We start from the raw sequence: 144,179 nt of genomic DNA, 5'->3' as shown, positions 1-144,179 counted from the left end.
TATTTTCCATCGATATTGGTTAATGTGATGTAATATTGGGGAGATAATGGTTAGACACTTTGGGGCCATTTAACATGGATTTTGTAGAATTATATATGAGTTTCACTAAAGGGACTCATGTACACACCCATCAAGGGTTTTGGGAAAGCTCCCTTAAAATAGTCAACTCTCATCGCATGAAGAAGTTATTAAAGAAAGGCCACTCTAGCATTATTACCCAATTTATTGCCATATAGGTCATGGATAATATGTCGTAATAAATCCACCCATATTTGTAATTGATCCTTATCAAATGCCATATTGTCTCTTAGACACCAAGTATTTTACCCCCTTCTTAAGGAGAGCATGACCATGAAATTCCTATAATCAACAACCAAATGTATGTCTTTATTGACACCCTTTTGCATTAAAAAGTGAAATATAAAGGATCATTCAAGAACTGTTAAAGGTAGGTGTCATTTTTCTAAGTGCAAACCCTTACTCATCACTAGTAGTTATGGGGTTAAATAAGGAGGTACTTGGCAGATGTGTTCCCATTTTAGGGCTCTAAATAAGTTAACAATCAAGGACAAATTTCCCTTCCCAGTTATTGATTATTTAGTAGATGAACTTCATAGAGAATTTTTTTTACTAAGGTTGATCTATGTGATGCAGGTAAGTTGCCTCTGTGGACAGAGGCAACCCCTCTAGCCCTAGAGTGGATCTAGTCACAACAAGAACAATATCAAAGAAAATTCCCTTAGATAGTTAAGGTCATGAAGGCCTACCTTCAAACCCTCGTTTGATGAAGTTCTTGTTGTGTTGCTCCAACTCTCTTCTAATCACTTTTGTACCTGAAACAACATGTAGAGAACAACAACAAACATAATAGAATACGACAAAAACGATCTACTTAAACGGTCAAGGAAATTCAAGCTATCAATATGCAATTTGACATAATATATAGGAAATAAATCATTGATTTGTATTAATATGAACTGAAGTAAAACTTAAACCATGCCTTGACGTTGTAGGTCTCCTTGAAGGGTCCTGTCAGCATGTCTCCGCAAGCATTCACTCATGAATTGTCTCCCAAGAGGATGAATAACTCTCTCTCCTACCCAAAAGGCAAAATTATGATGCTAGAACACTCATACAATCAAGCAAAATCCTTACAAAACTATCCCAGGCTAAGTTACATTAGAAGCTACTTCCAAACTCTACTCTCTCTAACTTCCACTCAGTAGATCTTAGCCATGAAGGAGGTATTTATAGGAGGAGTAGCCTCCATAAGAGATGGGAGAAAGAGTGTATCCCTTTGAGAGGTTGCACAAAATGTGGAACAACCATCCCAAAGGAGAGAGCTGAGCTCATCTGATCCAACAACCAACCCTAGGATTGCCTATCGATAATTTGTTAAAACAAACTCGCCAAACGTAGCTCGTCGCAAATGAAACACAGGGACAGAGAGACGATGTCGCTAGGCTTAGTTCAATCTTGGCCATATTCGCAGGTGGAATAATTGATGACCCACGACGACCCAAAAACAAAGGTTAAAAGGGTCTGCTCCAGGAGTAATGAATTGAGGTATTCTTCCTGATATGACAAGGAAGACACCAACACATATTTTGCAACTGAGACAAAGCAGATGTCAATAACACAGACCGATAGTGTTCGGGATCAGGGAATGCTGGGTCGGTGACAAAATACTGTGTAACAGATGCCCCCTAAAGCATGAAGGCCGAGAGAGTGGGAGGGGTGAAATGCTTTAGGAATCCATAACTGAAACAAAACACCATCGCGGAGAACCTGCAAACGCAAGTACAAATGATATCTCTGATACATAAGTACATAGTGAAAGGAAACACATGTGCTTAAGGCATGGGCATAACCATCCAGAAGATAAACATAAATGATCTGTGGTATGGATGCAACCATCCAATCAAAAGGACCATATAAAATACTCAGGTATGGTCGCAACCATCTAATCAAAAGAGTCGTGTATACAATCACAAACCAATCCGCGCAACCTGGACTTGTGTAATCTGAGCCCAGGGTCTTGAATCTGAACCTAATCAAGGTACAAATTCTAATATGCGAATAGATGCACTGAAGTCGAGCATACTAGAAAAGCACTTGATTACCAGTCAATGATGTAAACCGTTAATAAGCGCGAGAGAAACCACTAGTAATGTCAATGGTTCTCAAGGTTCTGCTAGTATAATCCATGAAGTGTGAAGAATGATCTAAAGTCGAACACCTGTGAAATCACCTGATCAAAGGTCAATAATGAAAGCCCGTCATCGAATGCGAAGAACTTGCCATTAAGGCATGCAAGATCCAAGGTACCAGAAAGGAGTCTCTAGATCAACTTCCCAGATAATGAGTTGAAGTCGACAGGAAGTGATCAGTCGAAGGAGGGCCATAATGTTTCCCATATCATCGATGCAAGACAAAGGAACAAGATGAATGTAGATGAGACAGAGAATTTGAGGAAGGTGTGTAAGGATACAAACTGCAAAAGGATTAAGCTCTTAAACATATCGGTGACACGACTCCGGAGTTTGGCAGCATTTTGGTACCAAGGGATCAAAGGTCATGATGATGCAGCAAGGATCAAATGGAATGAGGCAAAATGGATAACCCAAAACCCAGAAGGCCAACGATAAAGTGAGGATATCCCAACCCGACACGAAGCAGAAAGAGTGTCAATGTTCAAGAGCGACAAGCTGCCGTAACAATTAATACAACCGACGGAATACTTCCAAATTTCCCCCCACCATTTCTGGCAAGTACCCCAATTATTTTTTATCGCAAGCTTGAAGGGGATAGCATATGCTTGCACTGTAAGTTCATCCTTCGGACAAATCCAACCTAGTAAGTTTAACGAGCCCTAGGAAGGAGAAACTTGTGTTCGTCATGGTGACGAATCCGATGTCGTTTAATAGTTTAACGAGTCTGAAAAAGGTGTAACTTGGTATCTTTTTCATGTTTAGAGAGTTTGAAAAAGACACGTAAAAGAAAACTCCACATGGGCCCTTTTCGTATGTTGTGTCTCTCGAGCCCGAAAAGGTAGAAAACAATACTTGAGAGAACCGCTTGACCATTTTAGCCAAGGAGTACCTTTTTCGTAAATAGTGCCTCCCAACCCAAAAAAGGGGTAAACTTATACTGGGCACACGATGTTTCACATTCCTTAATACATTCGAAACAACAAGGGCTTAGCCATATTTTCAATTTTAAGGGTTGGAAAAGAGCTAAAAGCGGACCCCCCCATTTTTATTCTCTTTAACGAGTCAGAAAGGGAAAAATACTCGGCAATATTTTCATATTTTACGAGTCAGAAAAGAGCTTAAAGGTGACTCGTCCTGGAGGAACGGGTGGTATAAAGGGTAGCGACTGGTTCCCGCAATGGTGGAACTGCTCAAAACATGTAATGGTCAGGATGCTGTCTAATAAAACCACTCATTGCTGCGGTCCCTCAGGAAAGGAAAAACAAGAAAGTGAAAGCATATGATTGGTCAAAAAGATGGTAGCGATGGAATGAAACAACAAAGGCTCATATAGCAGAAATTAGCTGATGAAAATGGCGATCACGAGGGTTAAAATGGGCGTGGGTTCATTTTTACACAAGCTTGAACCATGGATAACTCTGCTTGGATTTAGTTTCATGTTTACACAAACTTGAAACGAAAAACTATGCTTGCTATAAGTTTGCATGCCCTCGACATAATGACTCAAACAAGGTACATGCCCCCCAAGTTTCATGTCATTAAACTAGGTGAATGACATGAAGGTTCACTTGCGAGATCTTGGAAAGAATCGACTGGGATTTTATGAGATCTTAATCGAAAAGGGAGTTGCTTCATGTTTTAATGAGGTTGACACAGTAAAAGAACTATCCTCAAGACCCTTGTTTCATTTTTTAATGAGCTTGACACAAGACAAGGAACTATGCTCCGACTCCTTGGTTCATTTTTAACGAGCTTGGCACAAGACAAGGAACTATGCTCCAGACCCTTGTTTCATTTTTTAATTCATGAGTTAATGCTTGCAGAGACATGCTGACATGACCCTTCAAGGAGACCTACAACGTCAAGGCATGGTTGTAAGTTTTACTTCAGTTCATATTAATACAAATCAACGGTTTATTTCCTATATCTTATGTCAAATTGCATATTGATAGCTTGAAGTTCCTTGAACCTTTAAGTAGATCGTTTTTGTCGTATTTGATTATGTTTGTTGCTATTCTCTGCATGTTGTTTCAGGTACAAAAGTGATTAGAAGAGAGCTGGAGCAACACAACGAGAATTTCATCAAACGAGGGTTTGAAGGTAGGCCTTCATGACATTAACTATCTAATGGAATTTTCTTTGATATTGTTCTTGCTGTGACTAGACCCACTCTAGGGCTAGAGGGGTTGCCTCTGTCCGCAGAGGGAACTTACCTGCATCACAAGTTGGCGACCATACTGGGGATGAATAACTCTCTCTCCTGCCCAAAAGGAAAAATTATGATGATAGAACACTCATACAATCAAGCCAAATCCACACAAAACTATCCCAGGCTAAGTTACATTAGAAGCTACTTCCAAACTCTACTCTCTCTAACTTCCACTCAGTAGATCTTAACCATGAAGGAGGTATTTATAGGAGGAGGAACCTCCATAAGAGATGGGATAAAGAGCTTATCCCTTTGGGAGTTTGTACAAAAGGTGGAACAACCATCCCAAATGAGAGAGCCGAGCTCATCTGATACAACAACCAACCCTAGTACTGCTCATTGACAATTTGTTAAAACAAACTCGCCAAAAATAGCTCGTCGTGAGTGAAACACAGGGACAGAGCGGCGACGTCGCTAGGCTTAGTTCAATCTTGGCCATCTTTGCAGGTGGAATAACTGATGACCCACGATGACCCAAAAACAAAGGTTAAAAAGGGTCTGCTCTAGGAGTAATGAACTGAGGTATTCTTCCTGATATGAAAAGGAAGACACCAACACATATTTTGCAACATGACACAAAGCAGATGTCAATAACATGGATCGGCAGTGTCCGGGATCAAGGAATGTGGGGTCGGTGACAAAATACTGTGTAACAATATACATTTAGGATACCATCAAATTGAGATGAAAGAGACAATCATCCATAAGAAAAAACAAATGAAGTTCTTTATGAGTTTCTAGTGATGTGTTTCAATCTTTGTAATGCTCCATCCAACTTCTAGAGCTTACAAATAAGATTTTCAAGGCCTTCTTATGCAAGTTTGTGCAAGTATTAAGGTTTTGGGTCATCTTAATAAAATAAAATTTAAATATTTAACAATATAATTTTATAAGCACTATAAATACATTAAAGGTGGTTGATATAATTTTTTTAACCATTTAGTTTTATAACTACTACAATTACATTAAATATGGTTTGCATAAACCAATCACCTCCATACAATATGTCGTCTATAGTTTCTTATAAAAAATATAGTTCAACAAAGTACTATATAAAATGTATTCAAGTAAACCCTTCTACTCAATGTCTATAGTGCTAATTGGTGTTGGAAAACCAAGTGCTTTCCACCTCTGAATAACATTAGTAACAACCAAATGGTATTGCCAATGTATTCAAGTAAACCCTTCTACTCAATGTCTATAGTGCTAATTGGTGTTGGAAAACCAAGTGCTTTCCACCTCTGAATAACATTAGTAACAACCAAATGGTATTGCCTTCCATGAGAAGGCTTGACTAAAGACTAAAAGTGTTGTAGCTTCATAGGACTTGAGTTGCAATATGTCGGAATTGGAAAATATGCTATTAAACATTATGGCCAAGGAGTTTTTGCCACTGTCCCTTATTAATAATTTGCAGGCCATTTTTTAATGCTTTTATCATAAACAACAATAATAAGAACATTGATAATTGCAATAATGATAACAATAGATGGGTATAATACTTCTAAAGAAAAATTTTTATCTAAGCAACAAACTATTGTTAATCAATATTGTTTCTATACTACAAAGGACTGTGTGATTAGTTATAATTGTGTCTTATAAATATATAGTAGTTACTAGTTATTAAAAAAAACGATAAAGGAAAAAAACGCATAAGATTAGGTTTTTGAGTTTAATTTTATCTCTTTATTTCTAATGACAATGAAGAATATTTGATGCATATTAAACCCTAGTCATCACCTAATATTTATTATTGAAAAAAAACACATATTTTGGGACCCAATTTTGAAATAGGATGCATATCGATGTAATTATTGCTTCATTTAGTAGATGTGGAATTATAATTTGATTTGACATATTTGAAATTTCTTTCATATAATAATAATAGTGATCTAATTTAAGGATGATAAATGTGGAGGATCATCACTGATCCCCAAGGATAAAGAATTGTATTATGAATGAGGTTTAAGGAAAACCATAGACAATTTGGTTGAGGCATATGCTATCCTTTAAGATTAAAATTTATAAGTGAAACAAGAGTGAGGACATTTATTGATGTTGATAATTCAAGCATAATCATCGATCTTATAAACAAGAAGAAAGCCTCACATGTTAGCAAGCTAGCTTGCCTCATCACAAGAATAAAAAAGGGGATTCTTTACTTTGAGGATATCACCTTTTTCCATGTTTTTAGGGCTACAAATAATCAAGTGGACACCCTTGTAAATGAGGCCTCAAAATTAAGTGAAGGAAGTCAGAAAAATTTGGGGGTCTTTTTCTCTAAGTTATTCCCAAGTTCTTATCCATAATCATTTATGCATTGTGACAAGTACTACACTTACCAATTGACGTGGATCAATGTATAGGGAGGCATGATGTTAAGTGCATCATCCTTATGACATCCTCACACTTGTTAGCCTTTATTCTTAGTGAACAATTTGAAGCTCGCGAATAATTTATGTAGGAGACCGGTGGGATAATGGTTCAAAGTGCAAGTGCTTCGTTGGCAGGGGGACTTGGCAATGGTTAACATTGGTTCAAGTGGAATTTTAGATAAGCACTCACTTACAAATTTTGTTAGCATTCCTTGGTGCTTTCTCAATCAATTTCGATCAACTGCTCATAGTTTCTATCTCAACTTGATGCCTTGTGCTAGAGTTTGTTTGGAATTCAATCCCTATCCTTGTTTAGGGTGAAAATGTTTTCTTTAAGCCATTATTGTGTGGATTTGAAAATAGGGGCCTTGGGGTTTTTCTTTTCTTTTTATAGGTATTCTTGGATGGAGGATTCAAATCCCACATATTGCGTTTTGTTTGATTCCAATAAAATAAATTTTGACCAATTGTTGTCATCACTCTATTCTCATGTGTGTATTGTATCATATCACCATTATCATGTATTTTCCTTTTTGGGTTGGCATTTCAATTTGGTTTGCTACATGTGCCAATTTGAAATCTCAATTCACTCCTTAGTATCGTTCCCTTGGGTGCTTTGTATTTACCCTATATTTCAAAATTTACGTAAGTTTGTTGTCATGGACTGTAGGGGAATACAAGAAATGCACAAGGTATTGTGTAGGCATGAGTGTTTTATCAACAATGATAGGGGCATCTATGTTTTTTGTGACCACTAAAGTCCGTGAGAATAAAAAACAATGCATATTTAGGAATGTGGTGATCATGGACACTTTTGTACAATAGAAGAGGCAAATTTAAGTTTTGGAAGATGAATGCTCAATGTTCAGAAATATGATCTACAACTTAAGTAAAATATCTCACTCAGGTTCTTGAAATTACAAATTTTCAACAAACTCTACCCTAATGATCCCAAGGAAGCATAAACAATTCATCAAACGGTCGAATACAAGGATTTGGGCAATTAAGAATCTCTACCCACCAATATCAATCAAGATGAAGCTCTCGATAAGCATGTTTTTTCATTGGTGTTTCATGTTATGTAAAACATTATTAATTCTACGTGTCTTTTGTGGAGTTTTCACTAGCCAAAACATTTTAAAATCCTTTGTGAAGGGTGATTTGAATTTTTTAGTGTGTGACACATATTGCTTGATAATGTTGGTTTTGTTAAGAGACAACATTCTTTATATATCACTAGGATGTTTATATTTACTATTAATTATTTTTAATACAAATATTCCCAATTTTTATTAAAAATAATAGTAATAGAAGCAGTGATTTAATTTTAGGATCACAACCTAACTAAATATCAAATTGATGTTGAAGTTTCATGATAGCTTCGTCCCTAACTAGAAATTTAAAAAAATATAATGAATAGTCAAATTTAATATGATTAAGTACACTTGGTCAAAAATAATTATTTACTCATAATTAAAACAAAACAAGATTTAAATGTTATGAAAAGCAAGTTCCTTAGTTATCAATTGTAAATTAGGTATTGACATCAAGGTAATAGTTGAATCTATTCACACTATTCCATATATATTAGTTATTAATATTGTGCAACTAGAAAGAAGTAATATATATATATATATATAGATATATATATATATATATATATATATATATATATATATATATATATATATAGATATTTTTCAAAACATCTAGGTAAGATTAATTTTAAGGTTAAAAACAATTGGATAAACTTTTTCCATTAGTTAGATGTTTTTTTTGTTTTTTTATTTTAATTAGTTTTATTGCCTTTGAATTTTGATTTTTTCAATTTTTTGGTTTTTTCCTTTTTTCATATTGCATATTTAATAACAACTTTTAATATTAGCATATATTACTATAATATTTAGTTAATATAATATTAAAATAATATTATATATTAGTGCTTCCCCCAAGGAGGGTGACCAGGAGTGGGTGTCCCCCCCACCTTGATATGATGCCAACTCATATTAAAGGGGGTTGCGACTCCCACTATCCTTAGTGCATTGCATGTGCTCTTTCCACTTCATTATTCATGGCACGAAGCTAACACAAGGCTAAATGTTATTTAAATATTGCAAGCAACATAGGGAGGTATAGGAAGACTTAGTAGGCATTAGTATTAGAATATATTACAATAATATTTAGTTACTATAATATTAAAATAATATTATATATTAGTGCCAAGGAGGGTGCTGAGGAGCAGGTTTTCCCCCTACCTTGATATGATGTCTGTTGGACACCTAATCCTAAATGGGTTAGTGTGGAAGCCGAATAGACCAAAGCAGTCCAAGAGACCTTGGGATCTGAAACCCAAGAGTCACAGATTGTACTATAAATGTATATCTCATGTTAATAAAAAATGTATTGCATGTTTTATCTTTCATATTGTCTTTGTTGTCCATGTATGTTTAACATGGTATCAGAGCGGGCGATCTCCTGCCCTGCTACAGTGTGAGCCACCTGTTTCTGTGGCCTTTGTAAACCAATGCTCTCCTATTGATTATACTTTTCTGAGCATTTCTTAGAATAGAGGATGTTACCTCCATCAGCGTTGCCATTCCTCTGTTGTGAGCAGTCCTGGCCCTCTGCCATATTCTTTTGCAGCGCTGCCTTATAATGCATCTGTCCATGAATGTTTGTTTGTTTTCCATATACCTGTGCCCTGCTCTTCTGTTGCACTGTCATCCTGACATTGAAACGCTTGAACGCTGTCCTGACAGAGACTGAACGCTGTCCTGACAGAGACTGAACACTGTCCTATTCCTAAACGTTCACCTGAGCGCTGTCATGACCTGAGCGCTGTCCTGTCCTACTTCCGCTGTCCGTTAAAATATGTTTTGAATGTTACTTCCTCTCTTCCCAACTGCGTTTTTTGGTATAGGAAACTCGACAGTTGTTGTGGATACATTTTTGGTATAGTAAACCCTCTAGAAAACGCTGTGATATATTTCGCCTCTTGATGCATTTCACCCGAGTGAGGATGATGAACATCCCTGTTTTCTTTTATCAAAACATTCAGAGGATGGTGCCCATGTTACAGAGGAAGAGCCCGGCACAACAGTACAGGAGCCTTTACCATTATGGTTTGATTCAGCTAGTGGTATTACATCAGTTGGCTCAACAGGGCATCTCATGGGAGGAGTTCATCTCTCGTGAGTTTTTCACAGCACCACCTTCACCACATCATGCGGTTGTTCATGAGGAGGGAGGACCATCACATCAGCATAACATCCCTGTCACTAGACATGTCACCTCCTCACCTCTGGTTACTTATCAGAAAGGCCCAAGGGCCTTATTTGCAGCAGCTAAGCGAGTGTTATCTCCACATCAGGTGGAAGGGGCCTCGCTCTCTTCAGCAGCACAAGCAGCACAGAGGGGCAAGCAGCCCAAGATTGATGAGGGACCATCAGGAGTTCCAGATATTGAGCTTGTTGATCTTGAGGCCATTTCTCTGAGCCAAGAGGCAAAGGAGGTCATTCAGCATCTCAGAGCTGAAAATGATGCCTTGCAGAGGAGATTAGAGGGTGCACAATGGACCATCACATACCTGGAGCAGCGCAACAAACAGTTAGAGGAGGAGAAAGCACTTGATGAGCTGTGGAGGATTCGTAGTGACCGAATCTTGAACCGAAGAAGACCCGGTGACCCATTGCCCGCTGACCGAGAGTCCATGCTCATCCAGGAAAATACACACTTGGAGAGGCTGTTGGCTAAGGCCAACCAAGAGAAGAAATTGTTGAGGAACATGAAGAACCACTACTGGGCAAGGATGCATGTGTGCAAGGCAAAAATGAAGATGTTTCAAAGGCGGTTGACCGAGGCACTAAAACGGAGAAAGAGGCCAAATCCCCTCTGTATCTTGGCTGAGGCTTCACTTAAGGATCAAGGCACTAAATAGCCTAGCCACAACACAAATCCCAAGAAATTTTGAGAATTTTGGGTGAATTTTGGCATTTTTTGGCAATTTGCAGGTTTTTCCCATTAACGGGTCTCACCCCCCACGCGACCCTTCATCAGGGCAAATCCTTTTGACCAAAACTCAGCATTTCCAGATTTTTCATGCAAAGTTACATATGCTCATGGATGGACTTGAGATTTGGTGAAGTTTTGGGCCTCCAGAAAGTAAAAAAACTAGCAAAAATTGACTTTCTGCCACATTTTTGAATTGCAGAAAGCAGTCTTGGGAGATTTGAGTTTTGACAGGGAAAATGAACTCCAAATTCAGAAATTCCAGTTGGGTTGGAAAGTAGACTCATAGACCTTTCCAACAAGCCCACTTTTGCTCAATTTTTCCACCTGCAAGTGCCCCAAACATGGCTCCAAAGGCGCGCGACCCGTCAGGCAGGGGCGCGCGACCTGTCAGGCAGTTTTGTCCAGAAATGCACTGTACAGCCCAGAAAACGCAGATTTGACTCAGTTTGACTTTTTGGGATGAAATGTGATTCTCTTTGATGTAATTATTGTACTTTTTAGACACTTTTACTCTTATGTAACACTTCTAGAACATTCATTCATGAAAAGGGTAAATATTAAGTGAATGAATTGGTTTCCAAGTTTATAGAGGCAAGTTGTTTTGACTGCCTAATTTGTAGTGCTTAGTTTAGAAGTGGTTGAAACAGCTCCTAGGATAGTGAGCTCGACCCATGGAGGCAGGGAAAGAGGTTAGATCATCTATATTATGTACTTTTTTTCTCATTTTCATGGTTGGTCTCTTGAGGGAGAAGCTATCATTGTATTATTCACTGTATCTCTGCAATTTTTGGCTAAGGAAGACCAGGGTTTTGCAGTCCTCTTTGGGATTCTTGTGGACTCATGTCTTGATGGTGTGTTTCTCAATGTTCTTGTAAGCTTGTTATGTGATTCATTTCCTTTCTTTTACTTCTGCACATTAAACAAATGAAGTGTTAAAGTAAGAATTCATGCTTGCCATGCTCTGCTTTTAAGTTTGTTTAATTTCAATGTTTTCTTCTGTCTAAAGAGAATTCAAAGTTATTGTTTGCTCTCTTTAGCTCTTCATATTTCATTCCTGACCATCCACCTCAGTTAAAGGCATCAACACTGTCTCCTACCTCGCCCCAAGGAACCCCCTGCAGAAACTGTGTCCAATCCCCGCACCCAAAATTGTCCTCTCCTCAATATGCCACCAAAAACCCAAAAAACCCCAAATAAAACTCTTTGATCAGTTTACTAGCCTAATATCAGTGTTACCTTATTGGTCATCTCATCTATTGAAGATTTTACGAGATAGACTGGAGAGAGCCTTCTCCTGCCCCGTAGGGCTAGCTACGAGGCTAAATGGTTTGATGTTGCCTTGAGGTTTACCTTTCTCAGCCTGAGGTGAAATTTCAAGCGCTAACAGTACTCACAATTTCATTCATAAGAGAGTAGTAGAAGAACACCATTGTTTTGTAAACCCAATGCACAACTTTCAAATCATGATCATCATTGGAGTTATGATCAATTAAGGGGGTAATGTGAAAATGTAAAACTCCAAATGGGACAATATTAGCTCAAAACCCATTTATTTTCCATCGATATTGGTTAATGTGATGTAATATTGGGGAGATAATGGTTAGACACTTTGGGGCCATTTAACATGGATTTTGTAGAATTATATATGAGTTTCACTAAAGGGACTCATGTACACACCCATCAAGGGTTTTGGGAAAGCTCCCTTAAAATAGTCAACTCTCATCGCATGAAGAAGTTATTAAAGAAAGGCCACTCTAGCATTATTACCCAATTTATTGCCATATAGGTCATGGATAATATGTCGTAATAAATCCACCCATATTTGTAATTGATCCTTATCAAATGCCATATTGTCTCTTAGACACCAAGTATTTTACCCCCTTCTTAAGGAGAGCATGACCATGAAATTCCTATAATCAACAACCAAATGTATGTCTTTATTGACACCCTTTTGCATTAAAAAGTGAAATATAAAGGATCATTCAAGAACTGTTAAAGGTAGGTGTCATTTTTCTAAGTGCAAACCCTTACTCATCACTAGTAGTTATGGGGTTAAATAAGGAGGTACTTGGCAGATGTGTTCCCATTTTAGGGCTCTAAATAAGTTAACAATCAAGGACAAATTTCCCTTCCCAGTTATTGATTATTTAGTAGATGAACTTCATAGAGAATTTTTTTTACTAAGGTTGATCTATGTGATGCAGGTAAGTTGCCTCTGTGGACAGAGGCAACCCCTCTAGCCCTAGAGTGGATCTAGTCACAACAAGAACAATATCAAAGAAAATTCCCTTAGATAGTTAAGGTCATGAAGGCCTACCTTCAAACCCTCGTTTGATGAAGTTCTTGTTGTGTTGCTCCAACTCTCTTCTAATCACTTTTGTACCTGAAACAACATGTAGAGAACAACAACAAACATAATAGAATACGACAAAAACGATCTACTTAAACGGTCAAGGAAATTCAAGCTATCAATATGCAATTTGACATAATATATAGGAAATAAATCATTGATTTGTATTAATATGAACTGAAGTAAAACTTAAACCATGCCTTGACGTTGTAGGTCTCCTTGAAGGGTCCTGTCAGCATGTCTCCGCAAGCATTCACTCATGAATTGTCTCCCAAGAGGATGAATAACTCTCTCTCCTACCCAAAAGGCAAAATTATGATGCTAGAACACTCATACAATCAAGCAAAATCCTTACAAAACTATCCCAGGCTAAGTTACATTAGAAGCTACTTCCAAACTCTACTCTCTCTAACTTCCACTCAGTAGATCTTAGCCATGAAGGAGGTATTTATAGGAGGAGTAGCCTCCATAAGAGATGGGAGAAAGAGTGTATCCCTTTGAGAGGTTGCACAAAATGTGGAACAACCATCCCAAAGGAGAGAGCTGAGCTCATCTGATCCAACAACCAACCCTAGGATTGCCTATCGATAATTTGTTAAAACAAACTCGCCAAACGTAGCTCGTCGCAAATGAAACACAGGGACAGAGAGACGATGTCGCTAGGCTTAGTTCAATCTTGGCCATATTCGCAGGTGGAATAATTGATGACCCACGACGACCCAAAAACAAAGGTTAAAAGGGTCTGCTCCAGGAGTAATGAATTGAGGTATTCTTCCTGATATGACAAGGAAGACACCAACACATATTTTGCAACTGAGACAAAGCAGATGTCAATAACACAGACCGATAGTGTTCGGGATCAGGGAATGCTGGGTCGGTGACAAAATACTGTGTAACAGATGCCCCCTAAAGCATGAAGGCCGAGAGAGTGGGAGGGGTGAAATGCTTTAGGAATCCATAACTGAAACAAAACACCATCGCGGAGAACCTGCAAACGCAAGTACAAATGATATCTCTGATACATAAGTACATAGTGAAAGGAAACACATGTGCTTAAGGCATGGGCATAACCATCCAGAAGATAAACATAAATGATCTGTGGTATGGATGCAACCATCCAATCAAAAGGACCATATAAAATACTCAGGTATGGTCGCAACCATCTAATCAAAAGAGTCGTGTATACAATCACAAACCAATCCGCGCAACCTGGACTTGTGTAATCTGAGCCCAGGGTCTTGAATCTGAACCTAATCAAGGTACAAATTCTAATATGCGAATAGATGCACTGAAGTCGAGCATACTAGAAAAGCACTTGATTACCAGTCAATGATGTAAACCGTTAATAAGCGCGAGAGAAACCACTAGTAATGTCAATGGTTCTCAAGGTTCTGCTAGTATAATCCATGAAGTGTGAAGAATGATCTAAAGTCGAACACCTGTGAAATCACCTGATCAAAGGCCAATAATGAAAGCCCGTCATCGAATGCGAAGAACTTGCCATTAAGGCATGCAAGCTCCAAGGTACCAGAAAGGAGTCTCTAGATCAACTTCCCAGATAATGAGTTGAAGTCGACAGGAAGTGATCAGTCGAAGGAGGGCCATAATGTTTCCCACATCATCGATGCAAGACAAAGGAACAAGATGAATGTGGATGAGACAGAGAATTTGAGGAAGGTGTGTAAGGATACAAACTGCAAAAGGATTAAGCTCTTGAACATATCGATGACACGACTCCGGAGTTTGGCAGCATTTTGGTACCAAGGGATCAAAGGTCATGATGATGCAGCAAGGATCAAATGGAATGAGGCAAAATGGATAACCCAAAACCCAGAAGGCCAACGATAAAGTGAGGATATCCCAACCCGACACGAAGCAGAAAGAGTGTCAATGTTCAAGAGTGACAAGCTGCCGTAATAATTAATACAACCGACGGAATACTTCCAAATTTCCCCCCACCATTTCTGGCAAGTACCCCAATTATTTTTGATCGCAAGCTTGAAGGGGATAGCATATGCTTGCACTGTAAGTTCATCCTTCGGACAAATCCAACCTAGTAAGTTTATCGAGCCCTAGGAAGGAGAAACTTGTGTTCGTCATGGTGACGAATCCGATGTCGTTTAATAGTTTAACGAGTTTGACAAAGGTGTAACTTGGTATCTTTTTCATGTTTAGAGAGTTTGAAAAAGACACGTAAAAGGAAACTCCACATGGGCCCTTTTCGTATGTTGTGTCTCTCGAGCCCGAAAAGGTTGAAAACAATACTTGAGAGAACCGCTTGACCATTTTAGCCAAGGAGTACCTTTTTCGTAAATAGTGCCTCCCAACCCAAAAAAGGGGTAAACTTATACTGGGCACACGATGTTTCACATTCCTTAATACATTCGAAACAACAAGGGCTTAGCCATATTTTCAATTTTAAGGGTTGGAAAAGAGCTAAAAGCGGACCCCCCCATTTTTATTCTCTTTAACGAGTCAGAAAGGGAAAAATACTCGGCAATATTTTCATATTTTACGAGTCAGAAAAGAGCTTAAAGGTGACTCGTCCTGGAGGAACGGGTGGTATAAAGGGTAGCGACTGGTTCCCGCAATGGTGGAACTGCTCAAAACATGTAATGGTCAGGATGCTGTCTAATAAAACCACTCATTGCTGCGGTCCCTCAGGAAAGGAAAAACAAGAAAGTGAAAGCATATGATTGGTCAAAAAGATGGTAGCGATGGAATGAAACAACAAAGGCTCATATAGCAGAAATTAGCTGATGAAAATGGCGATCACGAGGGTTAAAATGGGCGTGGGTTCATTTTTACACAAGCTTGAACCATGGATAACTCTGCTTGGATTTAGTTTCATGTTTACACAAACTTGAAACGAAAAACTATGCTTGCTATAAGTTTGCATGCCCTCGACATAATGACTCAAACAAGGTACATGCCCCCCAAGTTTCATGTCATTAAACTAGGTGAATGACATGAAGGTTCACTTGCGAGATCTTGGAAAGAATCGACTGGGATTTTATGAGATCTTAATCGAAAAGGGAGTTGCTTCATGTTTTAATGAGGTTGACACAGTAAAAGAACTATCCTCAAGACCCTTGTTTCATTTTTTAATGAGCTTGACACAAGACAAGGAACTATGCTCCGACTCCTTGGTTCATTTTTAACGAGCTTGGCACAAGACAAGGAACTATGCTCCAGACCCTTGTTTCATTTTTTAATTCATGAGTTAATGCTTGCAGAGACATGCTGACATGACCCTTCAAGGAGACCTACAACGTCAAGGCATGGTTGTAAGTTTTACTTCAGTTCATATTAATACAAATCAACGGTTTATTTCCTATATCTTATGTCAAATTGCATATTGATAGCTTGAAGTTCCTTGAACCTTTAAGTAGATCGTTTTTGTCGTATTTGATTATGTTTGTTGCTATTCTCTGCATGTTGTTTCAGGTACAAAAGTGATTAGAAGAGAGCTGGAGCAACACAACGAGAATTTCATCAAACGAGGGTTTGAAGGTAGGCCTTCATGACATTAACTATCTAATGGAATTTTCTTTGATATTGTTCTTGCTGTGACTAGACCCACTCTAGGGCTAGAGGGGTTGCCTCTGTCCGCAGAGGGAACTTACCTGCATCACAAGTTGGCGACCATACTGGGGATGAATAACTCTCTCTCCTGCCCAAAAGGAAAAATTATGATGATAGAACACTCATACAATCAAGCCAAATCCACACAAAACTATCCCAGGCTAAGTTACATTAGAAGCTACTTCCAAACTCTACTCTCTCTAACTTCCACTCAGTAGATCTTAACCATGAAGGAGGTATTTATAGGAGGAGGAACCTCCATAAGAGATGGGATAAAGAGCTTATCCCTTTGGGAGTTTGTACAAAAGGTGGAACAACCATCCCAAATGAGAGAGCCGAGCTCATCTGATACAACAACCAACCCTAGGACTGCTCATTGACAATTTGTTAAAACAAACTCGCCAAAAGTAGCTCGTCGTGAGTGAAACACAGGGACAGAGCGACGACGTCGCTAGGCTTAGTTCAATCTTGGCCATCTTTGCAGGTGGAATAACTGATGACCCACGATGACCCAAAAACAAAGGTTAAAAAGGGTCTGCTCTAGGAGTAATGAACTGAGGTATTCTTCCTGATATGAAAAGGAAGACACCAACACATATTTTGCAACATGACACAAAGCAGATGTCAATAACATGGATCGGCAGTGTCCGGGATCAAGGAATGTGGGGTCGGTGACAAAATACTGTGTAACAATATACATTTAGGATACCATCAAATTGAGATGAAAGAGACAATCATCCATAAGAAAAAACAAATGAAGTTCTTTATGAGTTTCTAGTGATGTGTTTCAATCTTTGTAATGCTCCATCCAACTTCTAGAGCTTACAAATAAGATTTTCAAGGCCTTCTTATGCAAGTTTGTGCAAGTATTAAGGTTTTGGGTCATCTTAATAAAATAAAATTTAAATATTTAACAATATAATTTTATAAGCACTATAAATACATTAAAGGTGGTTGATATAATTTTTTTAACCATTTAGTTTTATAACTACTACAATTACATTAAATATGGTTTGCATAAACCAATCACCTCCATACAATATGTCGTCTATAGTTTCTTATAAAAAATATAGTTCAACAAAGTACTATATAAAATGTATTCAAGTAAACCCTTCTACTCAATGTCTATAGTGCTAATTGGTGTTGGAAAACCAAGTGCTTTCCACCTCTGAATAACATTAGTAACAACCAAATGGTATTGCCAATGTATTCAAGTAAACCCTTCTACTCAATGTCTATAGTGCTAATTGGTGTTGGAAAACCAAGTGCTTTCCACCTCTGAATAACATTAGTAACAACCAAATGGTATTGCCTTCCATGAGAAGGCTTGACTAAAGACTAAAAGTGTTGTAGCTTCATAGGACTTGAGTTGCAATATGTCGGAATTGGAAAATATGCTATTAAACATTATGGCCAAGGAGTTTTTGCCACTGTCCCTTATTAATAATTTGCAGGCCATTTTTTAATGCTTTTATCATAAACAACAATAATAAGAACATTGATAATTGCAATAATGATAACAATAGATGGGTATAATACTTCTAAAGAAAAAAATTTATCTAAGCAACAAACTATTGTTAATCAATATTGTTTCTATACTACAAAGGACTGTGTGATTAGTTATAATTGTGTCTTATAAATATATAGTAGTTACTAGTTATTAAAAAAAACGATAAAGGAAAAAAACGCATAAGATTAGGTTTTTGAGTTTAATTTTATCTCTTTATTTCTAATGACAATGAAGAATATTTGATGCATATTAAACCCTAGTCATCACCTAATATTTATTATTGAAAAAAAACACATATTTTGGGACCCAATTTTGAAATAGGATGCATATCGATGTAATTATTGCTTCATTTAGTAGATGTGGAATTATAATTTGATTTGACATATTTGAAATTTCTTTCATATAATAATAATAGTGATCTAATTTAAGGATGATAAATGTGGAGGATCATCACTGATCCCCAAGGATAAAGAATTGTATTATGAATGAGGTTTAAGGAAAACCATAGACAATTTGGTTGAGGCATATGCTATCCTTTAAGATTAAAATTTATAAGTGAAACAAGAGTGAGGACATTTATTGATGTTGATAATTCAAGCATAATCATCGATCTTATAAACAAGAAGAAAGCCTCACATGTTAGCAAGCTAGCTTGCCTCATCACAAGAATAAAAAAGGGGATTCTTTACTTTGAGGATATCACCTTTTTCCATGTTTTTAGGGCTACAAATAATCAAGTGGACACCCTTGTAAATGAGGCCTCAAAATTAAGTGAAGGAAGTCAGAAAAATTTGGGGGTCTTTTTCTCTAAGTTATTCCCAAGTTCTTATCCATAATCATTTATGCATTGTGACAAGTACTACACTTACCAATTGACGTGGATCAATGTATAGGGAGGCATGATGTTAAGTGCATCATCCTTATGACATCCTCACACTTGTTAGCCTTTATTCTTAGTGAACAATTTGAAGCTCGCGAATAATTTATGTAGGAGACCGGTGGGATAATGGTTCAAAGTGCAAGTGCTTCGTTGGCAGGGGGACTTGGCAATGGTTAACATTGGTTCAAGTGGAATTTTAGATAAGCACTCACTTACAAATTTTGTTAGCATTCCTTGGTGCTTTCTCAATCAATTTCGATCAACTGCTCATAGTTTCTATCTCAACTTGATGCCTTGTGCTAGAGTTTGTTTGGAATTCAATCCCTATCCTTGTTTAGGGTGAAAATGTTTTCTTTAAGCCATTATTGTGTGGATTTGAAAATAGGGGCCTTGGGGTTTTTCTTTTCTTTTTATAGGTATTCTTGGATGGAGGATTCAAATCCCACATATTGCGTTTTGTTTGATTCCAATAAAATAAATTTTGACCAATTGTTGTCATCACTCTATTCTCATGTGTGTATTGTATCATATCACCATTATCATGTATTTTCCTTTTTGGGTTGGCATTTCAATTTGGTTTGCTACATGTGCCAATTTGAAATCTCAATTCACTCCTTAGTATCGTTCCCTTGGGTGCTTTGTATTTACCCTATATTTCAAAATTTACGTAAGTTTGTTGTCATGGACTGTAGGGGAATACAAGAAATGCACAAGGTATTGTGTAGGCATGAGTGTTTTATCAACAATGATAGGGGCATCTATGTTTTTTGTGACCACTAAAGTCCGTGAGAATAAAAAACAATGCATATTTAGGAATGTGGTGATCATGGACACTTTTGTACAATAGAAGAGGCAAATTTAAGTTTTGGAAGATGAATGCTCAATGTTCAGAAATATGATCTACAACTTAAGTAAAATATCTCACTCAGGTTCTTGAAATTACAAATTTTCAACAAACTCTACCCTAATGATCCCAAGGAAGCATAAACAATTCATCAAACGGTCGAATACAAGGATTTGGGCAATTAAGAATCTCTACCCACCAATATCAATCAAGATGAAGCTCTCGATAAGCATGTTTTTTCATTGGTGTTTCATGTTATGTAAAACATTATTAATTCTACGTGTCTTTTGTGGAGTTTTCACTAGCCAAAACATTTTAAAATCCTTTGTGAAGGGTGATTTGAATTTTTTAGTGTGTGACACATATTGCTTGATAATGTTGGTTTTGTTAAGAGACAACATTCTTTATATATCACTAGGATGTTTATATTTACTATTAATTATTTTTAATACAAATATTCCCAATTTTTATTAAAAATAATAGTAATAGAAGCAGTGATTTAATTTTAGGATCACAACCTAACTAAATATCAAATTGATGTTGAAGTTTCATGATAGCTTCGTCCCTAACTAGAAATTTAAAAAAATATAATGAATAGTCAAATTTAATATGATTAAGTACACTTGGTCAAAAATAATTATTTACTCATAATTAAAACAAAACAAGATTTAAATGTTATGAAAAGCAAGTTCCTTAGTTATCAATTGTAAATTAGGTATTGACATCAAGGTAATAGTTGAATCTATTCACACTATTCCATATATATTAGTTATTAATATTGTGCAACTAGAAAGAAGTAATATATATATATATATAGATATATATATATATATATATATATATATATATATATATATATATATAGATGATATTTTCAAAACATCTAGGTAAGATTAATTTTAAGGTTAAAAACAATTGGATAAACTTTTTCCATTAGTTAGATGTTTTTTTTGTTTTTTTATTTTAATTAGTTTTATTGCCTTTGAATTTTGATTTTTTCAATTTTTTGGTTTTTTCCTTTTTTCATATTGCATATTTAATAACAACTTTTAATATTAGCATATATTACTATAATATTTAGTTAATATAATATTAAAATAATATTATATATTAGTGCTTCCCCCAAGGAGGGTGACCAGGAGTGGGTGTCCCCCCCACCTTGATATGATGCCAACTCATATTAAAGGGGGTTGCGACTCCCACTATCCTTAGTGCATTGCATGTGCTCTTTCCACTTCATTATTCATGGCACGAAGCTAACACAAGGCTAAATGTTATTTAAATATTGCAAGCAACATAGGGAGGTATAGGAAGACTTAGTAGGCATTAGTATTAGAATATATTACAATAATATTTAGTTACTATAATATTAAAATAATATTATATATTAGTGCCAAGGAGGGTGCTGAGGAGCAGGTTTTCCCCCTACCTTGATATGATGTCTGTTGGACACCTAATCCTAAATGGGTTAGTGTGGAAGCCGAATAGACCAAAGCAGTCCAAGAGACCTTGGGATCTGAAACCCAAGAGTCACAGATTGTACTATAAATGTATATCTCATGTTAATAAAAAATGTATTGCATGTTTTATCTTTCATATTGTCTTTGTTGTCCATGTATGTTTAACATGGTATCAGAGCGGGCGATCTCCTGCCCTGCTACAGTGTGAGCCACCTGTTTCTGTGGCCTTTGTAAACCAATGCTCTCCTATTGATTATACTTTTCTGAGCATTTCTTAGAATAGAGGATGTTACCTCCATCAGCGTTGCCATTCCTCTGTTGTGAGCAGTCCTGGCCCTCTGCCATATTCTTTTGCAGCGCTGCCTTATAATGCATCTGTCCATGAATGTTTGTTTGTTTTCCATATACCTGTGCCCTGCTCTTCTGTTGCACTGTCATCCTGACATTGAAACGCTTGAACGCTGTCCTGACAGAGACTGAACGCTGTCCTGACAGAGACTGAACACTGTCCTATTCCTAAACGTTCACCTGAGCGCTGTCATGACCTGAGCGCTGTCCTGTCCTACTTCCGCTGTCCGTTAAAATATGTTTTGAATGTTACTTCCTCTCTTCCCAACTGCGTTTTTTGGTATAGGAAACTCGACAGTTGTTGTGGATACATTTTTGGTATAGTAAACCCTCTAGAAAACGCTGTGATATATTTCGCCTCTTGATGCATTTCACCCGAGTGAGGATGATGAACATCCCTGTTTTCTTTTATCAAAACATTCAGAGGATGGTGCCCATGTTACAGAGGAAGAGCCCGGCACAACAGTACAGGAGCCTTTACCATTATGGTTTGATTCAGCTAGTGGTATTACATCAGTTGGCTCAACAGGGCATCTCATGGGAGGAGTTCATCTCTCGTGAGTTTTTCACAGCACCACCTTCACCACATCATGCGGTTGTTCATGAGGAGGGAGGACCATCACATCAGCATAACATCCCTGTCACTAGACATGTCACCTCCTCACCTCTGGTTACTTATCAGAAAGGCCCAAGGGCCTTATTTGCAGCAGCTAAGCGAGTGTTATCTCCACATCAGGTGGAAGGGGCCTCGCTCTCTTCAGCAGCACAGGCAGCACAGAGGGGCAAGCAGCCCAAGATTGATGAGGGACCATCAGGAGTTCCAGATATTGAGCTTGTTGATCTTGAGGCCATTTCTCTGAGCCAAGAGGCAAAGGAGGTCATTCAGCATCTCAGAGCTGAAAATGATGCCTTGCAGAGGAGATTAGAGGGTGCACAATGGACCATCACATACCTGGAGCAGCGCAACAAACAGTTAGAGGAGGAGAAAGCACTTGATGAGCTGTGGAGGATTCGTAGTGACCGAATCTTGAACCGAAGAAGACCCGGTGACCCATTGCCCGCTGACCGAGAGTCCATGCTCATCCAGGCAAATACACACTTGGAGAGGCTGTTGGCTAAGGCCAACCAAGAGAAGAAATTGCTGAGGAACATGAAGAACCACTACTGGGCAAGGATGCATGTGTGCAAGGCAAAAATGAAGATGTTTCAAAGGCGGTTGACCGAGGCACTAAAACGGAGAAAGAGGCCAAATCCCCTCCGTATCTTGGCTGAGGCTTCACTTAAGGATCAAGGCACTAAATAGCCTAGCCACAACACAAATCCCAAGAAATTTTGAGAATTTTGGGTGAATTTTGGCATTTTTTGGCAATTTGCAGGTTTTTCCCATTAACGGGTCTCACCCCCCACGCGACCCTTCATCAGGGCAACTCCTTTTGACCAAAACTCAGCATTTCCAGATTTTTCATGCAAAGTTACATATGCTCATGGATGGACTTGAGATTTGGTGAAGTTTTGGGCCTCCAGAAAGTAAAAAAACTAGCAAAAATTGACTTTCTGCCACATTTTTGAATTGCAGAAAGCAGTCTTGGGAGATTTGAGTTTTGACAGGGCAAATGAACTCCAAATTCAGAAATTCCAGTTGGGTTGGAAAGTAGACTCATAGACCTTTCCAACAAGCCCACTTTTGCTCAATTTTTCCACCTGCAAGTGCCCCAAACATGGCTCCAAAGGCGCGCGACCCGTCAGGCAGGGGCGCGCGACCTGTCAGGCAGTTTTGTCCAGAAATGCACTGTACAGCCCAGAAAACGCAGATTTGACTCAGTTTGACTTTTTGGGATGAAATGTGATTCTCTTTGATGTAATTATTGTACTTTTTAGACACTTTTACTCTTATGTAACACTTCTAGAACATTCATTCATGAAAAGGGTAAATATTAAGTGAATGAATTGGTTTCCAAGTTTATAGAGGCAAGTTGTTTTGACTGCCTAATTTGTAGTGCTTAGTTTAGAAGTGGTTGAAACAGCTCCTAGGATAGTGAGCTCGACCCATGGAGGCAGGGAAAGAGGTTAGATCATCTATATTATGTACTTTTTTTCTCATTTTCATGGTTGGTCTCTTGAGGGAGAAGCTATCATTGTATTATTCACTGTATCTCTGCAATTTTTGGCTAAGGAAGACCAGGGTTTTGCAGTCCTCTTTGGGATTCTTGTGGACTCATGTGTTGATGGTGTGTTTCTCAATGTTCTTGTAAGCTTGTTATGTGATTCATTTCCTTTCTTTTACTTCTGCACATTAAACAAATGAAGTGTTAAAGTAAGAATTCATGCTTGCCATGCTCTGCTTTTAAGTTTGTTTAATTTCAATGTTTTCTTCTGTCTAAAGAGAATTCAAAGTTATTGTTTGCTCTCTTTAGCTCTTCATATTTCATTCCTGACCATCCACCTCAGTTAAAGGCATCAACACTGTCTCCTACCTCGCCCCAAGGAACCCCCTGCAGAAACTGTGTCCAATCCCCGCACCCAAAATTGTCCTCTCCTCAATATGCCACCAAAAACCCAAAAAACCCCAAATAAAACTCTTTGATCAGTTTACTAGCCTAATATCAGTGTTACCTTATTGGTCATCTCATCTATTGAAGATTTTACGAGATAGACTGGAGAGAGCCTTCTCCTGCCCCGTAGGGCTAGCTACGAGGCTAAATGGTTTGATGTTGCCTTGAGGTTTACCTTTCTCAGCCTGAGGTGAAATTTCAAGCGCTAACAGTACTCACAATTTCATTCATAAGAGAGTAGTAGAAGAACACCATTGTTTTGTAAACCCAATGCACAACTTTCAAATCATGATCATCATTGGAGTTATGATCAATTAAGGGGGTAATGTGAAAATGTAAAACTCCAAATGGGACAATATTAGCTCAAAACCCATTTATTTTCCATCGATATTGGTTAATGTGATGTAATATTGGGGAGATAATGGTTAGACACTTTGGGGCCATTTAACATGGATTTTGTAGAATTATATATGAGTTTCACTAAAGGGACTCATGTACACACCCATCAAGGGTTTTGGGAAAGCTCCCTTAAAATAGTCAACTCTCATCGCATGAAGAAGTTATTAAAGAAAGGCCACTCTAGCATTATTACCCAATTTATTGCCATATAGGTCATGGATAATATGTCGTAATAAATCCACCCATATTTGTAATTGATCCTTATCAAATGCCATATTGTCTCTTAGACACCAAGTATTTTACCCCCTTCTTAAGGAGAGCATGACCATGAAATTCCTATAATCAACAACCAAATGTATGTCTTTATTGACACCCTTTTGCATTAAAAAGTGAAATATAAAGGATCATTCAAGAACTGTTAAAGGTAGGTGTCATTTTTCTAAGTGCAAACCCTTACTCATCACTAGTAGTTATGGGGTTAAATAAGGAGGTACTTGGCAGATGTGTTCCCATTTTAGGGCTCTAAATAAGTTAACAATCAAGGACAAATTTCCCTTCCCAGTTATTGATTATTTAGTAGATGAACTTCATAGAGAATTTTTTTTACTAAGGTTGATCTATGTGATGCAGGTAAGTTGCCTCTGTGGACAGAGGCAACCCCTCTAGCCCTAGAGTGGATCTAGTCACAACAAGAACAATATCAAAGAAAATTCCCTTAGATAGTTAAGGTCATGAAGGCCTACCTTCAAACCCTCGTTTGATGAAGTTCTTGTTGTGTTGCTCCAACTCTCTTCTAATCACTTTTGTACCTGAAACAACATGTAGAGAACAACAACAAACATAATAGAATACGACAAAAACGATCTACTTAAACGGTCAAGGAAATTCAAGCTATCAATATGCAATTTGACATAATATATAGGAAATAAATCATTGATTTGTATTAATATGAACTGAAGTAAAACTTAAACCATGCCTTGACGTTGTAGGTCTCCTTGAAGGGTCCTGTCAGCATGTCTCCGCAAGCATTCACTCATGAATTGTCTCCCAAGAGGATGAATAACTCTCTCTCCTACCCAAAAGGCAAAATTATGATGCTAGAACACTCATACAATCAAGCAAAATCCTTACAAAACTATCCCAGGCTAAGTTACATTAGAAGCTACTTCCAAACTCTACTCTCTCTAACTTCCACTCAGTAGATCTTAGCCATGAAGGAGGTATTTATAGGAGGAGTAGCCTCCATAAGAGATGGGAGAAAGAGTGTATCCCTTTGAGAGGTTGCACAAAATGTGGAACAACCATCCCAAAGGAGAGAGCTGAGCTCATCTGATCCAACAACCAACCCTAGGATTGCCTATCGATAATTTGTTAAAACAAACTCGCCAAACGTAGCTCGTCGCAAATGAAACACAGGGACAGAGAGACGATGTCGCTAGGCTTAGTTCAATCTTGGCCATATTCGCAGGTGGAATAATTGATGACCCACGACGACCCAAAAACAAAGGTTAAAAGGGTCTGCTCCAGGAGTAATGAATTGAGGTATTCTTCCTGATATGACAAGGAAGACACCAACACATATTTTGCAACTGAGACAAAGCAGATGTCAATAACACAGACCGATAGTGTTCGGGATCAGGGAATGCTGGGTCGGTGACAAAATACTGTGTAACAGATGCCCCCTAAAGCATGAAGGCCGAGAGAGTGGGAGGGGTGAAATGCTTTAGGAATCCATAACTGAAACAAAACACCATCGCGGAGAACCTGCAAACGCAAGTACAAATGATATCTCTGATACATAAGTACATAGTGAAAGGAAACACATGTGCTTAAGGCATGGGCATAACCATCCAGAAGATAAACATAAATGATCTGTGGTATGGATGCAACCATCCAATCAAAAGGACCATATAAAATACTCAGGTATGGTCGCAACCATCTAATCAAAAGAGTCGTGTATACAATCACAAACCAATCCGCGCAACCTGGACTTGTGTAATCTGAGCCCAGGGTCTTGAATCTGAACCTAATCAAGGTACAAATTCTAATATGCGAATAGATGCACTGAAGTCGAGCATACTAGAAAAGCACTTGATTACCAGTCAATGATGTAAACCGTTAATAAGCGCGAGAGAAACCACTAGTAATGTCAATGGTTCTCAAGGTTCTGCTAGTATAATCCATGAAGTGTGAAGAATGATCTAAAGTCGAACACCTGTGAAATCACCTGATCAAAGGTCAATAATGAAAGCCCGTCATCGAATGCGAAGAACTTGCCATTAAGGCATGCAAGATCCAAGGTACCAGAAAGGAGTATCTAGATCAACTTCCCAGATAATGAGTTGAAGTCGACAGGAAGTGATCAGTCGAAGGAGGGCCATAATGTTTCCCATATCATCGATGCAAGACAAAGGAACAAGATGAATGTAGATGAGACAGAGAATTTGAGGAAGGTGTGTAAGGATACAAAGTGCAAAAGGATTAAGCTCTTAAACATATCGATGACACGACTCCGGAGTTTGGCAGCATTTTGGTACCAAGGGATCAAAGGTCATGATGATGCAGCAAGGATCAAATGGAATGAGGCAAAATGGATAACCCAAAACCCAGAAGGCCAACGATAAAGTGAGGATATCCCAACCCGACACGAAGCAGAAAGAGTGTCAATGTTCAAGAGGGACAAGCTGCCGTAACAATTAATACAACCGACGGAATACTTCCAAATTTCCCCCCATCATTTCTGGCAAGTACCCCAATTATTTTTGATCGCAAGCTTGAAGGGGATAGCATATGCTTGCACCGTAAGTTCATCCTTCGGACAAATCCAACCTAGTAAGTTTATCGAGCCCTAGGAAGGAGAAACTTGTGTTCGTCATGGTGACGAATCCGATGTCGTTTAATAGTTTAACGAGTTTGAAAAAGGTGTAACTTGGTATCTTTTTCATGTTTAGAGAGTTTGAAAAAGACACGTAAAAGGAAACTCCACATGGGCCCTTTTCGTATGTTGTGTCTCTCGAGCCCGAAAAGGTTGAAAACAATACTTGAGAGAACCGCTTGACCATTTTAGCCAAGGAGTACCTTTTTCGTAAATAGTGCCTCCCAACCCAAAAAAGGGGTAAACTTATACTGGGCACACGATGTTTCACATTCCTTAATACATTCGAAACAACAAGGGCTTAGCCATATTTTCAATTTTAAGGGTTGGAAAAGAGCTAAAAGCGGACCCCCCCATTTTTATTCTCTTTAACGAGTCAGAAAGGGAAAAATACTCGGCAATATTTTCATATTTTACGAGTCAGAAAAGAGCTTAAAGGTGACTCGTCCTGGAGGAACGGGTGGTATAAAGGGTAGCGACTGGTTCCCGCAATGGTGGAACTGCTCAAAACATGTAATGGTCAGGATGCTGTCTAATAAAACCACTCATTGCTGCGGTCCCTCAGGAAAGGAAAAACAAGAAAGTGAAAGCATATGATTGGTCAAAAAGATGGTAGCGATGGAATGAAACAACAAAGGCTCATATAGCAGAAATTAGCTGATGAAAATGGCGATCACGAGGGTTAAAATGGGCGTGGGTTCATTTTTACACAAGCTTGAACCATGGATAACTCTGCTTGGATTTAGTTTCATGTTTACACAAACTTGAAACGAAAAACTATGCTTGCTATAAGTTTGCATGCCCTCGACATAATGACTCAAACAAGGTACATGCCCCCCAAGTTTCATGTCATTAAACTAGGTGAATGACATGAAGGTTCACTTGCGAGATCTTGGAAAGAATCGACTGGGATTTTATGAGATCTTAATCGAAAAGGGAGTTGCTTCATGTTTTAATGAGGTTGACACAGTAAAAGAACTATCCTCAAGACCCTTGTTTCATTTTTTAATGAGCTTGACACAAGACAAGGAACTATGCTCCGACTCCTTGGTTCATTTTTAACGAGCTTGGCACAAGACAAGGAACTATGCTCCAGACCCTTGTTTCATTTTTTAATTCATGAGTTAATGCTTGCAGAGACATGCTGACATGACCCTTCAAGGAGACCTACAACGTCAAGGCATGGTTGTAAGTTTTACTTCAGTTCATATTAATACAAATCAACGGTTTATTTCCTATATCTTATGTCAAATTGCATATTGATAGCTTGAAGTTCCTTGAACCTTTAAGTAGATCGTTTTTGTCGTATTTGATTATGTTTGTTGCTATTCTCTGCATGTTGTTTCAGGTACAAAAGTGATTAGAAGAGAGCTGGAGCAACACAACGAGAATTTCATCAAACGAGGGTTTGAAGGTAGGCCTTCATGACATTAACTATCTAATGGAATTTTCTTTGATATTGTTCTTGCTGTGACTAGACCCACTCTAGGGCTAGAGGGGTTGCCTCTGTCCGCAGAGGGAACTTACCTGCATCACAAGTTGGCGACCATACTGGGGATGAATAACTCTCTCTCCTGCCCAAAAGGAAAAATTATGATGATAGAACACTCATACAATCAAGCCAAATCCACACAAAACTATCCCAGGCTAAGTTACATTAGAAGCTACTTCCAAACTCTACTCTCTCTAACTTCCACTCAGTAGATCTTAACCATGAAGGAGGTATTTATAGGAGGAGGAACCTCCATAAGAGATGGGATAAAGAGCTTATCCCTTTGGGAGTTTGTACAAAAGGTGGAACAACCATCCCAAATGAGAGAGCCGAGCTCATCTGATCCAACAACCAACCCTAGGACTGCTCATTGACAATTTGTTAAAACAAACTCGCCAAAAGTAGCTCGTCGTGAGTGAAACACAGGGACAGAGCGACGACGTCGCTAGGCTTAGTTCAATCTTGGCCATCTTTGCAGGTGGAATAACTGATGACCCACGATGACCCAAAAACAAAGGTTAAAAAGGGTCTGCTCTAGGAGTAATGAACTGAGGTATTCTTCCTGATATGAAAAGGAAGACACCAACACATATTTTGCAACATGACACAAAGCAGATGTCAATAACATGGATCGGCAGTGTCCGGGATCAAGGAATGTGGGGTCGGTGACAAAATACTGTGTAACAATATACATTTAGGATACCATCAAATTGAGATGAAAGAGACAATCATCCATAAGAAAAAACAAATGAAGTTCTTTATGAGTTTCTAGTGATGTGTTTCAATCTTTGTAATGCTCCATCCAACTTCTAGAGCTTACAAATAAGATTTTCAAGGCCTTCTTATGCAAGTTTGTGCAAGTATTAAGGTTTTGGGTCATCTTAATAAAATAAAATTTAAATATTTAACAATATAATTTTATAAGCACTATAAATACATTAAAGGTGGTTGATATAATTTTTTTAACCATTTAGTTTTATAACTACTACAATTACATTAAATATGGTTTGCATAAACCAATCACCTCCATACAATATGTCGTCTATAGTTTCTTATAAAAAATATAGTTCAACAAAGTACTATATAAAATGTATTCAAGTAAACCCTTCTACTCAATGTCTATAGTGCTAATTGGTGTTGGAAAACCAAGTGCTTTCCACCTCTGAATAACATTAGTAACAACCAAATGGTATTGCCAATGTATTCAAGTAAACCCTTCTACTCAATGTCTATAGTGCTAATTGGTGTTGGAAAACCAAGTGCTTTCCACCTCTGAATAACATTAGTAACAACCAAATGGTATTGCCTTCCATGAGAAGGCTTGACTAAAGACTAAAAGTGTTGTAGCTTCATAGGACTTGAGTTGCAATATGTCGGAATTGGAAAATATGCTATTAAACATTATGGCCAAGGAGTTTTTGCCACTGTCCCTTATTAATAATTTGCAGGCCATTTTTTAATGCTTTTATCATAAACAACAATAATAAGAACATTGATAATTGCAATAATGATAACAATAGATGGGTATAATACTTCTAAAGAAAAAAATTTATCTAAGCAACAAACTATTGTTAATCAATATTGTTTCTATACTACAAAGGACTGTGTGATTAGTTATAATTGTGTCTTATAAATATATAGTAGTTACTAGTTATTAAAAAAAACGATAAAGGAAAAAAACGCATAAGATTAGGTTTTTGAGTTTAATTTTATCTCTTTATTTCTAATGACAATGAAGAATATTTGATGCATATTAAACCCTAGTCATCACCTAATATTTATTATTGAAAAAAAACACATATTTTGGGACCCAATTTTGAAATAGGATGCATATCGATGTAATTATTGCTTCATTTAGTAGATGTGGAATTATAATTTGATTTGACATATTTGAAATTTCTTTCATATAATAATAATAGTGATCTAATTTAAGGATGATAAATGTGGAGGATCATCACTGATCCCCAAGGATAAAGAATTGTATTATGAATGAGGTTTAAGGAAAACCATAGACAATTTGGTTGAGGCATATGCTATCCTTTAAGATTAAAATTTATAAGTGAAACAAGAGTGAGGACATTTATTGATGTTGATAATTCAAGCATAATCATCGATCTTATAAACAAGAAGAAAGCCTCACATGTTAGCAAGCTAGCTTGCCTCATCACAAGAATAAAAAAGGGGATTCTTTACTTTGAGGATATCACCTTTTTCCATGTTTTTAGGGCTACAAATAATCAAGTGGACACCCTTGTAAATGAGGCCTCAAAATTAAGTGAAGGAAGTCAGAAAAATTTGGGGGTCTTTTTCTCTAAGTTATTCCCAAGTTCTTATCCATAATCATTTATGCATTGTGACAAGTACTACACTTACCAATTGACGTGGATCAATGTATAGGGAGGCATGATGTTAAGTGCATCATCCTTATGACATCCTCACACTTGTTAGCCTTTATTCTTAGTGAACAATTTGAAGCTCGCGAATAATTTATGTAGGAGACCGGTGGGATAATGGTTCAAAGTGCAAGTGCTTCGTTGGCAGGGGGACTTGGCAATGGTTAACATTGGTTCAAGTGGAATTTTAGATAAGCACTCACTTACAAATTTTGTTAGCATTCCTTGGTGCTTTCTCAATCAATTTCGATCAACTGCTCATAGTTTCTATCTCAACTTGATGCCTTGTGCTAGAGTTTGTTTGGAATTCAATCCCTATCCTTGTTTAGGGTGAAAATGTTTTCTTTAAGCCATTATTGTGTGGATTTGAAAATAGGGGCCTTGGGGTTTTTCTTTTCTTTTTATAGGTATTCTTGGATGGAGGATTCAAATCCCACATATTGCGTTTTGTTTGATTCCAATAAAATAAATTTTGACCAATTGTTGTCATCACTCTATTCTCATGTGTGTATTGTATCATATCACCATTATCATGTATTTTCCTTTTTGGGTTGGCATTTCAATTTGGTTTGCTACATGTGCCAATTTGAAATCTCAATTCACTCCTTAGTATCGTTCCCTTGGGTGCTTTGTATTTACCCTATATTTCAAAATTTACGTAAGTTTGTTGTCATGGACTGTAGGGGAATACAAGAAATGCACAAGGTATTGTGTAGGCATGAGTGTTTTATCAACAATGATAGGGGCATCTATGTTTTTTGTGACCACTAAAGTCCGTGAGAATAAAAAACAATGCATATTTAGGAATGTGGTGATCATGGACACTTTTGTACAATAGAAGAGGCAAATTTAAGTTTTGGAAGATGAATGCTCAATGTTCAGAAATATGATCTACAACTTAAGTAAAATATCTCACTCAGGTTCTTGAAATTACAAATTTTCAACAAACTCTACCCTAATGATCCCAAGGAAGCATAAACAATTCATCAAACGGTCGAATACAAGGATTTGGGCAATTAAGAATCTCTACCCACCAATATCAATCAAGATGAAGCTCTCGATAAGCATGTTTTTTCATTGGTGTTTCATGTTATGTAAAACATTATTAATTCTACGTGTCTTTTGTGGAGTTTTCACTAGCCAAAACATTTTAAAATCCTTTGTGAAGGGTGATTTGAATTTTTTAGTGTGTGACACATATTGCTTGATAATGTTGGTTTTGTTAAGAGACAACATTCTTTATATATCACTAGGATGTTTATATTTACTATTAATTATTTTTAATACAAATATTCCCAATTTTTATTAAAAATAATAGTAATAGAAGCAGTGATTTAATTTTAGGATCACAACCTAACTAAATATCAAATTGATGTTGAAGTTTCATGATAGCTTCGTCCCTAACTAGAAATTTAAAAAAATATAATGAATAGTCAAATTTAATATGATTAAGTACACTTGGTCAAAAATAATTATTTACTCATAATTAAAACAAAACAAGATTTAAATGTTATGAAAAGCAAGTTCCTTAGTTATCAATTGTAAATTAGGTATTGACATCAAGGTAATAGTTGAATCTATTCACACTATTCCATATATATTAGTTATTAATATTGTGCAACTAGAAAGAAGTAATATATATATATATATAGATATATATATATATATATATATATATATATATATATATATAGATGATATTTTCAAAACATCTAGGTAAGATTAATTTTAAGGTTAAAAACAATTGGATAAACTTTTTCCATTAGTTAGATGTTTTTTTTGTTTTTTTATTTTAAATTAGTTTTATTGCCTTTGAATTTTGATTTTTTCAATTTTTTGGTTTTTTCCTTTTTTCATATTGCATATTTAATAACAACTTTTAATATTAGCATATATTACTATAATATTTAGTTAATATAATATTAAAATAATATTATATATTAGTGCTTCCCCCAAGGAGGGTGACCAGGAGTGGGTGTCCCCCCCACCTTGATATGATGCCAACTCATATTAAAGGGGGTTGCGACTCCCACTATCCTTAGTGCATTGCATGTGCTCTTTCCACTTCATTATTCATGGCACGAAGCTAACACAAGGCTAAATGTTATTTAAATATTGCAAGCAACATAGGGAGGTATAGGAAGACTTAGTAGGCATTAGTATTAGAATATATTACAATAATATTTAGTTACTATAATATTAAAATAATATTATATATTAGTGCCAAGGAGGGTGCTGAGGAGCAGGTTTTCCCCCTACCTTGATATGATGTCTGTTGGACACCTAATCCTAAATGGGTTAGTGTGGAAGCCGAATAGACCAAAGCAGTCCAAGAGACCTTGGGATCTGAAACCCAAGAGTCACATATTGTACTATAAATGTATATCTCATGTTAATAAAAAATGTATTGCATGTTTTATCTTTCATATTGTCTTTGTTGTCCATGTGTGTTTAACATGGTATCAGAGCGGGCGATCTCCTGCCCTGCTCCAGTGTGAGCCACCTGTTTCTGTGGCCTTTGTAAACCAATGCTCTCCTATTGATTATACTTTTCTGAGCATTTCTTAGAATAGAGGATGTTACCTCTATCAGCGCTGCCATTCCTCTGTTGTGAGCAGTCCTGGCCCTCTGCCATATTCTTTTCCAGCGCTGCCTCATAACGCATCTGTCCATGAATGTTTGTCTGTTTGCCATATACCTGCGCCCTGCTCTTCTGTTGCACTGTCATCCTGACATTGAAACGCTTGAACGCTGTCCTGACAGAGACTGAACGCTGTCCTATTCCTAAACGTTCACCTGAGCGCTGTCATGACCTGAGCGCTGTCCTGTCCTACTTCCGCTGTCCGTTAAAATATGTTTTGAATGTTACTTCCTCTCTTCCCAACTGCGTTTTTTGGTATAGGAAACTCGACAGTTGTTGTGGATACATTTTTGGTATAGTAAACCCTCCAGAAAACGCTGTGATATATTTCATTCTGGGCTGCCTTGCGTCCATTCGTCCTTTTCGCTAGGAAGCCCTCTGCAAATACCCATGGAATCCTGTAAAATCTTTTGATTTTTGTCAAATAGTTTTATGCGTTTCGTGAACCAGAAGAACGCCTCTGTCCTGTTAACTACGGAGGGCTATATATATGCAGAGCGGAAGACAGACAAAATGTTTTCGGTGTATTTGTGTTGTGTTTGATTGCAATTTGTGAACCAGAAGAACGCCTCTGTCCTGAGTGAGTCTGAGCGCTGTCCCTAGCGCTGTGCGTTAAAATTCTGTGGTTCATTTGATTTCTCAACGCCATATGCAACAATATTTTCATTGTCCCCAAAGTTTCTGTGTCCCGTGATTCTTCTTTCATCTTGAACCGGCCATCTTCTACATGCTTTGCAAGCTTAATCATTGTACAAAGAACTTCCTCAACGTCAGGAGCATCAAAATAGATTGCAAGTCTTTGACGCAAATCAGATACACTGCACACATTTTGCAGACAAACCTCTGCTGATTGCGAAGATCCGGACTTGAATTTCTCCATGCTTTTTGATCCATCATAAGACAGAGCCCTGGAGAGCCTAAGCCTGGGACGCTTTGGTGTATGCCAATAATTCTCATTTTCTGATCCCACGAAGAAGCTATCCCTCTCGCCGCGAGGAGTACCTATCGCACTCTCTGTTCCATTTTCTGTCAATGATGATGAGTTTGAAAGGTCTATTGGTTTCATGGGCTGCATAAGCATTAAATTCAGCCACGGGTCTCAGGTGGCTCCGCATGGTTGTCGTCCAAATATTAGCAATTTCTGTGCTGTGTTGACGCTTATTTGCATCTTGAGGCGGCTCCTCAGCTGATCAGACAAGGCATCCCCACTTACTCTCATCTGCGTGCGACTGTGGAGTGCTTTGCGTCTTATTTTTGGTGTCAGAAGTGGGATTTTGTTCCAGACACCAGAACGTGGAATGCATTGGTGAATTCTTGGTTTAATTCGTGAGTCATAAGTTTGACCTCAGCAGAAACATTGCATGTTCTCGCTCCTGATCCTGTCAGCCTTTTTTATTTTGAGCTGACAAAGCATAGGGCATAAATCTAACTCTGCTTATTAGGAACCCATGTTCTCATCGTGGCTTAGGAGGTCTGCTCTGTTAGCTTATGGATTTTTGATCATCACATTGTATGCCTTCGGTGCAGATGAAATGCACAAACAGGGGAACTACAGATCAGTGATGCCAAAGTGTTATAGATCATGGACGGATCTCATTAAGAATTTAAGGATTTCCAACCTTGCCTAATTCTTGGATCTCCACTTGTTAGGGGGGTTCCATCGGCTGCCATGCAATCTTCTTTCATGTCAACACCCCAGGTTTCATCAACAATAGCATCTTCAGTAGTTCAGCAGAATGCAGTGGAAATTGTACAGAAAATCAATCAGGATTTGGCAACAAAGGGATTGTTGCCACAATCAAAGATTCAGGATGAGTTATTATTTGCTAGAGAAATTGTTATAAATGATGCAGATCCTACCGTGCGATACAAGCTGACAAAACGTCAAACACAAGAAGATATTCAAGCAAAGACTGGTGATGTTGTTATAACAAGGGGTAGATACCGTCCACCAAACGGGCCTGCTGAAAATGAAAAGCCTCTCTATCTTCATATATCTGCAGGAGCTCATCCGAAAGACACAGTGGAGCGCATCAAAGCTGTTGATCTAGCAGCTATAATGGTGGAGGAAATAATGAAACAAGGCCGGCAAATACAACCACCCTCAAACCCATTCTATGTACTTCCATCACCTGGTGTACTGGCAGGTCCACCATTCAACGCAGCTGTTTATGTGGGTCTTGAGGCTGAGCCGACCTTAAATCTTGTCAGCCGCATTCGTGGACCAAATGACCAGTATATAAATCACATTATGAATGAAACAGGAGCTACTGTTGTTCTAAGGGGAAGAGGTTCTGGAAATTATGAAGGACTTCATGGCGAAGAGCTACAACAACCGCTGCATTTGTACATATCAAGTGAAAATGTCAAGAGATTTGAGAATGCGAAGTCTCTGGCCGAAAATTTACTTGAAACCATTCGTTCAGAATTTTTGACATCTAGGTGTTACACTAAAATTTGTCACCATGACTATTTGCAGTTAGTATGGCTCCATCAACTGTCATACTATCCTCCTTGGCAAGCCTCATACCTCTGCTCTCCATGTCAAACTCCAAGAAAGAGAGAAAGTCATTAAAAATCTATATATCTCTGGGTACGCAGTTTCTCTTAGCCTTACCTGCGTGTACGCACTCCAAGTTCACAATACCTGCGTACTTGTACGCTCTGTATGTAAAGCAATGGGTGCGTACTCCTGTAAAGGTCAAAAGGCGCAAGTTTCACTCCAAAAAAGTTACTTGTGGTCATTTCTAGAGCCTTCTAGAAGCTTGTTTGACGTGTATGAAGCGCCTCCAGATGGTTCATGTATCCCTACCAAAGAGGAACTTATCCCATCAAGAGGGGAGCTATCCCATCCAAAGAGGGGCTTATCCCATTGATGGTGGACCTGAATAACTTCTTCTAGAGCACTATAAATACAGGCATTGGGCCAAAGGGAGGGAGGTTGAAAGCTGAACATTCCTAAGGGTAGATGCTGCTGGAATTAGGACTCCCTTGTAAAGCTTGAGAGGAGAGATTCCCATCCTTTCCTAGCCTTATTTGAGAGTGGGTGAGCTGATCAAAGTAAAGGAAAACTCTTGTTGGACCCTAGGAGGGACTTGCACAACACCAAGGCTCAGGTTGTAATGGTTCCTTTTGTTACCTTTTAATGCAAATGAACTTATTTTTCTCAACAGATTGTTATTCATGGTTTGTTTCATATACTCCTTGGTCTGTATGATGGATATGTATTGTTTTATGAGTTTATCAGGTGCTATTTAATCTTTTGGCTTGTTAGTGAATGCAGGTTTCGAAGAGAAGGAGGAGCTCATCCGGATCGGCGAGGCTGGACTACTACAAAGCGTTGGACTAAAGGTATGTTAAAGATCCCCTGATTACTTGTATTTGCAATGCATGTTTAGAGAAAGGTAGCTTTATTTGTCTTGTTTGTCACTAGAAAGCTTTTGCTTCTAGGGAGGTCGGTTGTTTCCGCACTAACGACTCTTTCCGCATGACAAAATGGCGACCATACTGGGGAATCCATTGATGTGAATGTTTTTTCCTTTGTATGAACTTTTGATCTGAGAAAAGTTATTTGTTTTCTGGTTTTTGGCTGTCTGACTGTGTGTTTGGGTGGGCTAGCTTAGGGTTAAATTAGATTTTAGTTTTTCTTTGTTTTGCTAGAAGTACGCAGCCTCGGAGTGGAGCACAGTGCGTACCTGTACGCACTGTTGTTTTGTGCACAGAGCGTACCCGCACCTGTGCAAACAGGTCGCCTGCGTACCCCTGTCAAAACTAAGAAAATTTCATTTTCCTTCTTTTTGCCTTTTACTTTTTGTTTTTAATTTGTTTTTCTGCCCAGATCCACTAGTTTTCTGCCATAAATCTTCACCTAAGCTTGTTTCGTCAGTGTTGAGGGTTTTAGTGAAATTCATAGGGATTTTGCCTTAGGGTTTGATTTTTAACTGGTCCTGTAGTGACTTTGGCGTTAGAGGTTGTCAAACTTTGGATCTCCTTGGTTTTGTTCAGTCCTCTTAGGAGTCGGGCCTGTCATAGAATTCACCCTTGTGAGAGACCTACCTTCGTGTCTTCTCTTTTCGAATCTCGAAAAGTTTGTTGGTTGAACTTTGAATTTTATTCTTGAGAAAAGAACAAAAAGATTTCGATTTTTGTTTTTGACTAGTTTTTGGTTGTGCATTAACTAGTCCTTAGTTACATTTTGACTGAGTAAAACATCCAGGAATCATCTTTAGTAAGCTTTTGACTCGTTAGATTTACTTTTAGGTGCTTTTCTCTTAGATTTGATTTTGAGTGGAATTGAGTTGATTTGATTGCCATAGCTTTTTTAACTTTGATTTTTGTTAAAGTAAGTTTTACATGCTTTATTAATTAGGAAAAAATACAAAAATATCTTTTGAAGGAAAGTTTGCTTTGGTAGCATTTTTGTCTTTGAAAGAAAAAGGAATTTTCATGAAGTGAATAGTGGTCATGTGTCGTATGTTTTGAAAAGATAAAGAGTTTGTTTCTTTGTTTTTCATTGCCAAGAAAGTTGTCTTTATTTCGAATTTGCATTCTCCAACTCTCTTAGCTAGGGAATTCATTGAAAAGGAAAAATTAGTGTAAATCATCCTAAGTGCATCTTTTTAGTGGATTTCGGTCGAGTCTACACACCATCAGTTTCATCTCCACTACCTTTTGTCTTAAAGAAAAACCATAAAATTAACGCTTAAAGTAAAATCAAATTAGTAACTTTTATTTACTAGGGCTCTGGAACACCAATATAGATCAGGCTAGTGTCTTGGAGTAGGAGAGTAATTAACTCTCCAAGACAGCAAAACCAAACAAGTAGCTCATCTTGTAGTAGGATAAATCCAATTGTTTCATTTGTACTCTGGGAAAGCTCCTCTTAAAGGAGAAGCACAAGCTCGTGTCCGAACCAGTGAGGGGATCAATCCTCCCTCGTTGGGAACGACACCAGACACGAACGTATTACAAACGGTAAACCTCAGATTAACCATTGTCGAGGAGCCAGGGGTCACTTGTCGGTAAACCTTGGATTATTGTCAAGGAGCCGGCAAGGGGATTGAGCTTGATACTCTGCCCTTGCGTGCTGTCGAAGTGTAGACTGTTCCCCCAGGTGCATTTGTTGCTGTTGGTAACTTTAGTGACCATTATCTTTAGGATTCTACCGAGGTGATGGTGGAGGGAAGATCCCACTGTACCTGGAGCAGACGTCGGTTAGACTCACTTGGATTTTCCGGGGGGTTCACTTCACTCGAGACGGTTAAAGTGGAGGAACTTGTGCCGGTCTATTCATTAAGCAGGTTGCCGGGGTAACTGTTCCACCCACCACTTCTGTACTGAATTCAACGATGTTGGGTTTCATCTCCAACTAGTGTTTTCGGTCCGGAAGGCTACTGTTTGTGCATGGTTTGACGCCCTAGATTCTTTAGGCGTGTGATTCAAATTTGTTTGGTTCTTTAGAGACTTTAGGTGGTTTGCTTTGAGATTTTACTTTGTTTGCGTGTGCAGTAGTTAAAAGTTTTTAACTGTGGCTGAATTACCGAGACAGTCCCGTAGACTTCGGGGCAAGTCTCCTGAGATTGTTACCGTGGCTGATTTGTTGAGGAAGTCCTGTAGATTGCGGGGCGAACCTCCTGAAGAGGTCCCGAGTCATTACGAAGGTTTAAAGGTCCTTGTAACTCCTAGTGGCAGTAAAGTAGGTTCACCTGAAGAAGGAGAATCGTCGTTGGTAGTCCATCCAGATTACCAAGGTCTAGAAACAGGTTATAATCCCGAAGCTGTTGCAGTTTCCGAGCTTGCTGGTAGTTTTTCATCTACTAGTGATATAGGCGAAGAACCTGAAGTATCTGAACCTGTTACTCCAACTTCTAGTGCACCTAATTCACCTAGGGTAGAAAGAGTCATCACCGAAAATCTTCCTGCTGGTTTGATAGCTATTGAAGAACTTGCTCCAGAGGAAGAATTAGGCGTATCTATCCTTGAATATCAACCTACTATTGATCTAAGGGAGCGTGAATCTATCTTTTACAGTCCTCCTAGAAGTACTACTTGGTACCTTTCGTTAACCAATTATTTAGACAACTCAGGGATAAGTTTTTCTCCACCTCGAACTCCTTTTCCACCTGGAGGTATTTATACTCCTGTAAATATGTCTGGTCAGTCGTCCGTGTTCACTCAATCTCCTGAATCTTTCTTGTACGGCGGTCCTTCTGTTCCCTCCGGGTATCAGTCACTTTCTGGTACTTTTGTGGGAGCATCTCCTCAACCCATTGAACATGGGTTATTCACTGGAAACAATGGTAATAAACCGTTGGGTGTAGGGGACATTTACATGATGTTAGGTTCAGTTCTCGGTTCTCAACCTCAAGGTGGCCAATTACCACCTGGGGGGCAGCCTCAATTAACGCCTGGGGGGCAACCTCAAGGTACACAAATTGCGTCTGGGGGGCAACCTCAAGGACAATATGTACCCATAGTACAATACATTCCTCAAGGTCAACCCCAGCCTCAATATGTACCCCAGGGTCAACCTCAGTATCAATATTTACCTCAAGGGTATCAACCTCAAGGTCAAGGTCAACCCCAGTATCAGTATTTACCTCAAGGTTATCAACCTCAAGGTCAATACTTGAGTCAAGGTTATCAACCACCTCAAGGTCAATCATATGTTCAAGGTACGGGAACTGTACCTTTCAGTTATCAATCCTATCCTCAATCCGGTTATGGATCTCAATATCCTCAACCTGTCATGGGTCAATACCCCGGAATGAACATAGTGTGGGATCCATCGCAAGTTCAATAGGTATTGCAGCCAAGTATACAGTTGTCATCTCAAGCTGGACAACCTTTAGTTGCTGGTCCATCCCAGCAACCAGTCTAGTCTAATGTTTAAACTTCTGTAACTTCGGTAGTTACTCAGCCGCCAATTGCACCTAGTACTCCATCTCAAACGGTTGCTGTAACTACCGCAACATCTGCTCCTTCCACCACACTTGCTTCTGGAGTATCGACAGCTCCGGTTTCTACTGTCTCTGCAACTACTCCTCAGACATCTGTACCCTTGTCTGGATCTACGATTCAAACTACGGTTCAGATGCCTGTAGGACAACCTGGTTTAAGTACGGTTGTCACTAGTCAACCACAATTCACTTATCAACCGTACCAGGGACAGTACCAATACGGGCCTGCTGTCCAACAGCCGGTTTACCAGTATCAATCGTATCCTGGGTACACTTATCAACAACCTCAGCAACCCCAGTACGGTCCGGTTAATCCTGGTTTTCCAGGACGATATAATATCCCAAATGCGATTCGTATTCCAAGTTATCCTGAATATCCTCCTCCTGGGACTGGTCTTGTGACCCAGAGTTTTAGGGATCCTAATCGGCAATTACCGTTTATCGCAACTTTGGATTTACCAGACTTGTCGCGCCTAACGAACGATCCAATACAATATCTTCCGTTCTGGCCGCCAATGCCAAATAAGTTTCCCAGTGATATACCCAAGTTCGAAGGTAAGTCTGGAGAGGATCCGTCCAATCATGTGATGACTTACCACCTCTGGTGTGCCTCAAATTCCATCTCAGATGATTTGATCCGCTTACGTCTTTTCCATCGTACGCTCATTGGTCTCGCGGCCAAGTGGTACATTGAGTTACCACGGGCCTCTTTTTACAATTTTAGTCAGTTAGCTACCTCGTTCCTAACTCATTTTCAGTTGCCGGTCAGATATGATAATGGCACGGAGCTACTAACTTCACTAAAACAGTCGACGTCCACTTATATTTTCGATCATATACATGAATGGAGACGTCGACGACGATTAGTGAAAGTTTTTATTCCGGACCAAATCTTAGCTGAATGGTTTGTTAAATCATTATTACCGAAGATTACTGAAGATGTAGCTAAGGCCGGAGTAGTTACTGAAGAGCAAGTAATTGCTCAAGCGCAGTACCTTGACTTAGTTTACACTCAGTCAGGTACGTTACATGAAAAGATCCCAGATCTTCCAAAGTCAAATCAAATCGCTGCTGCTCCTTCGGGATCTCATGTTGTTGATGGCATGATCGGTTCGGTAAATACTAAAAGCAAGAAGAAATATTCAAAGAATTCTTCGCCCATTATAACCTTACCAGATTCCCCGACAGGAGAGTCTTCTCCTGAAATTTCCGCCGATATTCACGCTGTAGAATCATCTATGGCTAAATCAAAAAACGGTGGGAAGAAGAAGGGTAAGAAGAAGGGCAAAGCAGACAAGACTCCAAAAGAGAAAACAGAAAAGTCGAAATCCAATGACGAAAAGCGCAAACCTCGATATCCTTGTCTTATTTGTGAAGAGGATCATTTTACAAGAGATTGCCCCCATCGGGCCGAGGTTGTGAAAATTGTCAAAGGTTCCTCAACTCCTGCTGTTTTGAAAGATCCATTTCCAAAGCAGGAGAGTAAGATGATAGGTTCTTCCTCGAGTGCCACTGAAGAACCCATATTGATGATGTCTCATGTAAGGATTGCGACTCGATCTCACGATTATGGTAGTAAAAGTCCTGTTGATGGATCGAAAGAAGCAGAATCTTCTCATACAAATCCATCAACCTCAGCTCCCGGTTCCAATCCACTACAGATCGAGAAACCTAACCCTGACTTAGTAATAAAACCGCCCGCCAAGGGTGTACTTCGAAGGTCTGCTTTCAATCCACATGCGAGAGCAGCTCAGAATTACAACATTGTTGAGGATTTAGCTGTTTCACCCTCAGCAATGTCGGCTTTAGAAGTGCTGCAATCATGCCCAGCACAACGAAAATTACTTTTGTCGGCTATAGGAGCTGTTGATGTTCAGGACCCGAACCTGATAATCTTTGATCTAGAAAATAGTACACCGCGTCTCCCTCATCAGATGGCTTTCCAGATTCTAGTGATAGTCAAAAACAGGCCTATTCATCGGACTGTAATTGATGAGGGAGCTTCCACGTGTATTATGTCGATTCAGTGTTGGAGATCGCTTGGTTCTCCTTCGATGAACCAATCCCCGACAATTCTTAAGGCCTTTGATGGCCGTGGGTTCCATCCGTTTGGCATTTTACAGGATTTACCTATAGGGGTTGAAGGAAAAACCGTTAGTCTAGATGTGGAGGTGGTTGATGCCCCTCTAGACTACAACCTTCTTTTGGGTCGAAGTTGGTCTTACGCTATGACAGCGGTCGTTTCATCGGTCTTCAGAGTCATAAATTTTCCACATAATGGCAAGATCGTGACAATAGACCAGCTGGCTTATTTTTCATCCGACCCAGCCTCTTCAGAGAGTATCCAGCATGTCGGTAAAACGACTATCCCTTATAAGGATGTTGGCGTAGGATTAGTTAAAGATTCCGGTTTACTGGGAACTTTTCCTTTTCCTCCGATCAACGTAGACCCTTCATTCGCATCCATTCATATGATTACTTCAGACACTATTATTTACGATGATCCTTGGATTGTCCCATCTGAATCTGAGATAGACTCATTCGGTGATGCAATGCCTTTGAGTCCATATGAAATTGCTTATGAGGCCGTGCAGTCTTTTTTCGACCCAAGTTCAACCCAAATCGACCAAATGAATGTGGTCCGTGAGGAATCCCTTTTCGCATCAACCTCGGAGTTAATAACGTTTCCCGAAGTTGTCTCATCTGACGAACAACTTTGTGAAATCCTGTGCGTAGACGATTTACCATGGGAAGATCTCCATCATAGATCTTCGTTTTTACCTGAGGATGATCGTTTTGAAAACGATTTCTCATCAATCTTTACAGCTGAATATGTCAAAGACGCTCAGAGTCCAATGAAACATCCTGATTCAGAGCTGAATTTGGGAAACGTTTCTCGCACTATTCCCATTGACATTTCAGTGAAGCCTGGAATTGTTGAACACATTCATATAGGTGCCTCGTGTTCAGATGACGAAATTCAAACATACAAGGCCCTATTTCAGGAATTCCGCGACGTGTTTGCTTGGTCCTATGAGGAAATGCCAGGAATTGATCCCTCCATTGTTGTTCATGAGATCAAAACTTACCCAGACGCTAAACCCGTTCGGCAACGTCTGCGTCAGATCCACCCTCGGAAAGCGGCTGCAATTAAAGCAGATGTTGAGAAGCTGTTGAAAGTAGGTTTCATTTATCCGATCCCGTTAACGGATTGGGTATCGAATATTGTTCCGGTTAATAAAAAGCAGGGAACAATAAGAATATGTATCGATTATAGGGATATCAATCATGCTTGTCCCAAGGACAACTATCCGACGCCCTATATCGATCAAATAATTGATGATTGTGCCGACAGTGAAATATTTTCCTTTATGGACGGTTTTTCCGGTTACAACCAAATCAATATTCTACCTGCCGATCAACCAAAAACGGCTTTCATTTGTCCATGGGGGACATTTGCTTATTGCAAATTACCTTTTGGGCTTAAGAATGCCGGAGCCACTTTTCAAAGGGCGATGTCTTATGCATTTCATGACATCAAGCACATTGTGCAACCGTATCTCGATGATTTTCCTGCTCACTCCTTACGTCGAGCTGATCACCTTGTCCATTTACGAGCAATTTTTATGAGGTGTAGGCATTATCGTATACGGTTGAACCCACACAAATGTGTCTTCTGCATCGAAGTGGGACGATTGCTGGGATTTGTAGTTTCAAAAGCCGGCATTCGCGTCGATCCCTCGAAGGTCAAAGCTATCATCAAATTGCCTCCTCCTTCGAGTTTGCGCCAACTCCAAAGTTTGCAAGGGAAAGCAAAATTTTTACGCCGATTCATTCCTAACTACGCCGAGATTACCAAGGGTTTTACCCGGTTGTTGAAACAAAATGCTCAATTTTCTTGGGATGAGATAGCTCAGAAATCTTTCGATGCGCTAAAGCACGCGTTGACCCATGCACCGTTGCTGCATCCTCCCAAGTACAACCAGGATTACTTTTTGTACCTCGCCACCGCTCATTCCACCATTGGAATGGTCTTAGTTTGAAAAATCTAAGTCTAAGAAATCTTTAGTTTTTGCAGAATTGATGTGTGACTTCCCGCGTGCTGACACGGAAACTGTGGTAGAGGAGCCCATTGTGGACGAATCTCTGTTTCTCATCAGCACTTTAGATTCGTGGTATGGAGATATAATTTTCTATCTCCAAACCCAATCCTTTCGGCCCGAAGCTTCAAATTCGGAACGCCGAAAAATTCGATTCCAGTCCCAATAGTACAAACTATTGGAGATACTCTTTATCGTCGTGGGACAGATTTGGTTTTTCGTCGTTGCTTAGCTCATGAAGAGGCAGAAAGGGTTATGAATGACTGTCATTTTGGAGCGTGTGGTGGTCATATGTCTGGGTATGCCACAGCTCAGAAGGTGTTGCGTGCTGGCTACTTCTGGCCGTCCATGTTTAAAGATTGTATCATTGCGGTCCGAAAATGCCACAACTGTCAAGTGTTTGATCGCAAGATGCGCGCACCACCTACTCCTCTCCACCCTATAATTGTCGTTGGTCCTTTTGCTAAATGGGGTATCGACTTTATTACATGTAACCCTCACTCGGCCAGGGGGCATGCGTATATCATCCTTGCGGTTGATTATTTTACTAAGTGGGCCGAGGCGATGCCTACATTCGAGGCTGACGGCAAGACAGCTGCGATTTTCGTATTCAATCATATTATTGCTAGGTTTGGTGTCCCACAAGCGATAATCACTGACCATGGGCGCCATTTTCGAAACATTATGATGACAGAACTTACAAGCCAGCTTGGTTTGCGTCATGATAGTTCTACTCCTTATTATCCCCAAGCAAACGGTTTGGTTGAGTCCATCAACAAAGTTCTTGTTATCATGATCCGACGAATCATTGGTATTCATCGGTCGAATTGGCACAACATGTTATTTTCAGCGCTTTGGGCATACCGAACCTCAGTGAAAACATCAACAGGGTTCACTCCTTTCCAACTAGTTTATGGTTTGGAAGCAGTGTTGCCCATTGAATGCGAAATCCCATCACTTCAAATGGCTGTCGAATTTCTTCCAGCTACTTCCGAAGAGGAGAAGCGTCTATTATACTTAGCTAAATTAGATGAGACTCGACGTGACGCTGCATTGGCAATCGAGACTCACGCAAAAAGGATGAAAGCTCAGTATGATCGCAACGTGACCCCTCGTAATTTTTCGGAAGGAGACCTAGTGCTATTATATGATCAAGCTAACGATAAATTAGGTGCTGGCAAATTCGTTCCTATGTGGCATGGGCCCTACATTGTCAAGCGAAAGCTAGCAAAAGGGGCCTATGAGCTGGTAGATTTTGATGGGGACTCTTTGGGTAAGCCCAGAAATGGACTTTACCTAAAGAGGTATTATGCTTAAATGATGGGTATGGAGACTTAGTTAGGTTATTTTTTTCTTTCTAGCTGGTGTGTTTGTTAGTATAGACAGTGTGCTTAGCTTAGAGAGTGTGTTTTTCGTCGTTATTCTGGCTTATCTTGGTTTTACTCTTGATATTGCAGATGTCGACGCCTCTCCAAACATACATTGGTTTTGCTGATGGTGCTTGTCGTAGTACACGGAATATCTCTTCCGCAGCTTGGGTTATCTATTCGCCCTCTGACGAGTTAGTTTCTATGCATGGGGTGAGCCTCGGTCAAACAACAAACAACATTGCAGAATACAGTGCAGTGATTGAGTTATTAACTGAATCTATTTCATTTGGGATTCGGAGTTTGATAGTGAGGTTAGATTCTGAACTCGTTGTATTACAGCTTAATAAAGTATATGCCATTAGAAATCCAGTGTTATTAAGGTTATTTTTGACAGTGCATCTATTGGAACGTGAATTTGATTACATTGAATATCAACATATTCCAAGGTCATTAAATACATTAGCAGATGCAATTGCTTCTCGAATGTTAGACAAACATTTGCGGTAATCATAAATGTAAATTTAAAAACATTTCATCATACATGTTTAACAAGATAAGCCGGTAATAATGATATATATATAGATAGGAGTGTGTCAAAAATATACATCGTCTTCGATCATAGGTTGAAAAACACCTTATGATCGGCAAAAATGATAAGTACAAAAAACCAAAAATGTCACATGTGTCTACAAAAGTGACTAGCCATCACTGGTGGTGCTCTCTATACGAGACCACTGCCTGCGCTACCCTACACAGGAACCTCCTGAAAGGTCCTGGGACTGCGACCACATAGCGCTGAAGTCAGCTAGGAATATCGTCTATAGTCGTCTCTGGTATGTCCGCCGTGAGACGCTCTAGGTCCTGTTCCAGCTCGGCTAAGGTCTCTGCGGCCGCATCCTGTGGGGCCGGTGCTGGTGCAACTGGTACTCTTCTCTCGAATGGCCGGAGATTGGCCGGACGCTGTGGACCTACATCTGCATTTTGGAATTTGTCACTGTCAGTTTTGAGACGATATAAAAACAAACAAAAAAGTAAATAATTTAAAAAACTTGTGAAAAATGAAGTACCTCTGTCGTCCCATTGTTCTCCCTGTGGAAGAACCATGTCCGGATCACCACGAAAATCTACTCTGGCATAAGGAAAGTCCTGAATCGCAAAGACCTGGTCCTCCAACCAGTGAAAGTAACCCGCAGGAAATCGAACAACTCCCGCTCCCTCATCAGGATGCCGGGCCATCACCACAACCCATCGCATCAACTTTGGCTCCCGAGGAGGCCCAGCTGGAACAGTGAGATGCTGTGGGATCAGCATCGGAACCCTCTCTAGGGCAAAGCTCACAACTAGAGGCCCATACCCAAAGGTCTTTAATTGTCCGTTCTTTGCCCTAGTCAGTTGGCCCTTCATATTGGCCAACACAGCGTCACACCAATTGAAAATGGTGCCTCGGTAGCAATCTATCGCCATCCGCATTTGGGACCTGGTGGCAATGTGCAAGGCGGCTACGCCGCAGAGTCTGGTAACTGTAAAGGCAATTACCATAAGTTCAGGTAGGGATATGTATTTGATTTCTATCCCTTTCTCCTGGTTCTAATTGTTGCACCACTCTAGCCGGAGGCTAGCAAGGGATTGGCCACCCGGCCTAGTCCCGGACAGAGTCAGTTGCTCGCCCCTATTAGGCAAACCGGTGAGAAAATATATGTCAGAGGGCTCTATCTCGAGCTGGTGCCCTCCGATGTAGAAGCATTGATCCTGGACGTTCCACCTTTCAACCAGCCATTCTAAGAATCGCACCTGGGCCCTCATGCCAGGTATGGCCCAGTATTTGTAGAGACCGCATGCCTTCAAAGCATCAATGGAGGGTTGATGATCTATTGCAGCCAAATCGACATCTTCGTGTTCTCTTTCGCACCAATTAAGCATGGTGGGCAATCTACACACCAGAAAACATTCATTAGGATTCATTAAATCAAAATTTGATGGTTTGTTTTTGAGTTTTAGGGTTTTGAAATTGCTTTGCGCGGAGTACGCACCCCGCGTTCAGAAACAGAGCGTATGGACGCAGCTGTTCTGAAGGTAGGCTGCGTACTCCGGCCATTTTCCCATTAACGAAAATGTCGGGGTACGCAGGTCGCCCGTTGGGCACCTGCGTACCCCGAAAGGCGGATCCTAAAACCCCAAAGCCCTCAAAAAATCAAACTAAGGCTTAAAATGAAATTCTAAACGGATGAAAACAAAGAGGAGGATGTTGTGAAATACATAAAAGAGACGGCACTCGATTCCGACAGTCGGATTCTCCGCAAAGTCCACGGGAAGTTTCTTGCCAAAAGCCCTTTTCTCTCCCTCAACAGTAAAATGGTAAAAATGACATGGTAAAAGGTCTTTTTATAGGTTTTTTGGATAAATGAATGCTAAATTTGTTTATTTTTCACCATGGAAGGATATTTCTCAATGCATTTTTGCTTATGTTAAACAGGTATGAGTAATGTGTCGTTTTTGTGCAGGACAATAGGACTTTCAAGGAAAATTATCATTTTTCACGAACCAAAATGTCAGAGTCATCTTTTAAGCCCTTTTCTGACTCCTAAAACATGAAAAGATCGCTGAGCGTTTCTTTTACACTCGTTAAAACGGAATTAAAAGACGGTCCCCTTATAGCTCTTTTCTGACCGTAAAAAACAGGAAAAGATTGATGGGTTTTTGTCGTTTCAAACTCGATATGGAAATAAAACGACGTGTCCTTGATCGCTTTTTACTTTACAGGTCAGAGGCACTAATCATGAAAGTACTCCTTGGTCGCAAGACTAAGCGGTTCTCTCAAGTATTATTTTATACTTTTTCGGGCTTGGGAGACACAACTTTACGAAAAAGTTCAACCTGGAGTCTTCTTTAGTTTTTTCAGACTCTCTAAAAATGAAAAACGCCGAGTTTCTCTTATACTGTGTTATAGACAATTTTGTGCCTTACAGCAACAGGCATGAATTGTCAATAATCCAAGGGATCCAAAGTCCCTAAACATGATGTTCCTACCCCTAGAGGAACAAGGTCAGCAAACCAACAGCTCTCAGATCAGTTCTCCACCTGAAAACACTCAAAAACAAGCAATCCTGAAATCAAAGCAGGTGCTCCACTAGGCTTCTGCGCTGAAACTCAACTCCTCCATGGTGTACCTGTGTTGCAAAGCAAGTGGAACAAAGGCCACCTGCACTGAGCGAGATGGGACAAGTGGCACACTGAGTCATTGCTCTGGAATCTTCCAAAAATGACACTTGGATCAGGGATTTCGCCTTGTGATGAGTCAGAGGCTCTGTTTCTCCAAGTGGAAGCAAGGTTCTCCAAGTGGACTCAAGAACTGAAGATCAACTGAAGAGAGGGAGGACACAAGGCAGCTACACATCAGTTGCAAGCTGACTCATCCTTTCTCAATTCATCTATATATTGAGCTCTCTCCTATGAGCTCAGGGGGCTGGAATTTTGTGCAAAGTAATGATATGCTGTTGGTTTCACTATAGAGCTATTGGGTGATTGCTTGAAGGAGGTGAAGAGGAGAAATTCTTTCTGCTGGGAGGTGTTGCTGGATTGGGGCCTTCAATGGTTGTAACTCTCTCAGAACTTTACTTCTTCATTAATAAAAGCTATTGAGGTTCTTCTATATGCACTTGTTTCAATGATGTGTTGTGATAATTGTATATTTGATTTATGCTAATCCTTGAATCAGTTATGATTGCATGCTTCTTGTAGTTTCCTTCTTTGTTATTTTGCAGGATCTCATTGTAGCTGGGCCAGAAAAAGAGCAAGGAGCTGGGAGCAAGCAAGCAAAGAGAAGAGTTTGGATTCGACATTAAGCGCAAGGCAACGGTTAGTGCATTTCTTCATTCTCTTTTGCTTTCATAAAGAAGTAAACCTTAAGTAGTTTTCTTTACAGTTGTTGCTGAGGTACTATCACCCTTAGAGTGGGATAGGGTCATCCGAATCGGATACTTTTCCCTACAACAAACTGGCGACTCCACTGGGGATCGTATCTGTTTGATTGTTTGTAGTATTTTGCTATTCATTTCCTGAACAGAAGAGTACCAAATCGAAAAGCTTTTGACTATATCAAAAGCGAAGTAGAGGGCAGCTACTCTGGCTCATTTCTGAGCATGTTCATGATTTGAAGAGCTGATCTACAAGGATCCTTGTAAGCTCTTAGTGATAGCTTTTCATCCTCCTAATCATCCCTTTGTGTGTACTTGACTGATTGCTTCTGATTTGAGCAAAAACTGTGCATTTTTTAGAAAATTGTGACCCGGAAACTGAGAAAACGCAACTTTCGTTTTCCAAAGCAGGTAGTACACAGGCTACCTGCTTTGCAACGCAGGTCCCGAAGGGGCTACCTGCGCTGAGAGCCAGACTGGCTGAGCAGCACCTGCGTTGGCCCAATTTTGCCTTGAGCAGTTGGGGTTTCCTCCCTTTTTCTTGTCTGTTTTCACTATAGATTTTGCAGCCAGTTACCAGTCTTGTACCTGTTCTGAAACCAACCTTACTTGCCATCATTCCGCCTCTGTTATATAACGAAATTGTATTTGTTCTTTTGTATTTCTTACTTCATTTACAATTTCCCATAACGAAGAGTAAACTAGTCTTGCTTTGGCCTCTTAGATCTGAACCTGTGTTAGGCATTTTGCTGGTCTAAAGAGTTAGCTTGTTGGCTGTCCATAGCTGATTAGTCTTTTTACTTTCGTCATTATGGTTTGATTTCATGTATTTCCAGTGATTAAAACAAGTAAATCTTAAGGTGTCTTTTGATTTTGGACAAGCTTGTTTACTTTCGCTTTAAATCGAAATCAAAGTTATATAACAACTTTCTTTTTGTAACCCATCAACATTAAGAAAGGGAAAAGAAAATACATGCATTGTGCATTTTGCATTTGACTGTTTGCATGACGATTTAGGAAATTTTGCATTAGTGTGTGCTCTATGATCTGTGTGAAAAGATTTGCCTTTCTTTTCCCTCAGTAGTTAAGATTTTCAAAGTTGAAAGATTGAAAAGTTTGCTTCTCATCTTAGACTGCATTCAGGAATTTGTTACATACATCTCGTGGTGATCCTTAAAGGCAAACTGCTAAGCAAGATCAACATTAAAATAAATTCAATTTACATAACAACGCTTTGAAACATAACGCAAACACATAGAGGTCTAGGTAGAGACGTGTTCCGGCGTCGTTAAACATAGTGACTGTCGATCTCTACGAAGGTGGGTGATTCCTCCTGAGAGTCGGTGGCACTAATACGGACTTGTGCTCCCACGTACCGTCGCGTATATATTGGGAGACCCCTATAGGAATAAAGCCTTTATCCATAGGAAGCCGTGTCGGTCGCCCTATTGATCGCGATGCAGTGAACACAGCATTCACGAAGATCGACCACCCGTACCGTAAAACGTATTCTGTGGTTTCGCGAAAAGTTTGGCACACCCTCTGCCTAGAACTCCAGAGAAGTTTCTTTTGGCCTTTTTCAAACTCTATAACTGAAAAAAGTCCATCCGAGCATTTGTCACTTCGGGCTCGTTAAAACATCGAAGGAGACTAGAGTCATCTTTAGCTTTTTCTCGACTCTTAAAACATGAAAAAGCAAAGTTGTGTCTAAAGCGTCGTTAATAAAATTTATTTTAAGCGGAACATAATCACCTGTTATTCCCATGTTGATCTTTCAGTTGAAAAGTATGGAGCCCACCAACCAAGGAAGTTACCTTGGCGGAAGTCCCAATCCCTTCTCCTCTTGGGGAGATGTTGGTGCGCCTCATATGGCCACATTGTCACTTCCAGGATTGACAATTGGCCTACCTGTATGGCTCTTTTCAACTAATGTAGTTCAGATCGCCACTAATCCTGAGCAGTCGAATCAACAGTCAGACCAGTCTAGAGCTACCCACCAGCCTTCCACTTCTTACAATTCTTCCTCTGATCCTTCATCTTCGCGAGGTAGAGCCGGCAAAAGTCAGCCTCCCACGGAGAAGAAGGAAAAGAAGAAGAGAGAAAAGAAGCAGAAGGGGCCTATGGCGAAGGCGACTGGGGGCAAGCAAAAGACATCTGACAAAAATCCACACACTGCACCGACCGGGCCTAAATCGCCATGTGTCATTTGCAAAGGGACCCACTTCCATCGTGATTGTCCTTGTATTCCCCGGATACTAAGGGACTGGTCCCCCAGGTTGCACAATCCGGTAGCATCAACCTCTGGTAGTCATGTTGATTGCAGTCCGTCAACTAGCGAGAGTGAAGGACAAAAAGGGAGACCAAGATCACCCTGTATGTTGTGTGAAGGCGATCACGCCATCCACCGATGTCCATTCTTAGATGAGGCGAAGAGAGTTTTGGAAGATCGTCCGGTATCACCGTTACGACTTCCTCCTGGATACCAAAAACTCGTGCCTAATCCCTCGATAGTTGAAAATCCAGCTGGCCCGCTCAAGTGGTCAGCTGAAGTGTCAGTCATTGAGAACGAACCTGCTGAATCCAGACCAGACGAAAGTCTAAAGGTCGAAACGGCAGTTGACCCGGTTCTCCCTTCAGAGGTTTCATCCTCAAATGACTCCGTCATTGAAGACCCATCTTCAAATGACACCCTCACTGAAGAGGATAGGGATGACCCCGTCCATATTCTTTTCATCAACACAGACTCTGATGAGCATCAGGGCAATGCGCCCATTCCTTTATCGCAAGAAGGAACATCGTCAGGGTCGTATCCAGCCGTGTATTCGGTCCCACCACCAAGCAACCTAGTTGTATCCTTAGATTGGAATCAACTAGGCAGACCCCGGTTACCAGCCAGTATCCCATTCAGAATCATCGTCCAAATCTACAGAATGGTGATGGCTGGAACTATCATTGATGAAGGGGCATCTGTGAGTATCCTTTCCTCTATTGCTTGGAAAGCACTGGGTTCCCTGGCGCTTTTACCTGAGATGAGAAATCTATCGGGTTTTGATAAAGGAACCAGTCGCCCGTTAGGGATTCTCCCCAATGTTCCAGTTACATTGAAGGGGAAGACAGTTCATATGAACGTCATGGTCGTCCAGGGACCCTTGGTTTATAACCTACTCCTTGGACGAGACTATATATATTGCATGGAGGCGATAATGTCCTCACTCTTTAGAGTTATGTGTTTTCCGCACGAAGGAAGAATGGTCAAGCTCGTAGACCAACTTTCATTTCCAGGATCACGCATCGCAAATAGTCAAATACCATCCCTTAACGGTTTATTCACTCAAGGAATGCCTCCACCCCCGGTTCTACTTCCCGATGAATGCGAGTGATTCGGAAGAAAGAACTGGGACCCAGGGTGCATGCACCCTGGCCTGCCTTGGGCAGAGAAAACCTTGGGTATAAAGTTAATTTCCGCAGAAGAATGGGACTAGTCCGTACCCCGTCCGAAGGAAGGAAGAAGAGGGTTGTTCTAGGATAAAGTTCTTTTGTCAAAGTTATGTGAGCAAAATAATTGGCTCCCTTTGTCTAGAAATTAGGCTCTCCTGAGGAAGGAGATCCATTTGTGGCTGCAAGTAGCCACCATCTTTAGAGTTCAAGCCTCACCCATTAAAACATATGTTTTAAAGGATAAGTAGGGGCAGCCTCCAAAGAAAGAGATGAAATTGCTGCAACAAGTAGTCACCATCCTTAGCAACCTAATAATAGACATCGCCGGGAAAAAGAGTTTAGTTTGCGGCAGCGAACAAAACCATTTTTCGGATAATAAGTAAGAGGCAAACCTCCCTCCGTAACGCCAATGTTTTATCTGTTGCGATCTTGCAAAAATCAAAAAGTGAATTGATGGGAAGACAAGTACCGTCTGCACCAAAAAATAACGAGAAGACAAGTATCGTTAAAAATATAGCAAGACGACAAGTAGAAAAACAGAGGTGGGACAGAGGAGGGGTAGCCTTGAAATTATACTTTATACCTGGGGGCATGCGAACCTTTTGAAATGCAAGCACGGGACGACTATTTATTTTTTAAATTTTTAGGTCCTCCCTTTAAACCTGTAGGTCTAACCCGTTAAACTCGTAGGATTAGCCGTTTCCAGCTTGCATAAAGAAAGGATGTGGGGCAAAAGTTAAAACTTGCCAAATCGGAGTAACTAGTGAGGTATAGCTCCTTAAATATAACTACCTCACCTGAGGCGTTCCTTGTATTATGACTGGTATAAACGAGCAGTTTTAGCAATGTTCATGCTCGTTAAAAAATAAACGCAAGAACCGAGCAGTTTTAATACATAGTTCATGCTCGTTAAAAAATAAACATAAGTTGTGAGCAATCTTCCCCTAGAGTTCAAGCTCACCCAGAAAAAATGAACCGGTAAATAACCTTGAGAAATGTAACCTTTGACAGCCATATTAAAGCCCTTGGTCGTGTTCTTGCAGTCTCACCTCCATCGGTTCATTTGGCCAATCGTTCATCTCCATATGTTTGTTTACCCATTTTGAGGAACAGCTGCGAAGAGTGATTTCACTTAGCCATCCTTGTGACACTGCCGTGATTGGAAAATTCCAACCTGTACCTGGAATCTGCTGCTATCCCTGTTTATCACTCGTTCCTCAAAAGACGAGTCTTCTTTGAGCTCTTTTCACTGACTCGTAAAATATGAAAAGTTTGCCGAGTTTTGGCCTTCCAGCTCGTTAAACGACCGGAAGAGCTATCCCTCCTCTAGATTTTAATCTTTTTGGACCTGAGGGATTACTGCACAAAAAGATCGAGCGCTTGTTTTGTTCGGCTCGTTAAAGCAATCGAAAATTCATCCCTTCTGTATTGTTTTATACTTTTTCGGACTTAAGGGATTAGATGACAAAAAAGGAATTTTGGAGTTGACTTTATGTACCTTTTCAGACTCTCTAAAAATGAAAAGGACCGAGTTATCCTTGTCGTTAGACTCGTTAAATTCATTAAATAGCGACAAACTTGTCTTTAGACGAGAACGAGTTTCCCTATCGCTAGGCTCGTTAAAACATAGCGATGGGCTTGCCCGAAGGGCAGGTTATAGAACAAGCATATGTTATCCTCCTCAAGCTTGATAAAAAATAAAGAGGTTCTGGTCAGCAATGACTGGGGAAAAATTGGGAGAACCTCACAGCCTTAATGGTAGCAAGTCGCTCTTGAACATGACACTTTGTCCTCCGTATCACATCGGGTTGGGTTGTTTCATTCACCGGTCTCATCACCATGGTCCTCGCCACACCATCCACATTTGGGGTAATGCTACCAATCCATCACATCAGTGTCGTTATATGTTCAAGAGATGTTGTTCTGCAAAGAGTCAACCGTGTCCCATCCACTGCCATACATTGTCCTTCATCCATTTCATGACCGCCACCCTGAATCATACATCACAGTTTGTTTTCACCTCATCACAATCACTAGCTCCGTTCCGTGTCACTGATGTGGGATTCATTAAGGCCCTCCTTTGATGGATCGCCCCTTGTCGACATCAGCTCATTATCCAAGGAGTTGATCTAGGAACAACCCCTTCAGTACTTTGAAGCTTGCATGCCTCAATGGCAAGTTTCTCACTTCCGGCGACAGGTATACATCAATGACCTTCGACCAGAAGATTTTGCATGGTGGTCGACCCCAAGTCCTTTATTCCCACCATGTGAATTGTACTATCGTACCTTGAGGGTCATCATCCTTATCGGTGATTCCTCTCGCGCTTGTTAACGGTTTACATCATTGACCGGTAATCAAGCGATGTCTTTCCATGTTCGACTTCAAGAAATTCTCACATGGATCGACTTGTACATCGAGTGAAGATCGGAAGAGATTGAAGACCCCGGATCTAGTTTCATCCATCCGGGCTGCGATATATATTCAGGATATAAAGACATTTGATATGTACATCATTGCAGCAGATGATCATCCTTCTCAAAGGATGATAATTTCAGCAGAGAATTATCAGTCTATTATCAGACGATCGTCTGTGCTATGTACCAAAATGAATTTATAAAGCTGAGCATGGGAATGCCCGCCTCAGCTAGATCATGAAAAAGAATGAAAAATAATGTATTGTATTGTATCTTATTACAGGACACTTCTCAGCAGATTGAATGAACTTCGGATCCTCCTAATAAAGCATTTCACCCGATAAACGACCTCATACTTTAGGGGGCATCTGTTATAGACAATTTTGTGCCTTACAGCAACAGGCATGAATTGTCAATAATCCAAGGGATCCAAAGTCCCTAAACATGATGTTCCTACCCCTAGAGGAACAAGGTCAGCAAACCAACAGCTCTCAGATCAGTTCTCCACCTGAAAACACTCAAAAACAAGCAATCCTGAAATCAAAGCAGGTGCTCCACTAGGCTTCTGCGCTGAAACTCAACTCCTCCATGGTGTACCTGCGTTGCAAAGCAAGTGGAACAAAGGCCACCTGCGCTGAGCGAGATGGGACAAGTGGCACACTGAGTCATTGCTCTGGAATCTTCCAAAAATGACACTTGGATCAGGGATTTCACCTTGTGATGAGTCAAAGGCTCTATTTCTCCAAGTGGAAGCAAGGTTCTCCAAGTGGACTCAAGAACTGAAGATCAACTGAAGAGAGGGAGGACACAAGGCAGCTACACATCAGTTGCAAGCTGACTCATCCTTTCTCAATTCATCTATATATTGAACTCTCTCCTATGAGCTCAGGGGGCTGGAATTTTGTGCAAAGTAATGATATGCTGTTGGTTTCACTATAGAGCTATTGGGTGATTGCTTGAAGGAGGTGAAGAGGAGAAATTCTTTCTGCTGGGAGGTGTTGCTGGATTGGGGCCTTCAATGGTTGTAACTCTCTCAGAACTTTACTTCTTCATTAATAAAAGCTATTGAGGTTCTTCTATATGCACTTGTTTCAATGATGTGTTTTGATAATTGTATATTTGATTTATGCTAATCCTTGAATCAGTTATGATTGCATGCTTCTTGTAGTTTCCTTCTTTGTTATTTTGCAGGATCTCATTGTAGCTGGGCCAGCAAAAGAGCAAGGAGCTGGGAGCAAGCAAGCAAAGAGAAGAGTTTGGATTCGACATTAAGCGCAAGGCAACGGTTAGTGCATTTCTTCATTCTCTTTTGCTTTCATAAAGAAGTAAACCTTAAGTAGTTTTCTTTACAGTTGTTGCTGAGGTACTATCACCCTTAGAGTGGGATAGGGTCATCCGAATCGGATACTTTTCCCTACAACATACTGGACTCGTTAAAATTTCACAGTAAAGGACCTGTTCGATTACAAACAGGAACGGACCACTCCTTCTTAGGGTTCGAATCAAAACTAAGTTGGACTCATCCGAAGGATGAGCTTATAATCAAGCATATGTTATCCTCCTCAAGCTTGTAAAAAATAAAGAGGTACTTGCCAGAAATGGTGGGGGAAAAGAGAGAAAAATGAGCCCATTTGTTATCCTTTGTCTCAGAAGAAGCCTTATTACCACTCTTGAACACGACACTTTTCATTCACCTGGGTTGGGAAATCCTTTGCCTCACAGTTGATCAAGCCACATTGAAAGTCTTTAGCCGGGTATTAACTTTGGGTCAAATGTCACCAAGCCATCTGTCGTGTCGTTATGTGTTCAAGAGGTCTCTGCAATAAACATTCATCTGCAAAATACCCGTCATCCATCATGACCATCCCTGAGTCAGTCCTTACAGCTACATTTCTTCAACTTGATCTATGATTTCGTGTTGTGGGCTTGCCTGCAACGGGTCGCTTTCTATCGACATCAGCACATTATCTAGAAAGATGACCTAGGAATCGTCAGTACCTTGAAGTCTGCATGCATCAATGGCAGGTTTCTCGCCTTTGACGACAGTTTACATCATTGACTTTCGATCGAAGGATTCCGTGAAATGTTCGACATCAACTCATTCATTCACATCTCATGGATTGTACTGGGTACTTTGAGAACCATTGACATCACTGGTGGTCTCTCTCGTGCTTATTAACAGTTTACATTATTTGACTGGTAATCAAGTGGTTTCTACCATGTTCGACATCAACTCATTTATTCGCATGGATAGAATCGTACCTGTTCGGGAAGTAGAAATGAAGACCCTGGATCTAGTTTCCACCATCCAGGCTGCGAGGAGTTTTGTACTCATTATACAGTAGACTAATCATAAACAGATGGTTGCGTCCATACTGTGTCTACAAAAGTCTATGATTATGATGTACTGCAAAATCATTCCTGTATCAGAGCAGTAGATAGTCAATTAGTTAAAGTTTTCAATCTGAGTATGGGAATGCCTACCTCAGAGATGATATGATCATATATATGTATTTTGTGTTGAATACTTGCAGGTTCTGACTTGGCTCTCCACAAGATAATCCTTGAAATGATAAAGTACTTCACCCTTCCTAGATAAAATGAAACCCTTATCTACTACAGGCTTCGCACTTTAGGGGGCAATCTGTTACACTAAAATTTGTCACCATGACTATTTGCAGTTAGTATGGCTCCATCAACTGTCATACTATCCTCCTTGGCAAGCCTCATACCTCTGCTCTCCATGTCAAACTCCAAGAAAGAGAGAAAGTCATTAAAAATCTATATATCTCTGGGTACGCAGTTTCTCTTAGCCTTACCTGCGTGTACGCACTCCAAGTTCACAATACCTGCGTACTTGTACGCTCTGTATGTAAAGCAATGGGTGCGTACTCCTATAAAGGTCAAAAGGCGCAAGTTTCACTCCAAAAAATTTACTTGTGGTCATTTCTAGAGCCTTCTAGAAGCTTGTTTGACATGTATGAAGCGCCTCCAGATGGTTCATGTATCCCTACCAAAGAGGAACTTATCCCATCAAGAGGGGAGCTATCCCATCCAAAGAGGGGCTTATCCCATTGATGGTGGACCTGAATAACTTCTTCTAGAGCACTATAAATACAGGCATTGGGCCAAAGGGAGGGAGGTTGAAAGCTGAACATTCCTAAGGGTAGATGCTGCTAGAATTAGGACTCCCTTGTAAAGCTTGAGAGGAGAGATTCCCATCCTTTCCTAGCCTTATTTGAGAGTGGGTGAGCTGATCAAAGTAAAGGAAAACTCTTGTTGGACCCTAGGAGGGACTTGCACAACACCAAGGCTCAGGTTGTAATGGTTCCTTTTGTTACCTTTTAATGCAAATGAACTTATTTTTCTCAACATATTGTTATTCATGGTTTGTTTCATATACTCCTTGGTCTGTATGATGGATATGTATTGTTTTATGAGTTTATCAGGTGCTATTTAATCTTTTGGCTTGTTAGTGAATGCAGGTTTCGAAGAGAAGGAGGAGCTCATCCGGATCGGCGAGGCTGGACTACTACAAAGCGTTGGACTAAAGGTATGTTAAAGATCCCCTGATTACTTGTATTTGCAATGCATGTTTAGAGAAAGGTAGCTTTATTTGTCTTGTTTGTCACTAGAAAGCTTTTGCTTCTAGGGAGGTCGGTTGTGTCCGCACTAACGACTCTTTCCGCATGACATTAGGTCTTCAACATACCAGGTTGCAGCAGCAAGTTCTATGCCTTGTCCTGCTATGCCTTCTGCTACTTTGCAGTCTTCCATTTCCCCTTATCAGGTCTCTTCATATCCTATGAGTACCTTAGGTGTAGGCCCTTATGCTGGTATTTACCCCCAAGCTGTAGTGTCATACACACAAACCCCTGCAACTTCATACAGCTTAAGCTCATCACTACCACAACCAGGGTCAGTCAACTTGGCAGATTTGATATCGACAGATCCCTACATTAACATGTCATCAAAAACCAAAGTTTATAATGCAGTTCCAACACCTCAACAGTTGTTGTCTGAAAGTGAGGTTGCGAAGGCAGATACAGAGAAAACCAATGGAATATCTACGGAGTCAACTTCAAGAGCTGACTTGACAGCAGTAACACCATTCTCATCAAATGCTGCTGTTAGCTCAGCAACTATAGCAACCTCCTGTATTTCTGCTCAACCAAATCTTGTATGTATAGGGACAAATGGTATGCAAGGAGTTGTTACTAGCAATGCCCAAAATTGTATTTCTGCTTTACCCTGTTTACCTAGTTATGGACAGCCAACTCCAATCAGTATTCCCCAAGTTCAACAGAGTCAACAAATACAATCTCCTTACATGGCTAGAATCAGTGAAGTATTAGAGTTCCTCAAAACTCTAATGTTGTCTACTACTCATGATACATTAAAAGTCAGCAAAGTTTCTCTCATAGATATTCAGGTCTGTCTACAAAATGCACAGGAAAATATTGAGTTTTTGCAGCTGGAAACAAAGCTACAACAAGAAGAATTACAATAGTGGAGTCATCATTCTAAACCTGTTTATGTTCAGAAAATTGAAACAAACTCCCATAAACAACAAGACACTAATGTTGCAAATTCTGTGCCTAATACAACAACAGATTTACATGCAGATGCAGAAACTTAGTATGCACTTCCCAAGCCCATCATCAGACCTTGGGAACAGCTTGTCCACAACAAGCACAGAACTGGTCTTGGATATGACAAGGACTTGTCCTCTCATATTCCAGACTACTCAAAGCATATTTAGTTTCAGAGTGCTGGATTCATTCATGACAGTTCACCTGCTCCTCATGACAGTTCACCTCCAGCTGTTCCAGATTCTGCCCCTCTTCCACAGAAACAACAACAACAAAAAAAACAGATCATGAAATGCTAACACTGTGACCGAGTTGGCCATTTGAAAGATCACTGTTTTGATCTTCATCCATGTAAGCACTATCATAAAACCAGCCATTCTTCACACAGATGCTTCAAAAACAAACGTCCTGCAAGAACAAAGATTCATCTTGGATGGATCGCTTCTTGGCAATGGGCATCAACAGCCAAGAAGATATTCCAAACACATGTCAGAACTTGTTCCAGAGTATTGAACAGTCTTGCAGTTGAGTTTTCTCCATTTTCTCACCTTGTATCTGACAGGGGGGAAAATGATGGTCATCTACAAGCTTCAAAGCCACATCAAGCAAGCCTGAGCCACAACCTGCCACACCAGTTTCAGAGTTGTAGCCAGAGACAAAGATGCCTGAACATGCCTTCAGTTGGCAATCTGGGACACTTCCTCTAGCAGAAGACTTCAGCTTCTTGCTAGTTTTGGAAGAATTCCAGGAACACAATTGAGAACACTTCCTCTAGCAGAAGACTCCAGCTTCTTGCCAGTTTTGGAAGAGTTCCAGGAATTGCATTAAGCATTCCAGAGTTGTTGGTTATCCTTGAACCATCACAGGTTGAGACTTCCCTTTTCAGGTTGAAGTTTTACCTTTTATGTGGGGTGAGACCTCCCTTTTATGGTTGAAGGTTTCCCTCTTTAAAACAATAGGATCACTTCCTCTAGCAGAAAACTTCAGTTTCTTGCCAGTTTTGGAAGAGTTCCGGGAACTGCACTAAGCGTTCCAATGTTGGTGGTCATCCTTAAACCACTGCCCTTTATACCAACATTTCATAGAGCACATTCAACCTAGTGCTGCCATGCATTTTTTGCACATTTTATATTACAGCTCTCTTCTTGGACTCATACATAACCCTTCGGATTAAGGGGGGGAATGTTGGACACCTAATCCTAAATGGGTTAGTGTGGAAGCCGAATAGACCAAAGCATTCCAAGAGACCTTCGGATCTGAAACCCAAGAGTCACAGATTGTACTATAAATGTATATCTCATGTTAATAAAAAATGTATTGCATGTTTTATCTTTCATATTGTCTTTGTTGTCCATGTATGTTTAACAATGTCAGCTCACACGAAAGGTGGTTGTGATTCCATTATCTTTGGTGCATTGCATGTGCTCTCATTGCTTCATCGATCATGGCATGAAGCCGACATAAGGTTAAACATCATTTGAATATTCTAGACAACATAGGGAGGTATAGGAGGACTTGGTGGGAAAATTCTATCGTATTGTTAGAACTGGAGGAAAAAAATAACAATATAGACCACAAGTTGACCATTCTATCTAGGAGATAAGCTAACATCTCCTTCTCTTCAAATAAGGGTAGTAACTAGCTAGCGTGGATGCTTGGAGATTTTTCCCAATAGCTGTTATGACTAACTGTTTTTTTGCTTGCAACACTAGTAGTATTTTTTTTCTTCACATGTCGATGTATGTCTAGGTTTGGCACAACCAACCTATTTTTATAAGTTTCCATTTATAAGATGCTTAATTTAGATGAAGTATTAGAAACCTCAAGTCCGTGAATTCATATTACTCATATGGTTTCCCTTCGGGAAAACTAGTAGTAGGAAATTTTTGGTCTATGTAATCCTCATTTGATATAATGCAAAGTGTCTAACTCCAAAAATGAATAAATACATATTAATGCTACACACACACACATATAATTAGTATATTTTTATATTCTTAGTATCTATCTAAGGAAAGAACTATAACAATCCATTCATCATTGACTTTGTATACTTATGCTTTGACTATAAATATTTACTTATTGGCTAATGCAAAACATTAGGCAATTATTTTTATTTTTTATTTCATAATATATTAAAATTTTATCTTTTTATTAGTCTATTGGTGAAAACCACTTCTCTTTAAACTCTCATTTCCCATCCTTATCCACCATGGCATCATCATTTTTCCATCTAAACTTGTTGTCAACCCTTTCTCCTTAAGTTTTGATTCTTTCTCTTATTTGTTCTATCCTACTTAAGGTATACCTTTTGATTTCAATATGCTTCTCACCCTCTTTCTTCCTTATCCCTTCCCCCTTACTCAGGCCAGTTTCTAATCTAATTACATAATATCAATCTTCATGATATATATTGACTTATTTCTCTTTATCCTTCTCCTTGATTAATTATCAATTTATTACATATTTGTAATAACATTCCCTCTTAGGCTCTAATATAAAAAATATATTTTTCAATTTTCCCTTCCCTCCTTGCTATTTCCCTTTAAGTACTCTATAACCATGGATTACCTTAATTTTATAAATTTATGTTTAGTGTATTCAATATTATTTAATATTAACTATTATAATATTTATGATCTAGGTGGATCCTTATGACATATAAAAATTAATATCTTGAAGTGATAATGAATAGTTTTTCATCTCAAATAGTTCATTGAGAGCTTTCTAATGATGCTTGAATGAAGTCAAATCAACATCGATTGAGGAAGTTGTGGCCTTTTGAAGTTTTGGCCCAACAAGAAAAAAATATGGAAAGGTTGACACATTGCATCTCCAGGGATTAACACATGGCAGTATGGTAGCTAATGTGGGTGTTGACGTGGCAGTTCATATGGTGGAAGGCAGGCCAATTAGAATGTCACACATGACAAGGAATGTTTATGTGGCCGACAAGTGTCAACAAAAAAAAATGACACGTGGCACTATTGATGTGGTAGTGACATGGCACTAATGTGGTGGCTAACTATGTAATGATATGGTAGGCTTACTAGGCAAGTTGACTGTGTAGTGACATGAGCCAATAAGAAGCCACCATGTGGCAACCTCCAATTGGCAAAGAAGGTTAGAGCAATTGAATCTATTCATCTTATCCCATATATATTAGCTATTAATATTGTGCAACTAGAAAGAAATATACAAATTAATGCATATGATATTGTCAAAACATCTTTGCAAGAATTAATACTAAGGAAAAAACAATTGGATAAACTTTTCCCTTTAGTTATATATATATTTTTAGTTTTATTGCCTTTTAATTTTGAATTTTTTTAGTTTTTTGGCCTTTCCCCTTTTTTCATATTGCCAATTCAATCACACACATTAATATTATCATATATTATTATAATATTTAGTTAATATAATATTAAAATAATACTATGTTTTGGTGCTTCCCCAAGGAAGGTGCCCAAGAGTGGGTGTTCCTCCCTCCCTTGATATAATGCCAACTCACATGAAAGTGGGTTGTGACTCCCACTATACTTGGCACATTGCATGTGCTCTTGTCGCTTCATCAATCATGGCATGAAGTGGAGACAAGGTTAAATGTCATTTGAATATTGTAGGCAACATAGGTAGGTATAGGAGGACTCAATAGGATAATTCTATATGATTGGTAGAGTTAGAGGAAAATATTGATAGTATAGACCATAAATTGACCATTCTAGCCAAGAGATAATCCAACAACTCCTTCTCCACAGATAATGGTAGTGAATAGCTAGCATGGATGCATGAAGTTTCTTCCCAATAGTTGTTATGACTCATTGGTTTTTTGCTCGCAACAATAATAGTCTTTTTTGTCTTCTCATGTTGATGTATGTCTAGGTTTGGCACAACTGACCTGTTTTTCTTAGTTTCCATTCACAAGATGCTCTAATTAGATGAGGTCTTAGAAACCTCAAGCCTTTGAACTCATGTTACTAGTCTAGTTTCCCTATAGGCAGAATAGTAGTCGTAAATTTTTGGTCTATTTAATCCTCATTTGACGAAATGAAAAGTGCACAACTTCAATTTTTATTTATTAGTGCTATATATATATATATATATATATATATATATATATATATATATATATATATATAGCTTGCCTTCGAGAGGGACTAATAATATAAAGATATATACTAATTATTATAATTACTATATAATATCAATTATTAGTATATCTTTATATTATTAGGCTCTCTTGAAGGCAAGCACTATAACAATCCATTCATCGTCGACTTTGTATAACTATGCTTTGACTATAAATATTTACTTATTGGCTAATGCAAAACATTAGCAAAACACACACACACACACATATTTTCACCTAAACTTGTTTTTAATCCGCAACGTTCCAACCATTATTAAAAATGACATGTGTAGTTTGAGAAACAACGAATATCATATTTGAATTTTGTTTTAACAATGGCTAGTGAGATCAAAACAGTTTGTAGGTTTGAACTCTAGAACTCCACCATATAAATCAAGTGTTTTCAACAGTATGACAAGGTTGTGTAAGTTGTTGTGTAGTTTGACAATTAGTCCTTTTGTGGAGTTCGTTTCTCTGTAAATTTTAGGAAAAAGGGGCTGTAAGCTTGTTTTTGGCTATTTTGAGAGTGATAAAGTGGTTCTTTGGAAACGGTGACCTCTGTAATAGAGTTAAGGATGAGCATTATTGTAAGTTAGAGACTTGGTGAATGTAAACTTAACTTTTTCATCACATAATAAAGCGGTCACTCATTGGAAGATAGCCCAAAGATGGCCCAAATCCATAGCCCATACTTGTTGAACTCTGTTAACAACCTTAGTTTTCTTGTCTATATATATATATATATATATTTCTATTTCTTTCTTCAGTTCAGTTTTTCATTCACTTAATAAGCTTACTTACACTTGTAATAAATGCAAATAAAGTCATATATTTTGTATAAGCTTGGTATAAGAGCAGGTGTGACAGGATTTGCAAGTGTGGATGCTTATTAGGTTGAAGCTTAAGCAAGGAGAAGGATCATTGGAAGAATACAACTTTGAAATTGGTTCGAAGTGTGCAACCCAAAGACAAGAAATGACCTTGCTAAAAGGAGGGAATCCCTTCGTTTCTAAAGAATGAAGTCATGGTGGAACAACTATATCATGAAAAAATAAATCCGGTGAGAGTGGACCATCGATTAAAGCTGAAGGAGTTGGTGAACCTCCTAAGACTCCTCCATCCCCACCATCATCTTCTTCTTCTAGTTCAAGTGGAATTTCTTCCTCAAAGAAACATTCTAAGAAAATTTCATCCAATTTGTATTTTTATAAGTAGATGTTAATGTTGATTTTCCATATATGATGATGAACTTAATGCAGAAAAGCTGGATAACTAAATTATTTGGCTTGAAGTTTATTGCAAGATTCAGAATATTGTGGAGGACATTGGAAAGATCCAACTTGCCTCTCTTCGACTAAGTGGCACAACCTTATTGTAGTGGGAGAGAAAAAGTCAATATCTCCTTCAAAATGGTAAAATAATTTCTTCTTGGTATGAGTTTACTACTACATTAAGGAAACAATTCTATCCATTAGGCTACATGCAACAAGCCATAATGGACTGGAAAAACTTAAGGCAAGGTAAAGGGAAAAGATTTCAAATTAATACTTAGGAGTTTAAGAAGAAATATCTAACTTTGGGTATTTGTTTATATACAAAAGAAACTCTTCTCAAGTATAGTGATGGTTTGCATGGTTATCTTTGACATACCGTCCTCATATTCAATTTGACTAACTTGGATGAAGCTTATATTCAATCTAAACATCTTGAATCTTGAAGGAAGGATGTTCATGATGATTTTTCGAAGAATCCATCTAAGTCTACTGAGAGAAAGTCAAAAGGAAAAGGCAAAGGAAAGTGAAAAACTATCATGAAGAAAGAGAGTGAAAATCCTACATGTTCTCATTGCAAAAAAGAAGGACATGATGAGGCTAGATGTTGGAAGTTATATCTAGAACTAAGAGTCCAATAGAATTTCGGAAAAATGGGCACACAAAATATTTCTTCTACAATTCAACAAGATCTCAGATCTGAATTAGGCGATGAAACTAAGATCACAACTATGGGAGTGCAAGGTATATCTTCTCATACTAGTTCTGGTTCTACTATCCAGTCTTCTAATTATGAAATTAAACAAAATGGAAGAAAAAAAATGAGATTTTTCATATTAGGGTCATAACAAGCCACACAAGATGTGAATCTTGTGTTCAAGCTACACATCTTGAATCTCAAGGGAAGGATGTTCGTGATGATTTTTTGAAGAAACCATCTAAGTCTGTTGAAGGAAATTCAAAAGAAAAAGGCAAAGACAAGAGAACAACTATTGTGAAGAAAGAGGGTGAAAACCCTACATGTTCTCATTACAAAAAGGAAGGACATGGTGATGCTAGATGTTGGAAGTTGCATCCATAATTGAGACCAAAAAAGATGAGAAAAATGGATAAATAAAAGACTGTTGCTACAGTTCAACAAGATCTCAGATCCAACTCACATGTTGAAACTAAGATCATAACTATGGGAGTGTAAGGTATATATTCTCATGTTAGTTCTAGCTCTACTATTCAAACTCCTAATTATAAAATGAAACATAATGGAAGAAAATGAGTGTGTTTTTTCATATTAGGGTCATAACAAAGCAAACTAAAGTTGACACAATTTTTTATGGTGGTTTCCAAGTAAATCTCATTTCGGAAGAAATTTTCAAGAAGTTAGGATTGGAAACTAAACCTCATGTAAGACCTTACCCTTTGGGATGGACATGTGATGATGTGAAATCAAATTTGCAATCACTTCTAACTTTATAGATGAGGTTGAATTGGATGTAGTGTCGCTTGACATCTCTGGGATTATGTTGGGGAGCCCATATCTATATGAATAGAAAGCCATTTTATATAGAGAGGAGAACATTTACCATATCTTTAAATATGGAATTGAATACATTGTGAGAGCTCATTGTATGAAGACTAACCTAGCTCTTGTTAGCACATGAAAAATGAAGAGACTTGTAAATACTAGCAAGAAATTTGTACTCATGATTGTAAAAACTAAATATATTAATAAATCCAATGTTTTTAAAGGATGTGATCCTATGCTTAAAGATGAATTAGTTAAATTTATTTCTAATTATGATGAAATGTTTCAAGAACTTGAAGGATTGCCTCCAAAAATGGAGATATAACATCAAATATAGTTGTAGTAAGATGCCCCACTTCCTAAAATCGGTATGTATAGGTTGTCAGTGTTGGATAATGTAAACATAAAGAATTAGGTTAGGGAATTGGTTGACAATAGATTCATCAGACCAAGTACATCTTCATGCAAGTCACCTATTATGATTGGTACTAAATAAAGATGGTACGCGAAGGATGTGTGCTATATTTTTTAGCATTGAACAAAACCATGGTGAAGAATTGTTACCCTCTTCCTCACATTGATGACTTATTAGATCAATTAAAGAATGCAATTTATTTCACTAAGTTAGACTTAAGAAGTGGTTATCATCAAATAAGAATGATTGAAGGTTACGCGTGGAAAACAATTTTTAAAACAAAACATGGATTATTTAAATGGTCAGTAATGCATTTTGGCCTTTGTAATGCTCCTGCTACCTTTATGCAGGTGATGAACGTTGTGTTTTGACCATTCATTGATGATTTTTTTATAGTCTACTTAGATGACATTCTTATTTTCAGTAGAACTAGGGAAGTTCTTGTCAAGCATGTTAAGCAAGTATTAGATGTATTAAGGAGGAATAAATTATACTCGAAGTGTGAGTTCAGTAAAACATTGTTAGTATACTTGGGCTATATTGTAGGAGACGAAGAATTGAGGATAAATCCATCTAAAGTAGAAATGATTGTAAATTGACCTAAACCTAATTCTAGAACAGAAGTTAGAAGCTTCCTAGGAGTAGCACAATATTGGAGGAGGTTTATTGCTAAATTCTCATCTATTGTAGTTCCTTTATATGATTTAATGGGTGTTAAACAGATCTTTCATTTGGGAGGAAAATAGCAGAAATCCTTTTACACTTTGAAGGAAAACATTAGCACCACACTAGTGTTGGATTTTCCAGATCTACAACAACCTTTTGAAATTGAAATCGATGCAAGTGGGTATGCCATGGGACCAAAACTTATGAAACAAAGGAGGGAAATACAATTACCACTTTGATACATTATTTAAAGTGGTAATTAACTATCCTACATATTATAAATAATTGTATGCTTTAGTTCAAAGTGTGAAAAAATCGAAACATTACTTAATGGGCAAAGCAACAATCATACACATTGATCATGAATCATTACAATATCTTTAATCACAAATAAAGCTACAACAATCAAGAAACTTTATATGGATAAGATTTTTACAATAATTTCTCTTGGTCATTGTTACACAGTAATTTGTCACTGGCCTCATATCCCCTGATTTCGGATAAAGTCAGTCCCTGAGCGACATCTCCGCTGTGTCAGAAATCTGATAAATGTGTCCACATCTTCCCACTCATTCAAGAAGATTAAGAAGTGCTCTTTAATCCTGAAGATTGACCCTTTTACCCATGTTTCTGCATCGTCGCAAGTAAACATCATTATGCCTGCAACAGTCCTCTGTGATGAACTATAAGGTCGCGACGTCGTCGCAGGGGTACAACTGTTTCCTGCGACAGTCAAGTTTTAGGGCTCAGCGCAAGTCCTCAAGATCTTTGTTGTGACAATGGCTCTGAATACACTGCTTCCTTGCGACGTCATTGCTGAGCCCTAGTGTATGACTTGCGATGATCCAGATATGGCGAATTAGTTCAAACAAAATGCTTCTGGGTGGTTCTAGAACTAGTTGTTGGGTCAAGGGAGTTCGCCTTTCCTCCTTTGGGATGGTGGTTCCACCTTTTGAGAAACCTCCCTTGAGGATAAGCTCCCTCTCCCTCATTTTATGGAGGCTCCTCCTCTTATAAAAGCACTCCCTATTGCTATGATCAGCTAGTTTTTGGATTGAGAAAATTAGCTAGCTTTGGTGTGAGTTTGATAGTTTGTAGTGTGAATTGCTGATAGTTTAGCAATTGGTTGTGGATTGCCTTAGCCTTGTATTAGTGCTTGTGAGTGAGAGAGAGAGATTTCATCCACTTGGGAGACCCTTTTGAGAGTGAATGCTTCGAGAAACATACCGGCTAGACCCTTCGAGAAAGCTTGCGACGTCAAGGTTTGGTTGTAAGCTTTGCTTTTATTCATTTTAATACAATCAATGATAATTTCCTATGTCTTGTGTAAAATATACTTGATAGCTTATGGTTCCTTGAATCTGTATGTAAATACATCATTTTTTTACTCTGTTACATGTTTAGTTTTTCCCTTGTGTTGTTTCAGGTTAATCACTCATCGAGGAGAAGGAAACGATAGTTGAAGCGGTGCAACGAAAGCTCCATCGAACACCGGTTTGAGGTAACAATGACTGTTTAAGCAAATAAGTTGTTTTTTTGTCTTACTGTGACTAGACCCACTCTAGGGCTAGAGGGGTTGCCTCTGTCCATAGAGGGAACATTTCCTACATCACAAGTTGGTGACTCCGCTGGGGAGTCCTTTGTATGTTGTCTCTTGTTTGCTCTTGATTTGTTTTCGATTTAGTGTCTCTTGATTTTGGGGCTGAGCCATCAGTGTTCTAGGTTACTTGAGTCAATCTGGTAGTCCCTCTCACTATCTGAGAGATTAGTCTGGTGTCCTTCAGGTGTTCTTGCTTTGTTTTTTCTCTTAATTGAGATCGTCGTTGTTTATAGCTTAACAGTTGTGACAACGTCACACCTGTCCTCTTTGGTAAACCTGCACATCGCAGATATCCCATCATACAGTTGCGACGATTCCTGAAATCGAACCGTCGCAGAAGACATGTGTACACCTGCGATGACATCACCTAGTTGCTAGCTTTGTGCTTGCGATGATTTGCCTTTCATCTCAGGTTGCTAGTTATAGCCCTGCAACGATTCTTGTACAAGTTGTTTTTTACAACTTTACCTCCTGAATCAACCAGTGCTGCTTGTCCCCTACTGTCTCTTGTCTCTTATCAACTTGTTTTGGCTGTATTGGGTTAAGGTACTTTCTCCTTGGTTTCATTTAGTGAATCTTGTGTTTTCAGACCATGTGACCTAGCTTTGTTAAAGGTTTTGTCAAGAAGTCGTTTGTTTGGGTTACTCGTTCGTCCAAGATTCGTCCACAACCATCTGATTGATTTGCTTGAGGCTGTTTTACTACTTGTTTTCTTTCTGATTGGTATTTAGTGTTTGGTTATTGAACCAGTTCCTCATATTGATTTGATTTCCACACTGTTAAACATATATTACATTTGTTTGGATCAGTCAGGTTTACACTTGCTTGTTTTTCATTAAAATTCCAAAAATAAAAAATATTTCATTTATACAACATACGAAAGTGAAAGCGCATTTGCATTACTGAATTTTCATGATTGAAAAATTAGAAAGCAAAGTTCAAATCTTTCATTAGTAGTTGTGAGATAAGTGTATTGATGCATTGTGTTTCTTAGTGCTTGCATTTGCTTGTCTTGGTTTGCGTTTTCTTGGAAATGAACTCCTTACCCTCCTTTAGGTAGTTGTTCATTGAAACAAATGATTTTTCACTCATTGTAGCTGCATCCTATGGATTGTTGAAATACATTCGGTAGGGCCTGAAAACCAAAACTTAATCCAAGATTAACTCTTAAAATCAATTGAATGAACCTAACAACACATTGGAACTTAACGCACATTTATCTAGAGGTCTAAGCTAGAGACGTGCTCTGGCGTTGTTAAACCTAGTCACTATTGCTTTTGCTAAGCTTGGGTGATTCCTCTTTCTATGATTCAATAGCTACTAGTACGGAATTATGCTCCCCATACCGTCGAGTATATATCGATAGACCCCACTAGGTTATCATCCTATCATTCATAGGAAGTCGAGTCTGCCGCCTTACGGATCACAACGCATTGAACACAACATTCAACAAGATTGACTGCCGTATGGAAAGTCCTTGGTCATTTCTCTTTCATTTGATCACCAAGGTGTATATGCAGTTTTGTGGTTTGTCTGGTAAACCTCTTGTATAGTACTCCAGAGTAGTCACTTTCGTTGCTTTTCGACTCCTTAAAAGAAAAGGATCATCTGATCACTTGTCCTTTCAGGCTCATTAAACCTCAAAAGAGATAGAGTCACCTTTTCGTCCTTTTCTCGACTCTTGAAACATGAAAAGGTTAAGTTTTGTTCTTGTGTCATAAAATTTACTGCCCACGAAATATTCCTGGTTACAATTAGAGTTCTTGGTTATACTGCAAGTGCATTTACAGGTCGTTTTCAATGGCAACATTCCCCGAGTCTACCGGCCATGGTCTTCCCCTAGATGGGAATCCTGGTCCGTTTCCTCCTTTTGGAAATGCCGATGCTTCGTATATGGTGACATTGTCCTTGCATGGGTTAACCATCGGTTTACCCGTTTGGTTGTTTTCAACCTTGGTGGTCCCGAGCGTCATGACTCCTGTTCCATTATCCCCTTTGTTTGAATCACGACATGATGATTCCAAGGTTGAGCCTACGCCTTCTTCCCCTGTTTCTTCATCCTCCTCTCCTACTTCGCCTGGTGAAAGTTCCACATCCAGTAACCAAGAGGCTAAGAAGAAGAAGAGGAAGACGAAGAAGAAGAAGAAGTTGGATAAGCACGAGGCCCCCGTGCTCCTATTGCTCCGAGTACATCTCAGGTCGGAACACCTTTTGATCCTCCGCGGAAGGTTAAGTTTCCTTGTAAATTGTGCAAGGGTGACCATCTTCTTCATGATTGTCATGGTATTCCTAGGATCTTGGAAGTGTGGACTCACGGTCCGGCTCATCCCTCATCGTCCTCTGAATATCATGTCAGTGTTACCCCATTGACTAGCAGCGGTAAGAAGAAAGGAAAGATTAGATTCTCCTGTAGGCTTTTTGAAGGCGATCGTCTCCTTCACCTTTGTCTGCTCGTGGATAAAGATGTCACTGTTTTGGTAGGTCTTACAGCTTCTTCACCTCCGCTTCCAATTGGTTATCAGAGGCTCTCTTCAAACCCTCTCCCTATTGACAAAGAGATTGACTTAGACATCTCTTGTCCATTTCTCTCTTCCTGAGCCTGGCTGTGTTAAGCCTGTTCCTGACCAACCGTTGGTCGAAAAGAGTGTTGACTTGGTTTCACCACTAGTTGTTCCCTCTGTTCCAGAAGAGCATCATGATCATACTGTTCATGTTATTCTCATCTCGTCGGATTCTCCTGAGTCCCAAAACGACCCTTCTATCTTGGTTGATTAAGAGGGTCCTTCTTCGGTTCCTGTAGAGCATGGGGGCAATCATACGATACCCCTACCAAATAGTTCGGTTGTTTCCTTCGACTGGAGTCACTTGAATGCTTTCCGCCTCCCATCATATGTGCCTTTCCAGATAACAGTACATGCCTATGATAAGGAAGTACCTGGCACTTTCTTGGATGAAGGTGCGTCAGTTAGCCTCATGCTTTCCACTACTTGGCAAGCTTTGGGCTCCCAACAGCTTGTGCCTGTCACTCAAAATCTGTTGGCTTTTGACAGAGGAACTAGTCAACCTTTAGGGATCCTTCTGAAGTTCCTTGTTACTTTGGGAGGTAATACTATCTGTATAGACGTGATGGTCATCCAAGGTGCCCTAGATTTCAGTCTTCTCCTTGGTCGCGACTATATTTATGCCATGGGGGCTCTTGTTTCTTCACTTTTCCATGTGGTTTGTTTTCCACACTACGGAATAATTGTGACTATAAATCAATTGTTGTTATTTGGTCACCAGATACCTCCGGTACAACCATCATCCCCTATCAGTTCTTGTTTTCCAACAACACTTTCCCTGCCACAGGTCAATTATGTGGCTATCCGTTCCGTCTCCACATCTATTGATGATCATGCAGATGGTCTCGTACATCATGTACTGGGGCATTGGAACCCGATCTGTTGTTGGTGCCCAATGACGTGTATTCCTCCCAGAGCATGGTTCTTCCCTCCAGTGAAGATCTCTTGGGAGTCATGTTCTCGTATGGCCCATGAACATGAGTTCCGAGGATAGTTCGTGATCTTGTGTCAACCTCGTTAATAAATGAAACAAGGAGTATGGAGCATAGTTCCTTGTCTTGTGTCAAGCTCGTTAAAAAATGAATCAAGGAGTGTTGAGGATAGTTCCTTGGCTTGTGTCAACCTTGTTAAAAAATGAAACAATGAGTATGGAGCATAGTTCCTTGGCTTATGTCAAGCTCGTTAAAAAATGAATCAAGGCATCTTGAGGAGAGTTCTTGATCTTGTGTCAACCTCGTTAAAAAATGAAACAAGGGTTATGAGGATAGTTCTTTTACTGTGTCAACCTCATTAAAAAATGAAACAACTCCCTTTTCCAAATCGAGTCTTTGATTAAGATCTCGTAAAATCTGAGTCGAGTCTTTCCAAGATCTTGAAAGTGAACCTTCATTCCATCCACCTCGTTGAATGCAATGAAGCTTGGGGGGCATGTACCTTGATTTGCATCATTATGCTGGGGGCATGCAAAATTATAACAAGCATAGTTTCTCGTTTCAAGCTTGTGTAAACATGAAACCGAATCCAAGCAGAGTTCTCCATGGTTAAAGCTTGTGTCAAAATGAACCCATACCCAATTTACATCTCGTGATTTCCGTTTTTATCCGCTAAATTTTGCTAGATGAGCCTTGGTTGTTTCATTCCATCGTCACCATCTCTTTGGCCGATCATATGCTTTCACTTGGTTGTTTTTCCTTTCTTGAGGGACCGCAGTGATGAGTGGTTCTATTAGCCAGCCTCTTGACCATTACATGTTTTGAGAAGTTCCACCATTGCCGGAACTAGTTGCTACCCTTTATACCACTCGTTCCTCTGGACGAGTCACCACTAAGCTCTTTTTTGACTCGTGAAAGATGAAAAGATCGCCAAGTATTTTTTCCCTTTTTGACTCATTAAAGAGAATAAAAATGGGGGGTTTGCTTTTAGCTCTTTTCTGAACGTTTAAAAATGAAAAGATGGTTGATCCCTTGTCGTTTCGAGCTCGTTCATGGTTGTGAAACGTTGTGTGTCTAGTTAGTTTTATACTTTTTTCGGACTAGAAACACTATTTACGAAAAGTACTCCTTGACCAAAATGGTCAAGCGGTTCTCTTGAGTATTATTTTCTACCTTTTCGGGCTTGAGAGACACAAACTTATGAAAAGGGCCCCCCCTGGAGTTTTCTTTTCCATGTATTTTTCAAACTCTCTAAACATGAAAAATACTCCGAGTTTTACCTATGTCGGACTCGTTAAACCCTGACGACATTGGACTCATCACCATGATGAGACCCGAGCTTCTCCTCCCTAGGGCTCGTTAAAATTTCACTAGGTTGGATTTGTCCAAAGGACGAACTTATATCGCAAGCATATGCTATCCCCTTCAAGCTTGTTTTTTAAAAAATAATTGGGGTACTTGCCAACAATGGTGGGGGAAAAATTTGGAAATATCCCATTGGTCACCTATGACAGCTAGTCACTCTTGAACATTGACACTTTTGCTTCTTGTCAGGTTTGGGATATCCTCACATCGTTGTTGGCCTTCCAGGGTTTGGGTTTGTCATTTTTCCTCATTCCATTTGATCCTTGTCATCTTTGTCAGACCTCCGATCCCTTGGTACTAAAATGCTGTCGCCTTCCGGAGTTGTGTCACCGATATGTTCAAGAGTTTAATCCTTCTGTAGTTTGCGCCCTTACCTCCTCCTCTGATTCTCTATTTCATCCATCTTCATCTTGTTCCTTGTCTTGTGTCATTGATGTGGATAACATTATGGCCCTCTTGCGATGGGTCGCTTCCCGTCGACACCAACTCATTATCCAGGAAGTCGATCTAGAGATTCCTTTCGATACCTTGGAGCTTGCATGCCTCAATGGCAAGTTATTCGCACTGGACAACATACTTGCATCATTGGTCTTTGATCGGGTGATTCCACGAGTGTTCGACTCTAGGTCATTTTTCACACTTTGTGGATTGTACTGGCAGTACCTTGAGAACCATTGACATTACTAGTGGTCTCTCTTGTACTTGTTAACGGTTTACATCATTGGCCGGTAATCAAGTGATTTTCTAGTATGCTTGACTTCAACACATCTATTCGCATGTTAGAAATTGTACTATGATCGGTTGGGATTCAAGACCCTGGACTAATATTACATAAGTTCGGGTTGCGTGGATTGGTTCGTGATTGCATACATGACTATTTGATTGGATGGCTATGACCATACCTCTATCTTTATATATGGTCTTATCGATTGGGTGGCTGCATCCATACCATAGACCAAGTTTTATATGTCTTTTGGACGGCTGCGCCCATGCCTAACTACATGTATTTCATTGTTAGAGATATCAGTTGTACTTGTGCCTGTAGGCTCTCAACGATGGTGTTTCGGTTTGGTTATGATTTCTTAAAGCATTTCACCCCTCCCACTCTCTCGGCCTTCATGCTTTAGGGGGCATCTGTTACACAGTAATTTGTCACTGGCCTCATATCCCCTGATCTTGGATAAAGTCAGTCCCTGAGTGACATCTCTGCTGTGTCAGACATCTGATAAATGTGTCCACATCTTCCCACTCATTCAAGAATATTAACAAGTGCTCTTTAATCCTGAAGATTTACCATTTTACCCATGTTTCTGCATCATCGCAAGTAAACATCATTATGCCTGCGATGATCCTCTGTGATGAACTATAAGGTCGCGACGTTGTCACAGGGGTACAACTGTTTCCTGCGATAGTCAAATTTTAGGGCTTGGAGTAAGTCCTCAAGATCTTTGTTGCGGCGATGGTTCTGAATACACTGCTTCCTTGCAACATCGTCGCTGAGCCCTAGTGTATGACTTAAGATGATCCAGATATGGAAAATTAGTTCAAACAGAATGCTTCTGGGTGGTTCTAGAACTAGTTGTTGGGTCAAGGGAGTTCGCCTTTCCTCCTCTAGGATGGTGGTTCTGCCTTTTGAGAAACCTCCTTTGAGGATAAGCTCCCTCTCCCTCATTTTATGGAGGCTCATCCTCTTATAAAATCACTCCCTATTGCTATGATCAGCTAGTTTTTGGATTGATCAAATTAGCTAGATTTGGTGTGAGTTTGATAGTTTGCAGTGTGAATTGCTGATAGTTTAGCAATTGGTTGTGGATTGCCTTAGCTTTGTATTAGTTCTTGTGAGAGAGAGAGAGAGAGAGATTTCATCCACTTGGGAGACCCTTTTGAGAGTGAATTCTTTGAGAAACATATCAGCTGGACCCTCCGAGGAAGCTTGCGATGTCAAGGTTTGGTTGTAAGCTTTGCTTTTATTCATTTTAATACAATCAATGATGATTTCCTATGTCTTGTGTAAAATATACTTGATAGCTTATGGTTACTTGAATCTGTAAGTGAATATATCATTTTTGTACTCTGTTACATGTTCTATTTTTCTCTTGTTTTGTTTCAGGCTAATCGCTCATCGAGGAGAAGGAAACGATAGTTGAAGCAGTGCAATGAAAGCTCCATCGCACACCGGTTTGAGGTAGGCTTTTCAAAAATGATTGTTTAAGGAAATTAGTTGTTGTTTTGTCTTGCTATGACTAGACCCACTCTAGGGCTAGAAGGGTTGCCTCTATCCGCAGAGGGAACATTTCCTACATCACAGTCATCAGATATAAAAAGGGTACATAATGTAAAGTTACCGACATGCTATCTAGACCTACAAATTCATCCATTGTTCCACAACACAATTATGTAGCTCATGACAATTATATTTTACAATACACTAAAGATGAAGACTTTAAGGATGGGTATGAAGAATTAATTCATGGTAATAATGTGTAAGAATTATACTATCATGTGCACAACAAATTACTATATCATATTGGTAAATTGTGCATTCCCGGGGATGAAAAAATCATGTCATTAGGGAAGATAAAACTTCTCTTATTTCTTGATATTTTGGGGTACACAAAACAATGGCTCAACTTCAAAGGTATTGTTACTGGCCTCAAATGTGTGAAACTGTATCCAAGTATGTAAAAGGATGTATTCTATTTGCTACTAGTAAACAAAGTAAGAGGAAATTGGGTTTGTATACACAATTCATGTACCTTCCCATCCATGGGAAAGTTTGTCAATGCATTTTTTGGGAGGGTTACCTATGTATAGAAGAGGCCATGATTACTTGTATGTAGTAGTGAATAGGTTCAACAAGTTGTGAATTTCAATGCCTTGTAAGAAGCAAGTAACAATTTAACAAACTACACACATGTTCTTTCAACATTTATGGGTCCATTTTGGGTTACCAGCATCTATTGTATTAGATTAAGATTCTCTTTTTCTTGGGGAGTTTTGGTCAAATTTGTGGGGATTAATGGAAACTATGTTGAAGAAGAGCACAACATTTCATCTGCAAACTAATGGAAAAACATAGGTGGTGAATAAAACAATAGGGAATCTACTCAAAGGATAGTACAACAAGCATCCTAAGCTTTAGAATTAACAACGACATTACATGAAACATTCCTAAAACCATGCCATGCATTCTTCTATGTAGAAATCTCCATTTGAAACTTGTTTTAGATATCTGCCCAAGTCTCCTTCGGATTTTTCTTTTTGGAAGGATACTATGGTAGATGGACACAGTGATTCACACAAAGCTATGAAGTTTATTCAGAAAGTCTACTTTGTGCATCTAGTAGTTCAAGAGCAACTGGAGAAGAGCCAAGCCAAGTAAAAGGCGAGGCATTATAAGTACCAGGTGGATCATCAATTTCAAGTTGGTGATCAAGTTTGGTTACACATCAACAAGGAAATATTAGAAGGTGAAGGTAAAAATTTAAATCAATCAAGCATGGTCCATTTATACTTTTGGAAATGATTGGTTACCTTACATGAAAATATATTTAGTTGTTAATGTTGATAACTTGAAGTTGTATGAACCTCCTATGATTGTGGATCAGGATGAGATTGGTCAATTTCCTGCTGTTGATGACATTTCCATCACTTGTGAATACTTAAATGAATTACATAAAGATATTATCCTTGAAAGGAAGATAAGGAATTCATGTAGGGGTGATTTGGAGTATCTTCGAGTGGGTCTTAAGGGATTACATCCAAGAAAATTACAATAGATAAAGATAAAAAAGTTATGGAGTTGTACCCTCACTTATTTTTTGAGTAAATCAAACTGTTGGTGTTCCAAAAGATTCCAATGTGTAGGATTGATCCATGCGTATCCTTGTGATCGATAAGTAATGGTATTCAAATTATAATGAAAATATCTCCATTTCAAAGAGCTCGTCGAGATATTTCCAACGACACTTAAATGAAGTCAAACTAATGTTGTATGAGAAAGTTATGGCCTTTTGATGTTTTGACCCAACTAAGAAAAAGGATGGCAGGGTTGACATGTGACATCATGAGGGACTGGCATGTGGCAATACAACAACATATGTGGGTGTTGACGTGGTAGTATGAATGGTGGTAGGTGGAATTATCAAAATGTGTCGCGTGGAAAGTCATGTTGATGTGGTCAACAAGTGGCAACACTAGAAAGTGACACATGGAATTGAGGATGTGGCAGGAGGTTGACATGGTACTGACGTGGTAGAATGACTGAGAAGGTTGACTATGTAGTAATATGAGCCACCACTTGGTAAGTTCCAATTGGTTAGGAAGGTTCGAGCAATGGTTAGCCAAAACGCCGATATGCAGTTCAAACCCTCAACCTCCATGGCATAAGTCCAATGGTGTACTGTTACACCAACTACAATTTGTTGTAAAAATGGATGGGTAATGGATATTTAAATTTTGTGGTTGTAACCATTGTAAAAAATGGGAGGGTTGCAGACTTCACCCAACAACCTCCGCATAACCACGTTACCACGTAACCATTGCACCACCATACGACCATTGATATATAACCAGTGATAGCTATATTTGAATTTTTTTGGTCATACAATGCTCGAAATAGATGGTTCACGGGCTTGATTCAAAGACCTCAACCCATATAGCTCAATGTTCCAACAACTACAACAAATGACATGCCTTATGTAGGAAAGGAGGAATATTATATTTGAATTTTGTTTTAACAATACCTTGCAACATCACAACAATCCATGGTTTAAATTGAGACCTCCACCATATAAACCAAGTGTTTTCACTAGTGTGCAGGGGGTGCGTAATTTGTTATTTATTTCAACACTTAGTCCTTTTGCATAGTCCGTTTCTTTGTAAATTTGAGGAAAGAGAGGTTTTAAGCTTGTTTTTTGTTGTTTTGAGAGGAAGAAAGTGGGTTTTTGGAAACCACGACCTCTGTGGCAAAACTGGTGATGATTATTGTTGTAGGTCGGAGACTTGGTGAATGTGAAATTCACTTTTGCGTCACGCAATAAAGTGACCACTCATTGGAAGCTGGCCCAAAGATGTAGCCTACACTGGGTGAACTCCATTAACAACCTAAGTTTTCATGTCTCTTTATTTTTTGTTATTTCTTTCTTCAGTTTAGTCTTTTCATTCAGTCATTAAGCTAACTCACAATTATTATAAATGTAAATCAAGTCATAGATTTTGGACCAATCTAATATCTAATATTTATCTTGATATTGTTCTCCTCCAACTTAATTAACAATACAACTTATTATAATTTTGATAATATTAAGACCTTACTACAATCCTTTATTCATATTAATTAATAATATTATTACATCGAGAGGAGCTCTCTAACATAGTACGGAAGAGATGTTGTAATGTCCTATCCTGTCTTGTTATGCAAACATTTTGGCTTGGTCAAATTACATAAACATAAACATAAAAATAAAAAATAAAACAAAATAAAATTAATAACTAAAATAAAATTGAGGTAAAATAGTCAATTTATTGTTAGTGGTTTTTAGGCTCCAAGTTTTGACAACCCATGGTTTTTCTACTGGTATTTTTTTTGCTGTCCCGAGGAAATATTTGGGTAGATCCACTTGAAGAGATCACATCCCGTCATCTTATTAGCAGAGCCTAACCACAAGGGAATTGAGGAGAATTGACCCCGTGACCTCCCATTAGTGAGGTATTTTAGCAACAGGAACTCGACCAATTGAGCTAACACTTGGGGCTCTTTCCAATGATATTCTTATGTAATAAGTGACACACACACACACACACTCTAGATCTACCAAGTACAAAGAGGGATTAAATCTCTTGAGGTGCAAACCTCTTTTAGAATGAAAAGATATTTAATCCTGCTTAGCGCTTGGTAGATCCAGAGTTAAGATGGATCTAGGCTGGTTATTAATGGTAGTAATATATTATTAATATTAACTATAATAATATTTAATATTTATATTTATATTGTTCTCCTCTAACTTAATTAATAATATAAATTATTATAATTTTGATAATGTCAAGACCTCACTATAACCCTCTATCCATATCAATTAATTAGTTAATAAATAATTAAGTCGATAGACATATCTATCTTGGAATAGGACTTCCAGAAGTTTAATTTAATTATCAACTAACACAACCATATAAATTAAATGGCTAATAAATGTCCATAGGCATCAATCCATAATAAGCATCAAAACACATACTTCATAATATATCTCATGTTGTCAAAATTAAAAAAAATCATTAAAACTAACTAAATTATAACTTTGTTTTAAATTATTATTATTGTTGTTCTTAATTATATAAAAGATTAATGATGCCGATAGGCATATGTATTTTGGAATAGGGCTTTTATAATTTTAATTTAATTATCAATAATTATTAGGTAGATGGTAGAGATTTAACCTCCTTAGACTATTCTAAAATATTATTAGTGGTATACCCAAATTTAAAGTTGAGATTTATTTCCAAAGTAGTCATGCATTTTTTCCCTTTTCATTAAATTCATTAATTAAAAAAAATGTCATATGAACAAGTGCCATATGAAATGAGTTATAGTTTTTTGGGCATGTGGTATTGATAAGCCATGTTATTGCAACAAACCTATTTACAAATTAAGAATCTTCATGGCGAAGAATCTTGTTACATGTTTATTTAAAATGTATATATACTTAATTTTATATATTAATATTTTTATCATTATTAATAATTATTATTATTTTAAATTCCTCAATCGGGGTGTTGGAATTCAAGCCAATGGAGGGGGGGGAGACCACCACCCCACCACCTCCCACCACATTTAAGAGGGGGGATCCTATCATCCTGTCACCTCCAATTGCATTTAAGAGGGAGGATAGGGTGGCCAACCCAATGCATGCATTCACTCATCCAAACAACTATGTCTTCCTATCACTAGCATATGGCAAACTACTCTCTATTTGAGCTCTATTGGTTGAGAGATCCTGGATCCAGGTTTAACTAGTGTGCTTGCAACATCACCCCACTGTAGATGGGATAATTCCCTTATGGAGTAAGATTTGTGGGGCTTAAACTTGACTTCCACAACTTAGTGTTCGGTGGCAAGCCATGTGTATCGACTTCGGTGTGGAGGATGAAATATTCCCATGGCAAAGGGTCAGTGTGCATGGTAATTTTGAGATATTTTATCTCCAGGGATGTTAACCTGCAATTCATACACTAGACGTTGAACATGTGTGAGCAGTGAGGCCAAAGATACTAGTGGAGGAGACCTCTAGGTTGTTGGTGGAAACTATGGCGGTAGTTTGGGTAGGTGAGGGTGGTGACAAACAACAATTTTTCTGCACTGTGACATAATTTCTATTTTAGTGGGCCGACCAACATTAGGTAACTCATCCTATTTCCAATTCCCCTTGCTTTGTCAATCTTTTCAATGGTTTAGCTTTTGTTTGGTGACTACTGCTATGTGGTATTCACAATATAGTGGTGGTAAGCATAGGTCTTGGTATCCTTGAATCTTGGTGGTTGTTGGACCCCACATAGAATTTTATACTCTCTTCCCATTAGTTGCTTCAACCCACAAGAAGTCATTGTAGACTCCCCTAGAAATTCAAGTTTTCCTCAACTTTACTTTCACTTATTTTTTTATTTTATAGTAATCCCTATTGCTCCATTTTCTGGGTGATATCCTCATTTTGGTTCTTAGTAACCTAATACGACATGCCCCGACAAAGGATGCACTATCACCAAGGGTCTAGTGACAAAATTTTGCAAGGTCAACCGGGAGCCCAATCCCAAGCTCAAAATGTACTAGCCATTTTTCACTCCTTTGAAGATCTAAGAGAAAATTCGTCAACTTGAAGCCTTTACACTAATGAACACTAAGCCTACTTAGACTCTAAAATTCAGTATGAAGTAGCCAATTGGGTTCCTGGTTCTGGACATATCAAGGGAAGATGGAGCCAAAATTTGGACTCCATTACCCTCCACTAGCAAATGAAGACACTCTCGGGAAAGGTCTAATAGGAAAAACATGAAGACCACAAGGACATTATCTCCTTCCTAAATGAAAACCAACGTGTTCAATTCCATAAAAGTTCTTTTCATACCAATTTGGATGCTTGGCTTCCTCACATAGAAGGCCTTCTCCAATGTGGCTTAAAATCTCAAGCACTAACATGAACCAATGCTCATGATCCAACCCCAATAACTTCCTCTAATTCTTGATGTTATATTTAGTTAGGCTTTTATTAGTTTAATTTACTTTAGTTGACATGAACTTAATAGTGATAATTGCTGGTATTTTGATAAACTTAGATTATTTTCCATCGTCAACAGTTTTGGTTTCCCTTGAGGTAGACTGTGACTGGACATAGCCTAAACAAGGTTATATGGTTTTGTATGAAGTCATTTTGAGGCAATACAATTTCAAATTAACAATTTTTTATTTATTTTTGAAATAAAATTATGATTTAGTTAATTCATATGATTTTTTATTTTAGCAACTTGAGATGTATGATAAAGTAAGTGATTGAATGTTTATTATGATTGTTGCTTATCAACATTTAACAACCATTTAATTTATATGGATGCACTAGTATAAAATTTAAACATATATACATTTAAAAAAACATGAAACAAGATTCTTAATTATGGGGATTTGCCCCCAATTTAACATGGAGATTCTTAATCTATAAATAGGCTTTGTTATAATACCATGTGCTAATACCATGATTTAACAATACCACATGTCCAAAAAGCTATAACTCACTTCATATGACATTGTTTTAATTAATCAATTTAATTAAAGGAAAAAAAGAGCACAACCACTTTGGAGATAAATCTCAACTTTTGATTTGTGTATACTACTATGAATATTCTAGAATATTCCATGGAGGTTAAATCCCTACCATCCATTCAATAATTATGGATATAATTAAATTAAATTTTTGGAAGCATTATTCCAAAATAGACAGACTTATCGACATAATAATTATTAGGTGGGTTGTAGGGATTTAACCTTCATAAAATATCTTAAAATATTCTTAGTAGTATACACAAATTAAAGGATGAGATTTATGTTGAAAGTAGTTTTAATCTTTCTAACCTTTTAATTAAATTGATTAATTAAAAAAATGTCATATGAATATGAGTTATGGTTTTTTAGGCATGTGGTATTAATAAGCCTTGGTATTGTAACAAAGCTTATTGACACTTACAAATCTCCATGGTAAAGTGGGGTGAATCTTAAGTCACTAGGTTCGGTGAATTTCAACCTATAAGTTCGAAATTTGCCGAATTCCATCAGAATTCAAACTTATTTGTTTTAGTTTGTTGAACTTTAATGCAAACTCAAGTCCTGACACAAAAGTGAAAAAATCGCTACTACCAAGCTTCATTCTATCCAATTGAGTCCCAACTAAGTCTTGTGAATCACCTCCACACTCACAAAATTACGCCTTTGACTAATTCTAAGTGCACCTATGCCTGTGGTGGTTACTACCAACTAGTTTGCCATTGAATTGGATAGAAATAGGCCAATTTGCTCTGTTGACAGTGTCATTGTGGCACATATTGTGGTTGATTGTTGAGCATGATCGACTATAGAACAATGGTGTGCTTTGCAGCTGTTTTTTGAGACAAAGTTGGGTTTTAAATTTTTTATTCAAATTGTGAAGTGGTTTGCTGCTAGGGTTCACGACTCACAATGGATTCAACACATTACATTGCACAATTCTAGTTCTAGTTCCAAGGCTAGGTTTGAGCTTAATTATATATATTTTTTAATTTCTAAATTTTGTAATATGTGGAATGTAATGTTGAATTTTATTCTCAAAATTTTTAATGTCATTATTTTTTCAAATTTCAAGCTTGATGAACTCAAACACAAATAAAGTGACTTAGGATGAATTTCCATGGTTAAGAATCTTGTTACAAGTTATTTTCAAATGTATATATGTTTAAATCATATATTAATTATTTTAATAATAATAAATAATAATAATAATAATAATAATAATAATTTAAAATAAAGTTATAATTTAGTTAATTTTTAAGAATTTTCTTTTCTTTTTAAACTTTGGAAATGTGAGATGTATCATGAGGTAAGTGTTTTAATGCTCATCAATGCTATTTAATGTATATGGTTGCATAGTGTTATTATTAAATGTAATAATATATTATTATTAATTATTAACAATATTCTCAATTAATTTAATTAACATAACATATCTAAGATCATAATACAATATTATATTAATTGCTATGTGTTTATTAGTATTGTCCATTTTTGGAATTTGGTCAAATTGATATTAGTTTTACCTTTTATTTATTAATATTTTCTATAATGTAAGTCAAAATTTGTCCATTTCTCGAATTTGGACAAATCTTCATTTGCCCCTAATGATGAGTGGATCATCCACTTGAAAACGTTTCACTCATTCCATAGTTCTTCCATTAAACACAACATTTGATATGAATTCATACTGTGAATGCCTAGACTCACAAAATCTTTGCTTCTTTTTACCTTTTATATATTTATTAATAATTTCTCTAATTTAAGTCAAATTTTATATTTTTTCTTGAATCTCATCAACTAGCCATTATCCTTTCATTGCTTTTAACATGACCATGCATCACAACATCCTAAAAAATCTTTATGTGTCTGTAGTAATGGCTAGAGTGTCCACTCAAAATGTTTGTTCTTTATATGCTACCTACGTCTATTCTTTATATTCTATAAATGTCCCTGATGATTATAGGAAATAACAAATGTTTTGAGTCGATGCTCCATAAATTTGTATAATATATATACATATCTTTTGTGACATACCCCCTACTATCCCTAGCCCTTCCTAAGGTAGTAGGAGGTAGTTACTATGCTAGACCCGACCTTCGAATTCCATTTATGGAGATGTAGTATAAATATTTCGCTTTCTTTTACTCCTTTGACACTAAAAAGGAACGATACCATTACGTTTATCTCATCGAGATGAATCTGATGATATATAAATTTTACTCAATCAGGATTTCGTATTGGAAATTATGGCCATTGAAATTTCAACGTACAAAATTGCACCACGTCAACATGATTTTAAGCATGGTGCCCATATGGCTATCCCTGTTAATGCTAAGTCTTCCCATTTGGAAGCTCCACCACAGGTGTCGACAGTCCACACTGTCCTTTCTATTTTTTCCAACAATTATGTAACATACCCCCTATTAATCCGTAGGCCTAACCAAGGTTAGGAGGAAGTAGTTACTATGCTGACCCAACTCTCATAGTCACATCATGGAAGTGGGCTCTAAAATTTTCACTTTATTTTACTCTCAAGAAACTAAACAAGAATGATCTTATTCCATTAATCTCGTCAAGTCGATTCTAATGTTATAAATTTTGCTCCGATCCAACTCATATATCCAAACATATGGTCATAAAAAAGTTAGCCATTTAATTAGTGCCACTTCACCAACTTGCCACTTGGATCCCGCATGTTCCCCATGTGGCGCCCTCGTGGAAATCTAAGTTGGTCCCTCTCTGCCACATGGAAGTGTTACCCTAGTTACTGAACCACTCATACTAGTCACGTAATATCCACTATACCGTGGGCATGACCCAACTCATAACACATACACACTATATTGACGGTATTATGGGTGTTGGCACCTCAAAGACCACGTCACCCCATAACCACTATCCCAAAAGCTAACTCTTGTTGCCCTGTTGTTCCTTCTGGGGATGATCCTTATGGGAATATGTGGAATCCGACAGGCTCTACCACCATCATGGCCCAATAGCTATGTCCCTGTTTTGCGCTCAACTCCACATCACCCTGATCAAGAATCTCTTTGGCTCTTGCCATGGTACTAGGATGACCCAACCTCCTTTCAATCTTTGGGGTGGGGTGGAGATACGATACGACACATTTCCCTACTCCATCGTGGCATAAATAATGGCCCATTACACCACGTATGTCCGGATATAAAAAATTTGTGTCTTTGGTACCCAAATCCATAGGATACTAAGGAAGAAACATTTCGAGGCTGACATGTATTGCCCCATGTCCCCACTTAGGCCTCTGATGCACAATGTAACCACATTTACGCATTATAATAGTTTGTGAATTCTTCACTGCGACGATGCGTTGATACTTAATATTGGCCCCATTGTGCGAAGTCACCCCAAGGCTTGTATCCCAACATTCTACAATTCCCTTCACTCAAAATATCTAGGGTCTAGGGTGACATCACTGGTTCTTAACACTGAGATGATGTCATCCTACATTTCTCCTTCCTTTCCACTTGTCTCGTGACCAAGGGTTCCACCAAGCGTTGACAACGGCCCCACTGCCACCTCATCCCATAGATTCGACCCCGAGAGTTCCTCTTGGCGCTCCACTTGAAACCTTTGGCGTACCAAACCTCTAGGGTCATCCAACGACCTTGGGCACTTTTCCATCAACAACTCAAATGATCCTTACTTACATGCTTGGTCATTGTGGTTGGTCACAGGGTCGAAGAGGGTTAAGCCATTTCCTCTCAACATCCCATGATTTGGGCTTAAAAGAATCCTAGCCTCGTGCTTAGCGACCACTTGATAAATATACACGACCCTTGGTTAGGTCTATGATACATAGTCAATGACATACAAAGGTATATACAGGCTTTCTTGACCTATCCCTCTTGAGCTTAAATGAAACTCGGCCATATCCATGGACCCTTATACACATGTCATCATAGAGATATGTATACCCACACACACACACACAAAAGCTGTAATGTCTCTCCTGAGCTTTTCACAAGGCTCAACCCAACCCATTCAACACATATGTTAATTATAGCTAACACTATCCTTCCAGAGCTTAAAAACAAACACTAAATAGAGATACAAGCTAGTTATGTAGGTATTTAAAACACATAGATCACATTTTATCAGCAATGATTTTCTCATCCTTCATGCTCAACTAATTAGATTGAATTCAAGCTTAGAGTATACACATGAATTGAACCATTCCATCAACAATGCAACAAAACTATGAATATTAAAGAGATCTACCCATATCTCTATACGCAAGCCATTTAGACCAATTTGCAGGCTCAAGATGTATACAAGAATAAACCATTCCCAAGATCATATTCTAGGCATATGCAATACATTTCCATGCCATATTGACCTCCCTAGTCATTAACTTGAGTAAATTAATAGCTTGATACCAACATATAATCATGAATACATGAAAAATAATCAATCATAAGTATATCAGTCCTCCAGGGATAAACCATTCCACATCCATGGCACATATTTTAGCATTACAATGAGTTCATTTCCTCAATGTATAAATGCATTAAATAAACATAGTGAACAAATAACATCACAAGCATTAAAACCAACACATTGAACATCGGCATAACATTAAAAGTGCAAGAGATTGAGTATACTTAACTTATTAAAGTGTGTTTAATAATTGGTATTGGGACTTAAAATCTCCACCCAACCATAGAAAAGCTGCAACCAAGTATTTCTTGTAGCTATCACTCCTGAGCCAAATTCTAAAGCTGGAGGTAGAGTGCTTTTAGATGAGTTTTAAACTAATATTACCAGCTGGAACATGGCGTATCGAAGCTGCCTCACCTCCACCCACCAACTATTAAAGATAAAATAACCACGACGAACCACTTCTCTTACAAATAACCATCATCCACTCAGGGAATTAAACCAACATCATCAACTAGAACAGGGTGTCTCAAGGCCACAATTCCTTCACCCACCAACTATTCAACTATTTCACCTTAGGTAAGAAACACATTCTTTTAGAAAAAAGGACTTATAATATAACATCCCAACATCCCTAGGGATTTTGATGTAGAGAGTCTCAATTATATATATATATATATATATATATATATATATATATATATATATATATATATATATATATATATATATATATATAGATAGTTAATAACATGGAGGGTTTATCAACTATGTTACCTTCGAAGGAATAAGATTGGAATCCCCCACTTGTGTTTTTTGCCCAATCCCATGCAACTACCATTAGGTGTTATCATCCCACTGGCCCTGGGTGCCTCCACCTCTCAAATGTTATTAACCAAAATAGCCTCCAGTGGATTTATCAACCCTATAAGGAACAACTACTACTCTATGATTATCAGTCAGCAATCCTCATGGTTTTCTTAGCTGGTTATCATGAGATCTTCTCTTCTCCCTGAATTCTCTCAGTCCTCATATCTTTTCCACCCTCTCAACAATGTGCTTGACCATCCAGGAGCGTCACGACCTCCCTATCTTTTCCTTTTCCCTTCTCTGCTTGTGCGTACAAGTTGTGGATGTTTTCCCCATAGGAGCCTCTTGGCCTCCACTTATTTCTTCAATAGGAGCATCTTGGCCTCCTCTGTTCATTTTTCAGCAGGAGCCTCTTAGCCACCTATTCTCGTGGTCATTCTTCCCCTATCTGCATAGGGTCTCTTCCTTCTGTGCATGAGAGAATGTCCGTCTATAGAATAATGTGTTCCTACTTAATCTCATCCATGATGGTTCTCCTATTTCTTAGTGGTCTACACAGACCAACCCCTTGACAACACAACCCATATTTCCCTTTTAATTTTTTTCCTTTATTTTGCTTGTAGTTCTTGCATAAAGACACATGGACTTGTCCTTCATTTGTCTATCTGATTTTAATACACTGTCATCTCCATTAAAAAGCCACTTAGTCAGCCCATGACTACTATTTAAAACAACCGACTTCCATAAGCATTATTCGTCCTCAAGAAATGGTATCTGTGTCCTTCTCTCAACCATTTTAATTTATAATTACACAATTACAAGGTTTTTTTTTTACAAGGGGCATTAAATTGTAGGGTATGTCACCATCCCCACCTCCTTAGAGGAACACCATTCTTAGTGTTCTGATTTCCCAAACACAAAAGAAACATGCTTAACCCAAGCATAAATGATTCAGAGCTTCATATTCACAACTCGATTACAATTGCAGTTCATATACAGTTGCTCATCCAAAAACAAAATAAGCATGAAATTTATCCTTGGATCAACCACTTTCTATGGCTCCTTTGTAGTCTTCTAGGTGTTTCTGCTGTGTACTCTGATATCTTCAGGCTATTGTAGTCCTCTTTTCAATCAACTTCATTCACCCAAACCAAGCAATTTTGATGCTTTCCTTTAACATGGCACAATCTCTCATGAGATTCATCATAAATAATTTACAAAACTTGAAATTATACCTCTTTGTCTCGTCGTTTGAATAGGTGCTCAATCATTCACAAACATGTCTTTAACAAATCCCATTTATTAGGTGTTCTCAATAACTCCTCGTTGTTACACAACAATGGCCAAAAATTAGTCATTGACAAGCCCATTTATCAGGTGTTCTCAATAGATCCTCATTGTTACACCACAAAGGTTACCTATAAATGTAGAGGTTCATGTAGAGCATTGAGAGTCTCAGTTCAACCTTAGAGAGATATAGTTAATAGTGAGGAGGTTTTATTATTTGTTTACTCCAGAAGGAATAAGAAAGAACTCTCTAAAAACTTAGTGGATATTCCACCTTTGTTCTCAACCCAAACCCATGGGACTACCATAAGGTGTTATTAGGCCACTATTCCTAGGTGCCTCAACCTCCTAGAAGTTGTCAACCAACATAGTCTCCAGTGGATTTATCAACTTGTAAAGCACAACCACTGCTCAATGATTATCAACCAACAAGCCATTTGGGTTCCTCAATTGAACTATCATCTGAGATTACTCTTTGATTGTCATCCAACAAGCCTTATGGGTTTCTTATTTGTGCTATCACCAGAGCTCCTTTGTTATTATCAACCAACAAGCCTCATGGGTTCATCATATATGCTATCATCAGAACTTCTCTACTCCACCGAACTCTCTTCTGGCATCACCAAAATGCTTAGTGGAGTACATACCCAATTCTGCAATCAAGGATTTTGATTATTAGTTAATGTACCTGTTGCCACACTCATCAACATTTCATTATCATCTGCATGACATAAGATGATCATATAAAAGTCTTATTCTTATGACATTAAAATAATTAATCAACTTGGGCTACTTTTGCTTGATTAATTCGTCACACAAAAAAGAATATTTTCATGCCATCTATATTTGCATTAAATAAGTATAAGCCATCATTCTTCCATAGGAGTGGAACCTGAGAAAACCTATCAGTCACAATGGAATTCATATATGTATATAAACTTTGGCATGATTATGAACATATCACATATGCAAATAAGGTCAAGCACGAGAACTTCCTTTGTATCATTTTCATGACTACCTCAGCCCTGTCCATTATCTCATGGACCAACCAACCCACTTGGTTTTCATGCTGTTTGTCCACTTAGCCATGTACATACATATATTAACATACATCAGATAGAACCAGAGTTTTAGAGAACTCCCTATATTGTTGTTATTAATCACACAACTTTATGTCTATACATAATTTCTTTCTTCTTGTTGTCATATTTAGTAGTGATACTCCAACATACACCAGTGTTGGTCTTTCCCAACCCATTGCATAAGTCTATCCTTTCTCATTTTTTTCATTCTCTTTAATTATTCGTGGGGCCCCTTTCAGGTCATGTTTCTATTGGTCATCCTCAAATCTCTCTTACCAGAGCCCCGTGGCTTTCTCCAACATACAACATTGTTGGTATTTCCCAACCCATTGCATAAGTATAACCTTTCCCATTTTGTTCATGCTATTTAATTATTCGTAGGGATACTTTTAGGTCATGTTTCTATTGGTCATCCTGAACTCTCTCTTAACAGAGCCACGTGGCTTTCCTGCCACACCCAACGAATGTTCCTAAGGCCACCAAATAATGAAAAATGAAAGGAAAAACGTAAAGGGAAGGAGAGGACAACCATAAATGAAAAAAATTCATGAAAATAGTCATAAATCATGCAATAAAATAGCATGGCCATGCTCAATCCAACTGTAAAAAGGACAATTTCTAACATAAATCAGTCGAGGGACAAAAACATAAAATATTCAACAACATAAAAACTCAATCCCCACTAGATTTGGTGTTTCTCAATGATTCATGAGTAAGGCTCAACCCGAGCCCTTCCACGCTTTAATTTAATCTCTTCTACTACAACAAACCACAACAATTAAACTCAACTACTACATAATTTTTTTACAATTAATTACATTGCTTCAACAACAACAAAATGGATATGTAACCCATATATAATAATCCATCTTGATCATAGCTTCTAGGTGACCAGTGTGCTTGTTTTCCATGGCTACGTAGATCCTAGGCATATTTCAAGTACGTCCTCCACTACCTATGCTTCTCGCACAAGATGCATTCCCATTTGATTTCTTTGTATCTGGGGGTACTCTCTACACAAATGGTTCTCCCCGCTTTTCTAGCATACTATCGGCTTCTTTCGGGACCCATCCCCTTGATTAGCCTAAGCAAAGCAACCTTCAAAAGCTGCATTGAACTTCTGTCGAGTTTTATCTCTATTGGTGGTGATGCTTCTTAACTTCATCCTAGGTTCATGTCCCGAATTTCTCTGCCTTTTTCCTCCAGTTCTGTAGGAATTTACAGGGTAAGTTCCTCAGACAGAACACCAAAAGGACACCGCTCACAACCAGATCGCAGATCAATACACCAGTATTTTGACATGGTTAAAGCCCTCAAAGAGGGAAACAGTCCACGACCTGAGCCAACGCAGCCACTTCAGGAAATTTATTAATAAAAGAATGAAAATTTACATATGTTTCTCTCATGCACGGATTACCCTACAAATGACCCTCCATGCGCTTTAAATAGAATTCATGGACCAATCGGGTGTCAAGCCACGGATCAAGTGTCGGTAATACCGAGGAGAGAATGAACCGTCAGATCACTACATATCGTGACCGTCGGATTGTAAGTTACAAAATGTACAACGGTAAAGAAACACACTTTACCTAACTCTATACCTAACTCTACACTAGACCAAGTTGTACTTAACTATTTCCTATGTGTCAGAATATCCTAACATCCCCCCTTAAGAACAACTTGGGATAGGATTGAAGGATTTACAAATATGACACAATAGGAGAAGGAAGGAGGCACTAGAGCCTATCCCCCCTTAGTGACAACTTCCTGAACTCCAACCAGAAATCGAAGTTTAATGAACTTCGCCTCTGTGAGAGCCTTTGTAAAGATGTCTGCCACTTGATCATGTGTTGAACAATATTGCACTTCAAGAACATGGTCATGAATGAGCTTTCTGATGAAGTGCATGTGCAGTTCAATGTGTTTGCTGCGCTGATGTTGGACTGGATCTTTGCATAGCTGAATGGCACTTTGATTATCACACCAAAGTGTAGTCGGATGCTGCTGCTGAAAGCCAAACTCTGACAGGATCTGACGAAGCCACAAGGCTTCCTTACTAGCTTCTACGGCACCACGATACTCTGCTTCTACTGATGAAAGAGAAATGGCAGCTTGTTTCTTACAAGCCCATGTAATAGGTCTTGAACCAAGAGTGAACACATAACCGGCAGTAGACTTCCGATCATCAGGGTCACCAGCCCAATCGGAATCAGTGAAACCAACCAATAGAGGAGCTGATTTGGCACTGTAATGAATCCCAAACTGAACTGTACCTCGAACATAACGAAGTATTCTTTTAGCTGCTTTCCAATGACTTTCACGGGGGTTTTGCATGAACCGAGCAACAAGGCCAACAGCAAAGGAAAGGTCAGGACGAGTATGGGTTAGATACAAAAGTTTGCCTACAAGTTGACGGTATAAGGTAGCATCAACTTCAGGAGAATTACAAGTGACTGAAAGTTTGACTCCAGACTGAAAGGGAGAAGGGGCTGGCTTACAGTCTTCCATGTGAAAATGATGTAGAATATCACAAGCATACTTGGATTGGGAAAGGGAAATACCCTCCTTGGATTGCAAGACTTGAAGACCGAGAAAATAGTGTAAGTGTCCTAAGTCTGTCATTTCAAATTTCCTTTTAAGGCTAGACTTCACATGGTTTATAAGGTTAGGATCACTACCAGTAAGGATAAGATCATCAACATAAAGAACAAGGATGATAAGAGAGTTGCCCACTTTCTTGGTGTAGACAGTATTGTCAGAAAGACACCTGGAAAATCCAGATTCTAAAAGAAAGCTATCCATTTTGGAATACCAAGCCCGAGGAGCTTGCTTGAGACCATAAAGGGATTTCCTAAGTCGACATACAAGGCTGGAGTCTGTTTGTATGAAGCCAATGGGTTGTTCCATATAAATTTCTTCATGCAAGTCTCCATGCAAGAAGGCAGATTTAACATCCATCTGATGGACTTCCCATTTGAAAGAGGCAGCAAGGGAAAGAACAAGGCGGATAGAGTTCATTTTGGCAACAGGGGAGAAGGTTTCAGTGTAGTCAATGCCTTCAACCTGTGAAAAACCCTTAGCAACAAGACGAGCTTTATGTTTATCAACTTTCCCATCTGGTTCATACTTGGTTCTGTAAACCCATTTGCATCTAACAAGTTTTCGTCCCTTTGGTAGAGGAACAAGATCCCATGTATCATTTGCCAACAATGAATGATATTCTTCATTCATAGCTGCTTCCCAATCTGGATGGCCTGAAGCTTCTGCAAAGGTGTCAGGATCATAATTTACTGGAGCTTGAGCCAGTAAAGAAGAGGCTCTCTCGAACTGAGAGCGTGTACGTCGCTGATCTGTAGGATCAACGGCAAGATCACTTGCTGCATCTCGAGTAGCACGAACCCATTTTGGAAGCTCAGGAGCTAAAGGAGGATCCTGAGATGGTGGGGGAGGATTGTCATCCTCACTTTCATCATCTGAAGAAGAAATGTTTTCAAAGGTAGAAGAGATAGGGAGAGGTGGCACATCCGCCGGACTAGGCTCACAGGCCGATATATTTTCATCAAATTTTACATCTCTTCTAATGATAACATTTTTGGACTTAAATGGAATAAGTCTATAGCCTTTGACATCTTCAGAATATCCAACAAAAGTACATTTTTCACTCTTAGGTTCTAAAGCTTTATGCTTTTCATCTGGAATATGGGCCCACGCTTCACTTCCAAAAACACGAAAGTGACTTACATTTGGTTTGATTGAGCTCCATGCTTTTTCTGGAGTGATATTCTTTAAAGCCTTAGTAGGAGTGTGATTTATTATGTAATTTGCACAGTTAATTGCTTCTGCCCAAAAACTAAGACCAAGTCCTTTAGATTGTAGCATATAATTAGCCATTTCCTTTAAGGTGTGATTCTTCCTTTCAGCTACACCATTTTGTTGTGGAGTATATGGAACAATATGTTTCATTTGAATTCCATTCTCAGTGCAATAGTTGATGAATGTGTTTTTAACATATTCTCCGCCATTATCAGATCTTAACTTAAGAATTTGATGTCCAGGTTGTTTTTCAACAAAGGCCTTGAAGGCAAAAAAAGTGTTAAATACTTCACTCTTGAGTTTTAAGAAGTATACCCAAGTGCGTCTGGAGAAATCATCAATGAAAGTTAAGAAATACTTGCAGCCAGAGAATGACACAACTGGAAGTGGACCACATAAATCACTATGCACAAGCTGTAAAGGGGCTGAGGCGTGCCAAGAGGCACGTTTTTCAAAACTGTCCCGATGATGTTTTTCGAGTACACATCCGGAACAAACACCATCTCTGCAAGATACCATAGGAAGAACTGTCACCATATTTTCTTTACATAGATGTTGAAGGGAGCGATAGTTTAAGTGACCAAATCGCTCATGCCAAAGTTTGCTCACTTCATCGTTATGAGCAACAAATACTGAGGGAAGATTTGATGACCCAAATTTATGAAACTTATACAACCTTATAGAATCATCAGCAATGCCAGTAGCCAAAATTTGTTCAGGATCTCTTAAGTCCTTGATTACAACATCATGAGGTGAAAATTCAACGATTTTACCTTCACCTGAATGAGTTATCTGATATACAGATAGAAGGTTGCAGGATAAGGCTGGAACACATAATACATCATTAAATTGACCATTGTCTAGATGAACAGTTCCAGTCCCTACAACATTAAGAGATCTATCATCACCAACATATATATTTTTGGTGTTAAAATCATTTAAAGAAGAAAACATGGCTTTGTTTTTGGCCATGTGATAAGAAGCTCCAAAATCAATGAGCCACTCATGAGAATGAGAAGAAGAAGATACATTTAATGCATAGCCAGACCGAGATGCTTGACAACCACATGCAGAAAGTGCCATTCCTGAAGATGAAGTTGAAGTTGAAGATTGCCCCAAATGGATGTTATGCTTCTTCATTGCTGCTTCCAAGGCTTCCATCTTCTTAAAGCATTTTGATTCTAAGTGGCCATCTCGATTACAAAAATTGCAATGTCTATCAGTCTTCTTCACTTTGTTTTTATTTGTCTTATCATTTTGTTGAAATGATTTTTCATTTTGGGGCTGAAATTGCTTAGGACCCTTGTTTGGTTTAGGACCATTCTTTCTAGGATATGACTTCTTAGGATTCTTTGAATTTGGTTGCTGCTGGGCGGCTAACGCTTTCTTGGAAGAGTTTCGAAGATTAAGAAGACCAAGGTGTAAGAGTTTTTCTTGTTCTCTTATTAAAGAATCACAAAAAGAGTTAAAGGAAGGGGACTTGTAGTCTGTTCCTTGAGAAATGAAGGCTTCTCTTGTAGAATGGAAGGAGGAAACAAACACAGAGTAGGATGGTCCCAACTTTGTAAGAATGGAATAGATAAGGTTACTATCTTCTTTCTTAACTTTAACACCTTCCAAAAGATATCTAAGGGTCTTGAACTTGGACAAGAAATCTTCAATGCAAGAAAAATTATTAGGGTCCAATGTAAGCAACTCATTTTCAAGTTGATGGGCTCTAATTTCATTTTTAATCCCAAAAACTTTATTGATTTGTTTCATTGCTTCATCAGGAGTATCAATTTCTGCAATATGGAATCTAAGATCTAGAGAAATAGACATCCCTATCAATCCACGTGCTTGATCTTGCCTATTTTCCCATTTAGCAGCCTTATCTTCATCCTTCGGTTTCTTTTCTTGGCCTGAGGCTATTCTGTAGAGACCTTTACTTCTAAGTAAATCCTCAATGTAAGCCAACCATTGGAAGTAGTTGGTGCTGTCAAGGGTAACTTGGTATTGACTTTCCATTTCAATGGAAACTGAAGCTAAAGATGCTGAAAATAAGTGTTCCAATGGATAGATCTCGAAAAATTAGGCAAACGGCTCTGAAAACGGCTTCCGGATGAAGAAGTTATGGCTTTTTGAAAAAAAGTTGTTGAAGTTGCTGACGAAGTGCGGGAATGTGCGGAAATGAAAAAGTCCGCCCCCACAAAATGGAGACTTGAACCCAAGACCTCTACTCTCTTAAAATAGCTTTGAACCAATTGATCTATACAAAAAATTTGAGAGAGAGAGAGAGAGGGGGGGGGGTGCTTTGGGTTGTGTGCTTGCTTTGAGAAAGCTCTTTTTCCCTACAAAACAAAAAACACAAAACCCAACACGGACATGCAAAGAAAATGAACCTTATGGCTCGAAGTTAGCTTTAGCCGAAAAACTAAATATTTTCAAAATGAACCTTGCGGCTCAAAGTTAGCTTTGGCCGGAAACTAAATATTTTCCTCAATGTTTCTGATTTTCCGAGATCACCCTAAGGCGCAGGGAAAAGAGCATACACATGAGAAAAATCCTTCCTTTCTGTTTCTGATTTGCCCAGATCGCACAGAGTCGCAGGGAAAAGAGCATACACAGAAATGAAAGGTATAGATCCGGTAATAAAAAGGCTAAATAAACCGAAACCGAAATAAACAGAGAGAAAATAACAGTAAACTGCTGTTATGAAACCAACTCAAGAAAATATAGAAAAGAAAGATCAACGCCTTAGAATTCAGCCTCTTCAAGGGGGAAACCTCCTTTACATTACATAAATGAACAATTCTTGGATGATACAAATGACAAAACCTCCTTTCTATATATAGGAGTCTAAGGAGTCACAATATAATCCAGCCGACCTAACAATAATAATATAAAGCCACAAAAATAACAATACAGGGATTCTAAGGGGCACAGAAATAACAATATGGGGGTAATAGGGGCACAACAATATAAATAAGGGGTATAACTACACTAGTAATGGGGTAATCACTAGTATTATAGGGACCCAACATGCCCCTCTCCTTCAAAAAAGTGTTGTCCTCAACGCTTGAGCAGGTGTTGTCCTCAACGCTTGAGCATTTTTGGATACTTCTGCATAAAATTCTCATCCTCCCATGTGGAATCTTCAGCGGATAAGTTCTTCCACTTGATAAGATACTCTGAAATTGATCGATTTCGTAGCTGTCGAGTTCTTGTTTCTATGACTGCTTCCGGTTCCAATATAATTTTTCCTTCCTCGTCAAGTTCTAGCAATATTGTTTGAACTGGGAGCTTGTCACCTATAACCTTCTTTAAACATGAAACATGGAAAACTGGGTGCAATCGAGAAGCTGCAGGAAGCTCCAATTTGTATGCCATAGTACCAATCTTTTCCAACACCTTGTACGGACCATAATACTTTGGTGATAATTTATTATCCTTCTTAGCTTGCTTTAGGGACATTTGCTTATATGGTTGTAGCCGTAGGAATACCCAATCACCTACATCAAAACTTCTTTCACTGCGATGTTGATCTGCCTGTTGTTTCATTCTATTTTGTGCCAACACGAGGTTATCCTTTAAGAGTTGGAGGACTTGTTGATGTTCGATGTGATGTTCCACTGCCTGAACCTTAGAATTTTCTCTTAAATATGATGTGATTGATGGTGGTTGGTACCCATAAAGTGCCATAAATGGGGTCATTTTTGTTGCTGTATGGAAGGAAGTGTTATACCACCATTCAGCCAGAGGCAACCATTTGACCCATTGTGTCTGTTTATCAGATACAAAGCAACGAAGATATCCTTCCAAACATTTGTTTACTATCTCAGTTTGCCCATCAGATTGAGGATGATAAGATGAGCTATGAGCTAACTGAGTACCAAGACAAGAAAATAATTCTGTCCAAAAATTTCCAGTGAAAATCGGATCTCTGTCACTTACAATAATCTTTGGATTTCCATGTAGCTTTTGAACTGTTTCCATAAATGCAGTATAAACTGTACCAGCTTTAAATGGATGTGATAATGCACAAAAGTGTGCATACTTGGTAATTCTGTCAACTACCACCATGATGACACTCTTTCCCTCAGACTTGGGTAAACCTGTGATAAAATCCATTGAAACCTCCTCCCAACGTTGGCTTGGAATGGATAAAGGTTGTAATAGACCCGGTGTCTTAATTGTTTCAACTTTATTTTTTTGGCAAACCAAACATTCCGCCACAAACTTTTGAATATCTGATTTAAGGCCATCCCAAAAAAATTCCTTCTTAACCCTGTGGTAAGTTTTTAAAAATCCTGAGTGCCCTCCTAAGGGAGAAGTGTGCAATTCCATAAGAATCTTTTGTTTTAGCTGGGAATTCTTACAGAGGTATAAGCGATCTTTGTACCATAGCGAACCATTTTGCCAGCTAAATGTATCAGAAGTACTGGAATCTTGTTGTAGCTTTCGAATAAGTGCCCACACTTCTTCGTCATTCTTCCATTCCTCCTTTGCTTCGTTTATCCAATCTGGTTGGATAATAGAAATGGCACACAACAATGCTTCCATATCCTCATCCTTTCTTGAGAGTGCATCTGCCACCACATTTTGCTTCCCTTTTTTGTAGATGATTTCAAAGTCATAACCCAACATCTTTGTGACCCACTTTTGTTGCTCTTCAGAGGATAATCTTTGTTCTAAAAAGTATTTAAGGCTATCATGATCCGTTTTTACCTTGAAGTGTCTTCCCATTAGGTAGGGTCGCCATTTCTTAAGTGCATGGAGTATTGCCAACATTTCCTTCTCATAAATAGCTTTGCTTAAAAACTTTCCCTTGATTGGACGACTTTCAAAAGAAATGGGTCTTTCATCTTGCATTAGAACAGCACCAATTCCATTTCCTGAAGCATCACATTCCACAATAAAGGTTTTTGTGAAGTCTGGTGTAGCTAAGACTGGTGCTTGGCACATTGCCTCTTTAAGATGTTTAAAGGCCTTTGTTGCTTCCGGAGTCCATGAAAATGAATCTTTCTTCAATAATGTTGTTAGAGGTGCTACTATTCTCCCATAATTCTTAACAAACTTGCGATAATACCCTATCAACCCAAGAAATCCTCGCAGATGCTTTATGGATGTGGGGATTTTCCATTCCTTAATGGCTTTAATTTTGCTAGGGTCTACCTTAACTCCTTCATGAGATACAATATGACCCAAATATTCCACCTCCTGGACTCCAAAGAAACATTTGGATATTTTTGCATATAATTGTTTCTCCTCCAATAGTTGTAGCACCTTGTCAACATGTTCAACATGATCCTTCCAAGACTTGCTGTAGATTAGTATATCATCAAAAAATACCAACACAAATTTTCTAAGGAATGGTTTGAAAATTGAATTCATCAAACCTTGAAATGTTGAAGGTGCATTGGTAAGGCCAAAAGGCATGACCAAAAATTCATAATGACCCTCATGAGTTCTAAATGCCGTTTTCGGAATGTCTTCAATCTTCATTCTGATTTGATGATATCCTGAACGAAGATCCAACTTGGTGAAGTAAATTGATCCATGCAATTCATCCAGTAATTCATATAATGACAGGAATGGGGAACTTATCTTTAATAGTGAGCTTGTTGAGCTCCCTATAATCTGGACACATGCGCCATGATCCATCCTTCTTGTGCACCAATACTACTGGAGCTGAGAAAGAACTTTGACTCGGTTGAATTATTCCAGCCTCTAGCATTTCTGCAACCATACGTTCAATTTCACTTTTTTGGACATATGGATATCTGTACGGCCTGATGTTTGGAGGAACACTTCCTGGAATCAGATGAATAGCATGATCATGATCACGCATAGGTGGGAGACCTTTGGGAGTCTCAAATACCTTGGAATGATTGTCCAGGACTTTTTGGAGATCTGGAGAAATAGATGATTCCAATGTGGAAACATCTAGCGAACATAATTGTGCAATTACACCTCTTTGCTCCTTTTTTAGAAGCTTTGTCATGCCATTAGAGCTGATTATCTTTCCTGGTTTCCCTGCAATACCCCTTAATTCAACTTCCTTTCCTTCCACAGAAAATTTCATGAAAAGTTCTTGAAAATTAAAAGCTATTGTACCCAAGGATTGTAGCCATTGGACTCCTAGTACAACATCAACACCTCCCATTGGAATGGAAAGCATTGGGCTAGTCAATACATATTCTCCCATGGATAGCTTGATATTATGGCACTTTCCAGAACAATTTATTGTTCCTCCATTTGCAATCATCACTTGACACTCTGGTGCTGGATATAGGAAGCAATTCAATTCTTTTGCTACCCTACAATGAATAAAATTGTGGGTGCTTCCTGAATCAATCAACACTATTACCTTTTTCTTCTTGATTTGTCCTTCTATCTTGATGGTTTGAGGAGTGGTAATTCCCGCCAATGCATTACAAGATATGGTGGGATTTATTTGTTCTTCATCTAGGCTTTGTTCCTGGAATATATCCTCTTCTTTTGACCTTTCTTGCTCCTTTTCTTCTTCCTCTTCACAATCTATGTAGAATAATTTCTTCTCAGCACACTTATGACCTTTTGTGTATTTGCTATCACAATTGTAACAAAGCCCTTTTGCTCTTTTTTTCTTCCAATTGTTGTGGTGTCAACCTTGTAGGTTGTGGAAGACTATGGGCAACAACACTTCCGTTTTTATAGTTGTGAATGGTATGCTTCCTAGTTGCCATAATTTTGCTTTCCATTTTTCTTGCTAACCTGAATGCCTTCTCTAATGAATCAGGTTCCCAAAGGTGCACATCATGTTGGATATTATCCTTTAAAGACCCTATGAACACATCAATCCTATGCTCCTCTGGAATATCTTTTACCCTTATGTTCAATTTTTGGAACTCCTCAATGTGCTCCATTATTGAACCCTTTTGTTTGAGACTTATCAATTGGCTAAAAAAAGTGTTGCTTTTTGTATCCTCATAATGTGCTATCAATTCTTCCATAAAAATTGCCCAAGTGATAAATTGTTTACGAGAGCAAAGCCATTGATACCATAAAAACTGATTTGGTTCCAAATATAAAGTTGCCATACGTACCTTTTGTGTGTTTTGCACATTATTGAGATCGAAGAACTGCTCCATCTGTAATATCCATGTGGCGGGATCCTTGCCATCAAACTTCCTCATATCGATTTTTGGAACATGGTGGGTCTTCGATCCAACATTAGAGTCTATGGAATCATGATTAACATTTCTTTTGTTCACATCATGAGTTTCCTTTACAACCTTTTCACCATTAGTAAGTATTTCTTGTAGAAAATTTGTCAAATCTGTCTTCAAATCTGCCATGTCTGTCTTCAAATCTGTCCTGAAATCTGTCTTCAGATCATCCATCTTAGCTTCCATGCCCTTTATCTTAGATTCCACGCCATTTATCTTAGATTCCACGCCATTTATCTTAGCATCTGTTAGCTTTTGTGAGCGTCACATTTGTTGCACTTGTTCTTGTAATTTTGATATATCATGTAGCATTTCTTCCTCTTCTTCATGAGTCATGCTAGAGCTTTCAGGTTCCTTACTAGGTGTTTGCATTTTCTTTCCTCGGGGCATCAGTTACCGATAATAATGCTTTACTATGCCCTTTGAATTCCTTCAAACCAAGCTTATGCAAAAAAAAAAAAAAAAACTACACACCTTTTTTTTACTTTGTAGAAGCCTGATATTGAATTTGATGTGTCTCTGTAATTTCGAATCATCCAGTTCTGAAACTGTGACCTGTAGTAGCCTTCTATTTCCTCTTTCCAATGCCACTAGTCTTATCCAAATTGGATTCTCCAAGAAAGAGTTATGCACAATCTCCCGCAGTGACCTGATTATAGACTAGTTCAGTAGAGCGAACTTGTATGAAGTGCCACGTGTCACTGTTCCAACCTTTGACTCTGAAAAATATATACAAGAAAACTACAGTCCGTCCTCTTTCTGTACCTTCTTACGAAATTTCAATCTGATGCTCAGAAAGAAAGTTATGACGATTTTCCTCAGCTCACCTGTTTTGAATGTAATTCAGGAGTCTGCAAAAAGACCAACTTCCTCATATCATATCTCCGAAAATATCGCGTGAAATGCTCTGAAATTTGAACCCAAGGTTCCGCGCGATGTCTTCTCAAATGGGTTTTTTTTGCGACTTCTGAAACGTCACATAAAAAAATTTATATCGAAAATTCCACGATGACCTGTTTGGAGCAGCGAAACCCTAGAATCCAAAGCTCTGATACCAAATGTTATGAAACCAGCTCAAGAAAAGATAGAAAAGAAAGATCAACGCCTTAGAATTCAGCCTCTTCGAGGGGGAAACCTCCTTTACATTACATAAATGAACAATTCTTGGATGATACAAATGACAAAACCTCCTTTCTATATATAGGAGTCTAAGGAGTCACAATATAATCCAGCCGACCTAACAATAATAATGTAAAGCCACAAAAATAACAATAGAGGGATTCTAAGGGGCACAGAAATAAAAATATGGGGGTAATAGGGGCACAACAATATAAATAAGGGGTATAACTACAATAGTAATGGGGTAATCACTAGTATTATAGGGACCCAACAACTGCAAATAAACACTGTATACCTCCAGATCTTAAAAATGACGCAGCTAGGGCTACCGGAACACCAAAAGGACACCGCTCACAACCAGATCGCAGATCAATACACCAGTATTTTGACGTGGTTAAAACCCTCAAAGAGGGAAACAGTCCACGGCCTGAGCCAACGCAGCCACTTTAGGCAATTTATTAATAAAAGAATGAAAATTTACATATGTTTCTCTCATGCACGGATTACCCTACAAATGACCCTCCATGCGCTTTAAATAGAATTCATGGACCAATCGGGTGTCAAGCCACGGATCAAGTGTCGGTAATACCGAGGAGAGAATGAACCATCGGATCACTACATATCGTGACCGTCGGATTGTAAGTTACAAAATGTACAACGGTAAAGAAACACACTTTACCTAAATCTATACCTAACTCTACACTAGACCAAGTTGTACTTAACTATTTCCTATGTGTTGGAATATCCTAACAAGTTCCAAAACTACCTTTTGCATTCAAATCGATATTAAGTTATGGCTTGCACCTAGATTTCTCGTAGCAATGCTTTAGCTTTTTGAATACATCCTCCAAGGTACACGACTCATCAAATTTGATCCTGTCTTTGAAGGACTGTGGCAACACACTAATAAATATTTGGACTTTTACCTTTTCCTCCTTGAGGTATGTCAAATATTGAAGCAACTCTAGGAATTTAGTAACATACTCGTCATCTGTCATTTGTCCTAATTTGAGCTCATATAACTCCTTCTCCTTTCTATCAAAGCATCTCTCAGATAAACATTTGCTTCTGAAATACTCCTCAAACTCCCTCCAGGACAATTATTCTTCCCTTATTCCCTTTACATTTCCCAGATATTCCCACCATATATCAACCTTACATCTTAGGATGAAAGTGGCTACCTTTGATTTCATGATCTTTGAATAATCATGGATTTGGAAAAAAAATATTCATTCCCAGTAGCCAGGTTTTGACATTCTCTGGTTTCCTCATTTTTCCATCAAAGGTAGGGGAATTAGCCTTTTTAAACTCCTTTAGTACATATTATTTCCCCTCCTTCTATCACGACGATGATGATGATAATGCCTTCTGCGAGTGCCTTCAAGATGTTGTTGATGGGTGTTGGTCCTCTTCTCTAGAGTGTCTAGCAGAGTACCTCCTTTCACTGTATCTTCACTTGGTATTCTCTATCTCTTTCTAGATCTACTCCCATATTCTATACTTGTTCTTTCTTCTTATTCTAAGGGACTCTGCATATCCTTACAAATAGCTCCATACTCATGTTATCTTTTCCTTTGTAAGTCTCAAAGACTCTATAATGGATTGCATTCACTTTTTCTTGCCTCTCTTGTGTTTTCACAAGACTTTCATTATCCCTGAAAATCCTCTTGTTGTCAGCCTTCCAGCGCCTTATTTCATCCCTTAGACTCCTCAATGTGTCTATTAAGTTAGGAGAACTTTGATCTCTTCTTTGCTCAACTAATATTTCCTCTTCATATCCATGTTGTGATCAGTCAATGCTAGATTGTAGGGTTTTTTTCCTCATTTCCTTTTTGGCCTTTAGTGTCTTCTTCTGTGCTATCATACACACACATAATTGACAAATTATATGTATATAATGTTAGGATATTCCGACACATAGGAAATAGTTAAGTTCAACTTGGTCTAGTATAGAGTTAGGTATAGAGTTAGATAAAGTGTGTTTCTTTACCGTTGTACATTTTGTAACTTACAATCCGACGGTTCATTCTCTCCTCGGTATTACCGACACTTGATCCGTGGCTTGACACCCGATTGGTCCATGAGTTCTATTTAAAGCGCATGGAGGGTCATTGTTTGGGTAATCCGTGCATGAGAGAAGCTTATGTAAATTTTCATTCTTTGATTAATAAATTGCCTGTAGTACCCACGTTGGGACAGGCCGTGGACTGTTTCCCTCTTTGAGGGTTTTAACCGCGTCAAAAATACTGGTGTATTGATCTGTGATCTGGTTGTGAGCAGTGTCCTTTTGGTATTCTTTCTGAGGAACTTACCCTGTAAATTCCTACATGGTATCAGAGCTATTTGAGGGCCGCGTCCATTGGTGATCCAAATCTGAAGCCGGTAGAACTGCATGCGGCTGTCGTTTCCTAGATCTGCTGTTTCTGACTGCTTTCGGGTTGAGAGGACTGCTCTGTTGCATTCGGAGCATCTGTTCCAGTGAGGAACCCCTTTAGTTTCACGCGAAAAGGTTTCCGGTAGCCCTAGCTGCGTCATTTTTCAGATCGGGAGGTATACAGTGTTTTTTGCAGTTTACTGATATTTTCTCTCTGCTTATTTCGGTTTCGGTTTATTTAGCCTTTTTTTTTAACCAGATCTATACCTTTCATTTCTGCGTATGCTCTTTGCCCTGCGACTCTGTGCGATCTGGGCAAATCAGAAACAGAAAGGAAGGATTTTTCTCATGCGTATGCTCTTTTCCCTGCACCTTAGTGTGATCTCGGAAAATCAGAAACATTGAGAAAAATATTTAGTTTTTCGGCTAAAGCTAACTTTGAGATTTTTTTTAAAATTTCTAGTTTTTTGGCTAAAGCTAACTTCGAGCCGCAAGGTTCGTTTTTCTTTACATATTCGTGTTGGGTTTTGTGTTTTGTGTTTTGTAGGGAAAAAGAGCTTTCTCAAGGCAAGCACGCAAACCAAGGCCCCCCCCCGCTCTCTCTCTCTCTCTCTCAAATTTTTTGTATAGATCTCTTGGTTCAGGACCTATTACATGGGCTTGTAAGAAACAGGCTGCCATTTCTCTTTCGTCAGCAGAAGCAGAGTATCGTGGTGCCGTGGAAGCTAGTAAGGAAGCCTTGTGGCTTCGTCAGATCCTATCAGAGTTTGGATTTGAGCAGCAACATCCAACCACACTTTGGTGTGATAATCAAAGTGCCATTTAGCTATGCAAAGATCCAGTCCAGCATCAGTGCAGCAAACACATTGAACTACACATGCACTTCATCAGAAAGCTCATTCATGACCATGTTCTTGAAGTGCAATATTGTTCAACAGATGATCAGGTTGCAGACATCTTCACAAAGGCTCTCACAGAGGCGAAGTTCACTAAACTTCGATATATGCTTGGAGTTCAGGAAGTTGTCACTAAGGGGGGATAGGCTCTAGTGCCTCCTTCCTTCTCCTATTGTGTCATATTTGTAAATCCTTCAATCCTATCCCAAGTTGTTCTTAAGGGGGGATGTTAGGATATTCCGACACATAGGAAATAGTTAAGTTCAACTTGGTCTAGTATAGAGTTAGGTAAAGTGTGTTTCTTTACCGTTGTACATTTTGTAACTTACAATCCGACGGTCACGATATGTAGTGATCCGACGGTTCATTCTCTCCTCGGTATTACCGACACTTGATCCGTGGCTTGACACCCGATTGGTCCATGAGTTCTATTTAAAGCGCATGGAGGGTCATTGTTTGGGTAATCCGTGCATGAGAGAAGCTTATGTAAATTTTCATTCTTTGATTAATAAATTGCCTGTAGTACCCACGTTGGGACAGGCCGTGGACTGTTTCCCTCTTTGAGGGTTTTAACCACGTCAAAAATACTGGTGTATTGATCTGTGATCTGGTTGTGAGCGGTGTCCTTTTGGTATTCTTTCTGAGGAACTTACCCTGTAAATTCCTACATATAAGTGCACAATGCAAATAATTACATTGGTTTGTTATTGGGAGTTTTTTGCGGCAAGCCTAGCTGGAACATCACATCCAAGGCTAGCATTTCCATAATAATTAAAATCATATCCAAGCATCAGTACCATGCTATGCATAATCAAATCATCAACGACACACATAATCAATCCATAAGATAATCAGGTTCATAATGCTTAACTCATGGCTTTAAGGCCTTACTTAATCTCCAAATGTCTTGTATGGAAAACTTAACCACATTTCTCTTACGATAGATACCATCCATTCCAAGTGTTGAACCTGGAAGCTTTGATACCACTCTGTAACATGCCCCTTATTAACTAGCAAGCCTAACCAAGGTTAGGAGGAGGTAATTACTATGATGACCCAATTCCAATAGTCACATCACGAAAATGGGGTCTTAACTTTTCACTTTCTTTTACTCTCAAGAAACTTAACAAAAATATTTCCATCACATCCATCTTGTTGAGGCGATTTTGATGGTATCAATTTTTCTTCGATTTGACTCATGGATCCAAAGATATGGCCATCTAAAGGCTATCCATTTAATTAGTTCCACCTCACCAACCTACCACGTGGCTCCTATGTGGTCACCACATGGTGCCCTCATGGAAATCCCAGTTAGCCCCTCTTTACCACATGGCAGTGTTACCCTAGTTGTTGACACACTCATACTGGTCACACGATACCTGTAAAACACCACCCCACTTTTACCTGCTTTTACAAGCCCAAATATGAAGTAGAGTGCTATTATGACATGATCCAACCTCCTTGTTCTAGTTAAGGAAATGGGACCTACAACTGAGACTTACTGACCTTCCTCAGGAACCACATACCACTCAAAGGCTGAATAATCACCCCAGGTGACCAATCCCTGAGCTGGAACCTTTTTCTTTGACCTAGAACTATAAATGCACCCTTGACATAGCTTGCATGTGGTTGTGAGCCTCCAACCACACTCATAATCCTTGCTTCATGTGGTTATGACCCCATATCCTCAGTTATGTGCTTGCGGTATTGAGATCTGAGCCACTTTTTTAGGCTAGCCTCTATAACACTACCTAGAACTTCCTGTAACTTTCTGAAATCATATTTATCATAACAATAATGCTAATCATTCAAACTTGAAGCCAAAACTTGACCTAGAATAACTAGAACATACTTCGTCAAACATATGGTAAACATGTAAGCTACAGGTCATGAATGCATATCTGAGTGTAAATATCTATACTTTAGTTGAAAATCGATGATAAGGTCTAATTCCCTCTCAAGAAGTTGCAACAAAATTTGTTAGCCCATGCATTCATAAACCATTCATTAACTTATCAAAGAATAATAAGAGTCATTGCCCGAGTACATCATAAACCATGCTTATAACTAGCATATAACCAGAATATTAACCATGATAGAACAACCATAAAATGAACATAATAACAAGTACAAATGCTCATAAATCACAATAGGAAAATAACTCCTATTAACATATGCAAAAGCCAACCACATCAGGGACTTCCAGGTACCACCCAACCATAGATTGAGTTGAAACAGATATTTGTTTCATTTAATCACCCCCATGCCATATTACAAGCATGAATATGGGATCTCATGGGATAAAACAGGACATAATGAACCAAGGGAATCCAGAGGCTAAACCACCTCCACCCTCAAACTACCGCGATCTTGCGAAAACTGATCAAAAGATCACAAAACCAAACCAAGCTTGGATGCCTCAGAATTACTTCACCATCCCTTGAGGAATTTTACTGTCTGCACCCACGTGTCGAGGGATTCCTGGAGACCCAATTTTTCTGAGACCACCTCTCCTGATTCCAAAACCTTATGGCAATCTAAAGCTCAACCAAGAAATGAATCCCATCACACCAAGACTATCCAGGAAATGGAAAGGAAAGGATGAAACCATTGTCAAACCAGGCAAACCCATGCTAATGATAGAAAATGAATCGAATACACAAATGCATGTACCATGCATTCAGACCTCAGCTAGGAAATCACACATGCAACCTGTTAGCTACAAAATATTCCTATTGAAGTTGCTAATCCAACTTTCTCCTTGCTTCCTTTGCTTTTCCTCCCTTTAATTGCTTGCTTACTTTCTCCTCTTATAGTTCTCTCTCTCTTTCACACTATTCTCAAGCCAAAACTAACAAAAGATAAACCAACAAAAGCTGTGAACTGATTCTGTGATGCATTTTTTATTATTGATGTCTCTATTTTCTTCATTTTCCTTCTAATTTCCCTCTCATGCAAATGTGTGTCTCTTCACCTTCCTTTCTTCTATTTTCCTTTATTTTCATCAATAAATGCCAATTAATGCCACTTTTCCTTTTCCAATTCCTTTGCCAATTCCTTTGCCAATTTCCTTAGCCATTAATAAACCAAAATTGATGCCCATTATAGTGCTTTTCCAAACATTCAACTTGGAATACGTGTCCCATGACCTTGGTATTATTTTTCCTTTATTAACCTTTATTACATGAACTTTTAACTCGGGGCTATTAGAAACCACTCCCCCTTAAGGGAACACCATCCTTTGTGCTCTATGACACGTATGACAACGAAATTACTAAAAACAAACATACTGCGTATGGAACTTTATAACATTGCTTGATACAATATTTACAATGAAAAAATACTGTAAACCATGACCAACATGACAAACATGAAAATCATATTGATTATTGGAGCTTTATCACATAGCTCATTGCGGTATCTACAACCATACACATATATACATACATATACCAAAAATCATTTGCTTGACCCAAAAAATAATGAAGGATACAAAGCCCACATCTGATCAAAGATCTCCCATGTAGTTTCATCAGGCCCAAAGTGTTTCCACTGCACTTTAACTTGCTTTATTGCTCGATTTCAGAGCATGAGTTATTCCACTGCAATATGCATTTTGGTTCTAGTTGGAATTCTCCCTTTGGCTCCACTTGCAATACAAACCATTCCATCACATGATCAACATTATGCAAATATCTCTTAAGTAATGAAACATGGAAAATATCGTGGACTTTCACTTTCGGAGGTAGTGCAAGTCTATAGGCCATCGGTTTAATACTCTCAAGAATCTCAAAAGGCCTGCAATACCGAGGTGTGAACTTGGCACATGATCCAATCCTTAAGGAGCTCCTCTTAGTCTAGATGCATAAGTACACATGCTTCCCAACCAAAAACTCCTTAAATAACCTAAGTTGATCTACATAACTCTTCTACATGTCCTGTGTTTCCTTAAAATTCCTCTTAATAACCTGCATTCCTATTCCATCTTTGCTAACATGTTCGGTCCAATCAATACCCTATTCACTAGATCACTCCAGCTGATGGGAGTATTACAACTCCAACCATAAAGAACCTCAAAAGGATTCATCTTCAAGGACTTATGATACCCATTATTATAATCAAACTTTACCAGTGGAATATACTCCTCCCACTTCTGTTGTTGATGCATGATATACATCCTCAACATGTCCTCAAGAATTGTGTTGACCCTCTTTGTCTGACCATCTATCTACGGATGATAAGTTTTAATGAAATCCAAATCTATCCCAAAACCTGCAAACAACTCTTTCCAAAATTGGAAGTGAACTTGGCATGTTTGTTTGATATGATTTTCTTAAGAGCACCATGAAACCTCACTATCTCCCTAATCAAAATCTGAGCTACCTCACTAGCCAAATTCGTAGACTTAATTGAAATTAAGTGAGCTATCTTACTTAACCTATCAACCACAACCATGATAGAATCATGTTTCTTCGATTTCCTTGGAAAACTTGTAATGAAGTACATGGAAATGACCTCCATTTCCACTCTAGAATCAAAATCGATTGTAGTAAACTAGTTGGATGCTTACACTCTGCTTTTACCTATTGACTATCCAAACATCTCACAACAAACTTAGCCACCTCTTTCTTCAATATCAGTCAATGATAGAAATTCTTAACTATTGTCAATGTCTTCTGATATTTTGGGTGAACTGAGTATGGCTTGACATGAAACTCCCTCAAGATAAGCTTCTTGAGCTCACTATCATATGGTACATAAATCCTATTCCTGAATTTGACCAAGTCATTTGCTGTGAGATGATACTCCTCATCCCTATTACCTTCACCCTGCTGCTATAACATGTGCCTCAACTACTGATACCTACTCCAGGAAATCTGTCCCATAAGAACTCACTATTGCGATATGATTCACATGCACTCTCCTACTGTTATGCAACCAACTCACAAAATAAAATAAGAGTTTGATCAACGACTTCAAAATAAGCCTCTTCGAGGGGGAAACCTCCTTTACATTACGAAAATGAACAATTCTTGGATGATACAAATGACAAGAGATCCTTTCTATATAGGAGTGTAAGGGGTCACAATATAATTAGATCCGACATAACAATAATATTGTAAGGGTGCAACAGTAACAATAGTGGGCTTCTATGGGGCACAATAATAACAATATGGGGACTATGTGGGCACAAAAATACAATAAAGGGCTACACTAGTAGTATAGGGCCCTAACATGCCCCTCTCCTCCAAAAAAGCTTTGTCTTCAATGCTTGATTAGTTTTGGGTGCTTTTGTATAAAATTCTCATCGTCCCATGTGGAATCTTCAGCGGGTAAGTTCTTCCACTTAATGAGATACTCTGACATTGATTGATTTCGTAGTTGTTGGGTTCTTGATTCTATGATTGCTTTAGGTTCCAATATGATTTTTCCTTCCTCATCAAGTTCCGTCAATATTGTTTGAACTGGGAGCTTGTCACCTCTAACCTTCTTTAAGCATGAAACATGGAAAACTAGGTGCACTCGGGAAGATGGAGGAAGCTCCAATTTGTATTCCATAGTACCAATCTTTTGCAACACCTTGTAAGGACCATAGTACTTTGGTGATAATTTATTATCCTTCTTAGCTTGCTTGAGGGACATTTGTTTGTATGGTTGTAGCCGTAAAAATACCCAGTCACCTACATCAAAACTTCTTTCATTGCGATGTTGATCTGCATGTTGTTTCATTTGATTTTGTGCCAAAGTGAGGTTATCCTTTAAGAGTTGGAGAAATTGTTGTTGATGCTCGATGTGATCTTCCACTGCTTGAAACTTAGAATTTTCTCTTAAAGATGATGTGATGGATGGTGGATGATATCCATAAAGTGCTAATGCATTACAAGATATGGTCAGATTCATTTCTTCTTTCTCTGGGGTTGGTTCCTAGTGTATATCCTCTTCTTTTGATGTTTCTTGATCCTTTTCTTCCTCCTCTTCACAATATATGTAAAATAATTTCTTCTCAGCACACTTATGACCTTTAGTGTATTTTCTATCACAACTGTAACAAATCCCTTTTTCTATTTTTTCCTCCAACTGTTGTGGTGTCAACCTTGTAGGTTGTGGAGGGCTAGGAGCAACAACACTTCCGTCTTTATAGTTGTGAGTGGTATACTTCCTTGTTTCCATAATTTTTCTTTCCACGTTTCTTGCCATCTTGAATGCCTTCTCCAATGAATCAGGTTCCCAAAGGAAAACCTCATGTTGGATGTTATCCTTTAAAGTCCCTATGAAGACTTCAATCCTATGCTCCTATGAAATATCATTTACCCTGATATTCAATTTTTGGAAGTACTCAATGTGCTTTTCCATTGAACCCTTTTGTTTGAGATTTATCAATTGGCTAAATAAGGTGCTTCTCTTTGTATCCTCATGATGTGATATCATTTCCTCTGTTAAAATTGACCAGATGACAAGTGGTTTACGAGAGAAAAGCCCTCTATACTATACAAACTAATTCTGTTCTAAATATAAAGATGAGATATGTACCTTTTGTGACAGTTGCACATCATGTAGATCAAAATATTGCTCCATATGTAGTATCCAAGTTACCGGATCCTTGCCATCAAACTTCCTCATATCTATCTTTGGAAAATGCTGGGTCTTCAATCCAATTTTAGGTTCTATGCAATCATGATTAACATTTCTTTTGTTCTCATCATGAGTTTCCTCTGCTACCTTTTCACCATTAGGAAGCCTTTCTTGTAGCGACTTTGTCCCACCTTCCTTCAAACCTTCCATGTCTTTCTTCAAATATTACATGTTTCCATTCAATTTTTCTTCTATACCATTGATCTTATTAATCATAAATATGGTCACATTCTTCAAATCATCGCTCCAATTTTGCTTACTAGGTGTTTCTATTTTCTTGATTCGAGTCATTCTTTTTCTTGCTTTTAGGAGCTCGATCTTGAATCTGTTATATCTCTATAATTTTGGATCTACAAGGTCTAAAATTTCGTCTTGTGATAGCCCTTTGAGTCTTGTTTCTAACCCCATAGGTCTGATCAAGATTGGATTCTTCAAAAAATATTTATGTCCAGTCTCCCACGATGACCTGAACATAGATTGGTTCAGTAGAGTGAACTTGTACGAAGTGCCATGTATCATTTTTTTTACCTTCGGCCCTGAAAAAAGATACCCAACGAACTACAGTCTGTCCTCTTTCTGTCAGGATCTGCAACCCTGTTCTCCTTTAACTTGATGTACTTGATCTCGAAATCAAACTCACTGAGTGTAGCCAACCATCTAGCTTGCCTGAAATTCATATTAGGAGAGTCAAACAAGTACTTCAATCCATTATTATCACTCATCAATACAAAACTCCTGCCAAGAAGATAATGTCTCCACATATTCAATGCATGAATGCCAACTGCCAACTTAAGATCATGAGTCACAAAGTTCAGTTTGTGCTCATTCAATGTCCTTGACTCATAGCATATCACTTGTCCTTCCTACATTAGGATTCCACTAAGTCCTCTCTTACAAGCATTTTTACATTCCATGAATTATTTATCTAGATTTTTAATCTTCAAGACCGGAGCATTTGTAAGAAAATACTTCAACTGCTCAAAACTATTTGTGCACTCCTCAGTCCATTCAAACTTCTTCCCTTTTCATTGCAAAGACATAATATAATAGGAAATCCATGAGAAATTCCTAATGAACCTCCTATAATAACTGGTTAGTCCCATGAATGATCTGACCTAATCCACTAGTATACCTTCCTTGGAAACAACATGCCCCAAGTAATGAATTTATGTCTGAAAGAAACTGCATTTACTAAGCTTGGCATACAACTAATGCTCTCTTAGAAATCTTAACATTGTTTCCAGATGTTTTGCATGCTCTTCTTCATTCTTAGAACATATCAATACATCATCAATGAACACTATCACAAGCTTGTCCAGATAAGGACACAACATATTGTTCATCAAACTCATGAAACTAGTTGGAGTATTAGTAAGACCAAATGAAACCACTACAAACTCATAATTCCCATACCTGGTACAAAAATTAGTCTTGTAGATGTCATCTTCTTTGATGCATATGTGATGATACCCTGATCCCAAGTCAATATTTGAAAACACTAATTATCCCTTCAATTGATCAAACAATTCATCAATCTACGACAATGAGTACATGTTCTTGATAGTCACCATATTCAACTTCCTATAGTCAATGCAAAACCTGAGAGTACTGCCCTTCTTGTTCACAAACAACACTGGTGCACCCCAAGGTGACACACTTGGCCTAATGTATCCTTTACCAAACATTTCCTTAACCTGCAACTTCAATTCTACCAACTTTGGAGTACTCATCCTGTAAGCTGCCTTTCATGCTGGTGCTTCTCGTAGTACCAACTCAATATAAAAGTCCATTTCCATATGAGGTGGAAACTATGAAATATCTGCTGGAAATACATCCCAAAACTGTTGCAAAATAGGATACCTCTTTAGGAATTCAACATCCTCAACATCCTTCCCTTTGTCATTGGAAACGTGTACTGCAAATAATACACATCCTTTCCTGCAACTGTGCTTAGCCTGCATAGCTGTAACCATTCTCATCGATGTAGGATTATTATAACCCTACAAGGTTCTCTTCTCCCCATCATCATCCAAGAACTCAATAGCCTTCTTATAGCAATATACCTTAGTCATGTGAAGGTACAACCAATCCATACCCAAAAACATATTGTACGAACCCAAAGGAAGTCCATTTAGATGTCCTGATGTAGGCATAGCATTAAGCTCAAATGCACAAGCTATGACCCAATGATGAAATCTTTTCTTGGTCCCTGTAGCCAACTGCACCAAACAAGACTCTGGATGCACTTCTTTACTCAAGCCATACTTATCCATCAGGTCAGGTTTAACATAACTATAATTAGATCTAGGATTAGTTAAAATGGAAATAATGTTGGTAGGCTAAATTGCTCCATTTTTAAACCTTTTTTCCCTTCAAAACCATAACCTTATACCTTTGTTTTAAGCTTGCAAACTCCCTTATTCCTGCACTAGTCCAAGAATCGTATCCCTTCCTGCACTAGCTTTATGTTTCATGTTTAAGGGTTATGAATGTGCTTAATTAATCATTTTTGTAGATTTTATGCCTTTAAATATTTGCAACTAATAATTCTCTTCCTAGAAAGTATTTGATGGACATTGAATTAATTATCTTGTTAGCATGGTCGAGTGCAGGTAGGATTCCTGCACCACTGGTGAATCTTCAACTACCGTGACATCTCACCACTCCACGCAGACGTCGTGTTCTAGAATGATTAACTTGAGTTGGGCTTGGAGCATGGAGGAAAATTAGGGATATGGTGGAGATTAGGTCGTTGGCTGAATACCTGGAATAGAGTTTTTTTATATCCGAAAGGCTTAGTGCGAGCTGTTGTTTTTTTTTGTTATAGCTGAAAGGCTTAGCACGAGCTGTTGTTGTTTTTTGTTATAACCAAAAGGCTCAGATTGGAATTCTTGCTGTAATTTGGTTATGGCCGTAGGCCTGGATGAATGTATAAAACGTAGGACTCAGATAGAAAATGGTAGCGAGCGATAGATATAGCAATGATATTGTGATTCTATCCTTTTGTAATTTTTCTTATATCGCCCTCGTTTTGGGCTGGATTCGAATTCATGATGTATATTTGTTTATCATTAACGGAAAGGAACTATGCCACGTTTTCTCAAACTTGCACTGTAACTTTGTGTTGATATGTTGATTAAAGAGCTGAGTCTTTACATTTCCTAAGCAGGTAAACGAGCTGGTTAGCTAGGGCCCAACCAACCCAACTCGGTCTCCCTTGTGTTCTTCTCTTTTTCGATTAAGGTGTGTTAATTATTTTTAATGCAAAGTGTGAAGTAAGTGGATGTCTCTTTTATCTTTCCGCAAGGTTTAAATTTGATTTCATTAAAGTGTGACGGATCCATGGTGTGCGAGTTCGATTGAAATTTAATCTTATGATTTCCTACTTTGAAGTTTAATCTCGTTTTCTACCTGGATCATGCAAGCATGAATTCCTGCAATAGTGCATTTGCAGTTTCACATATTGATTCTTCCAGTTCATTATAGTAATGGTCTTTTGTTTTTATTTGATAAGTCTTAATGCGATCTTGAAGAGTGCGATTTCTATTAAATCTTAATGCAATTATTAAAAGCGTGATTTCCATTCTAAAGTTCTTTTGATATTTTATATTAAATACACTTCTGAAACAAAACGTTGTTGCGACACACACTGGTCTGTGCCTGCACTTTATATTATGTAGGAAGGATTTGATTCATGCGTAATAATTCTTAAAGGAAATCTTTCTGGGTTTAAAAGATTATGCATGCAGATCAATAGTGTGGGTATATATTACAGGATTGAAGCTTGCTGTCACATTTAAATGATGTCCTAGATTACATGCAAAAGTTCCTTAATTAAAAGTGTGCTTTGACTTTGGAATTAATTCTTGTTTTAGACATTAAAATATTAGTTGAAGCATCTCTCAGTTTGAGGAATTTACTTTAAAATTTATGTTCACCTTTGCAAGTTATTTTCGTAGTTAACACATTCTTTATTTTATCAAAAGAAGGATTGGAAAGCTTGGTGCAGGAACCTCTGTCCCGGTACAAGAATCGATCTCCTGATACAGGAATAGAGTACTCTAGCCTTGAGGCTTAGAGTTCCTGCATAAAGACATAAATCTTTAGTACAGGTGTAAAATATACTCCCAACACTTAAACTTTGTTCTGGTACTAGTGCAAGCACATTGCAGAAGTACATGAATAATAACTTAGTACAGGGAGGAAGATCTAAAAGGAGCCAGATATCTTCAAGGGTCCAATTATTAATCTGGAACACAACTATACTGAAGATAAACATAGATTTACATTTTCAAAGATTGTTGCAAGAGGTTTTTGAGAATTCCTTTCATTTGTTTTCCTGCAAAAGTACTTTCTTTCATATTCTAGCACTAGAATATATTTGGTGTAAATTACCAGGTGATCTTTTCTTTTTTATTCTGCAAGATTGCAATTAAGGAAGTAGGAATAGAGTTTGGAAAAGTTCATATCATTTCTGGAATTTCCTGTGCTTCGTCTCTAAGTTTACGAAACCCCCAGGTTGACAATTAAGTGTTGAAGGAGTCTGCTTGACAACAATTCTTGCACCCAACATTTTGGTGCCGTTGTCGAGGAGGCGATTTCAAATTGGTAAGAACTTTCCATTTTTCTGCAATAGGGGTAAGTCTGCTATTATTTTTTTTGCAGTATGCTTCTGTTGTTTTGAGGATTTTACGAGTGTTGATTTTCTTTTCCATTGCAGCAATTAACAAATTCTTTTTCTTTTATAAGCATTTGAATTTTGTTTTTGGATTTAATTTTTTAAAATGAATGCCTAAGAAAGGTAGGGGTCCAAAGCCCAATAAGGGCCGACAAAATAATGAAAGATCTGAAAACTCCTCATATTGGACCTTCTTTTGCAGGTAGGAAGTCCAAGTTAACGTAAACTCATCACACTGGAACAATCCACCTGGATTCTGGACACAGTGATTCAGGTGTGACACAACCTGAAAAGGGGAAGAAGGAGGCTAAAGGCGATCGAAAAGTTCAATTCAACATTAGTCAACCTTCACCTTCTAGAAGTAGTCCGATTGGAGGCACAACAATGGCTGATCATGAAGACCATGCTGAGGGGTCTAGCGAGAACCAGGTAAATGACAAGAAGTACACTTTTGGATTCCCAGTAGTGAACTCAGAAGAGAATGTACAAATGAAGAATATTTCACCTTCATCTCTTCCACACTTTCAAGGTAAGGTGCATGAAGACCCAGATTCATTTCTTTTTTAATTTGAAATATTATGTCATTTCAAATATTATGTCGGAGTTATGATTATTCTTCTGATGCCCAGAACTTAAAGTTGTTTCCTACAACTCTCAAGGATTCAACCTTGCGCTGGTTCATGGGACTAGGAGGAAACACTGTAAGTTCTTGGGACCAAACGAAGAGAGTATTTTTGAATAAACATCAAGAATATTGTAAAACTAGAGAAATGTAGGATGAGATCTTCACCATTGTACAAGGTGACGATGAGACCTTTGAGGATTATTTAGAGAGATTTTTGTATATACTCCAAAGGGCCAAACACAAATTTGATTTAAGTACTATTCGAACCTTATTCCTACGAAGACTTACTGAGGATTCTAGACATAATCTGAATTCGTTAGGACAAGGAGACATTGCTAAAAAAAACTTTGAACAAATTTGTTACTTGTGCAAGAAGTTCTCCAGAAACCAATCTAGATCCACTAGAGGAGGTCGAAGCAAAACTAACAAACTGGGATCTACAGATGCTATGATCATTGGCTTGGAGAACAAGATGGGCAATATGAAAATTGAAATAATGAATACTGTTAGCAAATAAATAGACTCTTTGAAATTTCAACAAAAACTTGAAAAAGAACAAGAGTCATTGTCTATTTTTTGTGCAAAGTGTAGAAAGAAGCATCCTTTAAGAGAATGTCTTGCTGATATGAAAAGTGCTAATAAATGTGTGATTTGTGCAGAGAACCATGTCACCGAGGATTTCCCCTCCATACTAGGATTAAAAGTTGTACTCGAAGGAGAGCATTCTGAACCTGAGTCTTTACATGCCATGGGAGTGCGAAGGAATTGGCCTCAAGTAAGTGCAAGTATGGCTCATGAACTACATTTTTATGGCTATAATTCATCTACATATTCCTATTATAATAATAATAATCACTCTCAACATTTGCCGCATGGGAACCATTTCCATCATGGACAGTCCTCTCAACCTAGGCAACAAGGATAGAGAGGGCCAAGCCATTCATATCATTCCTACCCTCATCAGATGCCATCATATCCTCCTTCTTATGCACCACACCATATGTCACAACCATCTTTTCTCTCTCTACCTCAGCAGAGTCAATCATTTCCACCACTATTCAAATCACCTCAACTACCTGATCAACCGGTATCGAATCCTAATAATAAGGTGGTACAACTGATTCATTCGGTTGGACCGTCCCCTCTCCCTACCTATCGAACCTTGCCGGTTGGGATAAATGAGCTTCAATTGAGATTGGGAAGGGTAGTTAAACCAAAAAAAAAAACAATCCATGGTGATTATTGAGGAGAAAAATGAGGAGGTAACTCCTGATCATTCAAAAAACAATATCACCCTCCAACCCATTCCCATACCTTCATATTGACCATCTTCTTCAAACCAGCACCCTTATCCAGAGCGGTTGGCCATGGAGAAGAGCAACCCCAATTCCACCTTGGCTTCTGAATTAAGGAAACTTTGTATAAATATTCCTTTAATTTAGGCTATCCAAGAAATTCCCATATGTACCAAGATCATTCGAGAATTATGTCTTAAAAATCCAGGGAGGAAGAGAGTAGAACCTCAGACCATTCAATTTGTTGGTAGAGTAGTTGAGTTGATGACAAGATGCGTATTGATGGAGAAATATACAGATCCTGGAAACCAAATTATTTATGTCCAGATAGATGATATCCTTGTCTCTAATGTATTAATAGACCTGGGGGCGGCCATCAATGTGATGACCAGGAAAACCATGGAACAACTTGGGTTGAGCCACATTCGTCCTACACCCACCGTGCTTGAACTTGCAGACAGATCTAAAATCAAGCCTGATGGAGTATTGGATGACATGGTTATCTCTATAGATTCATGGGAATACCCTGTGGATTTCATTGTGCTTCAGCGAAAGAATCCTATGGGAGGACATCCTTTGATTATGGGGCGACCATGGCTTGCCACGACTGATGCCTATATTGGATGTTGCTCCGGTGACATGTACATTTCACATGGAGACTCTAGGAAAAAGGTCACCTTATACCCACCCGCTAGATCTATTCAGGAACTAAAGGATACCTTATGGTTAGATTATGACAGTAGTGATGAGGAGACCTAACCTATTTCTTCGATTTAGCATCATACCGATTCTGCTCAGGATGGTGAATTATAAGATTTCTTGAACAATCTACACACTATGCCTAGTTTTGATACACTTCATCATATATTTAGTCCAGATTTTCAAGAAAACTCTGATTCCCAACCTTCCTTATACCATAATGTGGCATCATCTTCCTGTACTCTTGAGCTTGAGACTACTCTTGTTCAAATCAATCCAAGAAAATACTTACACATTAGTTCAGACATGGATTCATCTCAGTAAGAGCAGCTTGTTACCTTGTTGCGAGATCATTTGGATGCATTTGATTGGAGTTATGAAGACATGAAAGGTGTTGAGTCTTGAAAATGTCATTCATTTCCATTACACTTTCACTATTATGTCCATTATATCACCTCCATTCCACCTCCATTTCACTACTATGTCACCACATTCATCCCACTTTCATTATCATTGGGCCACCTTTATGTTTTTCCAATATTTATTATTTCTAAGCCTTTTAAGTGAATTTGTGGTTAAACATTAGAAAATAATGTGCATATGCTTATACCTAACAAATGGGTTGAGGTTGTTGACATGTGTAGGTTGAAAGGAGACTTCTAGAAGACCCTTATGTGGCACTCTAAGGCCAAATTCGAATTTGGTTGGAAAGAATCATGGGATCATGAGGATATGTGTCACATCTCCTAATTGTATTGTAACTCTAAGAAGACATGTGTCTTATCAGTTCCTATTCTGATTAGGACTCTAGAGGTAGAGGGAGAGATTCATGGATTCTCATTAATGAGATGGCTCTCATCTTTTTGTATAAATAGGAGATCTCTCTCCTTCATTTGTTAGTCTTTCCTTTTAGTCTTTTCTTAGTCCTTTTAGCTTGTTAGTCCCATGGCTTTTGAAAGCTTTTGTACTTTGTACTTTTGAAGAAATTGAATAAAGCTTTGATGTTCTCAACATGGAAGGAGATGTGAAGTAGATGTCATGGAGCATATTAGGATGTAAGTAGAGTAGATTTCATTTTGTAAATATTGCTTCGTAGAATGTAAGGTAGATTAGATTTTTCATTCATGCAATTTTAATTCATGCAAGTGTGTTTAATTTTGCTTTGATTTCATGACTAATGGCATATGTGATCATCTTGTCTATGTTGCTGACCTTTATTTTTCTAGTTTGATTTTCATTAGTATCATTTCTTTAACTTGCACTTTACTTTCTGCTCTTAGATATCAAGTTGTTCATCTATTGATGGTTCTTTTTCCATAATCAAATAAATTTATTGGAGCCAAAATATCACTTAGTACAGCTTGGTTTAGTTTGCTTTAAGACTCACATTGTTGACTTGTTCATAACTGTTATCACATGATAAATCTAGCTGAAAGGCAAAAAGGTTAAGAAAAGGTTAAAGTAGTGTGATTTGTCTCCTTTATGTAGTGTCACTTAGATTTCACATTTCATTTTCATTTTAAATCAACATCATAGATACTGGGCCGATGTCATTAGTTCTTTATTTGATGTCTTTATTTTCCTTTAAGCATTTGATTTCATAGGTGGTAGGGGGCCCCTGCCTTGTATAGTTGTCACTTTAATTTCTTGTATTTCTTTTTCTGATTTTCATGTATATTAATGTACAGTTTGAATTACTGCATTTTATTTTCTTTTTAACATGTATATTATTGTACATAAATTGCTTTCAAGTTGATTGTAGATTAGTGATGCACATAGCCTTTTAATGAACTAATGACGTGATAGAATCATCTTGTCCTTTTGCTGAAGTAGCAAGGATACTGGGTCTCATAGTCATTCTCTCATTATTTGATTATTGCATTTTATTTTGATTGAACTAGTTGTATATTTACACTTTTGTTTAAATACTAACTCCATCAATAACATGTTTTAAGTTCTTTTGAAGTGCTAAGTTTTGGAAGTTACCATTAAGGACATAGGCCTTGTCTTGAAATCTTTATCCATACTTGTCCTTTAAAAGTATTCTTAAGACCTTAGAAAACCAACAAGAACAAAACCCCAAAAACAAAATAAACTATAAAACAACGAAGTAAGAGAAAGGTTAACTAAGCACATATAGTGCACCACACTTCATCAGTTTACGATACCCGGATTGATAATTTATGTAGAGAAATTTAAGACATTAAATTGACTAGACAAAAGGCATTCCTCTTGAGACTTGTACTCATCATATCTATATCCAAGAGGGAGCTCGACCTGTCCGACAACCCCAGAGATGAATGAATCCTGCACTAAGAGATATTGTTAAGGAAGAATACAAAAAATCTTAGATGCTAATTTCATTTACCCCATTTTTGACAGCTAGTGGGTCTCTCTATTAGTGATAGTCCCTAAGAAAGATGGGAGATGGCGTATTTTCATTGAATATCAAGAATTAAACAAAGCCACTCTCAAGGATTACTTTCCCCTTCCTTTCATTGATCAGGTGCTAGATACCCTTGCCAGTAAAAAGTACTTTTCATTTTTAGATGGCTTCAGTGGGTATAACCAAATCCAGATCACACCTTCAGATCAAGACAAAACCACCTTTACATGCCCTTGGGGTACATTTTCCTACCGAGTGCTTCCTTTCGGGTTGTGTAATGCACCTGCTACCTTTCAAAGGGTTGTGCTGGCTATTTTTGCTGATCTTGAATGTGTTGAGATTTATATGGATGACTTTTCTGTGTTTGGTAACTCATTTGATGAAGCTCTTAAAAATTTAGAAAAAGTGCTTTTATGTTGCCAAGAGGCCCATCTTGCTTTGAGTGATAAAAAATGTAGATTAATGTGCAAAGTAGGAGTGGTTCTTGGTCATTTGATTTCTGACAAAGGTATTTAGGTAAACCCCACTAAAATTGAAGTTATTATTCGTCTGCCTGCACCCAAAACTCAAAGGGAAGTGAGAGGTTTCCTAGGACATGCTGGTTAGTACCAGAGATTCATTACATTTTTTTCCAAAATTGCTGCCCCCCTTTTTCGATTACTATCTAAGGATAGTGAATTCACATGGTCCACGACTTGCCAACAGTCGTTTGAAACATTGAAGGAAAAATTTGTACAGGCACCAGTTTTGAGAGGACCAAAATAGTCCCTGCCATTTCATATTTCCTCCGATGCTTCAGACATTACTATTGGCACAGCCTTAGGAAAAGAAGAGAATAAAGAGTCCTATGCTATGTACTACATCACTAAAAAAATTTCACCCGCCGAATTTAACTATACAGTGATTGAGAAAGACTTTTTAGCTGTTATTTTTGCTATTCATAAATTCAGATATTATATTACAGGATATGAAGTTTATGTGCATACTGATCATTCTGCTATAAGATATTTAATGAATAAACATTTAACTAGTGGTAGAGTGACTAGGTGGTCACTTTGTTATAGGAATTCAATGTTACAATTCTTGATAGGCTAGGAAAGTCTAATGTTGTAGCTGATTATCTTTCCATATTAAACAATCCTAGTGAAGCAATTTGTGTTGATGATGATTTCCCTGACGAACATATTTTTTCTATGTCAGTAAAATCTCCACGGTTTGTCGACATAACCAACTATTTAGTCACTAGAAAGACACCACCTCACTTAGCCGCTCATGAAAAGCGGAATATTATTCAGAAAAGTGCTTCATATTCTTGGATATAAGGAGACCTCTTTTACACCGAACCAGATTTTGTTATTTGTAGATGTGTAAGAGAGGAAGAAATGTTTGATATTTTAAAATCTGCCCATGATGAACCTTGTGGTGGGCAGTTTGCTGACAAACGAGCTGCATATAAAATTTTACACACTGGCTATTTCTAGCCTTCTTTGTTTAAGGATGCCAAACAATATGTTAGGCATTGTGATGGTTGTCAATGAACGGGTTCACCTATTCAAGCCAATGAAATGCCTTTATGTCCTCAAGTCATGATTGAGCCCTTTGAAAAATGGGCTATTGATTTTGTAGGACCCATAAATCCCACATCTTTAAATAAAAAACATATCTTGGTTTGTACTGATTTTGTTACTAAATGGGTAGACACTAAAGCTATTTCTTTTGCCACTGAAAAAGTTGTTGTTGATTTTTTGTTTAATGAAATTTTTACTAGATTTGGTGTTCCTAGAGAAATCATTTCTGACAATGGACCGCAATTTGTTTCTAACTTGGTATAGGAAGTCATGAATCAATATAAGATTCAGCACAAGAAATCTACACTGTACCACCCATAAGCAAATGGCCAGGTGGAATCCACAAATAAGGTGATCGAATCCATCCTCATCAGAACAATAAACATGCACATGAAGGATTGGGCTAGTCTGTTGCTTGAAGCCTTATGGGCTTACCGAACCACTTAGAGGAACAACACGGGGCATACACCATATGAGCTTGTGTACGAAAAACAAGTCCTTTTGCCGATTGAATTTTAGATAAAGACTTTCAGGACTGCAGTTTAGTTGGGTCTAGAGCACAACAAAAGCGTCTATTGCAGCTAAACAAATTGGATGAATTCCGAAGGGAAGTTGTTCAACATAATATTTTGGTGCAACAGCAACACAAAAAAAGGCATGAAAAGTTTATTAAGAAAAAGTAGTTCCAACTAGGTGATTGGGTACTTCTCTATGATTCTAGATTTAAACATTTTAAAGGGAAGTTCCATACTCATTGGATGGGACCGTATGAGTTGATTCAAGTCTTCGATAATGGGGCTGTAGAAGTCAAAACCATCGATGAGCGAGTTTAGTTTTCCTTGTGAATGGGCATAGGCTTAAAGTATATTTTGAGCCCATCACAAAGGAAGACTTGATGCAGCAAGTGCAACAACAGTCTAAACTTCAGTTTGTAGGTGGCTATGCCATCCTATTTTGATATTATTTCTTCTCTCTTGAAATGAAATTCAAGGAAAATCCAAAAAAATATATAAATAATTAAAAAGAAAAAAGAAAAAAGAAAAAAGAAAAAAGAAAAAAGAAAAAAGAAAAAAGAAAAAAGAAAAAAGAAAAAAGAAAAAAGAAAAAAGAAAAAAGAAAAAAGAAAAAAGAAAAAAGAAAAAAGAAAAAAGAAAAAAGAAAAAGAATTTTTCCTGTGATTGTCAAAATCAGTTCCACTGACATGATTGCAGAAGGATCAACCTGAAAACCAACTTGATAGCAGGAAGATTAGTTCTAATAAAATGGGAATGTTGCTTGATTTTTATATGTGTTAACTGTCACCAAGAATAAGCAGGTTCAAGTACAGGAACCGAGCCCTTATTTAAGTTTGGGATAGCTGGAATGAAATTTTTTATTTCAGGCAACACTTAATTCCCGCTGCATTTATTTTATGGATTAGCACTATGCAGGTAGATATCATGTGAAATTTTGCCTTTCTTCTATTCCCATTTAAAAAAAAATCCCCCTGTTTTCTTCTTTTTATCCCAAAAATTTACCATCCCTTTCTTCAAAGAAATTTCCCTATCCGATCTCATATTTCCCTCTTTTTCCTTGAAATTATTTCCCCAACACCCTTTTCGATTTATCCCTCTTGGTGGTTTTGCTCTTGAATTACCTGTCGTAATTTCCTTCCCATTCTAAAAATTTACCCTTTGCCCACTTCTTTTTTTCCCTCATGGATTGATTACAGGATTTGATGTGAACCTAAAAATTAGATCGAACGACATATGTTAACACCAAGGAATGGCAAATAAAATCTCCTTTGTATATTCAACAAATCTTATTTTTAATCCAGTCTATGAATTGTATTCTATCAGAATTCTCTTTTGGCTCCTATTACACTACAAATATCCTTGGTGCAGGAATGTGTGTTCAAAGTGCAAGAAGATTTGGTGCAGGCATGGGTAGTGCAAGCATGTCTAAAGTGCAAGCACACTTGGTGCAGGCATGGTTGGTGCAGGCACATTCAAGTACAAGCACGATTCAGTGCAAGAATCCTCACTGCTGAGCGCGCCAATTCAAAACACATGTTTCGGTGCAGGAACACTTGGTGAAAAAAAATACGTAGTGAAGCTTATATTTTGTTTCATGAACCTTTGTACAGGCAGAAAAACTGTGCCACCTGCAGATCATGACATTCAATTTATATTATGATTAATGCTTTGTTTCATCATTTACTAGATTAGGGAGAAATCATTTAAGTGCAAGGATATTTTAGGCTATAAAATCTTATCTTTTTAATGAGTACTAAAGTACGCTTTATGTGAAATCATAGAGTAAATTCGGAGCAGTATGATTCTCCTAGAATTCGATACTCACCTTCCCTTGAAAAACTCATCACCTGATAATAATAGCCTCACCCCATGTCAGACCTTGCATGATCGTTATGTGAGATTATTGTCTAAACTGCCACCTCTTCCAATCATTATAGGCTTCTTGTATCAAAAAGTGTAATTTTAATGATGAAGCACGACCCTTTGGGGAATGGTTGATATAATGATAGGTGTGTAGCTCGATCACCATTTGAGTTCTTTTTGCTGTAATACCTTTTTGAGTACAAGAATAGTCTTGCAATGTTGCAGGAATCCAGGTTCCTTATGTTACTGCAGAAGTTCGATGGGTTTGACTCAGCTGTGGAAATAACATTTTCCTGGACCTTCGATGGAAGCCGAGCCAAGGTTGGTTCATTGGAATTTGCAGTAACAGAAGAATAAATATCTCAGGCTACATGGTTGTCAGCAGTAGGGGATAAATGGTTCAAGAAGGAAAAGTTAGAAAAGAAACTGTGGCCGCCGGTTTGTGGTCAACACAAAGCAAAAGTTAGACTGGAAGAACGACCTCCAGTGGAAAGCCATGATAGGGAAGTGGAAGGATCTCCTTTATGTGTTGCAGAAATTCCTTACTTGCGAAGGCTGCTATTCACTAACTTTCCTCTACCACATACGCCTACTCTTACACTTTGAGTCCGGCAAGCTCATCAATTTCCCATATCATTTGCTCAGAAGTTTAGAAAAGATGACGAAGGGGGTTCAGAAAGGAAAATCTAATTAGGCTGCAGGTAGATTATATCACCACGGGCTGATCACAATCTTAGTCAAGAAGGAACTAGAAGCTAGAAGTATGAATTGGGAGGAATTCTTGGAGGAGTTTTGGGGGCGGACCATAGAGAAGTCAACTCAAAATAAAGTGCAGAGAAGTTGACACAGAAGTAGAGTGCAGAAAAACTGAAGTCGGCTTAGAAGATGAGTGCAGGAAAAAATGAGAAATCAGAAATGGTGACCCCGCGTCCTACTGAGACTAGGATATCTGCTAGGCGAAGAACTGCCTCCTCAAGGGTGAGTCACGTTCAAACAACCTCTCTGATACTGTTGGATGACTCGCCACCTACTTCACCAAGTAAAGATAATCTTTCGGTTCTTTCTTAGGCAACAAATCACACATTTCTTGATGGTGACTATGTGGAGAAGGAAGACGACACACCCTTGTCGGTCCTCCTTGGCAGAATGAAGAAAAGAAAGGTGATGTCAAGTACAAGTAAGGACCTGACAGAAGGTCAGCTGGATGAAAAGGCACAAGGTGATGAGACCCCCAACGATTTTGAAGAGCAGGGTATTGAAACCCTTGACATGATGAATGAGCATGGTGCTAAAACCCTCAATAGTTTTGAAGAACACGGTACTGAAACCCCTGGTGAGGTAGATGAGCAGGGCACTGAATCCCTTAATAACTATGAGGAGCAAGGTACTAAAAACCATGGTGAGATAGATGAGCAGGGCATTGAAGCCCTTAATAACTCTGAGGAGCAGGGTACTGTAACCCCTGATAAGGTAAAAATGCAAGACACTAAGACCCTTAGTAACATTGATATTCCGAGTGTCGAAACCCTTGATGATATTACAATGCAGGAATTGAAAGGTGGCCAAGATAATTTCGACCTTGATAATGATGGCACATGTCTAGAGTCGACTGCTGAAAAGTCGGTGCTCGAGGAATTGAGAATGGCGAACTCCACCCTTTGCTTGAACAATCATATAAAAGAACTCAAGAAACTTGTTTATGGCTTGGAGGTGTTAAACCAAGCCATGAAGGAACAACATACAGAGCAGAAACAAGAAAACACAGAGTTGGCAGGGGAGGTGAAGGAACATAAGCGACAAGTTAAGATATGGAAGTATCGGGCTTCGAAGTGTTATGAGTGTCTTAAGAAGTTGACCAAGAAACTTAAAAAGGTTCGAAGCAGGAAGGCAAAGATAATGAAAACAGAGATCAATATACAAGTTCAGAATTAAAGGGAGGCCCTTCTGTTTTGGTTTTTCTACAACAGGTAAGGGTTGTGTGAGGACCCACAACAACTTAAGGAGGGGAGGATGTTGGTAGGCTAAATTGCTCCATTTTTTAACCCCTTTTCCCTTCAAAACCATAACCTTATACCTCTGTTTTAACCTTGCAAACTCCTTTATTCCTGCACTAGTCCAAGAATCGTATCCCTTCCTGCACTAGCTTTATGTTTCATGTTTAAGGGTCACGAATGTGCTTAATTAATCATTTTTGTAAATTTTATGCCTTTAAATATTTGCAACTAATAATTATCTTCCTACAAAGTATTTGATGGACAATGAATTAATTATCTTGTTAGCATGGTCAAGTCTAGGTAGGATTCATGCACCGCTGGCGGATCTTCAACTACCGTGAAAACTCACCAGTCCATGCGGGCACTGTGTTATGGAATGATTAACTCGAGTTAGGCTTGGAGCATGGAGGAAAATCAAGGATATGGTGGAGATTAGGTTTCCGGATGAATACCTAGAATATAGTTTTGTTATAGCCCAAAGGCTTAGTACGAGCTGTTGTTGTTATTTTGTTATAGCCGAAAGGCTCAGATTGGAATGCTTGTTGTAATTTGGTTACAACCACAGGCTTGGATGAATGTATAAAACGTAGGAATCAGATAGAAAATGGTAGCGAGTGATAGATATAGCAAGGATACTGTGATTCTGTCCTTTTGTAATTTTGCTTATATCGCCCTTGTTCTGGGCTAGATTCGAATTCATGATGTATATTTGCTGATCATTAATAGAAAGGAACTACGCCATGTTTTCTCAATCTTGCACTGTAACTCTGTGTTGATGCATTGATTAAAGAGATGAGTCTTTACGTTTCCTAAATAGGGAAATGAGCTGGTTGGCTAGGGCCTAGCCAACCTAGCTTGTTATCCCTTGTGTTCTTCTCTTTTTCGATTAAGGTGTGTTATTTATTTTTTATGCAAAGTGTGAAGTAAGCGGATGTCCCTTTTATCTTTTTGCAAGGATTAATTTAATTTCATTACAGTGTGACGTACCTGTGGTGTGTGAGTTCGATTGAGGTTTAATCTTATGATTTCATTCCTTGAAGTTTAATCTCGTTTTCTTCCTGGATTGTGCAAGCACACATTCCTGCACTAGTGCGTTTTCAGTTTCACATATTGATTCTTCCGGTTCATTATAGTAATGGTCTTTTGTTTTTATTTGATAAGTCTTAATGCGATCCTGAAGAGTGTGATTTATATTAAGTCTTAATGCGATTCTAAAAAGCGTGATTTCCATTATGAATTTCTTTAGATATTTTCAATTAAATACACTTTTGAAACAAAACACTGTTGTGACACACACTGTGCTGTGCCTACACTTTATACTATGTAGGAAGGATTTGATTCATGCATAATAACTCTTAAAGGAAATCTTTCTGGGTTTAAAAGATTATGCATGTAGATCAGTAGTGTGGGTAGCTATTACAGGATTGAAGCCTACTGTCACATTTAAATGATCTCTTAGATTACATGCATAAGTTCCTTAATTAAAAGTGTTCTTTGAATTTGGATTTAATTTTTGTTTTAGACATTAAAATATTAGTTGAAGCATCTTTCGGTTTGAGGAATTTACTTTAAAAGTTGTGTTCGCCTTTGCAAGTTATTTTTCTTAGTTAAAACATTATTTATTTTCTCGAAAGAAGGATTGGAAAGCTTGGTGCAGGAACCTCTGTCTTGGTATAGGAATCGATGTCCCGATATAAGAACAGAGGGCTCTAACCTTGAGGGTTAGAGTTCCTACATAAAGACATAAATCTTTAGTGCGTGCGTAAAATATACTCCCAACACTTAAAATTTGTTTTGGTACTAGTGCAAGCACATTGCAAAAGTACAGGAATAATAACTTAATATAGGGAGGAAGATCTAAAAGGAGACAGATATCTTTAAGGGTCCAATTATTAATCTGGAACACAACTATACTGAAGATAAACATAGATTTACATTTTGAAAAGATTGTTGCAAGAGGTTTTTGAGAATTCCTTTCATTTGTTTTCCCGCAAAAGTACTTTCTTTCATATTCCAACACTAGAATATCTTTGGTGTAAATTTCCGGGTGATCTTTTGTTTTTGATTCTGCAAGATTGCAATTAGGGAAGTAGGAATAAAGTTAGGAAAATTTCATATCATTTATGGCATTTCTTGTGCTTCAACTCTAAGTTTACGAAACCCCCGGGTTGACAATTAAGTGTTAAAGGAGTCTGCTTGACAACAATTCCCGCACCCAACAAATAACTCGATCACAAAGCTTACCTTCCATCTCCATAATGGATGCCTAGTGATCCACCTGCTTGTTATCAAATGATGCATAAATAATAGGAATGCTTTGACCAACATCCCCAACTGTCCACGCCTCTTGAGAATTATAAATCTTAGGTCTGCCACACTAGTACAATGGACAGTCCTTCTTGCAATGATCCTTGCCACATATCTAACACTGCAATGGTGGGCCTGCCACTACCTTTATTTTTTTGCTCCCCAGGCTGATATCCACGTCCCTTCTCTACTGCATCAAACTTCTTATAAGGAGAAACATTTTCTTTCTCACCTGCATCCCGAGGTTATGCCTTCTTTAGAGGCCATTCTCCTTTGGTCTTGTCATTTCCTTTCTAGTCATGCTTAGGCTCAGTCTTGTGCTTCGAATCCTCATAACAAAGCTTCAACTTACTGATGGATTTCTCCAACAACCAAGGCTCATCATACTCAATTCGATTTTTGAATGCTAATGACAGTCCAGTGATGAACCTTTGAACCTTTGTCTTATCGTCCTTGAGGTAAGGAAGATACCTCAACAACTCCAAAAATTTAATCATATACTATTCCTCTGTCATAAACCCCATATTCATTTTGTAGAACTCCTTAGCCTTACCATCACAATATTCCTTTGACAAGTACTTCTTCCTGAAGAGTCTTTTGAATTCATGCCAACTCAAATCCTATGTCCTACTGATCATGTAGCTCGAAGAACTTCTTCATCCCAAGAAACCATGCTTTTTCATCTTCTGGTCTCTTCAACTCTCCATCTAATATTGTAGGAGGCTTGGATCTCTTGAAATCATCTGGAAAGTATCCTCTCCCACTCCTTATGTAAGGATGCTAGCAATGATGACCATGATATCTATCTGAACCAGAACTAAAATAAAACCCATAACCAATACCTCTTCTGTCAGGTGTATCCATCTATATACCATCTATGACTGTGTCATCCCTGTCCAACCTGTGCCCAGCATGATACCTGCTACTATATACCCCATTAGTCCTTTCGTCCTACTCATAACTAATCCTTGTTTGTCCTTGTCTTTGCAAATTTAATAAGCTCTGAAGGATGAATGCATTAACCTCGACTTGCTTTTCTTGAGCCTTGGCAAGCCTTTCTTGTGACTAAATTATCTTGTCATTATCTACCTTGCAACTTCCAGTTTATGCCTTTAGACTTCTCAATGTATCTGCTATGTCAGGAGAATACCCTTCCCCATTCTTCTCAACTAATCTATAAGGAGAGTCACGTGAGTGGTAATCCACCATTCTACTTGTCATCTCTGATCTTCTTCTTCCTGTTAACATACCATGTTAGATAAACCAAATATAAACATATTCAAAAATACCTCAGTGAAGTTCAGGGGAGGATATCTTGTTTGCACAATTCAGTCCAAATTAGCACGACAGACATACACACACACACACACACACACACACACACACACACACACACACACACACACACACACACACACACACACAGATAGAATGACACCAACATATCAGCTTATCAACATCATTCACTATAACACTGACTACATACATGACAACCATAGCCACTACAATGCATGCATAAAAATCACATCCTGCCCATCCATTCAAAGTGTCTGAACCTAGAATATTTAATACCAATCTGTAACACAACCCTCCCCATATTTAACCGCTTTTACAAGCCCTTCGGGTAAATGTGAAGCGGAGTGCTACTATGACATGACCCGACCTCGTGGTTGCAGTTAAGGAAGTAGGGCCTACAACTGATAATTGACCTTCCTCAGGAACCACATATCACTCAGAGGCTGAACAATCACCCTAGATGACCAATCCCTGAGATGGAACCCTTTTCTTTGACCTAGACCTATAACGACACCCTTGAAACAGCCTACATGAGGTTGTGAGCCTCCAACCTCACTCAAAAGCTTTGCTTTATGAAATTATGACCCTAGATCCTTAGTTCTGTGCCTACGGTCTCAATATTTGAGCTACTTTTCTAGGCTAGCCTCCACACCACTACCCAAAACTTCCTGTAACTTTTCATAATCATATTTCTCATAACGGCAATGCTAATCATTAAAAATTGAAGCCAAAACTTGACCTAGAATGACTATAACATACTAGACATTTCGTCAAAAACATAGTAAACATGTAAGATACAGGTCATGAATGCATATCTAAGTGTAAATATTTGTACTTTAGCTAAGAATCACCGAGAAGTTCTAATTCCCCCTCAGTTAGCTGCAACAACACTTGTTAGTCCATGCATTCATCAACCATTCATTAACTTATCAAAGCATAATAACAGCCATAGCTAGAGCACATAATAAACCATGCTTATAACCAACATATAACCAAAATATTAATCATGATAGAACAAACATAAAATAAACAAAATAAAAAGTACAAATTCTCATAAATCAAAATAGGAAAATAACTCCGATTAACATATGCAAAATCCAACCAAGTCAGGGACTTCCATGTACCACCCGACCATAGATTGAGCTGAACCAAATATTTCTTTTAGCCAATAACCCTCGTTCCATGTTACAAGTATGGATGTGGGATCTCATGGGATAATTCAAGACATAATCAACCAATGGGATCTAGAGGTTAAACCACCTCCACCCTCAAGCTACCGTAATCTCGCGAAAACCGATCAAGAGATCAAAAAACCAATCCAAGATGGATACCTCAGAATTCCTTCACCATACCTTGCAAATTTTTCAATTATCCACCCACTTGTCAAGGGCTTCTCGGAGAAAACCATCTCCAGCCCCAACCCTTGGGAATTTTTCTGAGACCACCTCACCTAGTTTCAAAACCTTCTAGCAATCCATATCTTAACCAAGAAATGAATCCCATCACACCATGTCTATCCATAAAATGGAAAGGCAAGGTTGTGTTGATGGCTCTGGACCCGTCAGCATGTCAGGGGATCTCCTTGGTAAGAAGTACCAACTAGAACTCATACCGTTTGGAGTAGGATTCCCAACGGTGGGTAGTAAAGCAATGCCTTGATTGTAATAACATGTAGAGGTAAGTGTGATATCTTTTTTGGAAGGAAATGTGTGACCTTGCAGAAAGTCAAGTGAGATGCATGGGGGTTCTAACACATGGAGGGGAAAAGGAAGTGTGTACCTTAGAAGCCTGTAATAGTATGCATCCTGAAAGGAACGCATGAGCGGAATGACATCACAAGCTGGAAATCAGAATCGTCCACAATCCAAAGTGATGGGTTAAACCAACAACACGTCTGCAACGAGATTCATATAATTGCATACAAAATAGTTCATACACAAATGCGTAAGTTAAATAACATACATTGCTAAAGCAAATATAATAGTCCAACTACAATAAAAACATATGCATGAAAACATGATGGCTCTGTTATATATATTAAGTGAAAGTTCCATCCATACATACACCATTGACAACCACTATCCCCAAAAGTGGAACATTACAGTCAACACCACCTGCTCCTCCAAAGAGATGAACTCGCTCTGCACTATGGAGAAGCCAAGGCTCGTCACAATACTCTCCAATCCTTCTCTGAGAAATGACTAGCCAAAAGCTTGGCTCCCAAAAGCATGTTCTATGAGTTATGAGGTTCTATTTATAACAAAGGGTGGGGTGACCCTTGACATTCCCCTTTGTGACTCTTGGACTACCCTCATGACTCTTCACATTACATAGTGATTGTTCAAATTCCACTAGTGACACTTGGAATTTCACTTACAACATGTTTAAAATAATATACATTTTCCACATGTACCCATGTGAGACAAAATAGGCTAGAGACAGCCTAACAAGACAACACACTATGACTCCAAGGTTTGGGGAAAGACCAACTCAGCAACACCCACTTGATTCTTCCCGGTCATGACATTTTGATATTGAGCTTGGTGTTGTGCTTTAATGTCCTCAAACTGCTTGATGATGTCTTGCTGAAAGCAGAATCTTGCTTCCATGGCATCCGAGCATGTGGTCTTGGAACATGTGCTCGTCTCATCATGAAGTATGCATTGCAATGTCCTGTGTGTGGTTGGACCATTGATGTACTTCTGCATGTTGACTGCACTCAATTGCAAGTCATCACTGGTGGCCTTGCACATCAATTGCTCCATGTACCTATCAATCTCTGATCGAACTTGGTTCTCGTGCTTAGCTTTGGTGAGGGAACCTGCATCTATTCACTCTCTTCCTCAACTGCTGGTTGTTCTGACTTATCAATCTGTATGGGCATTATTTGCTCTGTCATTGAACCTTGCTTTTGTTCTTCTTCCCATTTCTGCTTCTCAACTCCCATTCTTCCTTCCACTCTTGTTATTCTTGTTGCAATCTCAGTTCTACTACCCTCAAGCTCTGGTCTTTGCTCTACTGTCTATGCCCTCTACTTCTTTTTGCTTATGATGTCAAAGTTGCCTGCATGACTATTGAACGCACTTTCACTCTGCAGCTTTGTTTCCCTTTGTTATGTCAGAAACTTCCTCTTTCCCTGTTCCTGCACTAAATTGCTGCCTTTTGCCACTGTCGCTGGTCTTGCTTCCATGTTAGTGTTGGCTCATTTTCTGTAAACAGGTGGGCATCTGCATATATTGGCAAGTAAATCGACGCTTGCTCAACTGCTTCCCTGGTACTACTTTCAATGGCCGCTCTTGAAAGAACTCTCTTTGGTGCTATGGTACAATAACTGCTGGAGAGAAGTGCTTCGTGAGTGTAGTACCTGTGGGACAACAAAGACACTCATGGAAAGAAAACATTAGCTCTTACAAATCCAACTTCACAGCATGAATAAGCAGCAATCAAGGCATTTAATGAGAGGAATTGCACAATTTTGACTTACAAGGGTGACTGATTAATTTTTGGAACTGCACACTATGCAGTCCCAATAGTTAGCATGGAAGCTTGATGGCTAGAACTGCGCAATGTGCAGTTTAGTCTGGGACAGGGCTTGGGAGAGATTGAGCATTGAGCAGTCTTAGTGACTAAGATGGGAGAATGGCTCTTGAAATTGACCAATGCACAGTTGGAGCCAACCTAGGACATGCTCTGCGCAATTCCAGAAGCCAAGGCAAAGGCCTTGAGCTACGAGATTGCGCAGTGCATGCAAGTGAATGTGAGATCTGGGTAGGGGGAGCCAAAATTTTTCCATGGGGAGTGTGAAATATGTAGATCTAAAAGATGATGCAAGGTGGAGTGCAAATATGGTTAAGTGTAGATGTATGCATGTGAAACAAGTGCAACAATTGATTAAACTGAAGGAACACGAAGCATGTGAAGGGAGTCACCGCAACGAGGACCATTGGTGCAAAAACAGGAAAACCCATGCGACACTTGGGAAAGGAAGTCTATAACTTGAAACAACACTTCTACAAGTTAAAAAAAGTTAAAACGCCAGTGGTAATTCAACAAAATGAGTGAAACAACACTCTCACAAGCTAAACAAACCAAAGCGACAGAAAAATCAATAAAAGGAGATAAAAGCAAAACTCACCCAAAAATGCGATGACAATGCTCTGAAGGCTCCTTGATCTCCTAGGAAAGCTAGAGCTTGAGGACCGAATGCATAAGTGAGCTCTAGAGGTGTCCATTACATGGATTTGAGAAAATGGAGTTTATGAAGCACATGCATGAGATCAAGGACAACAACGACACTTAGCAGAAACTTCTAAAGATGGAAATGTGTCACCTTCAGGAAGCTAATAATAGATTGCCTACTTCACAAGGATGCTTCTCCTCTTAGCTTCTTTCTTTTCGGGAAGGGATACGATGCACGCATGGAGAAATTGCACAGTTCTAGAGTGAACTGGGAAAATTACTAAAGGAATTCTTGTGCACAATTCCCGGGCTGAATGGCTCTGGCTACCTCTCATTCTCTAAGCATTTTCCCAGCTGAAGACAAGTTATCAGCTGGGTCTGCGCAGTTTGGATCCTAAGCTCATTGTCAAGATGTTTTGTGAAATTATGGAGAGGAAGGCTAATTCTCGGGCAACTCTGCGCAATTCTTGAGAGCAATGTAGGTTGCTTGGATGCTTTACACAATTCTTGACAGCAAGGTAGGATTTCCTCTAGGACTGCACAGTTTGTCAAGACAATGTAAGAACCAGATGCAAACCGAGTCACGGGGGTTCAGATCTAGGTCATCCAACGACCTTGGTAACTTCCCCATCAATGACCCAAATCCTCCTTACTTATGTTGTTTGTCACTGCAACTGGTCACAGGGTTGTAGATGGTTAAGCCATTTCCTCCCAACATCCTGTGCTTTGGGCTTAAAATAATCCTAGCTCTGCGCTTAGCGACCAATTGATAAATATAAAATTCCTTCGCCTAGGCCTCTGATACATTGTCAATGGCATACAAAGGTATACATAGTCTTTCCTAGCCTATTCCTCTTGAGCTTAAATGAGACTAGGCCATAGCCATGGACCCATATACACATGTGATCATAGAGATATGTATTTATGCACACACACACACAAGTCATGATGTCTTTCTAGATCTTTTCACAGGGCTCAACCCAGCCCATTCAACAAATATATTTACTTATATTAATTATATAGCTAATGCTATCCTTATAGATCTTATAAACAAACACTAACCAAAGATACAAGCCAATTATGTAAGTCTTTAAAACACAGAGAGAGCATTTTATTAGCAAGGATTTACTCATCCTCTAGGCTCAACTAATTAGATAGAATTCAAGCTCAGAGTATACACGGAAATCAAACCATTCCATGGAAAGCATAACAGAACTATGGATATTATAGAGATCTACCCATCTCTCTATACGTAGGCCATTTAGACCAATTTGTAGGCTCAACATGTATACATGAATAACCATTCCCATGATGATATTCTATGCATTTGCAATACATTTCCATGCCAAATTGATCTCCCTGGTCATTAACTTGAGTAAATTAACAACTTGATACCAACATATAATAATAAATACATGAAAACATAAGAAATCATAAATATATCAGTCCTCTAGGGATGAACCATTCCTCATCCATGGCACAAAGCTTAACATTACACAGGAGTTCATTTCCTCAACATATCAATGCATTAAATTAACACAGTGAACCAATATCATCACAGGCATTAAACCCAATGCATTAAACATAGGCATAAAATTTAGAGTGCAATATATCGAGAATACTTATCTTATTAAAGTGTGCTCAACAATTGATATTTGGACTTCAACTCTCCACCCAACCATATTGAAGTTGTGGCCAAGTCTTTCTTCCAACTTTCACCCTAAGCTAGATTCTAGAGCTTGAGGTAGAGTGCCTTTAGAGGAGATTTAAAACTAATATTACCAACTAAAACATGGTGTCTTGAGGCTACCTCACCTCTATCTACCAACTATCAAAGATCAAATAACCATGGTGAACCACTTCTCTCACAAATAACCATCATCCACTTAGGGAAAACCAATATCACTAGCTAGAACAGGGTGTCTCAAGGCCACACTACCTTCACCCACTAGCTATTCAACTATTTCACCTTAGGCAGGGAACATGTTCCTTTAGACAGAGGGACTTATAATATAGCATCCCAACATCTCTAGGGATTTAAATGCAGAGAGTCTCAATTCAAATATGGAGAGAGATAGATATAGTTAATAACATGGAAGGTTTATCAACTATGTTACCTTTGAAGGAATAAGAGTGCACTTTCCAGCAACTTAGTGGAATCTCCCACCTATGTTCTGGGACTACTATTAGGTGTTATCAACCCACCAACCCTAGGTTCCTCCATCTCTCAAAGGTTATCAACTAGCATGGCCTCCAATGGATTTATCAGCCTTATAAGGCACAACCACTGCTATATGATTACCGGTCAACAAGCCTCATGGGTTTCTTAGCTGGCTATCATTAGAGATTCTCTTCTCCCTAAATTCTCGCAGTCCTCATATATTTTTTTCCATCTCAAAAATGTGCTTGACCATCTAGGACCCTCATGACCTCCCTATCTTTTCCTATTCCCTTCTATGCATGTGCATATGAGTCGTGGGTGTTTTCCGCAAAGGAGCCTCTCGGCCTCCACTTACTTGTTCAATAGGAGCATCTTGACCTCCTCTATTAATTTTTCCATAGGATCCTCTTGACGTCATGTTATCGTGGTCATTCTTCCCCTGTGCGAATAGGGTCTCTTCCTTTTGTGCCTAAGAGAATGTCCATCCAAAGAATAATGTGTGCCTCCTCTATCTTGGCCACGATGGTTCTCCTATTCCCAAGTGGTCTACGTAGACCAACCCCTTGATAGCATAGCCCATTCCACCATTTAATTTTTTTCCTTACTTTTTCTTATAGTTCTTTCCCAAAGATACATGGGCCCATCCTTCATTTGTCCACTTTATTTTAATACACCACCGACTCCATTAAAAATCCACTCAGTCAACCATGACTGATATTTAAAACAATCAACTTCCTCAAGCAATCTCCCTCCTCAAGTTGAATATGTGTCCTTCTCTTAGCCATTTTAATTTATAATTACATAATTACAAGGAATTTTTTTTTTAGAAGGGAAATTAACCTGCAGGGGATGTCACAAGCTACTACTATTTATTTGTTCCACCCCCTTTAGGGCCCAAAGTATATACACACGAAAATATAATCTATTGTGTCCAATGATTTTGAAATGGTGTCGGCAGTGACACCTCACCCCGAGAGTAAATCCTTGGGTGTGATATCTCACCTTCCTTCCAATGTCTCTAGGGTCTAGGGTCTAGGGTGACACCACTGGTCCAAATCAGTGGGGTGATGTCTTCCTTCATCACACTCTCCCTTTGTCAACTTCCATGTAGTAGAGGGTCCCATTGAAGGCATTGGCTCCCTTGCAGAACTTGCCATTCTCTTTGTTTAGAAGGAAATATGGGGTGTTCTTCATATATTTTCATCCAATGTGACAATGGTCCCATTTCCAACTCACCTTGAGATAAAACCCTATGAGCTCCATCTTTTCTCGCTTAGAAACCTCCAAGGTACCAAACCCCAAGGCCCTCCCAACGATGCTAAAACATTTACAACACCAACAATGTAGATTGGGTAGGGGTTTTGCCTTCCATATGGCCCACCATGCCATGTTTCCCTAGTGGTTCAACCCTAGGAGTTTCATAATGTGCCTCTCTTTGAAATCTCTAGGGTAATAGAACCGGGGTCATCTAAGGGCTATAAGAACTCTCCCTTCAACGACAAGACATCTCTTTCTTATATGCTTGGTCATTGTGATTGGTTACATGGTTGATAAGGCATCAACACCATTCTTACTAAATCTTAAGGCTTGCAACTGTCATGTAGTGTAAGTATGAAGGTATTGGAATTTACCCAAGGTCTCTTGTGCAACAATAAACATGAACATGCCTTTGAGTTCATTAAGCCATCCCTCTTGAGCTTTGATGTACGCATATATCTCTCCTAAGCTCTCAACAGGGCTAGGCACAACTCGTCCAACATATATTTGTATATGTGTGTGTGTGTGTATAAAACATGTTATCCTTCTATTGACGATGCTGGACCCACCAACATGTCAAGGGATCTCCCCGGTATTAAGTCCCAACTAGACATCACACTGTTTGGAGTAGGAGTCCCAACAGTGGGTAGTACAATATTGCCTTAACTGTGGTTGTGCGCAGAGGTAAGTAAGATGTCCTTGTTGGTAGCAAGGGTGTGACCTTGTAGCAAGTCAAGGAAGGTGCATGAAAGGCTCTAACACACGGAAGGGGGAGTGAGTGTGCCCCTTAAAAACCTATGATGGCACACATCTTGAAAGGGAACACATGAGAAGAAAGACATCACGAGATGGAAAGCAGGATAGCCGATGATCTAAAGTGTTGGATTACAACAACAACACGCTTCGATAAGATTCATACAAACATATACGGAATAGACCATACATACATCCGTAAATAACAAATACATACATCATTAAAGTAACCAGGATAGTCGAACTACAATAACAACATATGAATGAAACACGCTGACTCTGTTGTATTAAAAGAGTGAAAGATCCAATCATACATATAACCAATTCTTCGACTAGCCCCAATAGAAGAACACTACAGTCACTGCCGCTTGGACCTCCAAAGAGATGAAATAGCTCTGTGCTGTGGAGAAGCCAAGGCTCGTTACAATACACTTCAAGTTTTTTCTAAATTATCCTATAGGAAGCTTGGATCCCAAAATCTTGGACAATGAGTTATAAGGTTCTATAAATAGAAATGGGTGGGGTGACCCTTGAAATTCTCCTTTGTGACTCTTCACCTACCCTCATGACTCTTCAACTACTACATAATGGCTACATTCTACTATTGACACTTGGTATTTCACTTTTACAACACGTTTACATTACAATATGTACATGTACCCATGTGAGAAAAAATAGGCTTGATTAAGCCATGCAAGACATCACTAAGACTCGGATAGCTGTGGGAAGACTAACTCTTCAACATCCTCACGATGATCGATGGTGGCGAATTGATGCCAAGCTTGGTAGTCTGTTATGGCGTCCACATACTTTGTGGTGGCATCCTTCTGAAAGTGAACTCTTGCCTCTATTGCATCCGGGTACACTGATTTTGCACCTCTGTCCAACTTGTCAAATAACATGCACATCATAGTCTTGAGTGCAGCTGGACAAAAAACATACTGGTGCATAGTGTCTGTGCTCATCTGTAAGCTTCCGTTGGTGGCTACTCGCATCAACTGATTGAAATACATTTCCAGCTCTAGTCGGACTTGCTTCTTCGAATCACCTCGATGAGTGTGCCAAAGGATGGGATCACATGCGTGTGCACAATGACATCCTTTCTCCTAAACAACGGTGCATGTAAAGCCTGTAAGTTGGTGATGAGCTGGGAGAGTTCTTAATAGTTACAGATCTAACTCTGGATGCGTGCCTTCAACTATGCTTCCTTTGGCTTCATCATCTTTGGCAAGTGTAATGGGGCTCCTTTTTACCTCATTGTCCATATTTGCATGTGATCAATAACAGTGTGCAGATATGACAATATGCATGCTGTCCTTGCACAATACTATTGCCAACCGTTAAGATGAACAACTAACTTATGCACAGTGATGAATCTGAAGTACAACTTTCGCATGACTGCCTTGAGAGATGATACTTCATCTAGTATTTCTCTCCTCAACTATGCTCTGGCAGATGTTGTAACCTTCTCTCCTCCCTACTTGGCCGCTTGTAACTCCTTAGCCATGCGCTTCTGAAAGTGAACTCTTGCCTCTATTGCATCTGGGTACACTGATTTGGCACCTATGTCCAACTTGTCAAATAACATGCACATCATAGTCTTGAGTGCAGCTGGAAAAACAACATACTGGTGCATAGTGTCTGCGCTCATCTGTAAGCTTCCGCTGGTGGCTACTCGCATCAACTGATTGAAATACATTTCCAGCTCTAGTCGGACTTGCTTCTTGGACTCGCCTCGATGAGTGTGCCAATGGATGGGATCGCATGCGTGTGCACAATGACATCCTTTCTCCTAAACAACCGTGCATTTAAAGCCTGTAAGCTGGTGATGAGCTGGGAGAGTTCTTAATAGTTACGGATCTAACTTTGGATGCGTGCCTTCAACTATGCTTCCTTTGGCTTCATCATCTTTGGCAAGTGTAATGGGCTCCTTTTTACCTCATTGTCCATATTTGCATGTGATCAATAACAGTGTGCAGATATGACAATATGCATGCTGTCCTTGCACAAACTATTGCCAACCGTTAAGATGAACAACTAACTTATGCACAGTGATGAATCTGAAGTACAACTTTTGCATGAATGTCTTGAGAGACAATACTTCATCTAGTATTGCTCTCCTCAACTCTGCTCTGGCAGATGTTGTAACCTGCTCTCCTCCCTACTTGGCCGCTTGTAACTCCTTAGCCATGCGCTCATTCTCAACTATCAAGAATCTAACACTTGAGCTGGTGGCTTCGGCATATGCTTTGGTAGCATCGGCCAATGTATTTGGATGTCTTGGCACATCGGACACAATCACTCGTTCTTAAAACTATGCAGGAGATCCATGGACATCTAGAGTTGGCATTCTACGTGACTGCACAACTCTGTGTTGTGACTCGTCGAAAGATATGTTGTGCATCTCCGCCTCCATATTGTCTTCAAGGATTTCAGTGTCTCCTTGATCACTTGGGAATTGCTCTACTTCTGGATCTGGTGAAGCCGGTGGGGTGACCTCTTTGTTCTGAGGCATGAGGTCAATATCCTAATCTGACTCTGGCTGAACCATATCTGCCTCCACCTTCTCTAGCATCTGTTCAATCTATTGAGCAAAGTCCTGCTCCTACGACTGCTCACCTTGTCTACTCTATTCCAGCTGCTCAGATGAGTCAATAACCTGTATGGGTGCAGTTTCATCAATGTGTGCATGTTGCGCCTCCTGCTGTTCCTGTCCTTGTTGTGCTTCCTTCTCTCTTCTGTGCAACTCCTATTTTTCCCTAAGTTGCTGCTTCAACTCCTAAAACTCC

General features: G+C 38.7%; 1 protein-coding gene across 1 annotated transcript; it reads left to right on the top strand.

Moving 5' to 3' along the window:
- Positions 1-35,779: 35,779 nt before the first annotated feature.
- Positions 35,780-127,800, top strand: LOC149251446 (protein RIK-like). The gene is made up of 3 exons (XM_089453886.1): positions 35,780-36,579; positions 60,035-60,683; positions 127,669-127,800. Exons 1-3 carry the CDS (start codon positions 35,807-35,809, stop codon positions 127,798-127,800), a joined length of 1,554 nt encoding a protein of 517 aa, XP_089310012.1. The 5' UTR covers positions 35,780-35,806.
- Positions 127,801-144,179: the final 16,379 nt, after the last annotated feature.

This window comes from Pinus tabuliformis, chromosome 7 (assembly GCF_031772625.1).
Source record: "Pinus tabuliformis cultivar Carrire ecotype Pingquan chromosome 7, CPIR1, whole genome shotgun sequence".
Taxonomy (NCBI): Eukaryota; Viridiplantae; Streptophyta; class Pinopsida; order Pinales; family Pinaceae; genus Pinus; species Pinus tabuliformis.
The sequence above is the reverse complement of the archived record's forward strand: the minus strand, read 5'-3'. Positions and strand labels throughout refer to the sequence as shown.

Bases quoted from the DNA above. Each gene is read 5' to 3' on its own strand.
- LOC149251446 (XM_089453886.1), top strand. From the start codon at position 35,807: ATGCAATCTTCTTTCATGTCAACACCCCAGGTTTCATCAACAATAGCA. The intron at 36,580-60,034 runs GTGTTACACTAA...GCATGACATTAG, and splicing joins TCAGAATTTTTGACATCTAG to GTCTTCAACATACCAGGTTG. The intron at 60,684-127,668 runs GTATTAGAGTTC...GCAATGTTGCAG, and splicing joins ACATGGCTAGAATCAGTGAA to GAATCCAGGTTCCTTATGTT.